A 129,948-nucleotide genomic window follows, 5' to 3' on the forward strand; every position below is an offset into this window, starting at 1 on the left:
ATAAAAGAATGAAGGAGAAAGTATAATAATGAAGTAATGGATTAAGGCAATATTGTGATAAGTATTTTGAAGATCAGCTGTGAACTAATAGAACAAAGGAAAATGAAATGAAAATAAAAAGAATTGTCTTATGCTATGTGAATAATTATGCAGTCACTGTTACAGACAAATTCTCACTGATTTCAGTTGGGGCTTTGGACAAAACAAGAAGACATATGCTTTGGTATATTACCTAGAACTACAATGTTTATTTTAGCTGCATATTCACTAGTAATACATTTAGTAAAATTAAAGAGAAGATTTTAATTGACAAATGTAAAAAAAAAAGTCTTGCCTACATTTTTAAGAAGGATAGCAACTTAAAAAAAATACGAAAGGATTGTTTCAGAATTACTTAATCACATTAATATGTACCAGTGATTTTTATCAACTAACCAGAAATCTGGGTCTATCAGCAGAATTTATCCATCCATCTTTGCTTTGAAACTGGGAACGGATTTGTTTAAATTATTGGCCTTTTAATTTACCTCATTTCGTCTCCTGTCTGAGAAGCCTGTTTATTTTCAGGCAGCTGCATATGTTGGCATGATTGATGAGATCTGCTACAGTCAAGCAAGCAGCCCTGGGTGACCAGTTTACCCTTCCCCGCAAGGGTTCCAGCTGCCAGTTGCCCCCATTCTGTGACAGCGTCTCCTTCTCCTCACCTTGTCATCCAGCCAAGATTGTACACTGTAGGAGTACAGGTGAGCATCTGCCTCCATAATCATTGCCAACAGCCCTCCATTATCTACTGCCAGGGGTGCTTCAAAGCAATGTGGAGTTCTTTCTCTTGACACAGGGCCCAAGTGTATTTATGCCTGAAACAAACTCTGCCTTTGCTGACTAGGGAACCTTGCATGTAAAATGCTTTTTTTTTTTTTTTTTTTTCCAAATTGCATCACAAATCACTACAGTATTATAAAACAGGTCATAGCATCCTCCAGCCCTCAACACCACAACCCCCAGCAGGTATTCTACATTAGACTGTGCAAAGACTTTTCATTTAAAAATAGGGATTTTCTCCCTGGTTATTATATTCTTCTATAAAATAAAAAATGAAAAGCTCTGTCAAACATTTTCACTCCAGCATCATGTAAATTAAATCTACCTATAAAGGTGAATTACCTTGCAACATCTGTCCTTCTGTTTGTACAACCACAACATGTGTGGATCAGAAATAAACAAGACAGAGAATTTGCATATAGCAACATTAAAGTGAATTCTACTGTTTTGGTTTTTAATTGCATTATGTTAAAATTTTTATTGTTAAATGATCTGTGGTTGTAATTTAATATTTACTGAGAGTCCATGGTAATCTAGGAACTACATGGACTATAAATAAAATGTAACCCCTGCTTTTAAAAGGAGCTAAATTTCTATTGTAATACATATTATGAATTATATTTATGCATTTACTTTGCATAGAGAATATGATGCGTAATTTTGACAATGATACGTGTCTGTCAGAATAACAATGCAATTGCCTCAAAATAGTCAAAAGAGACAATGTTATACAATTATTAAGATCAAAGGCTTTTTTTAGAGAAATATTTTATTTTAAATCTGGGCTGCTACACACCAGCTGCAAGATCTTGGACAAGTTATTTAACTTCACAGAACCTAAGTTTCCTTATCTTCAAATGGAGACAATAAAATTTACCTTCTCTGGTAGTTCTGAGAATTGAATATGAAAATATATGTAAACATATGTAAAGCTCTATTGTGCAATGCTTGACACATGAATCTTAATATTACAAAAGCAGTACATGAAGAACGTAAGGATTGCTTATTGATAGCTTCGGATACAGCCATGATCCCCACTCCAAGAACCTTGTATCAGTTGAAGTTCATTAATATAACTCTATATAAAAATAGACATGGCATATAAATATAGTGGTGGAAGAGAAGAGGTGTTTTTTTTTTTTTTCTTGAATTATTTTCCCATGTAGAGATATTTAATCTGAATTAACAAGTAAGAGAAACTACTCTGAATTGTCTCCTCTATAAAGACAGGGTATTCAAGGTATATTAAGTCTTCTAATTATGTGCTAGCTTGCACTTTTGTAAGCTTGACACGTAGTTGGTCTCTTTAACTTCGTGGAGTCTATTTCGCATGTGTAAAATGACCGACTTAATAATTTACAGTGTACACCTGCCTTTCCCTAGCTTCATATCTCCTGTCTTTAAGCAATAATGGAATGTCTTTTTGTGGAATTGTTCTTTCATTTAGCTAGTGTCTGTACTTTTTGTCTGTGGAAAGAACACAATATGAACTATTATGTAGTATGATCTAATTCTCAGTCACATTGGATAAATAGCAAAGTAATCTATCAACAATATGATTTACTAAAATAGCATACTGACCACAAACAATATTGACTTTAATTATATTTTAGTTGTTATTCATGCTCTAATGTTGGTAGAAAAAGGAAGACAGAGAAAAAAAGAAATATGGATGAACACAAAACAGCTAGGTTACTTTGCATCATAACCTCAAGGTGGAGAGGTCTTTGGGTACTCACAGCAGGGAATAGGCCAGTATCTTGCAGCATAACAAATGGATGTCACACATGAATGAGAAGGCAGAAGGGCAGTATTCAGACTACATTTGCTGCACATTCTATCCTAGTAGGTGAGCACTGAAGCAGTGCATATGCCAGGGCTCTTGGGTTAATATAGAAGGACGTGGATAATATTTTGTAAGTAAAAAATGACTGAGAAGGAGTGGAACATTTGATGCAATAAAGCATGAAAATGGCAGATGGAATAAAAGGATACATTTAAAATGTTTGTGTATATTCAACTGGCCTAAGAGAAAATTATTCTTTATCTCATATTCTCCTATTTTTGGTAAACTATTACCTAAAAAGCATTTCTATGTTTCACACACACACTGGAATATATCTATTTTCCCATGGAAGTTGAGATAAAAATTAGCATCAAATGATATATAACATAGTAATATTATGATTAGTATTTTTGCCTTGCATGCTGTGGTCAAACTTGCAACAATTCATATGAATGTAGAATATATAACATATATGTGCTGTAATTTATGTAGTATGTTGAGTGCTGTATGACAAATTAATATATTTAAAACATTAAATAAAGTAACTGCTTTGATGGATCCTTTCTGAGAAAGCCAGTATCTGTTATGCTAAGTTTTTGTTATCCTGAATTATTTGAGAGGTCATACAACTTTCATTCCTGGAAATTCAAATATGTTCTACAGAAATGAAACAGTCCCAAAAATGTAGGCTTAAGGTAATATATTTGTAAAATATTGAATTGCCTTTCTTCATATAATAATAAATGTGGGATCTCTTGCTCCTGCTCTTGCTATGTGACATGCCTGATCTAGCTTTACCTTTCACCATGAGTAAAAGCTTCCTGAGGCCTCCCCAGAATCTGAGCAGGTACCAGCACCATGCTTGTTCAGCCTGCAAAACCAGCTCTTAGGTATATTCAGCCAATATGGCCAAACTAGACATAGCCAGCAGGAACATCTCCCACTGAGAGATTGGGACATTGGGAAGACTGATACACTACTAGCAGATATTTGAAAGGAGGGCTTTGAGAGTGGGCAGAGGAAGATACAAATACTAGGCTGTAGAGGGAGAAAACTGGGAACACTGGACAGGGCTGCCAAGCACTGAGACTAGTTCTTGGCCCCCAGAAGCTCTTGGAGAAGGGGTAAATTGAACAGGTGAAGATTGGTCCACTCTTGCCACAGGCCTCCTGAATCCTGGTAGCAGGAGACCCCAAGAACCCCACAGACACTTGAGCTGGCAGGCAGAGCTGCTTAGAGGGGAGGAAAGGGCAAGACTCCAGACTATGTGGAGCCCAGACGTTTTGGCAGAGGAATGGCTACACTGGAGCATGGCCAGGGTCGACCATCCCCCAAGGCTTACCATCCTTCTCTTAGAGACTTTGGCCTGGGAGAGTGTCAGACCTGGACACAATAGGGTGCTCGGGTGTTTTTCAGGGAACTTAATCACAGCTTCTTCACCTGCAGACTACAAGTTTCTGTCAGATAGCTCCAGTCATCCAGCCTCTGCTGACATACACCAGCCCACCTGCAGCCTCTCCCCATTGCAGACTCCCTCTGTCACTTTGCCAGCATGCACTCACCCATGATCACACTTCACCAATTTACTGGTGTGCCGGTTGGGTGTGGGCAGACTTTGTCTCCTCTTTCCTGCTGCCATTTCATGTGTGCATGCATCCCACCACTCCATTATTGCCAGCATCACTGCACTCCACTGCCCTGCCCCTGCTGCTGTGGTGGGTACACCACCATGCAGCTGCAGCTGGTGTGAACACACACTCAAATGCCACCTGTCCCACTCCACCAGTGCCATGCCCATAGTGATGTGTGGGTAACCTGCCATACTCCTGCCACTGCCAGTGCAAATGCTAACACAAACACCAGCTACTCCACCCCTGCTGGTGCCCTGTCCCTGCTGCACCACCACAGCTGCTAGCATGTGGAAGCAAGAATGTATCTCACTGCCACAGCCCCAACACAGTGCTTTGGCTGGCACCTCTCATCAGAGTATTGTGGCCAGCAGACTAGAAATACCTCGCCTTTCCAGCACAAGAGGTTACTAACTTTGAGAGGCCAGAGAACAAAGCTTGTGGCCTGGTACCAGCCCTGGTATAGCAACCCAAATCCAGTAGCATATCAAAAAAATGAATCTACCACAATCCAGTAGGCTTTATCCCTGGGATGCAAAGTTAGTTCAACCTACAAAAATCAGTACATGTGGTTAATCACATAAACAGAAGTAAAAACAAACACCAAATGATCATCTCTATGGATGCAGAAGAGGCTTTCAACAAAATCCAGCATCCCATCATCATAAAAACTCTCAACAAACCAGATATCAAGAGAACGTACCTTAAAATAATGAGATATTTATGACAAACCCATAGTCAACATCATACTAAATGGAAAAAAACTGGACACATTCCCTTTGAGAACTGGAACAACACAAGGATGTTCACTCTCACCACTTGTATTCAACATCATACTGAAACTTCTAGCCAAGGGAATCAGGTAAAAAAAAAAAAAAAAAAAAAAAGAGGCATTCAAATATGAAAGGAGAAAGTAAAACTACCTTTGTTTGTAGACAATATGATTCTATATGTACAAAATCTCTGCCAGATAATCTCTATCAAATCCCATAATCTCTGTCAAAAATCTCCTAGATCTGATAAACAACTTAAGCAAATTTTAGAATACAAAGTCAATGTATAAAAATCAGTAGTATTACCATACACAAACAACATTCAAGCTTAGAGCCAAATCAAGAATGTAATCCCATTCAAAATAGACACAAAAATAATAAAATATCTGGGAATATGGTTAACCAGGGAAGTGAAAAATCTCTACAATGAGAATTACAAAACACTGCTGAAACAAATCAGAGATGACACAAACAAATAGAAAATTATTTTATATTCATGGATAAATGAATATCATTAAAAAGGCCATACTGCCCAAAGCAATTTATGGATTCAATGTTATTCCCATCAAACTACCTATAACAGTCTTCACAGAATTGGAAAAAAAAAATTTTTTAATTCAAATGAAACCAAAAAAGCCTGAATACCCAAGAAAAGCCTAAGCAAAAAGAACAGAGCTGGAGTCTATCTGACTTCAAACTACACTACAAGGCTACAGTAATGCAAACAGCATAGTACTGGTACAAGGGAACAGAACTGAGAGCCCAAAAATAATGCCACACACCTACAACCATCGGATCTTTGACAAAGTTGACAAAAACAAGTAATCAGTAAAGGACTTCCTAGTCAATAAATGGTGATGGGATAACTAGCTAATCATATGCTGAATACTGATACTGTATCACGTATACCACATAAGAAAATAAACTCAAGATGAATTAAGGACTTAAAAATATGACCTAAAACTATAAAAACCATGGAGGATAACCTAGGAAATACCATTTTGGGCACAGGCCCTTACACAGGTTCTTTAATGAAGATGCCAAAAACAGCTGCACCAAAAACAAAAACTGACAGATGCACCAAGTTAAACTAAAAACCTTCTGCACAAGAAATGAAATTGCCAGCAGAGTAAACAGACAATCTACAAAATGGGAGAAAATATTTGCAAACTATGCATCCAATAAAGGCCTAATATCCACCATCTATAAGGAACTTAAACAAATTTACAGGCAAGAAAACAACCCCATTAAAAAGTGAGCAAATGATATGAACAGACACTTTTCGAAAGAAGACACAGATATGTGAAAAAATGCTCAAACCACTAATCATTAGAGAGGTGTAAATCAAAACCCCAAAGAGAAACCATCTTACACCAGTCAGAATGGCTATTATGAAACAGTCAAAAAAAAAAAAAAAACAAGAGATGCTGGTGAGGTTGTAAAGAAAAGGGAATGCTTATACACTGTTGGGGGCAATGTGAGTTGGGTTAACCATTATGGAAAGCAGTTTGATGATTTCTGAAAGAACTTAAATCAGAATTACCATTTGACCCAGCAATCCCATGATTGGGTATATACCCAAAGGAATATAAATTATTCTACCAGAAAGATAACATGGATGTGAATGTTCATCACAGCACTATTCACAATAACAAAGACATGGAATCAACCTAAATGCCTAACAATGGTAGAATGGATAAGGAAAATAGGATACATAGATCATGGAATACTATGTAGACATAAAAAGGAACAAGACCATGCTCTTTTTGCAGCATGGATAAAGCTGGAGGCCATTAACTTAAGTGAACTAATGTAAAAACAGAAAACCAAATACCACGTGTCTCTCTTACATAGCGGGAATATGCATTGAGTACACAGGGACACAAAGAAGAGAACAATAGACATCAGGGCCTACTTGAGAGTAGAGAGAGTTGGAGGAGGGTAATGATTGAAAAATTACCTATTAAGTACTGTAGTTATTACCAGGATGATGAAATACATCATTGAACACTTGATGTGCTCCTACTGATATGGCTAATGTTTTTCTTCTCCATACTGTAAAGATCCACAGAAGTCAGTTGCTTTGGCCTAGTTGGGCTAACAGTAAACCTTCATAGCCTTATCTCAGGATTGTATCATTTTTTTTCCTCTAGGTATAATCTGATTTGCAGAGAGTTTGATCATAATGACATTCTGCAAAGCCCCAGTCTGGTCCACTACATTGATGATGTTGAGTTTATTGAATCTGACGTGTAAGAGGTAGCAATTACTATGATATAGTTTAGTAAGGCAAATTCTAGCCAGAATCTGGGCAGTAATTCCCCAAAAATGCATGGATCTACCTCTTCATTAAAGTTTTGTGGTTTAAATTATCTGGAATATGCCTATACTTTCCTCAAAGGTAACAAACATATTTTTTCACCTTGCACTGTCACAGAAAAAAAAAATGTAAAGGCTCAATGCATGGTAGGGTTTTCAAGATTTTGGACACAACATACCACAGTTGAGAGTGCTTCTTCAGCATATTTGCCAAATCATATATCAAGGCAGCCTATATCTTTGAGAGCTATAGCAAGAGGTAACTTTTCAATAAATACAGGCTAAAGTATAAGATGCTCTTCTTCATGGCCTAATGATTCAGTAAATCCATTGATACTCAAAGTGTCTGTAGTAAATAGAGATGATTTATAGGCCATCCTGATAGACACCAATGGAAGAACCACAAGGGCAACTTCTAGGATTTTAGAGTAAATCAATGTTCTCTTCCGAAAGTAAATTTCCTACTTCTTGAGAATTACCTTCTGGCTTACTATTAGCCCTTAGAAGAGAACAAACTGAAGATGACATCAGGTGACCACACAGTCTGCATTTTCCAAGTCAAACACATCTATAAATAAAGTTGGATATGTGCAGCACCAATCTATCATTGAGTAAAAATCATATGTAAGAAAATGTGTTTGGGCAGAGCTAGGGGATACAGTGTCTTTTGACACTGCTTCTTTCTGCATTGCTTCCCTTCTATCCATTCACACCTATGGCCTTATGGGAGTTTCATTCAACCAGTTGACTAAAAATAAAACACTTCAGTCTGTTTTACAGTTTATTCTGCAGGATATGCTGGTATTGCCAATGCAGTTTCTATTTTCTTAATAGTTATTAATTGATGCTTATTCTTAAGGAGCAGATTGTATAAGCAACCTTGATTTAGTAATTTTCTAACATATTATTCTTTGTCTTATTTCTGTCATATAAACTATATATTTTTCCAATAGCTTAAAGCCAGATTTATCTTTCAATTTCTCTGTAACTAAGTTTCAATCAGATTAATCCAATTCTGAACATTACATCAGTTATTTTAGGTTATTATTTTTATAAGGTCCACCACATATTTAAAAGAAAGAATATTTTGTTTTTTTTTAAAAAATAAACTTACATTATTCTGTTTTGTAGTTATTGTAATTCCTGAGTATAGTATTGAGAAAAATATTACTTACTTTTTCTTTAATTTATTTGGAATCATTCCAATATTTTATTATAAATATGAGATTTCTACTGCTTATCCTTTGCATACAAACATATAAAGTCTAGGGGATTTTTTAGCCACTTTTTGTCACTTAACAACAACAAAAGCAAAACAGAAATCTTAGTGCTTTCCTTTTTTCCATACAATTGTATATAGCTACAATTATTTAAAGTTCTACCAATTATTAGGTTAAATTAAATTTATAGAAAAATAAATGTGAGATCAAATATTAATACTTTAACATAAGAACTATGAAGATACTAGAAGGCATGAGGGATTTTATACATAAATAAGAGTTATATTCCAGAAATCATAAAGGAAATATTGACATATTTAGCGACATTTTAAAGGGGCTACACTTACATCATAAACAAGGTAAATGCAGAAATAAATAACTGGGAAATGGGATTTTTAACTTATAAGACAACTTTGTGATTAATTTTATATTCTAAATGTATAAAAATGCCATACAAATCAATACCAATGAAGTAAAGAAGTTGAAAACATAGTAAAGTCAGACCTAAAACAACTATACAAATTGCTTATAAAGATATAATAATATGTAGAATCACTCATAGTCAGATACATATGAAGTAAAATATGCAATTTTACACTGAGATTGGGTTGGAAAATCACTATTTTTTGTATTATATAGTTTTGTAAGCTATTGCATGGGAAATAAGATTTTTCATGTAAATAGGTAATATAAATTAGAGGAGAACTTTGCAACCATTACTTATTTTAAATATTACATGTTCTTGCAGATAATAAATAATCACTTAGGAATTTAGCTTACAGTTTTGCATCTCAACAGAAAGCTGTATGAACACAGATATTCTTGATGCATTATTGGAAAAAGCAGAAGAGTGGTAGAAAACAATTGTATACCTACATTTAATGCAAACATAATATATTTATGACTTATTATTTCCCAACTGATTTTTTCAAAAGTTTCTTCTAATAAATGCAAAAGATACCTGGAATTCACTCTATGTTACTGCTGTCCAATAGATCCTCCAATAACAAAGAAAATATTTTTATTTGTGCTTTCCATTATGGTAGTCACAAGTCACATGAAGCTATTGAATACTTGAAATTGACTATTGCTACTGAGATATATATATCTATCTATATAGATATAGATATAGATATAGATACATTTTCTTTAGAGATGGGGGTCTCAAATTCTTGCTTCAATCTCCTGAGTTCCTGGGACTCAGGATTCCTTCATGCCAGCTGAGGAATTAAATTTTAAAATTTACCTATTAATCAATATAAAGTAAAAGTGGATAGCAACATGGGGCTCAGGAATATCTTATTCAGTAGTGCAGTTTGAGGTAGATGTTGCTTCTTTAGCCAGTGTATTAGTTCATTCTCACATTGCTATAAAAAAAATGCCTGAGACTGGGTAATTTATTAAAAAAAAAAAAGATTTAATTGGCTCATGGTTCTGCAGGTTGTATACAGGAAGCATGACAGAATCTGCTTGGATTCTAGGGAGTCCTTAGGAAATTTACAACCATGGTGGGTGGCAAGCAGGGAGTCAGCACTTCACATGGCTGGAGCAGAAGGAAGAGAAAGAGGGTAGTGGTGCCACACACTTCTAAAACAACCAGACCTTGTGATAACTGACTCACTATCAAAGAACGGCACTGAGGTGGTGGTGCCTAACCATTTCTGAGAACTCTACCCTCATGATTCAGTCACCTCCCAATGGGCACCCCTATCCAAGACTGGGGATTACAATTTGACATGGGATTTGGTAAAACTTCATGACTAATTGGAGTCTGGCTGATATGGTTTGACACAGAGCTAAATCATATTAGCCAGACTCCAGTTAGCCACCAATTTCTGTTAAAAATTAACCCCCAAATATCTTCCAAATCAGCCTTCTCTGTCTCATACCAATGAATGCTTCCTTTAATTAAATTTTTATTTTTTTCACCTGTATTACTGTGCCATCTTTCTAAATGAACCCTTGTCATTTAAAACCAACCCTAAATTCATCTCCTGAGATGTTTGTAAAATGTAGATCTTTGTTACTTCTATATTTGCAAATATTCAGCTCCCCCCAAGCTGTTAATACTTTGACCCCAGATTCTCCCTTTAGCCTCAAGTTGCTGCCAAATCTTCAAAACTCATTTACCTTCCAGACATAAAGCTTCTTCTAAAATTCTTTTTAATAAAACGTCATACATTTTCACTTTTCGAAAGCTTTGCACTTTTGAATTCATCTTTCTGAAATGCTTTCTTCAATGTTTTGGCTTTTGTTTCTTCATTTATTCTTCAAAGACTAAGCTCACTTATAACCTGCTCATAATTATCCCCAATTCTACAAGCAAATTTTTTAGGGATGTCTCTTCACTGTTTATATAATATCCAGTCTTACTACCCCAGTGATAACTAATAATTCAACAAATAAATATGGTTAAAACTAAAAGCTCAGTAGCCAAGAACTAACAATATAGAATAAATGTTCTTCAATGTAAAAAACAGAGTAGGAGAGAATCCCTGAAAAATGACAAGAATTGCTAGAAATTAAATAAGATAGTAAATTTGATGGTTTGAGTTTTTTCTTCTTGTGATCGTCTTATTTTCACTGCCTATCAACATTTCTTCTTAGGAAAAAGTAATGTTAGCATAAAAAATTTTAAGTAGGAGTGATTACAGCTATCAGGGACACAATTAATGAGATACCCCTCTTCTACTAGTGTATCTTTGAGTCATGCCTTTCTACTTATAATAGTAAGCTGACATCAGTAATAATAGGGAAATTATCTTCTTTCCTTGTTCTGCTAGTGTCTGTAGAAAAGATGCAAAATTTCACTTCATATAGACATATCCCAAAGACATACTAATGCTGCCTACATATTTTTCTGAAAACCCGTCTTTTACTCATTCTCACTACGTTTCCAGTCCACCTTCCAAGTCTGCATTAACTAATTAAACAAACAAGCACTGTTTAAGAGTCTATAGAATTACAAGAAACCTAAGCATTCACAATGCTTCTAGTTCATCAGGAAGCTCAGATTTTGTTCTATCTTTGGTTGCTAGATTTTCCCATCATTCCAATCATATTATTTGTTCTGTTGTAGTGCGTCTATGGCAACTCCCATCAAAACTCAAGTATGACTTATCACACTGATCTTTCAAACCCAATGCACATATCAATAATCATACAAATAATAATAATGTTGACAGATTACATTTATTACATATTTACTATGTGTTATTTACTATTCTGAGCATCCCTTTACCTTATATGGTTTGGAGATTTACAATACTCACCAATAACTTACTCAAGGGATATTGAAAGAGTAATATTGAGTAAATGCTATTAAGTGCTCCATGATACCAAAAACAACCTTAGTATTGCAACCATTCAAACACAAAGATATGTGAGTCAATTTGAGCTGTGGGTGGACACATTCTAGTGTAACCCACAGGAAATCACCTCTTATATAATACCATACCCTTGAATGTGGGCAAAACTGGCACTTGCATTTAATAGAATATGATAAAGGTGCTGGGGTATCTCTGCAGTGATTAGATTACAATACACTTGTAAGACTTCATCTTAATAGATTGTTGTATAACTCTTCTTTTGCTAGCCTTAAAGAACAAAACAGAGAGGTTGTGAAAATGCCTACGGAAAGGGCTTCATGGCAGGGAAGTGCAGGCAGCCTCTTGGACATGAGTATGTACTTGGAATCCTAACCTATGGAAACTGAAAAAATGAATAGGTGTTGTTTTAAGTCACTAAGTTTGTGACAATTTGATGTGTGGAAATAGAAAATTAATATAAGGGCGATCCCAACAGGAAAAAGAATTTAACTTTAGGTCTTTTAACATATTCAGTCTCTTTAATAAAAAGTGACTGGTTTTACTGTCACAAAATCTCGAATGTATATTTTCACAATTTGTAAGTATAACGATAATTATGTATTATACATTAAGACTCTCAAAGAACTTAAACTGAAAATGTTTTCTCACTTCCCTTCAATAATAAATAGTTGTGTATTTGAAAATGTCTTCTACCATGTCTTAATTTACAGTACCATCAAATATGTAATTGAAGGGTAAGAAAATTCTTAAGTTATACAATATTTACCAAAACATCCCATTTACAGAACATGGCAATAATGTTTATCTCTTTTTGTTTAATTTAAAGAGTGTTTGTGAGAAGATGGCATAATGGAGGACAAATTACTCAGAAAGTGATTTCTGTGAGACTTTAGCTTATGTTAACTTCTTATTTTTCCCTCAGTTGTCAGAAATGTAACGTTAATATTAAAATTCTCCTTGTCTTAAAGTTTCCTGAATAATAAACATTCAGGATGGAAACAAGATGGAAAAGACAAACCACATTCCTTAATGATATATAGTCTATAATAGGGAGCAGCTTAGTCATTGGCTGAAATTAAATATTCATTCATTGATAAAATATTTAAAATATTTATATTCTTATTTATATCATAATCAATACTCTCTAAAATTTTTATTAATGTGTGATATGGTTTGACTGTGTCCCCACCCAAATCTCATCTTGAATTGTAGTTCCCATAATCCCCACATATCATGGAGGAACCTAGTGTGAGGTAATAGAATCATACAGGCAGTTACCCCCATACTGTTCTCATGATAATAAGTTCTCATGAGATCTGATGGTTTTCTTAGGGGCTTTCCCCTCTTTGGCTCAGCACTTCTCCTTTCTGCTATCATATGAAGAACATGTGTGCTTCCACTTCCATCATAATTGTAAGTTTCCTGAGGTCTCCCAAGCCATGTGGAACTGTGAGTCAATTAAACCTCTTTTCTTTATGACTTACCCAGTCTTGGGTATGTCTTTATTAGCAGCACGAGAACAGACTAATATGGTACATTGGTACCACAGAGAGTGGGTGCTGCTATAAGGATGACTGAAAATGTGGAAACAACTTTGGAACTGGACAATAGACAGATGTTGAAGTAGTTTGGAGGAATCAGAAGAGGACAGAAAAATGTGGGAAAATTTGGAATGCCCAAGAGACTTGGAGGGCTCAGAAGACAGGAAGATGTGGAAAAGTTTGGAACTTCCTAGAGACTTGTTAAACGGGTTTGACCAAAATGCTGATAGTGATATAGACAATGAAGTCTAGGCTGAAGGGGTCTCAGATGGAGATGAGAAACTTGTTGGGAAGTGAAGTAAAGGTTATCTTGCTATATTTTAGCAAATAGACTGGTGGCAGTTTGCCCCTACCCTACAGGTCTGTGAAACTTTAAACTTGAGAGACATAATTTAAGGTATCTGTTGGAACAAATTTCTAAGCAGCAAAGCATTCAAGAGGAAGCATACCACACAAGTATGGAAAATTTGCCACCTGATGATGCAGCAGATAAGAAAAACCCATTTTCTGGCAAGAAATTCAAGCCTGCTTCAGAAATTTGCATAAATAACAGGGAGTCAAATTTAAATTACCAAGACAATCATGAAAATGTCTCCAGGGCATATCAGAGACCTTCCTGGCAGAACCTCTCATCACAGGCCTAGAGGCCTAGGAGAAAAAAATGGTTTTGTGGACTGGGTCCAGGGCCTCCGTGCTCTGTGCAGCCTGGGGACATAGTGCCCAAATCCCAGCTGCTTTAGCTCCAGCTGTGGCTAAATGGGGCCAAGATACAGCTCAGGTCATTGCTTCAGAGGGTGCAAGCCCCAAGCCGTGGTGGTTTCCATGTGGTGTTGAGCCTACTGGTGCACAGAAGTCAAGAACTGATGTTTGGGAACAGCCACTTGGATTTCAGAGGAGGTATGGGAACACCTGGATATCCAGGAAAAAGTATGCTGCAGGGGTGAAGTCCTCATGGAGAATCTCTGCTAGGGCAGTGCAGAAGGGATATATACGATCAGAACCTCAACAGAGTCTCCACTGGGGCACTGCTTAGTGGAGCTGTGAGAAGACGGCCACCATTCTCCAGACCCCAGAATAGTAGATCAACTGACAGCTTACACTGTGCTCCTGGAAAAGCTGCAGACACTCAACACCAGCCTGTGATAGCAGCCAGTGGTGGGGCTGTACCCTGCAATGCCACAGGGGCAGAGCTACCCAAGGCCAGGGGAGCCCACCTCTTGCATCAGCATGCCTTGGATTTGACATATGCAGTCAAAAGTGATCATTTTGGAACTTTAAGATTTAATGACTGCCCTATTGGATTTCGGACTTGCAGGGGCCTGTAGCTTCTTGGTTTTGGCTAATTTCTCCCAATTGGAATGAGTGTATTTACGCAATGCCTGTATCCCCATCATATCTAGGAAGTAACTGACTTGCTTTTGATTTTACAGGCTCATAGACAGAAGAGACTTGCCTTGTCTCAGATGAGACTTTGGACTTGGACTCTTGAGTTAATGCTGGAATGAGTTAAGACTTTTGGGGGACTGTTGAAAGGCTATGATTGTGTTTTGAAATGTGAGAACATGAGATTTGGTAGGGGCCAAAGGTTGAATGATAGGGATTGGCTGTGTCTCCACACAAATTTCTTCTTGACTTGTACTTCCCATAGTCCCCATATATCGTGGAGGGACCCAGTGGGAAGTAATTGAATCATGGGGACCATTACCCTCATACTGTTCTTGTGATAGTGAGTTCTCATGAGAGTGGATGGTTTTCTTAAGGGCTTTTCCCCTTTAGGTTCTGCCCTTCTTCTTCTTCCTGCCGCCATGTGAAGAAGGACATGTTTGCTTCCCCTTCTGCCATAATTGTAAGTTTCCTGAGGCCTCTCGGCCATGCTGAACTGTGAGTCAAACCTCTTTCCCTTATAAATTACCCAGTCTCAGTCTCAGGTATGTCTGTATTGGCAATGTGAGAACAGACTAATACAATGTGTTTTCTATTCTCATTGAGAATCTCATTCTTGGTACACTTTGCACGCATGCCTATTTTACATATATTTTTCTTGCTATCTCACTATCTTGAGTCATAAAAGTGTGCATAATGGGAATAATTACTCTTAAGCTTATGTGTCCTTCATTTCACAGTACATTTAAAATATACAGTCTATGAAAGGTTCAGAGTGACTTCCCTTTTTTTCTGAAATAACTACCAATTCAACAAGGTGTTTATTGGTGGCAGCATGGTCCATTAACACAATCCCCCAGGACTTGCACTGCTATGATGAACAGATTCTACTATGGAAGTAACATCCCTGGCATTAAAAATATACTCTCTTTTCAGATCCATTACCTTCAGCAATTACATCTCCTAAAAGTGGAAAACATATTCTTGAAAATTGCTGAGAGTAGATTTTGTGTTCTCACCACAAAAAAAGGATAAGTGTGTGAGGTAATGTATATGTTTATTAGTTTGATTTAGCCATTTTACACATCTTTCAAAACAGTCTATAAACAATAAGTATAGGTAATTTCATTTGACAACTAAATATATTATTAAAGTAGAAAACATATTTTTAAGTCTTTTCACTAGGTCATCTCGTTGAAAAATAATGTTCATCTTTTTATGCCTGCCTTATTCCACTTAGCATAGTGTCCCTGAAGTTCATCATACTGTATGACCTCACTTATATGTGGAATCTAAAAATGTGCAACTTATAAAAGCAGTGTGGAATGGTTGTTGTCAGGAACTGGGGGTCAGGGGAAATGAGGAAATATTTGTTGAAGGTTATAAATTTTCAGTTATAAAATGAATAAGTTCTGAAGACCTAATGTGTAGTATGGTGAATATAGTTAAGAATACTGGATTGTTTAGTTAAAATATGCTAAGAGAGTGATCTTACATGTCTTCACCATACACATACACAAAATAGTAACTGTGTGTGGTGTTGGATATGTTAATTAATTTGTTTGGGATAATCATTTCACATATAGCAAATCATCATGTTGTACACCTTGAATATAAACAGTTTTTGTCAATTATACCTCACTAAAACTGGAGAAAAATGAAGTGTAAATAAGGCAGTGACAGTGGGATATTTTTGCTTCCTTATAAATAACTTTCTAATCCAACTTGCACTTTGAAGTTACGTTGTTCCACCAAAGTAATTTTGTTCTTTTAAGACTTCCCTAATATAAACATTTTTCAGTTTTAAAATGCTTGTTTTCTAATTTTAAAAACTCATTTGTTACTTCTGTTGATAATATTGTATAAAACTGCATATCTCAGCACAGCTGCCATTAGTAAAAATTAAACTTCTTCAGGTCAACTGCTGAGAGGTCACAAAAGTAAGGATTTGATAGAATACAAAGAGAAAGTTAAAGGAGGAATTATGGGAAAACAGAAGTTTGTGACATGATGGCCACCTGTAGTGCAATGAACAGAGATAAAACCTAGATTCTTTCCTAGATGAAATTTAACAAACAATATAGACCCTCTCACCCTTACACCCACAACACAAACACACACACACACACACACACACACGCCCACACAGTGCTGTAATCAATATGATCTACAAAATAAAAGTGGGCAAAAAATATACCATTTTTCAAGAAGAAGCAATAACAAAACCTATGTATTTGCCATTTTAGTACTGAGAAGAGGGAGAAGAGAAATACATTCATTCACCTTGAGATTGTGTAATACCTAGTGGATCATATATGATTTTTGTAGTCCAAAATTACTAGATTCTGTAGAAAAAAATATACATACCCAGAAAAATCTAAATAAACCTAAACTTATAAAAATACAAATATTTTCAAGGTGAAAATTTAATTGCAGTTCTCTAAATCAATACTACTCTTGAATAACTAAGGGTTATAAAGGCAAATCCTCTCTGAAAGAATGTAACTTAACTATTGTATCACAGTAATTCCAAAAAATTCCAAGAAAACAAGTTATGTAAAATAAAAACAAAATCATAAACCATGTAGAATAATGTATAAAAAATAAAATCAGGGCAAAGAAAGGTAGTAAGTTGAGTCATAATTATTAGACACTAAAATAATCAGATATAGAGTATAAAGTACATACATTTAATACATATAAAGATAACAGAACATAATATAAGCTAAGAAGAGAATTCTACATGTAAAGTGGTAAGATACCTTGGGGAAAGAAACCCAATTTAGAAAAGAAAATGTAATTGTTCTATAATCATGCAATTGGTGGATCATATAGTCAAAATTAAAATGCGTAATAACATTCTATGTTGTTAAAAGCATGCAATTGAGGGATTGGAATATACATAAGAAAAGGGACAATGGTAACTAGGAAACTGGTGGGCCAAAGCTGAAAGGGGGATGATATCGAGATCTGAAGAAATTATCTTATATGCCACTCAGAGAGAGGAAAAACAGAGAAGACAATATTAATAATAATATGAAAAAGAGATGGTGAAATGAAAGCTAGAATGGGAAGATACAATATATAATTTATTGAAGTTGTATTCAAACAAAAGTAAGAATGGGAAAGTAGAAATATCTAATGAGATAATTCAGATAAGACTTTTACAAGATTATTCAAAGATGTCATAGATCTAAGAATCTTATCAAAACTTATAGGATAAGCAAATATAAAAAAGTATAGATACATCATTGAAACTAAATAATATAAAAAGAATAAGATATTAAAATCAGTTTAAGTGGGAACAATGATCTACAATGGGTTTACAGCTAAAATTATAACACATTTTTTAACAGCACAGTAGAGACCAGAAGACAAAAAATAATGTTTGAAGTTCTAAGAGAAAATGGTCTCCAATTTTCAATTTTATAGAGGGCTACATTATCCTCTCTGTCCTGGTGCAGTGGCTCAAGCCTGTGGTCTCAGCACTTTGGGATGCCAATGCAAGCAGATCATTTGAGGTCAGGAGTTCAAGACCAGCCTGGCCAACATGATGAACACTGTTTACTAAAAATACAATAAATAGCCCCCCGTGGTGATGTGTGCCTGTAATTCCAGCTACTTGGGAGGCTGAGGTAGGAGAATGGCTTGAACCCGGGAGGTGGAGGTTACAGCGAGCAGATTGTGCCACTGCACTCCAGCCTGGGTGACGAAGCAAGACTCCATTTTACAAAAAAAAAAAAATTCCCACCTATAGTATTTTCAGAAGTTAGTGGAAACATAGGACATATTTCTAATAGAGTCTCCAGTAAACTAGCTTTTAAAAGGTATACTTTACATAAGAGAAAAATAGTTGTCAGTGGAAATCTAATGGCAAAGATTTAATATTAAGTGAAGATATTATAAAATAGTTTCATGAAATAAGATAAATGTTGATTCGATAGAATTCTAATTTTTGAAGAAAAACAAGATAGAACTAAAATAATGGGACAAAAAGGCACATGAGTTGGAAAATAGTTTATTGGAGTTTAAATATTCTAACATCTGTGTACATGTTAGGACGAGATAAAGATTTTGAATAACTTTAGATATGGTTGAATATCCGTATTTATATAGATATGCCAATCACTAAAAAATAATTAATATGGCCGGGCACAGTGGCTCATGCCTGTAATCCCAGCACTTTAGGGGGCTGAAGCGGGTGGATCAAGAGATCGAGACCATCCTGGCCAACATGGTGAAATCCTGGCTCTACTAAAAAAAACAGAAAAATTAGCTGGGCATGAGGGTGCATGCCTATAATCCCAGCTACTTGGGAGGCTGAGGCAGAAGAATCACTTGAACCCGGAAGGCAGAGGTTGCAGTAAACCGAGATCACGTCACTGCACTCTAGCCTGGCAACAGAGTGAGGTTCCACATCAAAACACACACACACACACACAAAACAATAATTAATATAACTTCAAAAGAAATTGAAGACAAATGAAATAAGAAAAAGAAGCAAGAAACCCAAAACAAATAAGACCCAGAAAAGAAGAAAATATATATGATTTTAAAGAGTGGTAAATAGAAAGCATTGAATTAAGAACTCTCAAATCATATAAATGTTTAGTGTAAACTAACTGAAGGGGTGGCCGGCCCTCCATACCTGTGGGTATATCTCGTCAGGAGGGACGAGAGACTGAGAAAAGAAATAAGACACAGAGACAAAGTATAGAGAAACAACAGTGGGCCCGGGAGACCAGCACTCAGCATACCAAGGACCTGCACCGGCACCGGTCTCTGAGTTCCCTCGGTTTCTATTGATTATTATTTTCATTATCTCAGCAAGAGGAATGCGGTAGGAGAGCAGGGTGATAATAGGGAGAAGGTCAGCAAGAAAACATGAGAGCAAAATAATCTATGTCATAATTAAGTTCAAGGGGAGGTACTATGCCCGGATGTGCACGTAGGCCAGATTTTTGTTTCTCTCCACCCAAACATCTCAGTGGAGTAAAGAATAACAAAGCAGCATTGCTGCCAACATGTCTCGCCTCCCGCCATAGGGCAGTTTTTCTCCTATCTCAGAATTGAACAAATGTACAATCGGGTTTTATATCGAGACATTCAGTTCCCAGGGGCAGGCAGGAGACAGTGGTTTTCCTCTATCTCAACTGCAAGAGGCTTTCCTCTTTTACTAATCCATCTCAGCACAGACCGTTTACGGGTGTTGGGCTGGGGGACGATCAGGTCTTTCTCATCCCACGAAGCCATATTTCAGACTATCACACGGGGAGAAACCTTGGACAATATCTGGCTTTCCAAGGCAGAGGTTCCTGCGGCTTTTCACAGTACATTGTGCCCCTGGTTTATTGAGACTAGAGAATGGCGATGACTTTTACGAAGCATACTGCTTGTAAACATTTTGTTAACAAGGTACGTCCTGCACAGCCCTAGATCCCTTAAACCTTGATTCCATACAACACATGTTTCTGTGAGCACAAGGTTGCGGCAAAGTGGCTGGGGCAAAGTTACACATTAACAGCATTTAAGCAAAGCAATTTTTCAGATACAGGTCAAAGTGGAATTTCTTATGTCTTCCCTTTCTACATAGACACAGTAACGGTCTGATCCTTTTTTCTTTTCCCTACAGTAAACAAAGTACAAAATCTAGTTATATTTTGCTGGAAAAAGCACACTTCTAAGTTGAAAAGACTGAGTTATGTTGAAATTATAAAATACAAATTAGTTTTACCCAGCAAATTTAAGCAACTAAAACTGATATACAATTTCAAGCAGGTAAATTTTAAAAGAAAAATATTACAGAACTAAAGAATGTAGCAATATGAAAAACTCAATTTACAAAGAATATATAAACAGTATAAATATATAAGAAATACCCTTAAATATGTAAAGCAAATGTATAGCTCATTTATATGAGAAATTGAAAAACACAGCAACAAAATAAAAAACATTTAAAACACCTCCGTGTGATATTGATTGATGCTCAAAACAAAAACAACAAAAAATCTATATAGCAGGTTTAAGGAATCTGATTAACAAATTTGATCTCTGAAACATGTATCACCAAACAATTAGAGAACATACTCATACATTTTCAGGCACACATAGAATATTTATAGAAATGAGTCCATATGCTAAGCCATAAAGCTGAGCCTAAAAATTTCAAATGATTACTGTTACTGAGTCTATGTTGTAACTGGGTTAGAAAGTAATGCTTTAAAAATACATTTGGAAATCACAAAACCTCATGTAAATAATGCATTAGTAAATTCAAGCACATAATTAAAATAAAGCAAATTGGGCAGGATGATGGTAAAGTGATATTTTTAGTGAAATGCAAATCGAAACCACGATGCAATACCACCTTACTCCTGCAAAAATGGCCATAATCAAAAAAGCAAAAAACAGTGATGGTGGCATGGATGCGGTCATCAGAACACTTCTACTATGCTGGTGGAAATGTAAACTAGTACAACCACTATGGAAAACAGTGTGGCAATTCCTTAAAGAACTAAAAGTAGAACTACTGTTTGATCCAGCAATCACACTACTGGGTATCCACTCAGAGGAAAAGAAGTCAATATTTGAAAAAGATATTTGCACACACATGTTTATAGCAGCACAATTCACAATAGCAAAATTGTGGAACCAACCCAAATGCCCATCAATCAATGAGTGGATAAAGAAACTGCAATATACATATATATATATATGATGTACATACATATATATGATATATACATATATATTATATATATACATTGTGTGTGTGTGTATATATATATGATGGAATACTGTGCAGCCATAGGAAGGAATGAATTAACAGCATTTGCAGTGACATGGATGAGACTGAAGACTATTATTCTAAGTGAAGTAATTCAGGAGTGGAAAACCAAACATCATATGTTCCCACTGATATGTGGAAGCTAAGCTACGAGGATGCAAAGGCATAAGAATGATACAATGGATCTGGGGGACTTGGCGGAATGAATAGGTGGGAGCAAGGGATAAAAGAGTACAAATACGGTGCGGTGTATACTACTCTGGTGATAATTGCATGGAAATCTCGCAAATCACCACTAATGAACTAACTCATGTAACCAAATATCACCTGTACCCCAATAACTGATGGATAATTTTTTTAAAGTCATCAAACCTGTACTATGAAGTCATGGGTATAATTCCATTGTAATTTCTGGAGTAGAACAGGGAGTACCACCATTAAAATTCATCTCCTCTACCAATCTCAAAGGAAAAAAAAAAAAAAAAAAAAACACACATTCTTTCTGCAGGGGAAAGTGCATTCGAGTGGTAGTTGGAGGGCACTGGTGGAAACTCACTAGAGCTAAGGGAGGAAGGAGAAGAAAAAAATTTACACAGTACACATTGGGGGAAGGACAAGTATATAGGCTAGGCCCAGAATTATGTCTGAAGATTTGGAAGAAATATTTGTGAAGTTGACTTGTAAAACCTAGGCTTATAGTGCATGGGTTAGACTGAGTCGACTTAAATATCAAAAATAGTTGCCCACTTTCCCACCTTCCCCTATCACATGAATATGCACTGAGTAAAAATAATGATAGAGTACAATTGGAAGAGTTATAAAAGGCATCCTGTCTCTGGGGACATCACAAAGCGAGATCCAAAGCCAAATGGGGCTGATAAAAACAAGGTATCGCTAGAAAATTTGAAGTCTCTAATGTACATAGCAAAAGCAAATTTCAAATATGTCAATAATAGCAACAACATTTTAAACACTGAACTCAATTTCTGACAAGATTAATACAAACTTACAAACTAAAGACTCAGTAGAAGGAAAGAAAGGGTTATCTTTAAGGGTTTAAAACAAATAAACTTTTGGTTTTACATATTCTATTCAGCATTTCTAGCATTCATAAAAAATTACTAGGTGTATAAAAGAAAAAAAAGCAGTCTGAAAAGACAATCATAACCAGACTCAAATATGACACTGATGTTAAAAATATCAGACAAGAGATTTGAAATAACCGTGATTAACGTGTTAGAAATTATAATAGAAAAGATAGTCAAAATGCAAGATCAGATAATTTTAGCAGAGGTATGAAAATTAAGAAAAGAATGAAAAATGATGGAAATCAGTAGAACAGTAAGAGAAATAAAGATTGGTTACCTTTGATGTGCTCATCAGTATCCAAGATGAACCTGAAGAAATTATTTGTAAGCTTGAAAATAGGTCAATATAAAATATGAAATGTAAGCTTTCTTTTTAAAACTCAAGTTGAAATTAATCTTTGACATTTTCAGGTACTTTTAATATCTTCAGTTAAAATGTCAAGAGTGAGTCTAATAAAAAACCACTTATTTTTGTTGGTATATTTAATTATTTTAAATGAAATCAATTGCTCTTTACTCTGACATATGAGCTGGAAACAAGTTTGAAAGAAGTGGTTTCTCTGAAGTTCAATTAAATCAGTAGTATTATCAAGTTTGATAATATAAATAGAAGTATCCAGTTTAAATGCACTGGGAGTGGGTTTCATGGCTATAAATAATTACTAGCATACATTCCCATCACTACTTCAGTAGAGTCTTTCCATAATTATCCCTACCATTTTTTTTAGCATCCATTCCATCTATGTGCCTAGCATAGTTAGGTAATGTTTATATTGTTCTTTATTTTTACTCTCAGCAAATATGAATGAGAAATTTTGTTTCTTTATTTTTCAGAAGAGAAAATTGCAGTACTATAACATAGAGTTGCAAATAGCTAAGCCAGGGAGTGATAGTTGTCTGAGAGTTCAATAACCATTTCCCTAATAATACTTTCCAGACAGAAATTAAATCTAGTCTAAAATGATGAACCAGAATATACGTTAATTATTTTTGTCAAAGTTCTAGTCAAGACAATTGTAACAAATGGATTGGCTCTGTTTTAGTTGCGTTTATTCAGCACACACAGATTTAGTTAAATAGAATGTAAACTGTGTTCTATTTCATTAGAAATATAATTCAGAGAAGGAGCATATGGGGGAAAATGAGAAGAACAAACACTGGTGGTTAAAAGCTAAAAAATAAGTGAGACATACCTAAAAGATGAATTAAAACAGAGGTAATCATTTTAAAGTTTCAATAAATAAGCAGTGGTAAGGAAGAAAATGTATTTTTTATTTTCAGAAATATCTAGAAATTCAAACTAATTAGAGCAAGCGTTCATTTTTCCTTTTGGTAATTCACCTATAAAAGAAATAGTATGGTATTTTGAAAAGATGATCAGTTTCAAAATTAAATCTATCTCTGCTCACATCCCAACTGTGCCATTTATTGTTTTAGTTGTAGGATAGACAGTTAGCTAGCTATTTAAGCATTTGTAACATAAGTTTAATCATCTTCAAAATGGGCATAATATCAGCTCCATTAATGTCATCCCATTTCCTGTACATTTGTTGTGAAATTAAATTACTTAATGTTATCACACTTATGGCTCAAAATAATTTATATGGTAAAACTTTTTAAAGATTTTATGATTATAGGTTTAATATTTTAAAATACATTAAAATTACTTCCAAAATATTTTTTGTCAGAATTGTGCATGCATTTCAATACTTCTAACAATGAACATGTACTTATCACTATTTACTCCCATGTAATTTATGAGAATTGTTTACATAATTTAGGAAAAAAAACTTCACAAATGGCAAACATGCAATATTTTTGTTTAAAAGAATGGAGAATGGATTAATAATCAAGTGAAATATATATATTTATGTATATAAATATGTATATATATTATGTATATAGTATATATAATTATATATTATATACAAATATATAATTATATAAATATATATAAAATTATATATTATCTATAGATATATATATAGTATATACATTTCACTTAATTCTTAATCCATTCTCCATTCTTTTAAAGAAAAGTAATACATGTTTGCATTTGTGGAATGAAGATATTTTTCCAGGTATGAGATATACGAAGCATAATACAACATGATGTTCGAGGTGGTAATATCACTTTAAAGAGCCATTTGTAAGTGTATTTCAAATGTACTTCAGATTGACTTAATTTATAATTACTGATTATTACTCTAATTTATCTATAATTGCTATAATTACTTTATTCATAATTAGGGCACCAAAGGCCCAATTAAAGTCCCAATTAAGGGCTAAGATTCAATGACTCCCAAATTTTTATTTGAGACTGAAGAAAGGGGCTAAAAGTAGGTATCTTAAAATGGTTGCTATGACCTCAAGGGCTTCTTTCAGGTTAAAATAATGAAGAGTGTAAATAAATTTAGTAATAATTCAAGTAGAATTACAATGGCATCATATTTACCTTTCTGTTCTATGGTATAAATACTTTAAAAGTAATAATTTTCTATATTTTTTCTCTGTTCTGTTTCATTAATTGGAAAATATTTAACAAAATGATATTTACTTATTTTAATTTCTGATGTTAACATTTTCAAGTGTAGTTATCGGCCTTCTTAACTTTTCTCTTAAATCATACTCTTGGGGCTTTTTGTTAGTATAACTATTAATATTATTTTTTAAAATATGATTTATTTTGTGATTTAACGTTCCAAATAATGGAATCCATCTATTTGAATTTTACTTTGTTTCTGTAAATTTGCTCCAATCATTAGAGATATTCTCTATTATGTACCAGGTTACAAAGGGCACTGAAATTTTAAAGTAATTGAACAAAACCAAAATAACCTTTGTCAGTTTTTAGTGGTCCTTAGCAACAAAATTAAAATTAAGAATAAATGTAAAGTCAGTGTTTACTATAGTATACTTCTATTGCTGTGAGTTATTTCCAGTAGGCTTATTTGTAGAAACCTCTGAAACAGAGCATTATCTAACTATTTAAAAAAAAAAAAAAAAAAAAAGGACAGCCCAGGATTTGATGATAGAATGAGAGTCTTTCCCCCACTGCTTTTTAAAAACTGTAGATAAGTTCATTTTGTGAATAAAGAAGGTAATAAAACTGAGCTCAAATTGGTCACTAATCAAGTACCTTATAGAAAAGGGAAAACATACCTGCATCTTTTTAAATAGTTTAAATGCAGCATATGCAATTTAACTGGATTTCACCACCATAAGTGGAAATCACATGTGAGCTTAAGAAGAATTCACTTGGCTCACACCAAAGCATTCATCCACAATGAGGATTCAATCAAGTGCTGAGTAACTGATCTTTGTTCCATTTCTCATATTCATGCTGTCAGGCTCCAGTCTTATAAACTAGGAAGATTCACATAACTGATCTGATTCACATTAATGATGTGGTACCTGATTCCATTTTTAGCAGTGATAACATATATATTTCACCAGTGAATATCTGAGCCCAAGGCCATGCTTATCATTATGTTTTCACTAGCGGATAAAAAATGAATGGATTTAACTATGGAAAATTTAAGTTTCATAATTCATTGTAACTAATTTACTCATTTTATTAACAAATGGAATTTTGAGTAGTGGAATATTATGTTTCAGATCCTAGCTGCTGGACTCAAACTCCCTTGGTTTGAAGATAATTAAAAATTATAGGGGGGGCGGAGCAAGATGGCCGAATAGGAGCGGCTCCAGTCTTCAACTCCCAGCGCCAGCGACACAGAAGACCGGTGATTTCGGCATTTTCAACTGAGGTACTGGGTTCATCTCACTGGGGAGTGCTGGAAGATCGGTACTGGTCAGCTGCTGCAGCCCGACCAGCGAGAGCTGAAGCAGGGCGAGGCATTGCCTCACCTGGGAAGCGCAAGGGGGAAGGGAATCCCTTTTCCTAGCCAGGGGAACTGAGACACACAACACCTGGAGAATCGGGTAACTCCCACCCCAATACTGCGCTTTGAGCAAACAGGCACACCAGGAGATCATATCCCACACCTGGCTGGGAGGGTCCCACACCCACGGAGCCTCCCTCATTGCTATCACAGCAGTCTGTGATCTACCGGCAAGGCAGCAGCGAGGCTGGGGGAGGGGCGCCCGCCATTGCTCAGGCTTAAGTAGGTAAACAAAGCTGCTGGGAAGCTCGAACTGGGTGGAGCTCACAGCAGCTCAAGGAAACCTGCCTGTCTCTGTAGACTCCACCTCTGGGGGCAGGGCACAGTAAACAATAACAAAGCAGCAGATACCTCTGCAGACCCAAACGACTCTGTCTGACAGCTTTGAAGAGAGCAGTGGATCTCCCAACACGGAGGTTGAGATCTGAGAAGGGACAGACTCCCTGCTCAAGCGGGTCCCTGACCCCTGAGTAGCCTAACTGGGAGACATCCCCCACTAGGGGCAGTCTGACACCCCACACCTCACAGGGTGGAGTACACCCCTGAGAGGAAGCTTCCAAAGCAAGAATCAGACAGGTACACTTGCTGTTCAGAAATATTCTATCTTCTGCAGTCTCTGCTGCTGATACCCAGGCAAACAGGGTCTGGAGTGGACCTCAAGCAATCTCCAACAGACCTACAGCTGAGGGTCCTGACTGTTAGAAGGAAAACTATCAAACAGGAAGGACACCTACACCAAAACCCCATCAGTACATCACCATCATCAAAGACCAGAGGCAGATAAAACCACAAAGATGGGGAAAAAGCAGGGCAGAAAAGCTGGAAATTCAAAAAATAAGAGCACATCTCCCCCGGCAAAGGAGCGCAGCTCATCGCCAGCAACGGATCAAAGCTGGACGGAGAATGACTTTGACGAGATGAGAGAAGAAGGCTTCAGTCCATCCAATTTCTCAGAGCTAAAGGAGGAATTATGTACCCAGCGCAAAGAAACTAAAAATCTTGAAAAAAAAGTGGAAGAATTGACGGCTAGACTAATTAATGCAGAGAAGGTCATAAACGAAATGAAAGAGATGAAAAGCATGACACGAGAAATACGTGACAAATGCACAAGCTTCAGTAACCGACTCGATCAACTGGAAGAAAGAGTATCAGCGATTGAGGATCAAATGAATGAAATGAAGCGAGAAGAGAAACCAAAAGAAAAAAGAAGAAAAAGAAATGAACAAAGCCTGCAAGAAGTATGGGATTATGTAAAAAGACCAAATCTCCGTCTGATTGGGGTGCCTGAAAGTGAGGGGGAAAATGGAACCAAGTTGGAAAACACTCTTCAGGATATCATCCAGGAGAACTTCCCCAACCTAGTAGGGCAGGCCAACATTCAAATCCAGGAAATACAGAGAACGCCACAAAGATACTCCTCGAGAAGAGCAACTCCAAGACACATAATTGCCAGATTCACCAAAGTTGAAATGAAGGAAAAAATCTTAAGGGCAGCCAGAGAGAAAGGTCGGGTTACCCACAAAGGGAAGCCCATCAGACTCACAGCAGATCTCTCGGCAGAAACTCTCCAAGCCAGAAGAGAGTGGGGGCCAATATTCAACATTCTTAAAGAAAAGAATTTTCAACCCAGAATTTCATATCCAGCCAAACTAAGTTTCATAAGTGAAGGAGAAATAAAATCCTTTACAGATAAGCAAATGCTTAGAGATTTTGTCACCACTAGGCCTGCCTTACAAGAGACCCTGAAGGAAGCACTCAACATGGAAAGGAACAACCGGTACCAGCCATTGCAAAAACATGCCAAAATGTAAAGACCATCGAGGCTAGGAAGAAACTGCATCAACTAACGAGCAAAATAACCAGTTAATATCATAATGGCAGGATCAAGTTCACACATAACAATCTTAACCTTAAATGTAAATGGACTAAATGCTCCAATTAAGAGACACAGACTGGCAAACTGGATAAAGAGTCAAGACCCATCAGTCTGCTGTATTCAGGAGACCCATCTCACACGCAGAGACATACATAGGCTCAAAATAAAGGGATGGAGGAAGATTTACCAAGCAAATGGAGAACAAAAAAAAAGCGGGGGTTGCAATACTAGTCTCTGATAAAACAGACTTTAAACCATCAAAAATCAAAAGAGACAAAGAAGGCCATTACATAATGGTCAAGGGATCAATTCAACAGGAAGAGCTAACTATCCTAAATATATATGCACCCAATACAGGAGCACCCAGATTCATAAAGCAAGTCCTTAGAGACTTACAAAGAGACTTAGACTCCCATACAATAATAATGGGAGACTTCAACACTCCACTGTCAACATTAGACAGATCAACGAGACAGAAAGTTAACAAGGATGTCCAGGAATTGAACTCATCTCTGCAGCAAGCAGACCTAATAGACATCTATAGAACTCTCCACCCCAAATCAACAGAATATACATTCTTCTCAGCACCACATCGTACTTACTCCAAAATTGACCATATAATTGGAAGTAAAGCACTCCTCAGCAAATGTACAAGAACAGAAATTATTACAAACTGTCTCTCAGACCACAGTGCAATCAAACTAGAACTCAGGACTAAGAAACTCAATCAAAACCGCTCAACTACATGGAAACTGAACAACCTGCTCCTGAATGACTACTGGGTACATAACGAAATGAAGGCAGAAATAAAGATGTTCTTTGAAACCAATGAGAACAAAGATACAACATACCAGAATCTCTGGGACACATTTAAAGCAGTGTGTAGAGGGAAATTTATAGCACTAAATGCCCACAAGAGAAAGCAGGAAAGATCTAAAATTGACACTCTAACATCGCAATTAAAAGAATTAGAGAAGCAAGAGCAAACACATTCGAAAGCTAGCAGAAGGCTAGAAATAACTAAGATCAGAGCAGAACTGAAGGAGATAGAGACACAAAAAACCCTCCAAAAAATCAATGAATCCAGGAGTTGGTTTTTTGAAAAGATCAACAAAATTGACAGACCACTAGCAAGACTAATAAAGAAGAAAAGAGAGAAGAATCAAATCGACGCAATTAAAAATGATAAAGGGGATATCACCACCGACCCCACAGAAATACAAACTACCATCAGAGAATACTATAAACACCTCTACGCAAATAAACTGGAAAATCTAGAAGAAATGGATAATTTCCTGGACACTTACACTCTTCCAAGACTAAACCAGGAAGAAGTTGAATCCCTGAATAGACCAATAGTAGGCTCTGAAATTGAGGCAATAATTAATAGCCTACCAACCAAAAAAAGTCCAGGACCAGATGGATTCACAGCTGAATTCTACCAGAGGTACAAGGAGGAGTTGGTACCATTCCTTCTGAAACTATTCCAATCAATAGAAAAAGAGGGAATCCTCCCTAACTCATTTTATGAGGCCAACATCATCCTGATACCAAAGCCTGGCAGAGATACAACAAAAAAAGAGAATTTTAGACCAATATCCCTGATGAACATCGATGCAAAAATCCTCAATAAAATACTGGCAAACCGGATTCAGCAACACATCAAAAAGCTTATCCACCATGATCAAGTGGGCTTCATCCCTGGGATGCAAGGCTGGTTCAACATTCGCAAATCAATAAACATAATCCAGCATATAAACAGAACCAAAGACAAGAACCACATGATTATCTCAATAGATGCAGAAAAGGCTTTTGACAAAATTCAACAGCCCTTCATGCTAAAAACGCTCAATAAATTCGGTATTGATGGAACGTACCTCAAAATAATAAGAGCTATTTATGACAAACCCACAGCCAATATCATACTGAATGGGCAAAAACTGGAAAAATTCCCTTTGAAAACTGGCACAAGACAGGGATGCCCTCTCTCACCACTCCTATTCAACATAGTGTTGGAAGTTCTGGCTAGGGCAATTAGGCAAGAGAAAGAAATCAGGGGTATTCAGTTAGGAAAAGAAGAAGTCAAATTGTCCCTGTTTGCAGATGACATGATTGTATATTTAGAAAACCCCATTGTCTCAGCCCAAAATCTCCTTAAGCTGATAAGCAACTTCAGCAAAGTCTCAGGATACAAAATTAATGTGCAAAAATCACAAGCATTCTTATACACCAATAACAGACAAACACAGAGCCAAATCATGAATGAACTTCCATTCACAATTGCTTCAAAGAGAATCAAATACCTAGGAATCCAACTTACAAGGGATGTAAAGGACCTCTTCAAGGAGAACTACAAACCACTGCTCAGTGAAATAAAAGAGGACACAAACAAATGGAAGAACATACCATGCTCATGGATAGGAAGAATCAATATCATGAAAATGGCCATACTGCCCAAGGTAATTTATAGATTCAATGCCATCCCCATCAAGCTACCAATGAGTTTCTTCACAGAATTGGAAAAAACTGCTTTAAAGTTCATATGGAACCAAAAAAGAGCCCGCATCTCCAAGACAATCCTAAGTCAAAAGAACAAAGCTGGAGGCATCACGCTACCTGACTTCAAACTATACTACAAGGCTACAGTAACCAAAACAGCATGGTACTGGTACCAAAACAGAGATATAGACCAATGGAACAGAACAGAGTCCTCAGAAATAATACCACACATCTACAGCCATCTGATCTTTGACAAACCAGAGAGAAACAAGAAATGGGGAAAGGATTCCCTATTTAATAAATGGTGCTGGGAAAATTGGCTAGCCATCAGTAGAAAGCTGAAACTGGATCCTTTCCTTACTCCTTATACGAAAATTAATTCAAGATGGATTAGAGACTTAAATGTTAGACCTAATACCATAAAAATCCTAGAGGAAAACCTAGGTAGTACCATTCAGGACATAGGCATGGGCAAAGACTTCATGTCTAAAACACCAAAAGCAACGGCAGCAAAAGCCAAAATTGACAAATGGGATCTCATTAAACTAAAGAGCTTCTGCACAGCAAAAGAAACTACCATCAGAGTGAACAGGCAACCTACAGAATGGGAGAAAATTTTTGCAATCTACTCATCTGACAAAGGGCTCATATCCAGAACCTACAAAGAACTCAAACAAATTTACAAGAAAAAAACAAACAACCCCATCAAAAAGTGGGCAAAGGATATGAACAGACATTTCTCAAAAGAAGACATTCATACAGCCAACACACACATGAAAAAATGCTCATCATCACTGGCCATCAGAGAAATGCAAATCAAAACCACAATGAGATACCATCTCACACCAGTTAGAATGGCGATCATTCAAAAGTCAGGAAACAACAGGTGCTGGAGAGGATGTGGAGAAATAGGAACACTTTTACACTGTTGGTGGGATTGTAAACTAGTTCAACCATTATGGAAAACAGTATGGCGATTCCTCAAGGATCTAGAACTAGATGTACCATATGACCCAGCCATCCCATTACTGGGGATATACCCAAAGGATTATAAATTATGCTGCTATAAAGACACATGCACACGTATGTTTATTGCGGCACTATTCACAATAGCAAAGACTTGGAATCAACCCAAATGTCCATCAGTGACAGATTGGATTAAGAAAATGTGGCACATATACACCATGGAATACTATGCAGCCATAAAAAAGGATGAGTTTGTGTCCTTTGTAGGGACATGGATGCAGCTGGAATCCATCATTCTTAGCAAACTATCACAAGAACAGAAAACCAAACACCGCATGTTCTCACTCATAGGTGGGAACTGAACAATGAGATCACTTGGACTCGGGAAGGGGAACATCACACACCGGGGCCTATCATGGGGAGGGGGGAGGGGGGAGGGATTGCATTGGGAGTTATACCTGATGTAAATGACGAGTTGATGGGTGCAGCACACCAACAAGGCACAAGTATACATATGTAACAAACCTGCACGTTATGCACATGTACCCTACAGCTTACAGTATAATAATAATAAATAAATTAAAAAAAAAAATTATAAAACATTAGAAAAGTCGTTTAATTACTCTGTTCTACAAATTCATTTGCAAATAGGAGTAAAATTAGCACCCACTTCCTAATCGTTTTGCATAATAAATAGTACATATATGTAAAACACTTAAAAACTGCCTGAAATTTTGCACATTATATATAATGATTACTGTTACTCTTATTTATTATTGTAATTAACACTACATATAAATACACTTTTAGAGGTGTTTGAATTCTAATGCCAAGTATTTGTGGATGAAAGAAGAGAGAGTTGATGCAATAATAAATGATGAAGTTCATGAAGAGAACAAAACTTGTGTCCAACACTACACAGTCATCATGCTCTAAGAGGTGTTTTGTATTAGCAAATAACTTTGAGGAAAGGAAAAGTGAGCTAAGCACACAGATAATATTTTTCTTAACATGACTATTATTAAGTTAGAAGTGAAATATGGTTTAATTCTTGGAAGCAAGAAAGAGGTGTGAGCAAGAAAGCTAAAAGCATTCAACCAACAATAATTTCCAAGGGTTCATATTGAAAAATGCAAGTCAGCAACATGCCCTGTCTTTACACAGTTTCTATATGAAAAGAGTTAAGATATTAAGAACTATCCAGCAAGATGTTATGTTTCCATATAAAGATTATATTTCTTGAATTCCCAAGTACATCTATCACAAAAAATTATAGTAAATAAAATATATCTAAATACAGAATTCAAAAATAAAAATAGATAATTGTTTTCAAGTCTATATTTTTGTTAAGAACTGTGATAAGCATGTTACATGCATTATTTCACTTATTGATCTCTAAAAGCCTGTGCAGATTACCAAAATTAGTCTTGAATCAAATTTATTGACACAATTTGCATGTAATAAAATTCCCTATTTAATTTCCTATTTTAAGTTCCGAGTTCAATGAAATATGAAAAGTATATATATTTGTGTAACCAACACTACTAAGATATTGTACTTTAATATACTAGCAATAAAATATAAAATTTAAATTTAAAAATATACTTAGCATTCAAAGTATAAAATGTTTAGTGATAACTAATTAAATATGCATACTCAGTACAATGAAAATTACAAAACATTGCTACAAAAACAAAGGCAAGCATAATAATAAATTAAGTTATATATACCATGCTCACGGACCAGAGAAATCCATATTGTTACACTCCTGTGCTTAAATCTGATAAACTAGTACCATTTTGGTCAAAGGCAGAAATGAATCATTAAAAGGAAATTATTAATGTATAGATGGAATGAGCTCCTGTGCCTAAATGGCCCCAATAATTGATCAATATTTTTATGATTTCAGGCAGCTTTAGGATAATTTTCTAGCACTGTGCTATCCAATATTTTAGCCTCATTGAGACACAGTTATTATTTTCTATCAATGCCTTAAACAGTCCATGGTAAATGTCACTTTGAAGAACTTGCTTATATCTTCAGGCCACTAGTCCATGTCATTTGCATTTCTGCTGCAGTTCTGTGAGTTATAATCACATTCTTAAAAATGAGTCCCAAAGAGAACATACCTCATTTGATGCCTACTATACCACAAAAGCAGATAGCTGCTTTGTTACTGGTTACTGGTGAAATATTAAATTGCTGAGCAAACCTAATTTTAACATATATTTATTGCAATGGTTAAGAAGTCTTATTTTTATTAAAAACAAAATTTTAATCTAATACTAAAATTGATTTTTGAGTATGAACCTAAAACAGACTTAACAAAATTTCATTTAATGTGTAGCAACAATATCTAAATGTTACACATAGTTTTTTCATATTGTAGGAAATGCATGAAAAATTATTAGTGATAGAGAAAAAGACCTCCGGGACCTTTTATGTCAGTTATAAAAGACAGATTGTTATAACTATAAATTTGTTTCTCTTGGAACTGACATCCAAGGTTCCAGAGCGTTTTTCCCTTCACTGAGGATTTTGTATGTAATTCCTACAGCACACTGTATTCCATCCTTTGCAAGAAATGTTCAACCGTTCACATAAGAGAGACAGCCAGGCACCTTGCCTACTACCAAAGAATAAGAAAAATTAGATGTGAGGTCATAAAGTAATACATCTTTGGATTTTTTTAGTGGCTTGGTTACGAAGAAACTCACTTGTTATGTTAATACATGAAAGACTGGGAACTTGCCATGTATCTAATTAAAAAAAAAATACAATGATTTAAAATGATTTTTTTTTAGCAAAAGCCACATGAGCTAGTTAGCTCTTAATAATTTCAACAAATATTTTGTGGTTTTGTGCTGATAACAATAAATTAAAAATTTGAAGTTTAAATATGATTAATACAACTACAGGTCTCCACCAAGATATAACAGATAAAATTAGCAATGATTTATAATTTGCATTATAATCATCAGCACTGAAGATTTGTCAACTAATTTTGGTAGGGAAATCCACCATTAGGGTACTCAATATTGTATTCTTTTCATTTAATAAAATATGGTATTTAATTCTCCATTGAGATGATCCAACATTTGCATGGTGTATTTATGGGCAGCCCTGGGTTTATTCACTAAGGAAAATTTTAACATGGAGAATACACATAGCTTTAAATGTCATATCCATTAATAATAATAAAATATGCTTAATGACTTCTTTGCATATTTATCTGTGGTTTTATACAATATCTGGAGTATTTTAGAAGTATTTTATTCTGACTACTGAAGTCTAAACTCTCTTGATTTTAGTCCTATCGTTCTGATATTTTAGTTTCATGCCCCTAAAGTAAATTCCCTTTTTTACTCCTGTGCCCAAAAAAAAACAAAAAGCAAAAAACAAAAAACCCTGAAAACCTGAACTTTAATGGGGCAGATGCAAAAGATCTGTCCCTCGATCCAAATTACATTTCAAAGTGGCAAGGTGTATGCTTACTTTGCCTGTGACCTTTTTCTAATGAAAAGTATTGACTGTTATTTCTTCCAATTATGTCTATTGTTTCATAGGAGAATGATGTGTTGAGTAAACCTTCTGGTCTCTAATGGTAACACTGAAAAACAACAGACATTTAAAACACACAAAAAAACTATTAAGCGCTATAATTTCTAGTGTTTTCATGCTGAGAAAATCACACTTTTAATACAGGTACAGCAGGTCGTTGAGTAACATTGTTTTCTTATAATGTTGATGAGAAAAATCAGCCTCTATCTGTGGTCTCTGCTTGTGTGGAGTTTGAACATTGTCGGCACGTTTGGCTGTGCGCAGTGGCAGGACCCCATGCTTGCTCACTCGCTCACACACCCCTCGTCACTCTGCTCACTTTACTTTTTCAAGGTAAAGATGAAATAAATTATATACACCCACTCTATTCTTAAGTGTGCTTCAATCCGTTTTCTCCTATTAATTTCACAAATATCCTCAAGCACCAGATACTTACTTTTACAAATTATGATGAGGTTTGGTTTCACGGTCTTTGTAACATGCTTGAATTATTTTTTTGATCACATTTTCATTTCTGTCATAACAAGATATGTATGTCAGGGTCTTCTGCACCTACCCTCTTTCAGACTGGACTAAGCAATTTTCCCAGGATATCTGGTATAATCACTCACTTTTAAAGCAAGTATTTTGGGCCAGGTGCTGTGATTCATGCCTGTAATTGGAGCACTTTAGGAGGCTGAGTCAGGCGGATCCCTTGAGGCCAGGAGTTCAAGACCAACCTGGGAAACATAGCCAGACCTAATCTCTATCCAAATTAATAATAATAATACAGATTTTGCTCACAATAATTTTTCAAAACACCATTTATTTGTGGGTAATAATATTCCACCCAGACAGAATGGAGGATGGTATAATAAAATAACATAATTAATGAGGTTTGTCTTACATGATAGAATAATACAATGACATGAAAGTCTCCTAAAACTGGAATTTTAACTCTGTGGGCAAAGTGAGTACCAAGAGATGATCAATAGCTCCAGATACAAAAATTCAACTTTGATGGTTATAATTTAGAATTGAAAGGTGGGTAAATTTTCTTCTGATTTGTAGGATAAAAGGAATTAATGAAAATTTGATTAACAGGTTATGAGTTGGGAACAATTTTATGTAATGCTGTTATTCTTTTTGACTCCCCATAATTAAATTGTACTTCTAAACTTGGAAATTTCTGATTTTACAAATATTGGTAAAAGGCAGAACTTGTGTCCCATAAGTAGGTTGAACATGTCAAATATTAATGACATTGATGACCAAAATAATAACTTTATGATAATCTTGTTAAGAAACTAATACTAATTTAGCTCTTCTTGTCAGCACTTGTCTAAGAATTTTATGATAATTAACTAATTGAATCTTCCATACAACATTTCTATGTAAGTACAGTGCTATTATTTCCATTTTTGTGATAAATAAAGTAAGGCACAACGAGTAACCAACTCTCCCAAGACACAGACCTTATAAACAGTAAATCCAAGATCTCAGGACAATCTCTTAATTTGTGTGGATTGCTCTCATCAAAAAATTACTTTTTTACCTCTGTACAACTAGGGTGTTGGGTCCACCAATCAGATACATTTATCATGGATTTTTATTGAGAAGTTAGTAAGAAAGGGAAACAGAATAGTAACAAATATTCTCTGTTGAAGGACGGTTGAGTTCCCAAGACAGAAGTGGCTCTGGTGGCAGTGCCATGATAAGTAAAATGTTTTGATTCATTAATGTCTCTTTTAGAGATAAAAGTATTTATGGAATATTAAATAATAAAATTGTGTATAGTATGCTAAAGTCTAACTTGATTTATATAAATGCAATCATTCTTGATCTGGCAAACGAAATTCAAATTTTATACACTATTATAAGGTGACAATACTTTACCAAACTTCAGACATCATTAATAGATTCCCAGCCCCTATAAATGGGAGGACAAATACCCTTGAGGAAGGCATGTAAAATTGGTCATTAGCACAATCTGTGAATCATCTATTAGCTTTCCTCAAAGGGATCTACATCAGAAAAAGAAAAATAGCCAGACCTTATGAAGGTTTTTGTAAAACACTTCCCATGGATCTTGAATGCCACTGCAGTTCATCAGGAGAAGCAATCTTTGATGGAGAGCAGATGATAAATAGACTTTTAGCATAAGTTCTACTTTAGGTAAGATACAATGAGAGATACACAATGTAGTCATTTCTGAAGTTCTTGTGTATATTGTTAGATGAGGTATACTCAGCAACTACTACAACTCCTGTCCATTTTGCCCAGAATAATTTTTTATAAAGACTTTTCTTTCTTTGACTTATTTTGCACTTCTTTGACTTCTTTGCACCTCTCCCAAAGATCAATTTACTATATTTGTGTGAGACTACATTTTATTACTTTGGTTTATAGTAAGGTTTGAAGTCAGGTAGTCTGTATCCTCCAACTTTATTCTTCTTTAGTATTGTGTTGATCCTTCTAAGTCTTTTGCTGTCTCCCAAAAACATTAGAATTAGTTTGTCAATATCTTTAAAATAGCCTACAGGGATTTTGATTGAAGTGACATTAAGTCATTAGATAAAGTGGAAAAGAATGACATCTTAAAAATATGTTGCCTTCCAATTTATGAACATAGACAATCTCTACATTTATTTGACCTTTTTTCTCATGATTTGTAGCATTCAGTCTACAGATTTCATATGTAATTGACTCAATTTATAACTATTATTTATTTTGATGCTAATCAAATATTTTTAAAAATTTATTTTCCAAATGTTTATTGCTGGTTTGTAGAAAAGTAATTGACTTTTGTGTATTAGCCTTATGATTTCTGACTTTGCTATTCATGCTTCTTTGTTCTAGGAGGTTTTTTTTTTTTCATTATTCTTTTAGATTTTTCTACATAGATGATCATTCATCTGTTCATAGAAACAGTTTAATTGCTTCCTTTTTAATCTCTTGGTTTCCTTTTCTTGTCTTATTGTACTGGCTAGTACTTCCAATTCAGTGTTGAATAGGAATGGTGAGAAATATATTTTTACATTGTTTCTGATTTTAAAGAAATGCATTCTGCTTTTCACCTTTACGTATCAAGTTAGTGGGGGTTCTTACAGATGTTATTTATCAAATTGAATAATTTCCCCCGTATTCCCAGTGTGAAACTCCTAGAGAGTTTGTTTTTGTTTCATTCTGAAGGGGTGTTGGAATTGATTAACTGCTTCATATGCATCGATTGATATGGTCATATAATTATGCTGGTATAGCAGATTACATGGATTGATTGTTCCATAATGAATCAGCCATCCATAAGTTGGACAATTCCCATTGGATTGTTATACATAATTATTTTTATACATTGCTTAATTCTATTAGTTAATGTTCTGTTGACTTTTTTCCACATCTAAACTCAAGACATGTGAGTTGTACTTTTTCTTCCTTGTAATGTCTTGACCTTATTTAGGTATTAGAGTAATATTATAGTAATGCTGGTAACATAGAACAAGCTAGAAAGAGTTCTTTTTGCTTTTATCTTATGAAAGCAATTGTAGAGTATTAGTATTACTTAGTTCTTAAATGTTTGGCAGAATTTACCAGTAAAACCATCTGAAAATGTTATTTTCTTTTACAGAGATTATTCTTGACTCAATATTTTTAAAAACATAGGCTATTAATATAATGATTTTCCTTGTGTACATTTTGATAGTATCTTCGAGGAATTTGCTCGTGTTTTCCTAAGTTATCAAATTTGAAGGCATACAATAGCTTATACTATTCCTTTAATATTCCTTTAACGTCCATGGGATCAGTAGTGATGACCCTTTACAATTTCTGCTGTTAGTAATTAAGATCCTCATTTTTTGGGGTTAATCTAACTAAAGGTTTAGCAATTTTAGTCATCTTGTCAAGGGACTGGTTCTTTGTTTTGTAATTTTTCTGTATTGTTTTGTTCACTTCAAATTTTATTAGTCTATGCTAATATTTATAATTTCTTTTCCTCTACATGCTTTAGGTTTATATTTCTCTTCTTTCTCTAGTGTCCTAAAATAGAAGCTTAGGTAATTGATTTTAGGTCTTTCTTATTTTGCAAGATATGCATTTAATGCTATACATTTCCCTCTGGGTACTGCTTTAGCTGCATACAAATAGTTTTACAATTTGTATTTTTAATTTTATTTAGTTAAAATATTTTTAACTTTCTTTGGGGTCTTCTTTAACTCATAAGTTATTTACTAGAGTTCTAACAAATTTCCAAATAGTTTGAGATTTCTAAATTTAGTTTTATAAAGATTTGAGAATATGCTTTTCTACTTTTCTTTTTAAACCTAGCTAGTGACCTATCAATCTTGTTTATCCTTTCAAACAACTACTTTTCATTTTATAGATAGTGTGTATTTTTTGTTGTTGTTTTGGTCTTAATTTCATTTAGTGCTGCTCTGATTTTAGTTTTTTGTTTTCTTCTGCTATCTTTGGGTTTGTTCTTATTTTTCTAATTCCTTTTGATGCAGTGTCAAGTTGTTAATTTGAGATCTTTCTAACCCCTTGATATAGGTGTTTAACCCTATTAATTTTTCTCTCAACATCGCTTTGCAGTTTCCCAGAGGTTTGGGTGTGTTTTGTCTTTATTTTCACTTGTTTCAAATTATTTTTTTATTTGTTTTAATTTTGTTGCTTATCTAAAAGTCATTCAGGAGTAAATTGTTTGTTTTTTGTAGGTGGTTTTGGGAGTTCCTTTTTCTATTAATTTCTATTTTAATTCCACTGTGGTTAAGAAGGTGCTTGGTATGATTTCAATTTTTAAACATTTACTAAGACTTGCTTTATGACCAAACGTGTGGTAAATCTTGGAGTATGTTCCAAGTGTATATGAGTACGTTCCATGTGCGTATGAGAAGAATGTATAGATATCCATTAAGACCATTGGTCAGGTGTTCAATTTAAGTCCAGAATTTCTTTATTAGATTTCTTTCTTGAGGATTTGTCTAATGCTGTAAGTTGGGTTTTGAAGTACTCCATTATTATTGTATGACTGTCTTTTTCTTAAGTCTAGTAGTAATTTTTTAATAAATATGATTGCTCCACTGTTGGGTACACATATATTTAGATTGGTTAAATCTTGCTGAATTTACTCCTTTATCACTATGAAGTACCATTCTTTGTGCTTTTTTTACTTTTGCTGTTTTAAAATCTGTTATATCTGATACAAGAAAATTGGCCTCTACTCTTTTTGTTAGTTTGTTTTCCATTTGCTTGGTAATTATTTTCTCTTTACCTTGAGCCTATGTGTGTCGTTACATGTGAACTGGGTCACTTGAAGACAGTAGAGGTTGGGGCTTACTTTTTAAAACCAATTTGCCCGTCTGTCTTTTTAACTGGAACATTTCTGCTATTTATGTTCAAGTTTAATACTGGTATTTGAGGTTTGGTTTCTGTTATAGTGTTAACTAGTTACACTGTAGTCTTTATTGTGTAGTTGCTTTATAGGATCTATGGGCTTTGTACTTAATGTGCTTTGTGATAGAAAGTATTGTTCCTTCATTTCTGTGTTTATAACTTCTTTGAGCATTTCTTGTAGGTATGGTTTGGTGGTCATTATTTTACTTAGTGTTTACTGGTCTGGGAAAGACTTTATTTCTCCTTTGTTTGTGAACCTTACTTTGGCAGGATAAAAAAATTATTGGCTGGCATTTTTTTCTCTTTAAAAGGCTAAACATAGGCTCCCAATCTCTTCTGGCTTGTAAGGTTTCTGCTGAGAAGTCCACTGTTAGTCTGATGGGATTCCCTTTACAGGTAATTCGGCCCTTTCCCCTAACTGCTTTTAAGATTTTTTTTCTTTCGTGTTGACCTTGGGTAGTCTGATTACTATGTCTTGAGAATCATCATCCTGTACAGAATCTCTCAGGATTTCTCTGAATTTCTTGTCCTGCATGTCAACCTCTCTAGCAAGATCAAATAAATTTTCCTGAAGTATACACTCACATATGTTTTTCTAAGTTGTCTACTTTTTCTTCTTTCTCAGGAATATCAAAATGTCCTAAGTTTGCTCTCTTTACATAATTCCATATTTCTCAAAGGTTTTGTTTTCTAAAATTATTTTTCTTTGTTTTTATTTGATGGTGTTAATTCAAAAGACTTGTCCTTTAGCTCTGAAATTCTTTCTTTTGCTTGGTTGTGCCTATTATTAACATTTCCAATTGTATTTTGAAATTTCTATAGCAAAATTTTCAATCCCAGAAATTCTGTCTGTTTCTTTGTTAATATGGCTGTGTTATCTTACATATCCTGGATTGTTTTTCACACTTCTTTGTATTGAAATTGAACTTTCTCTTGGATCTCACTGAGTTTCCTTGCTATTAATATTCTGAGTTCTACGTCTCTCATTTCAGACATTTCAGTTTGGTTCGCATCCACTCCTAAAGAGTTAATGTGATCCTTTGGAAATGATTAAACACCTTGGCTTTTTGTACTACCAGAGTTCTTGTGCTAATTCCTTCTCTTCCGATGAAGCTGACAATTTCCTATCATTTAAATGAAGCTTTTTATTTTTATTTTTTTATTTTTTTCCCGTTAATGCATGACTGGTGTATGTTGTATATGATTGATTGGCTTGTTTCTGGGTGCTTTCAGAGGTCCTAAGTTTTGTATTGATTCCTTTGTTCCAGAAAGTTTCATGAGGTGACTTTTTCACATGCTGCTCATTGTAGGGAAGTATTTTTGTTTGATGGTACAATTCAGGCTTAAGTCCAGCAAATGGTGCTTAAGCGTAATTGCTGGCCAGTAAGCTGGTGCCCAGTGGATGCATTCTCCATGACAGTGGGTGAAAGGAAGAGAATGTGATATGCAGAAGCCTCAGGTGAAGGAGTGAGGATGTGCCTCAGCTCCTCCTCCAGACCCAGAGAGCATAATTCACTTTCCTATCATGCCCCTGTTGCAGGGGTCATGACATTTCATTCATAAAGGCTTTGTCTTTTGGTTCTTAGACAGAGTATGGCTGTGGGCCATGGTCTCACTTCTCTAACAGCTACCAGTAGGATGAGGGTTGGGGACACAGCCTCTTTCCCTAGTTTGGGTCAGGCAGTTCCATGGACTGTATTTCATTGCCAGGATACTGTTGCTGTGTTTAGGGTGGAGGAGTTAGACTCCGCCCTTTGTAAAAGCTGTATCCATCATGGGCTCGCTTTCATCAGGGATGGAGCCACTGGAAAAGCCCTGAAGTGCTTTATTTCAATATCTTCAGTGGTTGTGGAGCCAACAGAGGAGCATAAAAAGCACTTTCTTTCAATACACATTCACATTCAATGAGGGTGAAGCCATCAGAGAAGTCAAAAAGTGCTTTCTTTCTGTGCGTGCTCATAGGGATGCGATGGCAAGAACTGCAGCTGCAGCTAAAACAGTGCAATGGAGGGTGAGAGGCAAGAGACGATCCCCTCTCCATGTTTTCGCTTGGGTACTGGTGGTTCCTCCTCTAGCAGATGGCAGCACACCCATATTTTCTTTGTCCCAAAAGGTGATTTGGTGGGCTGTGCTCCTTTCTCCTTAGGAGTGATCTACACTGAGGGTTAGATACCCAGGGGTCCCACAACTACCCAGGGAACTAATAATCCCTGTATTTGCCAAAGTTAAAGCAGATCGTGGGGTATGTTTGTATATGGTCTGGTGGTCCAATGGCTTAAGAGCAGAGGATTTCCAGATGGGGCAGTGGCATTTCAAGTGCACTATCAGTGTGGTGCCTGTCATCTCAGCTTGGGTCTGAAGGAGGTGTGGCATGCCTTCCTGAGCAGACCACCAGGTTCTCTGGTCCCAAGAAGTTCTATAATCACCAACCTTTGTGTTGACCTGTCTCATGAGGGTGGAGGGGTTTCTCACAGTTTAGCAATGATCAGATTGTCAGAGGGGTGAGGGAGGACAAGAAGTACTCCCACCTATCCTTTCCACTGAGCTATGAATTCCTCTGGGGTTAGTCTGAGTCAGACTTCTGCTGCTTTCTTTCTTTTCTCCTTAGCCTCTTCCCATAAGCTCTTTGAGAGTTCCTGGCTGTCTTCCCTCCGTTTTTCATTCAAATCCTAACCATTCACTGGTAACTTTGATCTTTCTTCTGAGGAGAACTGGCATGCAATGTCCCTATTCATCAATTTTGAATTAAAAAAAAATAAGCTGTTCCCTTATTTTTAATAACTGATCCTTTCATTTTAATCCAACTGTTAAGTTTGTATAACAAATATGATACTGAAAATTTTTCTTTTTTTTGGACTATTGAATCTACATGACTAACATTTTAAATAATGATTTCCATTCACAGATGATCAGCATATTCCCTGATTACAGTCCTGTTTTGATATATTCTTATCAAATGAAGTTTGTTTGAAGTTGGTTTCTCTTTCCATGTGTTTGTTTAGATTGTCACCACAAGGGTAAGGGACATTATTACCACTAGCACAGTGACAGTCAACAATTTTTCATCTAAAAAGCATTTTACCAATATTGACTTTGGAAGTCTGTATTACTAAGATTATTTATCCATATATATCTGAACATAACTTGTAGGGGACAAGGAGAACTGATATGAACTTGAAGCTTATCCATCTGTTATACCATGAGTCTTTTGTCCCTGGCCCAGGAGTTGCAGCTTCTGTCAACATCTATGAAACGGTGGCTGGCTAAATTGTGAGTTTGCAAGCAGGATAAAATCTCAGACTCTGCAATTCCTGAAAACTGTAAACAGATACATTCATAGAATATCTTCTGGCCAGGCACGGTAACTCATGCCTGTAATCCCAGCACTTTGGGAGGCTGACAGGTGGATCATGAGGTCAAGAGATCGAGACCATCCTGGCCAACATGGTGAAACCCCGTCTCTATTAAAAATACAAAAAATAGCTGGGTGTGGTGGTGTGGTAGAGTGTGTACTCTACCCTATTCATACTTTAAGATAATACAGCAGAGAACAGAGTGGGTATGGTACCACTTTTATGGAATATACCTTTTAGTTATACATAAGGAACAATATTACAGATAATGATACATAACATAAAGTAAGTGAACGTTATTGGGGTAATTGTAATTAACAGACAGCTACATTAGACAGGGTGACAAAAATTCCTTTGTAACTCTGAACCTGAGAGCACGGTTTAGTGAAAGAAGTACTGAATTCCAGTGATAGACCTGATACCTATCCATTCTGAGGAATTTGCAAGTAGGTAATCACACTTTTTCTGTCATACTGATGGATATATTTTCTAATAATAATACCAACATACTGTAAGTATATTTTGACCTTGTGGAATACAAAATAAAGGTTAAATGGTATTAGTAGGTAGCAATTAAAGTACCAGAGTTCTTGTTAAGCAATGCTTTTTTCTGCTAATCTAAAAGTTGACATGACTATCTTTCGTTTTGGGCTTTATAATATGGATTTTTTTTTTTTTTACAAGCATTAGTATCTTTATGAAGTATTGTGGTAAAAGTCAAGCTGTCTTTGATAAAAGCTCATAAAATGTCTCTGGATTGTCATTTTATACATGCTGTCACAGTCATTCTGCAGATGTAATTGTAGGAGTTGGGCTTCAATGAACACCACCCTAGGATAAATCTAGGAAGCTAGATAGACTTCCTTTTTTAGCTTAGGCTTATTTTTTTCTTTTACATTTTTTTCTTCTTCCTGATTTTAAAAAAAAGTATCTAATTTTAGCTAAATGGAATCTGGACTAATCAAAAATCTTTTTTTTTTTCTTCTGTAGCATATTATGCTATAAATTAGAACTTTTGAAATAAGTGTTTCTATTTTAATAATTCCAAAAGGTCTTATCATTACTTTTAATCTCCCCGAATCACAAGACTACAAATGCGTAGTCCTCATAGTTTTACATTCAACTCCAGGAAATTCAGGGACATATTTCTTATAGACAAAATACAACTTGAAATCACATTCTTTATAGTAAAAAAGATCAGGAAGATGAAAAGACTATATGTTAATTTTGTGTTTAATGGACAATGTTATGCCACAGGTTAGGTTAAAAACTGAAAGCCTAATTAGAATTTATTTTGTGTTGAAAATTCAGATTTGATTTATTCTTTCATATTACAAACAAGAAGAATACACTTAGGAAAAAATAATTTTCTCATGATGACAGGAACAGTGAAATTAAATTATATTTTACACGGTACTTTATTGTACTTTAATTTCACTGGTCCTGTCATTATTAGAAAATTCTCCTTCTCTTTCCTTGTCACAGGCCCTACTGGCTATTCTATGTTTCAAAGGTGTGATTCTTGGATTACATACATCAGCATCACCTCTGTCTTGTGACTGTTTAATAATCAGATTTCCAAGTCCCCAAGCAGACTTGCTGATATTGAATTTGGATGATGAGGCTTAGAAATAAGAATTTTTATAAGCTTCTAGGACTTTTTGTGTACTTGAGAGGTATATAACCCTTGAATTATGTAAATCAATAAAATTAAAACCAAATGTCTGACCGGGAAGGTAAAGTTATCTGTTATAATTTATACCAATGAAACTATCAAATACATAAACAATTGAACTTTCTTCAGAATCTTATGGTACACTTATTTTTCCCTTTTATGAAATTTTATTTTTCATCAATAATTATGCTGTCACAGTCTATAAAAATGCTGTGAATAAAATATGTATACACACATATTCAGCTTAAAGAGCTCAAATTATACTGTTCTAAATAAGTAGTAGTTTTAATAATAACTAAAAAGTTTTAAATGGTGAATAATTATAATAAAGAAATGTAATTGAAGATAATTCATGTGTGAGTTATACTGATGCTTATCATTTATTATATTTTATTCCTTTAGCTTCATTTAATCAGGTCTCAAGAACTTTTTTTTTTTTTTTATCAAAGCTAAGAGTTTGAGTTTTGGTTCCCCCAAAGTCTTCATTTTACTCTCTTCTCTAGGGCAATGACTGTGAGTCTTTTTTAAAATTGAGTTCTTATTTATATATCATCATTTGCAAAGCAAAATTGTATGCTTGCAACTGGATATATTAGTGTAGTTTAAATGGTGAAACTGCTGCTAGAATTATTGAGAAGGAAAATTTTTCAGATAATATTTTAAAACAATATCCTGGTTTATAAGAAACAAGACATAACTTCATTAAGGAAAATGATTACATTTCTGATAGTTATAATAGTAAAATCGTGGGAAAAAGGAATAATATGTTGTTATGGTGTGAACTTAAATACAAGAATCAGCAAAAGAACAGCCCAAGAATAGTTGACAAAGCTGAGCTAGCAAGTGAGGCTCAGATACTATCTTGGAAAAGGGAGCTGAGAGCTATAGTTCTGGGACACAGTCATGTTACTTTGTCACTCTAAGGCAATTTCACAACTGTAAATTGGGATGGTTTCATAACAGTATTCAAGAAGTATTTACTGGGCCTATATATATATATTAGATGCTGTACTTTTTATAGGGATAGACTACAGGAAAAAACGATGGATATAAAGTCCTTAGAAATTTCTGGTGCACATACTCTAATACTGACCACAGAGTTGGAAATAAAACAATCCTCAGCAAAATCAAAAGAATCAAAATCATAAGAACACATTCTCAGTCTACAATGCAGTAAAAAAATCACTACTAAAAACATCACTCAAAACCGTACAATTACATGGAAATTAAACAACATACTCCTGAATTATTTTTGAGTAAATAATGAAATTAACACAGAAATAAAGAAGTTATTTGAAACTAACGAGAACAAAGATACAACATACCAAAATGCATGAGACACAGCTAAGGCAATGTCAAGAGGAAAATTTATAGCACTAAAAGTGCACATCAAAAAGTTAGAAAGATCCCAAATTAATGACCCAACATCACAACCTAAAGAATTAGAGAAGTAAAACAACTCCAAACCTAGCAGAATACAAGAAATAACCCAAATCAGAGCTGAATTGAAGGAGATGGAGATACAAAAATAATCATTCAAATGATCAACAAATCTAAGAGTTGTTTTTTTGTCTTTTTTTTTTTTTGAAAAAAAGAAATAGTAAGATAGGTAGGCTGCTAGCTATATTCATAAAGAAAAAAAGAGGGAAGACCCAGATAAATACAATTAGAAATGACATAGGGAATGTTACCACCAAGTCCACTGAGAAATGCAAATAGCCATCAGAGGCTACTATGAACACCTCTATACAAAACAAACTAGAAAACCTAGAAGAGATGAATAAATTCCTGGACTCTGTAGTTGAATAAGTAGTAAATTGCCTGCCAGCCACAAAAATCCAAAGGCTAGGTGGATTCACAGTCAAATTCTACTAGAAGTACAAAGAAAACCTTGTACAAATTTTCCTGAAACTATTCCAAAGAAATGAGAAGGAGGAACTTATCTCCAACTCATTATCTGAGAACAGCATCATCCTCATACCCAAACCTGGCAGACACAACAAATAAAGAAAACTTCAGGCCAATAGTTTTGATGAACATTGATGAAAAAATTCTCAACAAAATACTTGCAAACTGAATCCAGTATCATATCAAAAAGCTATTCCAACATGATCAAGTAAGTTCTATCCTTGAGATGCAAAGTTGGTTCAACATGTCAATCAATAAATTTGATTCATCACATAAACATAAATAAATAACTACATGACAAGGTCAATAGATGCAGTAAAAGTTTTCAAAGGTGCAAAATTCATTCATGTGAAACTCTCAATAAACTAGGTATTGAAGGAACATACCTCAAAATAATAAGAGACATTTACAATAAATGCATAGCCAACATCATACTTAATGGCAAAAAACTAAGAGCATTCCCCTTCAAAGCAGCACAAGATAAAGATGCCCTTTCTCACCACTCCTGTATATTCCAATATAGTATTGGAAGTCCTGGCCAGGGCAATCACACAACAGAAAGAAATAAAGGACATTCAAATAAGAAAAGAGGAAGTCCATTTGTCCTTGTTTGGAGCTGACATGATTCTGTATGCATAATAGAAAATCCTATGGTTCCCGCCCCCAGAAAACTACTTCTGCTGATAAAAACTTCAGTAAAGTTTCAGAATACAAAATCAATGTACAAAAATGACTAGTAATCTTATTCACCTACAATATCCAAGTTAACAGCCAAATCAGGAACACAATCCCATTCACAACTGCACAAAAAGAATAAAATATCTAGGAATCCAGCTAGCCCAGGAAGTAAAATTCTCTACAATGAGAATTATAAAATGCTCCAGAGATAACATAAACAAATGGAAATCATTCACTGCTCATGGAAGAATCAGTATCATTAAAATTGTCATATTGCCCAAAGTAATTTACAGATTCAATGCTATACCTATAAAACTACGAATGACATTTTTCATGGAACTAGAAAAATCTTTTTGAAAATTAATATCGAACCCAAAGGGAGCCCAAATTGCCGGTGTGATCCTAAGCAAAAAGAACAAAGCTGTAAGCATCATGTTACCCAATTTCAAACTATACTACAGGGCTACAGTAACCAAAACGGCATGTCACTGTTACAAAAACAGACACATAGACCAAGGTAACAGAACAGAGAAACCAGAAACAAGGTCACACACAGATATCTATCTGATCTTTGAGAACACTGACAAAAAAACACAATAGGAAAATAATTCCCTATTCAGTAAATGGTTCTGGAATAACTGGCTAGCCAAATATGCACAGGACTAAAATCGAATCCCTTCCTTACACTTTATTAAAAAGTCAACTCAAGATGGATTAAAGACTTAAATGCAAAACCCAAAACCCTGAAAACAACATGTGAAATACCATTGTGGACATAGGAGTGGGTGAATACTTCATTATTAAGAACTAAAAGCAATTCCAACAAATGGAATCTAATTAAATTTAAGAGCTTCTGCACAGCAAAGAAAACTACCATCAGAATAAACAGACAACAAAAAAAATAGGAGAAAGTATTTGCAAACTATGCATCTGAAAGAGATCTAATATTGAACACCTATAAGAAACTTAAACACACTAATAAGCAAAACTACAAAGAACCCTATAAAGCATGGGCAAAGGACATGAACAGATACTTTTCAAAAGAAGACATACATATGGCCAATAATCATATGAAAAAAGCTCAATATCACTGATTATTAGAGAAATGCAAATCAAAACCACACTGAGATACCATCTCACACTGGTCAGAATGGCTATTACTAAAAAGTGAAAAAAAAATAAGAGATGCTTATGAAATTGTGGAGAAAAAGGAACATTTAAACATGGTTGGTGGGAGTGTAAATTAGTTCAGCCACTATGAAAAGCAGTGTGGTGATTCCTCAAGGAGGTAAAAACAAAACTACCATTCAACCCAACAATCCTGTTACTGACTGTATACCCAAAGGAATGAATTGTTCTCCATAAACATACATGCATGTGCAATTTCAATGCAGTGATAGTATCAATAATAAAGACCTGGAATCAGCCTAAATGCCCATGACAGAGTGGATAAAGAAAATGTGGTATGTATACACCATGGAATACTATGCAACCATATAAAAGGACTAGATCATGTCTTTTGTAGGAACATGGGCGGAACTGGAGGCCAACTTCTTTAGCAAACTAACACAGGAATAGAAAGTCAAATACTGAAAGTTCTCACCTATAAGTGGGAGCTAAATGATAAGAACACATGGATACAGGAGGGGAACAACAGACACTGGGGCCTACTTAAGGGTGGAGCATGGGAGAAGACAGAGAAAAAACAAAAACAAAAGTGAAAAAAAAGAACAAACACAAAACAACTATTGGGTGCTTGTCTTGTTACCTGAATGATGAAGTAATCTGTACATCAAATTTCCACCATGCAAGTATACCTCCATTATAAACTTGCAGATGTACCCCTGAACCTAAAATAAAAGTTAAAAAAAGAAATTACTGGCATATAGAAAACACACAGTAAATCATGTTAGATGAGATTATGCAGAACACATATTAAAATAAATTTTGTGTACATAGTAAGAAAGGGCTACAGAAGAGTTCAAAATGCAGGGAAAAAAACAGGGACAGGATGCACTGAAATGGGGTTCTGAGAAATAGATACTATCTTCAAAGGACCTCTGACATTATGTATAAGGCAGAATGAAGGAGAGAAATAAGGCAAATGAGATCTAGCCCTTCTTATAGATTTTAATTAAAGCTATCACAGGCTGAAATGTATTTATGTGTGCATAAGAATATCTGTATATCTGTGTGTCAAAAGATTCAAGGTAGATCAAAATTCAGGAATACGCTGCAATTATAGAAAAAGACTGGGCCAAGGTAGGGTGAATAGTCAATCTCTCCATCTCCCCTTTCCTCTGAAGTCCATGTGAGACTAAGTGCTCCTCGAATACTCTGAAATTCAAGCTAGCATTTATCACAGAATATTATCCAAACATCTTACTTGTCTGCACTCATCAGAGCAGGAACTGTGAGTGTCATTTTTTTTTTTTTTTTTAAGTATCCCTGGTGCCTAGTGCAGCGCCTTGAAACAGAAAAGAGTTTCAGTGAATATTTGTTCATTGTTGAATCCCATCTCAACTTATTCAACAATAGAAATTTTTCTCTTCAACTGCTATTTTCATGTTTAATCTGTGCAAATTCTCTTTGAAAAGGGAGGGAAGAAATAGGAGGAGAGAAATAATATGTTTGAATCAAATATTTCTCTTTTCCTGCCTCAGAGGTTCTGCAGCCAGAGGTACTTGAACCTCATATTGCTTTTCTAAGAATGTTACTTGTCCTGTCCTCCACAAAAGCACAGAATTTCACCTAATAATTCCAAGGTGATGGTGCATGTTTGCACACTCCAGGTTAAGCATCTGAACATCAGTGTGGTACACTGTAATGTTTTTGAGCTCTCTTCTTCTCCTGGAATTTCTAAAATTTATTCTTCTATATATCTGCCAAACACTATATAGATGGGATAGTTTATAGAAGTTTCCCAAGTTATAAAGTTTTTATTAGCGCTAATAATCTTTCAAGACTGAATAGCAAATAACATTTCATCTGCGGGAGAGGAATCTTTCACATTCTCTTCTACACTCTAAAAATATCAGCTTAAGCTGTGATGGAATAATTATGTGTACTGTAGCACTTTATGTATTACTATTCTGGGATATGTGCACATTTGCCTGAGGGTGTATATGAGATGGATAGTATAAAAACATAAACAAAGTGGGTGGGTGCTAGCAAAGCATAAAAGAGGAAACATTTGATGGACTGTTTTGTACTTGGTATTCTACTTCTATTGCTCGGCTTAGGTGGCAATCACAGGACTTCAATTCAGGATAGAGTAATATTTTTCTGGCAGCATATTCCAGAGGTAATTGTGTAGGCTGTTTTAGAACTGCTGCTAAGTCACTTTTCTCATTAGACTACTGATGAGATGCCTCAGGTACCTTGTTCTTTCCTGCAGGCCATTTGCTTTTTTTTTCTTTTTTTTTTTTTGAGACGCAGTCTCATTCTGTCACCAAGGCTGAAGTGCAGTGGCACAATCTCGGCTCATTGCAAACTCCGCCCAAGCGATTCTCTTGCCTCAGCTTCCCGAGTAGCTGAGACTACAGGCACGCGACCCCACGCCTGGCTAATTTTTGTATTTTTAGTAGAGACTGGTTTCACCATGTTGGCCAGGATGTTCTCGAACTCCTGACCTCATGATCCGCCCGCGTCGGGCCTCCCAAAGTGCTGGGATTACAGGTGTGAGCCACCCCGCCCGGTTGCCATTTCCTTTTAATTTCAATTTCAGTCCAGAGACTTATATATGATGGCCTAGAAAACTCAACTTGTTCTGGCCCTGACTGCCCCTCTGATCTCATTTCATGACACAAGAAAAAGAGGAGAAATACAGGGTGAGTTCCACAAGAGCTGTGTGAAGAACTCTATGAACTGACTCTATGTAACGGCCATTTCTGGCCCCCTAGGATAGCACAAACAGTCAATAAATGATTTGAGACAACAAGTGGCAAAAACAGAAATCGACTCGAGTATTAGTATTTCTTTTTTTTTTTTTTTTTTTTTTTTTTTTTGAGGCGGAGTCTCGCTCTGTCGCCCAGGCTGGAGTGCAGTGGCGCGATCTCGGCTCACTGCAAGCTCCGCCTCCCGGGTTTACGCCATTCTCCTGCCTCAGCCTCCCGAGTAGCTGGGACTACAGGCGCCGCCACTACGCCCGGCTATTTTTTTTGTATTTTTAGTAGAGACGGGGTTTCACTGTGTTAGCCAGGATGGTCTCGATCTCCTGACCTCGTGATCCGCCCGTCTCGGCCTCCCAAAGTGCTGGGATTACAGGCTTGAGCCACCGCGCCCGGCCTAAGTATTAGTATTTCAAGAATCTCAGTGTATGCCCCAATATTATATACCGTTTTGATATGTTAATTAACCTAAAGTAGCAATTTTCCTGATTCATTGCATATGGTTCAAGTATAGTGATGGCATCAGTGAGACTACAATATCGTCATTTTCAGGAGAGGTCAATTTCTAACATAGTAAGCATTCAATAAATATTCGTTAAAATTGAATAAATAAAATTAACGAACAATTATTGGCACCTTTGAAATAATTACAGTTAACTTGAGTGATTACAAAATTAGTATTCAATAGTAATTTAAATTTTATATGACTTACCTGATGGGCTTGAACTCAGTTTTGAATGTTGTTTGTCAATTTTCAGCATCTTAGAAATAATTATTATGCATTACTTTGGAGTCCAATTTTAAATAAAGAATGTTGATGAGAATGCTCTAAAAATTACAACAAATTATCAAAATTAGATTGAATACATTACAAAATAACTTATAAATATAGGAACTTGCCTTTTAGATTAAAAAAAAATTCTTAGTAGAATGTCCCTTTGTAAGAAAAGATATGTTTAAAGTTAATATATCCGGATTTTTTTTTCTTTCTTTTATATAAAATTATTTTACTTTGATGTGAGGTTATAAAGTAAAGTTGGGATTAGGAATATCATCATGCATGCAGAGACACCATCAGTACAATCATCCCATAGGTAACACTGATAGGTAGAAAAAAGGATGTATTAACCATTTTACCCTAAACCTCAGTATCACACAACATACCCATGGAACAAACCTGCCATCTATTCCCTGAATCTAGAATAAAAATTGAAATTAAAAAGAAAGAAGAGTGAAAAAATGAAAATTATTCATTTGAAACTGCCTATTTTCTCAAACTATTTAATTGGGAATATAACAAATTATTTTAAAGATATTATTTTCACTTAAAGAGAAATATTTTTGTGATTCGTGTTTGTTACTAAAATAACTGTCAAATATAGTAACAAAATGGAAGGTAATGCTGAATTAATGCAAATGAAATTTGTTTAGAAGGTGAAAAAGGGGTCAGAAAAGATAAACAGCATCTAAAATGAATGGCAGTGTGAATAAGGATTTTTTTGCTTATTTTTGTTTAGCTAGGAAAACAGCTACATATGCATATTAGTAAAGCTTTAGATTCATCTTATATAACAAATATTAATTTCACATTATCATAAAGTTTATTGTAACTTTAATACCTTTCAAATGAATGTATTTTAAACTCTTATGTAGTTAAAATTAACTGTCTGGTTACATTTTATTATCTTAACGTTGCTAAATGCTACTAATATTTTAAAATATTTACTCACTAACAGTTTATATTTTACTCCTTATGATGTAGATTAGAAAAAGAGTTATAGTGTGATAATATAATGAACTTGGATATTTATTCAACAGTTCAGTTTACAGATGACTGTTCACATATACATACCATTCTATTTCAGAATGCTTTTTACATTTTGCAGAAAAGAAAACTAAATAGCATAACAAGTAATAAGAGAAGGAACTACATATAAAATTGAGGTCCTCTGGCTTTGTAGGTCATGAATATTCAAATACAGCCAGTTGGAAGGAGTCTTTAACACACATGACCTTGATGGTCAACAAATTGCAGTTTTAGTGTATACTTCTACCATAAATTAACTGTAAGCCTTAAAAAAGTTAATTAACCTGTTTAGACAGTACATTCCTTGTTTGTGAAATAATGATTGATATAAACATTGATTCTCATTCCTACTAGCTCTAAAATTATTCTGTGTAGCTGGAGTCCTACCATCTTCCTGCATGTTTTAGGGTATGAATATGTTCAATGGAACAGCACATTTCCCTACTTAAGTTCTGAACCAACTCATTCAAGTAGAATAAATCAATAACCTAAATATCATCTTTATTACTAAAAAAGCTTGCACAGGATAGCTTGCTCCACCACTAATAAGGAAAGGTAAAGTGAAAGAGAAAAGTCAGAGATCCTGTGATAATTTATTAATATAGCCCTTTTCTTGAAATACCAAGAGTGAAATGTGTTTATCTCTTATTATTTTGTTAGATTTTACACATAACTCAAACCTAAATAATCCTACTGGAACTGCCAAAGGAGAGAATAAAAATGACTGAGTTTCTTAAAAACCTGAATACATGTACATGCTTATTCTATTTACTACTTTCTGGTTTGATTTTTTTTTTTTTTTTTAACTACCTATTTCAGTCAAAGTTTACAATACCTAAGAACTTTTTTTTTTTTTTTTTTTTTTTTTTTGGTTTGAAATGCATTTATTTATTCACATTAAAGACCAACCTCTCTATATTCACTGGAAATAGGCCATTTAAAAAATTTGTGTTATTCAAATATCTGTTTACTGAAAGATTGATTAACTAGATATTTTAGATTTTCTAAATGAAATATCTAGATTTAGAGATCTCATGGTCTTCTTGCTAAGAGGAGACAACAAAAATTTGTTTCATCTAGAAACTTCTATTAATAGGTATTTTAAAAAGTAAAAATATTAGTAGCAAAAAAAATTAAAAAAGAAAATGGAGTAAATAAGAATAAACACATTTTAAATCCTAGAATAGACAGTAAAAAATGAAAAATCACAAAGATATAAATAATTTACAAAACAATCTATTTTTATAATAAAATACTTATCGAACATGTATATGATATATATTATATATTACATACAAGTATAATGTATTAATTACTGTCCCAGGCACCCTATGTAAAAGGTGGTATCTAACTTCAAAGAGGAGACTGACACTTAAGGTAACAATTTACTACAGTGAGCTCAAATCCCTAACAAGTTTATGCATATGCAACATTGCATAACTAATGGTAAAACTCAACTAGAGTATTTTTAACATCAGACATTAAAATAAATAAGGCCTATTTATTTAAGATAAATAAGACCTATGTATTTAAGATAAATAAGACATTGAAATAAACAAGGTCTATTTATTAGAATTCTGTGTTTCACAAAAGGGAAAACTAAACATAACATCAGTCACATTTGGCCACCTATTTTCCCATGTCATTGAGCCATTCTACTGCATTATGGAATGACTAGTAATTGATTTGATGTTAATGATCATTTTGAGGCCATAATTTTTGTTGTTAAGAGAGAGGAAGTCAAAGTTATAGAGATTTTCTCCTATGCTTTTTTTAGGAATTGCATGGTTTTAGATTTTAATTTTAAATCTTTGGGGCATTTAGATATTTAATTTTGAGTAAGGATGTGAAGGATGGGTTAATGTCTCTCTCCTCATCTTTTTATACAGCAGATGTCTGGTTGTTCCAGCTTCATTTCTTAAAAAGGCTTCCCTTTTCTAATTAAATTTATTTCGTGCTTTTATTAAAAATCGTCTGAAAATATGTAATTGGTATGTTTCTAGACTTTCTATTTTGTTCCACTGAACTATATGTCAGTCTTTTTTGCCAATACCATGTTGTCTTGATTAATGTAGCCTTGTAATAACTCTTGAAATTAAAAGGTATTAATTATATGAACTTTATTCTTTATAATTTCTTTCTCTAACCTAGATTACTTATACTTCTATAAAAATTATTTATTTATTTATTTAACTTTTAAGTTTAGGGGTTTAAGTTTCGTTTAACTTTATTTATTTAACTTTTAAACTCAGGCTTGTTACATAGGTAAACTTGTGTCATGGAGGTTTGTTGTACAGATAATTTCATCAACCAAGTACTAAGCCTAGTACCCATTACTTATTTTTCCTGATCCTCTTCTTCCTCCCACCTTTCATCCTCTGAAATGGCCCATTGTATGTTGTTCCACTCTATGTGTCCTAATTTATAATTAGCTTGTCAATTACTACTTTAAATAAATACCTGCCCAAAATTTTATTATAATTTCATTGAATCTATAGATAATGTGGGAAAATTGATGTCTTAAAAAGAATTGAGTTTTCAAAACATAAATATGGTTTATTTCTCCATTTACTTAATTCTTTAATAATTTTTCAGCAATATTTGTAGCTTTAGTATAGTAGATTCAACATCTTTTTTGTTTAGTTAACTCCAAGTACTTTTTCCTGAAAATTAGATACCTCAATTACTGTATCACTACAAACTTATACTGCTTTTACATTACAGACTCATTCTCTTTTATCATATATATGTACATATATATACATATATATACACACACACACATATATATATATATATAAATGTAAACTCCAATTAAAGCTCCTGAAACTACATTAAGATATTTGGATATAAATGCAATACAATATTATTTTTATATAAGCCAATTTCCAACAAAATGTATAAATAAAACTAGATCAAAATGTCTAAATGTATTTAAGAATCTATGAATGGAACACAAATAAATCATGATAGGGCACTGTTGAAAGAAGAAAGAAATCAAGTAATATGTTCCTGTAACCTTACAGTTATTACCAAGATTTACCTGTAAAATTCAATTACTTTTAAAAAGCCATTGAAATAAATATAACACAATAATAAAATAAACACTGTCTCTTTTCATTTTAAAAGTTTTAAATTGTTTAATGATATTTTACTTCCTTTGGTTACCATAGAGAGTGTTCAAGGAGTTTTATACTGGAAATATTAGCATTTCTAAACGCTCAAACTTCACATAAAGCAGTTGTCATTTTAAAATCAATTACTGTGCTTTCTATCTCTCACATATACTTGTTTGTTATTTTCTCGCTCAGTTAAATTTAAAAGTACCCACTCTTAAGACCATTTGAATCAAAAGTACTAACCTTTTCTCTCGGTTTCTTTTATTTTTTTTTCATTGTCTTTTCAGACAGACAATCGAAAAGCATTATGGTAAAAGAAGGGAAATTTCACATTCTAACATGGTCCATTAAATAGCTAACATTTTAGCTTTATGTATGAAACAGAAGGTTTTTAAAACAACTTAATTGCGTAGACTAGATAAAAATTATACAGTATAATAACCATAAAGCCAGATTTTTTACAGAGATAATACATACAGACAAAAAACATACTTGCTCTCTCTCACACACACACATACACACACACACACACATCATCATCATCACCACCACAACCACTACTGCCAAAATTTATTTTTATAAATATAAATTCGGCTCAGTGGTCTGGATATTTAATCATTTAAAAGAATAAGTTTGGTCAAATATTGCATTCAATTCTGCTTATCTTAGAGAACACAGTTTCTGAAGAAAAGGAATAAGCCAAAGTTAGCAGCCTGCTACTGTTTCATCTTTAAATCAGACTGTGGAATTCCCTCTACATGTCTGACCTTTTGTCTCATACATTACATCTACAATTAATGTGGTTCAGTGCCCCTCTTGTCAGTAGCTGCTAATGAGATTTAAAGCCATCTTTAAAACCAGCTTCAACAGCATTAGTGTTATTTGACAGCATTTTTTGATCTGCTTTAGTATGAGGCATGTAAAAGCAACACAGAAATTGATGTTTGGCAGAGATGTCAATCAGGCATCTGATATATTCTTCCTGTTAAATTTAAATGTATTTTGATAGGATTTATGGTTGATGAAGATTGTTTAGCCTAGGAGTTTTCTCTTTATGATCACCTTTTGTGTTTGTTTATTTGTTTTTTTGTGTTTGCTTCAGTCTCATTCATAAAACTTAGAGATAGAGTGATTTAGAGTGTCAAAATAATTTTGAACAATCCCTAAACAAAATATAGTAGCAGTATTAAAACTACATACTGTCTATCAAGTACTTTAAATTTTTAGGATTCTTAATGTATTAACATGTTGGTAGACTTACCAGACCAATATAAGTTTATAGTATTCTACAATTTTAAAAATATAATGCTTGCATAATTTGTTGAAATTGTAAATGTTTTTTGGATATATAAAAAAGTTATCTTTAGAAAAGAAAAAAATCAATTTTTTTTCAAGCATTAGGTAAACACAAAAGTGATATACAATATTTTCTTATCAGATTGAAAAAAGAATGCAAAGGTACAATTCTATTATCCAATTTTAATGAGAACATAATTAGTATATAGATTTTTGAATGGTAAATTTTAATAAGTATGAGAAAAATTGAAAGTTTTATTAGTCTTTTGATCATATACTCCTCTCCAATGAATACATAATAAATAAATAACCCAGTTAAAGCAGAAGATTTATGTATATATCCATGTATACATTATATTGCAGTGCCATTTTAAACTATAATATATTAGAAATTAACATTTTGTTCAAAAATAAGGTCATAGTTATATAATATTGCACATGTATAAGAGATATAATACATTGATAAGAACGTATGATGCAGTATTTATAAAATAAAAATAAATATTTAAATGTTTTAAAGTGAAAATAAATTCTTTCAAAACTATAAAGTAAGTGTAATCAGGATACTTGGAGAAATGTTAGATAGCTAGACAGGTAAGTAACAAACAGTTAAAACTACCATTAACTGTATTATTTGTCACTATTGGAATTATGAAGAATTTTCATTTTTACACTGTTTTTATGTATAAATTTTCTCTAGTATGTACGCATGTCTTCAACAATCAGAAAAATAATGTATATTAGATTCAAATCAAGTCAAACAATGTGAAACTTCCTACCTGACTTCACAAGTCAAACAATGTGAAACTTCCTACCTGACTCTCCCATGTCTAGAGCCAATTCTTCTATGGTTATTGGATCTTTCTTGCTGTCATTATCTGCCCTGGGTGAAGCAACTGGTGCCAAAATGAATTTTTGTGTGTTAAGACATGATTATGATACCATCATTTCTTAAAGCCTACATAGAATACATATCCCATCTTATAAGCTATCTGTTGTTGTTATTGTTGTTGTGTTTTCTATAATCAACATTTTAGGAATGAATCTGTAAAGTGATTCATTTGTAGACAGACTAAGCCTCACAAAGATATAGTACTACAAGTGTATACCACCTGTGATTTTTCTTGTAAAACATCTAAGAACCACAGTTGTCAAAAATAAGCAGGTGGCATCCATCCAGTAGAAGTGTTTTTGTGTAACAAAATATAAACTGGTTTTAAATTGGATGATATAACTATGACAAAGGTTTTTCCATGGATAGTGCAACCCATATATACATTTTTAATGTAAATGATAATACAACCTGAAGCAGGGGTCAGTAAAGTATTCCCTGTATACTATACATGGCTTACCCCTGTTTCTGCAGAGCCCAAGAGATAAACATGATCCTACATTTTTACATGCTTGAAAAGAAATTAAAACAATAATTATCTTGTAACATGTGAAAATTATATGAAGTTCACATTTCAGCATTGATAAATAAAGTTTTATTAAAATACAGCCACACTCAATATCTGCACATTGTCTATGACTGCTTTCACTCTACAACTGCAGAGCTGAGTAGTTAAGACAGAGACCATATGTCCTGAAAAGTTGACAATGTTCACTCTCTGATTGTTGATGCCTACATTAAAGTATACTGCTTGTGGAATCGCTTTCGAGTCCACAAGAAATGCATAATGATTCTGGCTACAGAATATTTATTCTTGATACCCCACCTTGACTTTTTACATGCCATCTACGTGGGTAGTTTGAAGTTTTTATTATGTCCTTTAGTCTTTTTAATTTACTTATTATAAAGCAATGTATTTATGAAAATACATGTTTTCTTCTGTTCCTTGAGAGAGTGGTACATTTCTGGCTCATACTCTGTGATGTTGCAGTCTTATATTTTTCTAAATGAAGCCCTCTATCCAAAGTAGTGTTATTTTCACAGCTGTGTTTTTCTGGCTACAATAGCTTCTGACTGCTCAGTTGCAATAGGAGATGAGTTTTTAAGTATCTAGAATAAAATGAGTCTTTCTGTTTGGCATATTAATTTCTAACTATTCACTGTCCTATGACATCTCAGTATCTATAAAAAGTCCCCTTGGAAACACAGCAAATGAGCATTATTCTTTGACCTGCACATGACTAATATTGTTGTTTTGTCTGTTATGTAAATCCAATTTGATTTTTTTCACAAACATTGGTTTCAGGAAAATAACTACAACCAGACATACCACACTTTTCTATAGCCTTAAAAGCCAAACTCAATGACAAGTAGTACAACATATGATCAAATATTGATAGAAGTATCTAGATATGCAGGTTTCTATGAAAGGATCAATCTTAATTTATTATCTGCACTCACACTACGAAACATCAGGAATTTGACCATTTTCTTTTTTAGCAACAATGTATAAACATGTGTATGTGTCACATACATAATCAGTATCCAAACTTTTATACAAGTCAAAGTGAACATATTGTTATTTTCTTATTGACTGATGAAGCTATTAACATGAAAATATGATAGAACAGTCATTGATATCTGAGAGACATTTGATACTTAACAGATTTCTACCCAAACTAATTCTGTGACTCATTTTACATTTTAGAAAATACTTCACTATTAATTTTCCTGTAGTAAACTTTCTATGGCATTGAAGACATACTTAAATTTTGCTCTATTTTGAATATTAATTTTTCCAAACAAAATAATTACATGATATATGTAAAAATTTGTTTGGAAGGACGTCTTACAATATTTTTTGTTAGGAAATTAAGATGTAACCAAACCCATTTACTGTTTCTAATTTCATCATCTGTGTATGTTTTCATTAGTGGAAATTCATGTGGTTCCAAGACTTGAGACCTTAGGAGATGAGGAAGGACACAGTGGCAAGTCCCCTGGATTTTCTTTTTGTGTCCCTTAACCCAGACTGGAGACAACAGACATGATAAATACAGAAGCACCATGGGCATAGTTAAAATAAAATAAATTTCCAGTCTTCCAGGAAAGGGCAACCTAGCAACACAGAAAATCTACCACAAGTACCTCGTGTATCCATCAAACAACACAGAAAAAAATTGCAGTCCTACCTCAATTAGCAAAAGCAGAGAGGGAAAACTGGATAACCACCCTTGCCAGGCTTAAATGGGGCACACTGATCTGTCCTCCAGTGTATGTCAGAGAAGCACGATTAGAGAACCAAGACTTTCATTTTTTTTTTTTTTTATATTAAGGAGACTGCCTTTTCCCAGTGTCAGTGTAGACCATGTGGAGAGAATGAAATTTTACCTCCAGCAGTGGTAACAAGGCACCTGTCCCTATCCCTACGAGGGTGGTGTCAAAGGAGGGCTAGAGGAGAGTCAGATCCTTCACCATCAGTAACATCCCAGCAGTAACAAGGCCAACTCCTACCATATTGTATTGGAAATTAAAACTAAGAACATTTAAAAAGCATTTGTGAATTAATTTAACTATAAAATATGACCATTACTTGTTAAAGAATATATTTTAACATAAGTATGTATTCAAAGTCAAATAAATGTAGTGACAAATGTATCATTTAGTTATATTTACAGAACTTCCTTAATATTAGGTTGGTGCAAAAGTAATTGAGGTTTTTGCCATTACTTTAAATGGCAAAACCCGCAGTTACTAACATCTCATAATTGTTTCTGCTTGTAATCACTTGTGATATATTATTTTAAATGAAGTACATAAAATCAGACCTTATAAGTATATTCATTTACATACATATAAATACATACATGAAATTGGAAAGAATAATATTTTAGTAACCTTTCTATGGCTTTAATGTTACATCAAATTTGATAAAGGTTGATTGTGATACTGGATTAAAAAACTATACAACAGAAGCTTTTTATACATTGTTGCATTAAAACCCATTAGTTTGTCTTGATTTTTTTAAAGCAGAGTTGAGGTCATGGACAATTTGTGTGTCTCTCAATGCTCCCCAGTGCCCTATAGTCTAATTTCCAAGATCAGAAGAAAATATCAATTCTCCTTACCACCTGAGAATGCAAAACACCACATGCATCTATCATATTCTGATACCATCTAATTAAAGGAAGGCTTCATCACATGGTCTGCCCCTAAGTCAGGGATTTCAAATACAACTGCATTTGTAGAAAAAGACAGGAATCATTTGTGAATCCTTAAAAAGTGGGAGTACTGAAGACCTGGGCAGTACACACAGCACTGCCACCTGACTCACCCCACACAGTGATGCTGCTATGCATTTCTGCTTTTCTTCCTATTGTTTTTGCATAGCAAAGAGGCGTCCTGGTTGACTTGGATGCCAAGTCAAATATCTCCATGCTCTCTATTATTTAAATAAACAGATGAAGTTTACTGGAGAGATGAGTGAAAAATGGAAATATTTCATCCAAAAATATGAAAGATACTAAAATTAGTCAATCATACAAGTTATAATGTAGTGAAAAACGAGAGATCACAGTGACTGAAATGTTTACCAAAGCCAAAGGGTTAGGAACTGACACTGAAAGCTAGATTAAAGTACCAGGTATTTGTATGCCTACAGGGGCATAGTCTGAAGGAGGGTTGGCTTCATATGAAGGAGTAGGGGTAGGATAGATATCTAACGCGAAAATACATACAAGAACATGCATTTCTAGACTCGTTGTTGTAGATATGATAACCGTGGTGAGTACTGAGAAAATAGAGTCAGTCATTTACATATTACTTATGTTCAGCCAAATTGATAATGCATTGCGTTTTTTAAAGAGTTACATCAAACAACAATCCCTGAAAAGCATGTCATCTCTATCTACTCCCCTCCCCCACATATCATCAGATCTATTTAAAAGTGATATTTTTGACTTAGGTCTTTTATTTTTTAAATTTTGTTTTAATTTATATTATGTATTTGTGAATTTAAATCAAATAATGTAATATCTCTTTTTCTTTATTTATTTATTTTTCTCACTTTCTCTAATATTAAATTTCTCTAACTCACTGCAGTGATGACTAATAAGATAAGAGCTTTAAAGAGTTTTAAAGGTAGAACCATTTTTCTTTCCTTAGATCAAATAATATATTTTGCAAGGTTTTGCAAATATTGCTGGGAATTTTCCTCCAGCTTTTCTGATGTAAGTCATTAAATAGACCTCGAGAAAAGATAATTTGTTCTTTCATTCTGGAAGCTGTTTCAGTATTTTGATAGACAAATAGAGTCTATATTTTTCTAGAATTCTGATCTATTTCCATATACTCAGGTGTTAATGAATTGAGATAATTCTGTTACTTCAGCTGTGGCCACAATTCTTATCTTGTGCTGTGTTTTGTGTTAGCAACTAGCAAGACTAAGCTCCAGCTACCCACAGTGCCTTGGTGATGTGCTTGACAACGCATCCTTTATTGATTGGGGCTTACCTCCAATTTTACTCGTCCACTCCTCTACTGATGTTTTCTGAATTTCTTCCCAAATATACTACTTGTGTTTGTATGTTTGTTTCAGCATCTGCATCTGAAAGGTGAAAACTAAACCTGCCACCTTTTTCAAATTTTTATGTGGCAATTACTCAGTAGCCCTAGGTACTTTATTTTCATGGTTCTCACCTAGGAGTTTATCCACTTAGAACATTGTAAAGTCATTAAAATAGAAAAGCTAATAGAAATGGTCAGTGTAGACAGCACACAGATGCCTATAGGCAGAAGTATTTGCAAGGACATAGAGAAAATCCTATGAGAAGAGGAATATACATCTCATTCAGATGCATAATTCATATACACAAATGGTATATGAGTGGATGAAACTAGACTTGACCTGTCATCATTATCCATTAAAGTAGTTAGTAGAGTAGGAGAGAAACTCACAGCAGTATACTTGAAGAAATATTTACCTCTCAAATGTAGTCTGGTTCAAATATTGTCTGACCCAGTAGAGACTTATTAGAATATATCGCCTGATTTTGAAAGCACCACTATAGATTAAATTTATCAACAAGTGGACCTAGAATAACTTTAGCCCTAGGTAACATCCACTTGAGAGGGGTTTGAGTATGGCGGGGTCGGGAATGATATATGATCCGGCTCTGCAACACTGCTAAATACCATGCATTCATAGGTACTGTCTCTGCTAGAAAGAGAACAGTGAGTCTCCCAAGAACAGCAGACACACAACTTAGCATCTTTGTAAATACATACCTCACTAGCTTTCATTACAGTGCAAGCTTATACACACATACACATGCATATGTGTTGTGTGTGTATTTTGAAAGATCTACATGTTCTCTAATTGCTGAAACTAATTCAATGCATAGTAGTTATTAATTACCAAAATCATACTTTAACAGATCAAAAAATCAAGGCTGAAAGAGGTAAAAATGTGGCCTAAAGTCTAACCTACTCTCTCACTACATTATACATCCTCTCAGGATTTTTGTCTGTATTTTCAAGTCTCAATACTCATATAAACTTCCAAAATGTGATACATCCAACAAGGAAGTTCAGAGATTTCAAACTTTAAATCAGCATCTCAATGCAAAACAAATTTCTGCAATAATTTAACTGATAATAAAGCTATAAAAATTAATGTGAGTATACCCAAAGAGCCATATGAATTATTCTATGTGATGAATGTTATCCTACAAAACATGAACAAGAGAATTTGGGAGCTTTAGCAATAACCAAGACAAAGCAATGAAGAATATGTCGAATTTTTGTTTTTCACTTTTTTTTTTTTTTTTTTTTTTTGTAGAATCCATCATCTGTTTATTTTTTTCTTTTTATTTGAAGTAAAATAAATACTTTTCTAGTTCAATTTCACATTACTTCCGTTCAGAGTTTCAGAGATAGTTTAATCTGAAAGTGGCCTTTGAGGAAACCACGTATCTAGTGAAATGCTCCAGCCCTTTTCAGAAATAGTCTCAGTCTTTGTAAATGTCAAAGGAGAGCCATAAATCTCAAACAGTTGCCAAAACTAGAATATCTCTGAATGTCACAATGATGCTTGGTACATGTCTACCATACAGGGCTTTTTTTGTGGGTGTCAGTTCTGTCAGGTTCAACTTAAAGCAGCGTAACATTTTAGGAGAGAATTTAAGAGGTTTAGGGTAAAATAATACTTATGTTTTGCGTGGGTCAACAGTTACTGCAGTTGAACATGATCAGGTTGAATAGAGGCATGTTGGTGCATTTCAATTGCAGAGAAGTTCTCAAATAATTTTTCCCCATAAAGCTATGATTAATCATGTTTTCATGCTGTCTACTTAAATAACAAGAAGGCAACTATTTCCATTTTTAATTCTAAGTCATTGGTGAGTTTTTGACATTTTATTTAGTGACATGGGTTAATTTCATGCTTATCAAGAGATCATAATTGAGACACATTGGGTTACTATAGCAGCAAGCTAGTATTTCTAATAAAACCTGAGGACCCTGCTGTTACTCCCTATCATGAGATAACAAATTTAACCCATGACGCTATTTTATCATGTAGATTTACAAAGTTTCACAGAGAAATATAGATATCTGCTCTGATGGCTTATTTGAATAACAAAACGTATAAATTATTGAAACATTTTTAAATTTAACTGAGGTACCACTTTGAGTTGTTAACATTTTTTCTTTCAGGTTTTATTTAGCTGTTTTTGTGTGTTAGTCTGTTGCTCTAAGTATTTATTCATATATATATTTTAAAGGCATTTTATGAGTGATATTTTGATTATTTCTTTTGATTCATTGTTAGTTTTGCCTATCACAGGGTATCCTAAATTTGTATTCAAGCTTTTAATACTTTATATTGTTTAATTCTTCATATTTTCTACTTTCTAAAATTTCAACCTAATCCTTTCTAAAATTAAACCATGTAACACAAGTTTTAAAATAAAAACTTATATTTCCCCATTTCTATTCCATTTCTGATCTTTTCTCCAACAAGGATATCTTTTAACTCCTCACATTTCTACTTCCCACTATAAAAACCCTTCCTTTTAAAGCTTATTATAATGGTTTTTCCACAAAACTTACTTGATACTTGAGGTTCCACATAACTTTTTCTTTGAAATAAATGTCTATATCATACAAATGACCCTTCCTGTTACCAATTAGAATGAAATCTGATCCCTCCTTTCCTTGATAGGGCAGGAACCAATTCTTAAATGTCTTTATATCTCACCATAATGCAGTACCTAATATAGTACCTAAGACCAAGGTTAGCATATAACAGATAGTCAATATAATTTTCAAAGCATGAGTGGTTGCCTTCCTTTTATGGGTATAGTCCTTCCTATTTGGAGACTACATTTTACATTTTTCGTTACAGTTGCTTCTGACTGTGTGACTGAATTCTTGCCAATGGATTGGAACAGAATTGTTTTAGAGAATTTCACATTTACTTTCTTAAAGAGAAATCCCTCCTCGTGACTATGTCTCATCCTCCCAGGACAGAGAACTAGAATCCCTTGGGGATAATGGAGAAAGTATTAGAAGCAACCGAACAACTAAAAAGTGAAGTCTCTTCTTTTTTTTTTAATTTTATTTTTAAACTCACATATAATAAATGTACATATTTATGGAGTACACAGTGAGTTTCATTACATAAAGTGTACAGTGATCAAACCAGGTTAATTAACATGTTCATTCCCTCATTTATCATTTGTTTGTGTTGGCAGTGTTCAAAATTGTCTCTTCTAGAATTTGAAAATATGTAATAAATTTGTTGTTGATTATAGCCACTCTAAAGTTCTATAGAATACTCGGAGAGAAACAAAGCCTCCTCTTGGATTTAGAATACATACCTCAGGATTATTGTTTGAAAAATAACAACAGCAATAACAAAACCTTATTTTGGTTCATTAACCCTTGTTTCATTGGGTCTTTCCCTCTCTCTCTCTCTCTCTCCCCCCTTTTAACATTAGCCTAGTCTTAACCTAACAAATTTATTTAATAAAATATAATTAACGAATTTGAAGTTTTCAGTGTTTTACGTTTTTTAACATCCCTATATACACTTATTTTGTATATCTTGATTTAGTATCACACATTCAGAGGGTCTACATAGAATTATCATTTTGGGTTTGATAACACACATGCACAAGGCATGTTGATTAAATACCTATAAAGAAGTCAGAATATTAGGAAATGAAATATTAGGAAACTGAAGAATAGACCATTTTATAGCATCTTAGTTGGAAATATTGTAATCTTCTTTAAAATTATTCTATAAAACCACCAGAAAACCTCAAATTGTAAATACCCATAAGCTATTAACATTATCAATTTTATGTGAGAAAGAGGTCAAAAACTTATTACTTCAAATATCATTTTTGTTCAAGAGCAGACAGTGATTTGGAAAGCTTTTTTAAAATCATATATTACATTTGTTTTTTGGCATTTAATATTACATTTTTACAAAGTCCTGATTTAATGACATATAATAGTTCAGTGATATTCATCTTTTAAATGCTTTACAGATATTAATAAACTTGCCCTCAGAAGAACACTCTTTACATAATTATAAGACAATAAAACTAAACAAGCAATCTAATATTTTATTTACAACAAATAATTAATGTTGGGAACGGGTAATAGCTTTTCATCAAGTAATGTCCACGTTATGGACTGGATATTTGTGTTCCACCCACCAAAAAAATTAAAGTTTGAAATCCTAATCCCCAATGTGATATTAGGAGGTGGAGCCTTTGGGCGGTAATTAACTCGTTAGGGTAGACCCTTCAGGAATGGGATTATAGATCTCATAAAAGAGAGCCCAGAAAACTCTCTAGCTCCCTCTTTCCACCACATGAAGACAAGGCAAGAAGTAGACACTGCTACCCAAAAGAAGACCTCACCAGAGCACGGCCTCACTGGCACCTAAATCTCAGACTTCCAGTTTCCGGAACTGTGAGAAATAAGTATCTGTGGTTTATAAAATACTCAGTTTATGATACCTTGGCTAAGCAACCTGAATGGACTAAGAAAACCTACTTTTTAAATAAAATAGAACACACAGCAAATGTAATGATGATTTTTGTTTTGTTTTGTTTTTTGTTTCACATCACTGATATCTGAAATTTCATCAGTTGTCTCTGAAAACATTCTTCATCTATTTCTAGGCTGAAAGAAAAGGAAAAAAGTAAGTTAAAATGTGAATCATAAACCTATCAGATAAATTTAGTCATAACAGATAATCTTTCTAGATGATTTGTTTTCATTATTTTATCCAGTATAAGTATGCTTATGTTAATACGAAATGTGTATGTGTACAAGATACTTTGTTGCCTGAGTAATTCGTTATGCTTGAACTATAATTATATTATAAAGTACGTATTTGGTGGTCACATGTCCATGAAGCTGACATAATTATAGAGTATGATCATGGAAATACATAGATTTTAATTTTTGTTTTCTCCACATAGTCTGACATTTCATGTCTTAAATATGGATGTGGAGGCTAAGAGTATTATTTATTTATTTATTTATTTATTTATTGAGATGGGGTCTCACTCTGTCACCCAGGCTGGAGGGCAGTGGCATGATCTCAGCTCACTGCAACCTCCGCCTCCCGGGTTCAAGCAGTTCTCCTGCCTCAGCCTCCCGAGTAGCTTGGATTATAGGTGTGCACCACCACACCCAGATAAATTTTGTATTTTTAGTAGAGATGGAGTTTCACCATGTTGGCCAGGTTGGTTTCCAACTCCTGAACTTAAGTGATTTACCTTCCTTGGTCTCCCAAAGTGCTGTGATTACAGGTATGTGCCAATGCACCCTGCCTTATTTTCCAGTATCTTCTTTGAAGCTTTGCTTTTTTCTTCTTGTTACCTCAGCTGAAACTTCTAGTGTAAGACTTTGTTATACTACAAAGATGTTGTCCCAATAAAGGGAAAGGAACAAAGGATCTGTATAGACCTAATGATATTTGTCTAACAAAAGTTTTGATAAATTATTCAATAGAGAGAAATAAAAAGGAAGAGCCAAAGTGACAGAGGAGTTGGAAAGGAGCAGAATGAAAGACCACTGAATTATTGTTTTTCCCAATAATAATTCAACTTTTTATTGCCCCATCCTTAAATAATGTTATAGAAGTAAATCAGCAATTGTCTCCCTGATAGATGATTGTTTCAAGTGATAATTAGAATGTCTGTTGACATAAGGTCAAATCTTAGAGATGACTCTCTGAATTATGCTCATTGAAAGCCAAGTTGACTCATATTTTCAGATTGTAAGAGAAACTCATTTAATTATGGATAAGAAGAGCAATACCAGCACACATGTAGATGCACATATACCAACAGATTTCCCTGAGAGCTCAGTAGAATAAAGTGGGCAAAGTAGCCAAAAGTATAATAAACATATTTTTTAGGAAAACAAATAGCTCTTCATAGATTCCTGCTTAAAACATAGTAGACATATATATAATTTTGGTTCCAGACACAACATCCTCAATTCAAATTGGCTGGGGAAGAATTATTTTTTCATATAAATTATGATCTTTTAATTTAATGTGGTTAGCTAGCATATTCTCTCAACCAATGGTTCTTGAATCATATTGGATAATTCTTAAGAGTACTGGGAAGAAGTAACCCTTTTCCTTGATTGCAAAGTTGATAAAACCCAATTTAAGCTTCCTGATTATTTGCTAATTGAATGTGAGTTTGTCTGTTTTTTTATGATGTCTATGAGGATGGGATGAGATCACTGAATGAGGAAGAAGACCAGAAGTTTTAGAATGTTCTAAAACATAAAGCTACTGGTCAAAATCTTAAAATTGTTTTTATAATAAGAATCAAATAAGTGACTATTGGAGGAACGAGCCCCCAATATTTCAACGTAGGTTCTTTCTATTTTCCTTAAGTGTTGGCCAGTCTGAGAAATAAAGAGAAAGAGTACAAAGAGAGGAATTTTACAGCTGGGCCTCCGGGGGTAATATCACATATTGGTAGGTCCATGATGTTCCTTGAGCTGCAAAACCAGCAAGTTTTCATTAGGGATTATAAAAGGGGAGGGGGTGTAAGAACACAGAGTAGGTCGCAAACATCATATGCTTCAAAGGGCAATAAAAATCACAAGGCAAAGGGCAAAGCAAAGATCACAAGGCATGGGCAAAATTAGAATTGCTGATGAGGGTCTATGTCCTGCTGTGCACGTATTGTCTTGATAAACATCTTAAGAGAAAACAGGGTTTGAAAACAGAGAACCGGTCTCACCAAAATTTACCAGGCTGGAATTTCCCAATCCTAGTAAGCCTGAGAATACTGCAGGAGACTAGGGCATATTTCAGTCCTTATCTCAACCGCATAAGACAGACACTCCCAGAGCAGTCATTTATAGACTCCCCCCAGGAATGCATTCCTTCCCCAGGGTATTCCCTGCAAGGAAAAGAGTTTAGCGATATCTCTCTTACTTGCACGTCCATTTATAGATTCTCTGCAAGAAGAAAAGTATGGCTCTATTCTGCCTGACCTGTAGACAGTCAGACCTTATGGTTACCTTCCCTTGTTCCCTGAAAATTGCTGTTATTCTGTTCTTTTGCATGGTGCACTGATTTCATATTGTTCAAACACACGTTTTACAATCAATTTGTACAACAGTGGTCCTGAGGTGACGTACACTCTCAGCTTATGAAGATAATGGGATTAAGAGATTAAAGTAAAGACAGGCATAAGAAAATATAAGAGTATTATTAGGTAAGTGATAAATGTCCATGAAATCTTTACAATTTATGTTCGGAGATTGCAGTAAAGACAGGCGTAAGAAATTATAGAAGTATTAATTTTGTCAAATGATAAATGTCCATGAAATCTTCACAATTTATGTTCCTCTGCTGTGGTTCCAGCCAGTCCCTCCATTTGGGGTCACTGACTTCCCACAACAAGTGACTGCCTGTATAAAACCTTGAGAATTTTCATCTCAAAATTGTTTCCCTAATTGGAATAAGTCAGTGAAAGATCCTAGTAAATGAACCTAATATTCAGGATATGATGATCTTTGAATTTGTCATTTGCTAGGCAACAGTCCTCAGTTGTACAATCAAATATTAGGCATTGTTGTGAAGGTATTTTGTAGATGTAATTGAAGCTCATAAATAGTAGAGGATTTACTAACTAAGAGAGATTACCCTAGATAATCTAGGTTGGCCTGATTCAATCAGTTAAATGACCTTAAAAGTAGAGCTGAAGTTTCCTTAGTGAAAAAGAAACTTTGCTGATGAATAAGGACTTTAGCCCACGCCCAGGAATTCTGGAATGGCCTTCCTGTCGGTCTGCCCTATGAATTTGGGGCTTGCCTAACCAGTCCCTATACTCACATAAACTAATTCTTTACAATAAACATTTTAATATATCTCCCCTGCTAGTTTTGTTTTTTTCTGATTGAACACTTGACAGGTACAGTTTTTGGTACTAGCAGTGGTCCTAGAAGAACAAAGTATTAAGAATAAATTTTGTAAATTTATTCTGGCTCTTCTGACATTGGTTCACTAATTCAATTTATTGTAAAGTCATTAATAATTCAAATTCCAGGGGTAAAGAGATCATTGGTAGTTCATGGCATGATGTAGCAATAGAGATATATAAAATATAGCCTAATCAAATACCTATAGAATGCGAGGTACTCAGTGACCATGTATTTGCTATGTTAGAACATTTTAGTCAAACAAGAATATATAATAAAATTGGATTGACTAACTGCTCTAAATTGCATTGGAAAAAGTTGAAAAAGAATGAGCTCAGGGTTTCAAATTCCCAGATCAATATTTGTATAAAACACCTGAAATAATCTATGTCTGCCTCCAAATAAATTCTTATCTCCTAAAGAAGATTCAGAGTTGTAGTTTCTGAAAAGCCAACACACAGTTTCAGCTTGCAAGTTATTGAATTACAACACACATGGAATTCTTATTTTCTCAGGTGTTTTCCCATCAAATGTGGGTATTGTTTGGGAAGGAATGAGATGGAAAAAATTAAAATGAGAAAAAATAGAAAGAACCCAATAAAGTTGGAAAGATCAAATCTTTAATTTATCTGAGTCTTCTTTTGTAGTAAAGGTAGCCCTTTCATCCCTATGAAGGGAAGTTAATTCTCCTTTGCCTAAAAAACCTGTAAGGGACTTCTCTGAGGAATTTTCCTGGCAAGGAACTGCTGAATATTTTCAAGATCTACCTCCACAATCCTTCTTTACTTCTAGACATATAAATAGACACCAGTCCTAACTTCTAGACATATAAATAGACACCAGTCCTAACACACCCCTAAAAATCAGACACAATTTATGTTCTATGGGAACATGTATCACACGACAAAGGAACTGCATCCAGTTTTTTTAATTTATATAGAAAGAAATCTGGGGAATGAGGAATGTGTATAGAAAGGGATCTTAGGAATATTGACTCATAGTGGAAAAAATATAAGGTTGGATCAGGTCCAATTTATTGAAATAGGCCCACTAAGTAGAGCTTCTGCATTTAATGTTTTTGCTTGAGGGGTCAGAAAGGGTGCCAATAGTCCACCTGCCTGCTTGGCAGAAACATGAACCTAATTGTAGCCAACACTAAATGAAGTTGAAATGTCAGAATTACCTTAGTATATTGTAGAAGAAAGTATCCAGAGACTTAAGGAGATTGAAATGTTATCTTTCAAGACCTGTTTACTCAAATTGCAAGATTCCAGAAGACACACTTTTTACCACGACAGGGAGAAATATACATTTTCGAGGGAACACTAGAATCCTGGAATCATTCTGTGGTTGCTTGTCTCTGTAGATCAGAAATTATAGTTGGAACTGCTATAATTAAAGCTGAATCCACAACACAATGGAGACAATGAAATTCTAGACTGGCAGGGGTCAAGTGGTGCCACTTAATTAACAAAGACAAGGGTGTGCTTATCATAATGAACAGTGAAGACATAGCAGTTGTCAGAATAGTTGGACTCACAGATAAATATAGAATTGGCCAGATGATCATGGTATCCACAAATATAAATATGTAGGCAGTCTATTAAATTCTTACATGATCTGTACAGATAGGGAGTTGTAGGTTGAGTGAACATAAGTTTAACTGGAATAACAAAAACAGAGTCAAAACCCCTCCTGTCAATTTCTAGATATAAACCAGTTTATTAACTCAGAACACCTTGAATACAGAGGAGGTTGGGTCTTTTTAAGGGAGGACCCCACTACTGTGCTAAAATTTTACATGACTAAGTCCTTTTGTTAAACTTCAAAAGGAGTTGCACCATCTACCAGGGTGACTGTACATTGGTTGGAGGAAAATAGACTTTCTAGTAGTTGCCCAATACTGGCTCTGATCTGACACTAATTCCTATAGACTCAAAATGTCACTGTGCTCACTCAGAGTAGGGGGTTACTACATAGGTCAAGTGATAAATAAGGTTTTAGGTTAGGTCCATCTTAAAATGGTTCTAGTGGCTCTCCAAACACATGTATTGATTATTTCTACATTTATGGAATACATAATTGGAATAAAAGTACTCAGCAATAGGCAGAATCTCCATATTGGTTCCCTAACTGTGTAGTTAGAGCTATTTTAGTAGACAAGGCAAAATGGAAGCCACTAGAACTTCCTTTACCTACCAAAATGTTAACCAAAAGCAATGCCATATTCTTCAATGGATTGCAGATATTAGTGCCACAAAAGAGGACTTAAAAGATGCAGGGGTGGTGATTCTACCACATCAGAATATAACTTGCATATTTTGCTTATGCAGCAAACAGATTTTAGAGAATGACAAAAGAGTATGGTAAGATTAATTATGTGGTGACTCCAATCACAGTTTACACTGCAAATGACTTCATTGTTTCAGAAAATTAACATTTCCTTGGTACCTGGTATGTTGTTACTGATCTGGCATTTTAAAAATTTACCTATTAGTAGCCACCAAAATTGATTTGCTTTCAGCTGACAAGCCAATATACCTTCACTATTTTACCTTAGGGTATATCAGTAAGCAAGTCTTCTGTTCTAATTTAGTCCACAAGAGTTGTCTTTCTCTTCCACAAGCTTTCATTGCAGTTCACTATATTGATGTTATTATGCTGATTGGACCTGGTGAACGCTAAATAACAATTAGTGTAAATGTATGGGTAAGACATTTATGTATCAGAAGGTGGGAGGTAAACCACTCAAAAATTCAAGGGCCTTCCATCTTAGTAAAATTTCTGAGTCCGGTGGTCCAGGGCATTATGAGGTATTTCTTCTAAGGTGAAGAATAAGTTGCTACAGTTGGCTCCTCTTGCAACTGAAAAAGAAGCATGACACATAGTGGGCCTCTTAGGATTTAAGAGGCAACACAGCCCTCATTTGGTTATGATAAAGCAAGCTGTTTCAAAAGTGACCCCAAAAGCTTCAAGTTTTGAGTAGGGCCCAGAACAAGATAAAACGTCCAGGCTCCCATGCAAACTGCAATAACTATTCGTGATAAATGTATCTCAGATATTAAAATAAGCTAATATTTTGAGGAAGCAATAAAAGTTATGTTTTTATCAATCTTTTACTATTAGTCAATTATGGAGTTTTTCCTGTTGTAAGTTTGTGAATGTCAAATGCTTCTTTGTACACCTCAGGAGATAATTGAAAAATGCAAATTAATAATATGTGTGTTGCTATTATTTCTGCATATTACATCTAATCATGGGCAGGCGACTCTATGCTTTTTATGACTATACTCAAACAAACGACAGTTGTTTTCTGCCTTTTTACTTAAAGGTTTTAAAATAAATGATTTACTGAAATATCACTTTTTTTTTTTTGCTTGTAGTGGATTCTGATTAAAAAAAAGTTCATGCTGTGTGACTTTGAAAATGCCCTTTGCTGGCACCCAGCCTTTATTACAGCATTACTGTTTGCTGGCATTAAACAACACAATCAGGGGCCAATTTAAAGTCTAGAAATCAACCTATTTCAGATTAAGAGGCTCCCTATATGGCAATTATTCCCTTAGATGAATATATAATCTTTATTATTCCATAAATTTTGCTTAGCTTAAATCATAGAAGCACTTATGTATATTACATCACTATAGATAGCATTATATGTAGAATTTTCCAAAAAGGAACTTTGCTATATCTCATAATATCTAGTGATTTAAAACATTCATATTACAAGTCATTCCAACATGCTACATTGGAGTGTGATGAGAGAGGACTGAAAAGAACACTACACTCAAGGTATTATATATCTTATACAGATGAGTTTATTAAGTAGAGATAAAGTGTACTTTTACAGGGAGATTCACAGAATTTGATAAGTACTACATTTCCATTTCCAATAAGCTCAGTATTGAATCTTTTTCAGCATTTCTCTAGGATTCTGGAAGAGAATATACTATTTTAACATTTGAATTTAGAGAGTGTATTATTTATATTAGAATTAATTTTGTTAGTGACTAAAAGAGTTACTACTTCTCCATGAAAGAAGTTATTCTTATCTATGTATGTCTCAGTTTTTGCTTTGAAATTATACATGAAGTATTAAATACAAAGAAAACAATGTGAATATTTCTAAACTTATTTGCATGCTGTTAAAAGTACAAGGAATCCATTAAAGACATTTATTCATAATATATAGTACATGATAGCTCAATCTTTAAACATGTGTTCCACTGCCATTGTTGCAACTTTACTGTTTGAATAAAGTCACCTACCAAATCTGAATTCCTAATTGTTTCACGAGGAAATGAAAACATTGGTGCCAATAATAATAATATGGAGGAAAAGAAATATATGCTATAGAAAAGCAGTATCATGGCATATTTATAGGCCTTCCCACCCTGCCTCATCTGGCTTTTTGTGCTGATTCATAGAATTTGTTGATACATTAAAGGAGCTGGAGAAAACACTTGGCATTCTTAGATTAAAAGAAAAGAAACTGTATCTTAATCTCTGTATGCACACAGGACTGCTACATGAAACTTAACATGCCAACCAATCCAAATTTAAATTATGAACCTTCACCTCAAATAAGCCCTCAATTCTTTCCAACAATATTTTAATTACCTCCCCTTTTTTACAGTCTCTCTGTCTTCCTAGAAAATAATTCTACACACTACTCTCTTTTACTCTCCAACACCTCCTCCCTCTCATCATTCTCAGATGATGAATTTGCATCTATTTCCAGAACAAAACTTCTCTGACTCCTTCTAATACCTCTACCTCTATCTATATACCCTGCTGTTTTTGCAGATACTATGAAGCTGTCCATTCTCCAATGTAATTCAGCCCCTCCATATGTGCAGGAGATCCCATACGTTTTAGCTTATGCAAATAGATTTTCCCACTATGCATCATATTTCCCCTCTTCTCTGGATGATTCCCTTCTGCACAAAAACATTCAGACTTACTGTTGTTTTCCCATCTTAAATATTTTCTTGACTCTACTATGACTTCTTTGTTTATGATAACAATAATCTCATTTCTCTGCTTCTCAATGTGAAGGTGTTATATACAGTACCTACATTAAAAGTTATACTTTATAAATACACAACTAGATTAAAAGAATAGAATAACACAAACTATGCCAATACTAATGAAAATAAACCAGCCTGGGTAAAATGACAAAACCTGATCTCTAAAATATTTAAAAAACATTACCCAGTATGGTGGTGTGCACCTGTGGTCCTTACTACTAGGGAGACTGAGGCAGGAAGATCACTTAAGTCCAGGAGTTCACAGCTGCAGTAAGTCATGTTTGCAATCCAGCCAGACTGGGTTACAGAGTAAACTCCTATCTCAAAAAAAATACATAAATAAAAATAAAAATAATGGGCCTTGTCACAGGGGGTCACACCTGTAATCACAGCACTTTGGGAGGCCGAGGCAGGCAGATCACATGAGAACAGGAGTTCTGTACAGTCTGGCCAACATGGTGAAACCCTGTTTTTATTAAAAATACAAAAATTAGTTTAGAGTGATGGCGCGTGCTTGTAGTCCCAGATACTCAAGAGGCTGAGGTGGGAAAATCTCTTGAACTTGGGGGACAGAGGTTGCAGTGAGCCAAGACTGTGCCACTGCACTCCAGCCTGGGTAACAGAGCAAGACTCCATCTCAAAATAAATAAATAAATAAATAAATAAGAAAATAATAAAGCACAGTGGTTATTTTATATCAGAGACAGTAGGTTTCGGAATAAAAAAGTTACTGGGGTTAAAAGGCTCATTTCAAAATGGTAAAGGGGTTGATTCACTAAGAACCAATAACAATCTTAAACATTTATGTACCTAATAACAAAGCTTTTTATCTTCAGTGCAGAAATAAGTTGATCACAGTCCTCCCTATCTAATCTGACGACAGCTCTCATCTTCCAAGTAATTAGGTCAAATTATTTGGCGTTATTTTGGATCCTTTATTTAACATTTACAATTAATTCATCAACAAAATATTGTTGTTTCCACCACCAAAATATATTTACAGGTCCAATGCTTCTCATTGCCACTACTGCCTTTACCCTGATTTGTGTGCCATTTTCTCTTGCCAGGATTACTGTTATAGTCTTCCAGTTTGCCAAATTGCTTCCTTGTTGGTCCCTCCTTTCCCAATATCTACCTTTGATTTTGTTTATTGTTTGTCTGTTCCTACTTGAATAAGAATTTCAGTAAAATTTTGATCTTTTTGTTTATTGGAATTTTGCTTTGTACCTAACTAATCCATAGAAAATAATAAATATTCCATAAATTAATGTTTAATATCTTTGCTTAAATGTTATTTGTATTATCTTGAGTGTATACACGCAGTTATACATAGGACTAAAAATTGTGCTAGGATTATGTTATTTTCTGTCCGCCATTTGCTTCGAGGCTGTCTAAAACTCATATTACAACATTATTAGGGACAAATTTGAATATTTTTCTCTTTACACAACACTGGGGACTTAAGTTGTTTTCCCAAGTTCTAAATTATTCCAAAGTTTTTCTTTTTTCTTTTCTTTTCTTTTCTTTCTTTTATCTTCTTTTTAATTTTAGAGATTTTCTTTCTAGAGCTCTTTTCTCTCTTGATATAGTTTGGTTCTCTGTCTCCATCCAAATCTCATCTTGTACTCCCATAATTCCCACGTGTTGTGGGAGGGACACAGTGGGAGATAATTGAATCATGGAGGTGGTTTTCCCTGTACTGTTTTTGTGGTAGCGAATAAGTCTCACGACATATGATGGTTTGATAAGAGGAAACTTATTTCCCTTGGTTTTCACTCTCTCTCTTGCCACCTGCATATGAGACGTGCCTTTTACCTTCCACCACGATTGAGAGGCCTCCCCAGCCATGGGAAACTGTAAGTCCAACAAATCTCTTTCTTTTGTAAATTGCCCAGTCTGACATAATGTCTTTATCAGCAGCGTGAAAATGGACTAATACATCTCCCTTTCAATCTGTAGTGATCACACTGTTTCTGCTGCATACTATCTCCCTGGGAGAGAGTATCATTGTTTTTAGTAAATTTTGAAGTGTTTACTGTGGTTTACTGCATAGTTTTATGTTTCTCACAGTTTTAGAATTACTCACCATAAAATAAAATATTACAGATATTAAGCTTCAATCAGGTATCCAAAATCTTCAAAGCTTTGATATCTCATTATTACAAACAAATGTAATAATTGGTGGACATTTAAGGTAGCCTGATGATATGAAAAAGAAAGATCATGGTAAACAAAAAAAAGAAAAAATACCAAAAATAAACAAAATTTTTCCAGAAACCAGTATTATCTGAAATTCTCAAATTGGTTTGTGCAAAAATAGCAGTAGCACAAAAAGGGCAGTGGGAACATTAAATATCAGGTAATGACAACTCAGATTGCTAATTTCTTATACATCATGGAGGATAGAAGGAAATGGTACATCATTTTCTAGGAGCTGAAAAGAAAGTATGTCTGCACTTTTCCTGTATTTGATATATCCTTCAGAAATTAAAGTGAAGTAAAGACATTCTCAGATGTAGAAAAGTTAGAGATTTAATTGCCAGCATACTAGCACTAAACAAATTACTGAAAAGAAAAATTCTTAAAACAGTGGAAAAATTGAAACACTTGGAACATAAGAAACATTTAATTGAAATGATAAATAGCTAGATAAATTGAATAAATATTTTTTTCTTTTCATTTCTGTGAATTTGTCAGTTGAAAAAATAAAACATTTTTTGATAGGGCCTTACATCTATGAAGACATAACACGCAATACAAACCTAACACAGAGTTTAAGTAAATGGATCAATATGTAGTATTTTTTCTACTTTCCACTTCAGTTAGTAAAATATTAATACTGAATTGACTCTAAAAATATATATTATATTTTAATCTTTAGAGTAACAACTTAAATATATACAAAGGTATATAAGCGAAAAGAAAATAGATAATTAAAATAAAATACTACAAATAATATTCTATAAACCCACAGAAAGGAAGAATAGAGAAATAGAAGAACCAAACAGAAAGAACAAACCCAAAATACACAATAAAATGATAAACCTAAATCCTGCTATTTGAATAATGTTAAATACAACTTGGCATACATATAAAGATAAATTTTTCAGAGAATAAAAACATTACTCAATTATAGCTGCATGAAAGAAATGATCTTAAAACAGAAAATACATGGTTTAAATGTAAAAGGATCTAAAAATATACAATGTCAACAAAAATTTAAAGAACACTAAAGTGGCTATATTAATAACAGAGAAAGTAGACTTCAGAGAAAAAAACAAACAAAACTACCAGGCATAAAGTACATTATTGCAAAATGACAAATGGATCAATTCACTAAGGGGACATAACAAATGTAATTGTGTATGCTTCAAAATACATGAAGCTAACACTGAAAAATAGAGAAATCCAATATTACAGGTATCAACACCAATCTCTCAGTATTAAATAGAAATAGTAGACATAATTTAAGTATCCCTACAGAAAAACTGAAAACTACCATCAACCACCTGGATCTAACTTCGATTTATAAAACACTCAATGAGCAATGTGCACTCTTTTCAAGTGTACCTGGAACATTCACCAAATAAGATTATTTCTGGGATAAGATTAATAAAATTACTACCTATTGGGTGCTATGCTTATGACCCAGGTGACAAATTCAATTGTACCCTAAACTTCATCTTTGCATAATATACATTTGCAACAAACCTGCACATGTACCCCCCGAATCTAAAATAAAAGTTGAAAAAGAAAAAAGGATAAAGCAAACGCTGACAGTTTTAAAACAAAATCATATACAAATTATCTTCTCTGATAGTTATGAAATTAAACTAGAAAAAAAATCAGCAAAATTTCCAAACCTGTGGAAATTGTTTCTAAATAAACCATGGGTCAAAGAGGAACTAAAAATAATAGAAAATATTTTGAATACAAAATATCAAAATTAATGGGATACAACTAAAGCAGTTCTTCACAATATTAAACCTTAGAAAATGTTGTTTAATGTTGTCTAATACATGACCATATAATTAATACAGAAAAATGCATGAATCCAAATTTAATATTTATTCCTGATGAAAAACTCTCAGCAAACTATAAATACAAGATAACTTTCTCAACCTGATAAAGGACTTCTGTAAAAATCTACAGTTCATATTATTCTTAACAGTGAAAGGTGGAAGACCTTATTCCTAAAATCGGGAATAAGAAAAGGAAACCCCTTTCCCTCTCCTGCTGGAAATATTGGTCAATTTACTAAGACAGGAAAAAGAAATTTTACAAGACCTAACTCTTAGAAGAAAAAAAGAAATAAAGTACTACATGTTCAAAGAAGACGTGACTGTCATTGTAGAAAATAAATTAGAATCTATAAATAGATAATTAAAATTAATATGTGCATTCATCAGTGTTACAGAATACAACACAATACAGTCAATGTAAAAATCAACTATATTTATTTAATATAACACCGAACATTTAAGATGAGAATAAAAAATATTATGCCACTTACAATACCTTCAAAAATAAAATATTTATATATAAATCTAACTAAACATTGTAAGGAGTGTGAATTAAAAAGGGTATATTTTTCTGAGTGTAATTTGAACTTTTAGTTGATTTTGAGACACTCCAAATTAGATTTAAAGATTATTCTAGTCAATGCCCCAGAATAACTGCATGGGAGCAATTAGTAAGATGTTGATTCAAATAAGTAAAAAAATATGTAGTCCTGGAATAGAGTGATGAAAAGTGGCTAAGCTCAGAATATGTGTTAAACATACACATCAACAAACTTGCTTATGGATTGGAGGTAGAAGGGAATTCAAATATAAATTGAGATGTACGGGCATGACAATTGTATAACTAGCATTGTTATTTACTAAATGAAGAAGACTATGGAGGAATCCTCTGATGAGGAAGGCCTCAAATTGCAATTTTGGACATGTTAAGTTTGAAATAATTGTTTTCCATGATTCACATTAAGAAATAAAATATACCAGAAGTAAAATATAGTAGAACTTAGTAGAGAGGCCAAAGTTCTTATTTCAGCCAAATAATCTAGAGTAAGCATACTTAAGAAACACACACACACACAGTTGAAAACAAAGTCTGGAGACAGTCCACTATTTTGTACCAAGAAAGAGAGGCAAAAACAAACAAACAAGAAAACAAAAAACAAAAACAGAGAAAAGCAGGTGGAGGGGGAGTGGCTAGTAAAGTAGGAAGAGACAACAAAGTAGTATATCACTTCAGAAACAAAGTGAAGAAAAATCTAGAAGCATACAAGTGTTTATATAAGTGGTATAAATACATAGTATAAAATACTATTAAGAGTTTGAATTGACAACTGAAAAGTGAACAACTAAATTTAGCAATATTAGGTACCTCTGATAAGATAGTGTGATAAGGATGTGGTATAGATTGAAAATGAGATAGAAAAAAGAAAAATAAAAACTGTTTATAATTTTTTTTAGAAAACTTTGGAATAAAATGTAATAGAAATAAAGAACAGAAAATAGGAACATATTGTTGATGGAAATAGACATAGAAAGACTTTTTTAAATGAAGATAGCTATTACAGCATGTGTGAATGTTGACTGGAATGGGCAGCCATTAAAATGGAAAAACAAATAGTGCTGAAAAATAAAGATGTTATACAGGAAAAAATGGCCTGGTTATAGTAGAGTGGATGAGATCAAATGCACAAGTTGAGTAGCTTTTTATTCTCTTGTCATCTATTGCTACATAACAAATCACTCCAAATTTACTGGCTTAGAAAAGAGTTTATTGTATCTCATAATTTTGTGAATCAGAAATTTGAGCAAGGCTGGGATGGATAGTTTTTTTGCCCTAGGAGATTTGGACTTAGGTCATTTCAAAAATGTTTTGTATCTCGTGATTGGTACCTAAGCAGACGTGACTGGAAGGCTAGGTTTAGCCAGGCCATTGACTGAACAGCATTCACGTAGCCTATCTAATATATCAATCTCATAGTAGTCAACAATTTTGCATGCGACTCAGGGGCATCAAGGAAAGAGAATCAAGAGTCCAGACATAATCTGCAATGTATTTTATGATATACCTCAAAATGTACAGAACATCGCTTCTGCCATAATATAATGTTTAATTCCTTGCATCCAATTAGATTCAAGGGAAGATACATTAGCGTTTACCTGTTAATGGAGGCATGTTGAAAGATGTGCAGTTATTTTTAATGTACTTTAACCTTGCAACGTCATCACCAGATTTTAGTAGCTGTTTAATATTAAAAAGCTTTAACCTATTTGAGGATTTATTTAGTGTTTACTTTAAAAATGTTTACTTATTAGATTTTTTAATAGAAAGATCTTATTAAATATGGTTGCCAAAATCTCTTTGAGTCTTAGACCTAAAGTAATTCTACTATTTTCTTTTGAAATAAATACTTTTTTGTTATTTACATTAAATATTAAAATAATTGGTAAATTATAGTGTATTTGATACATATCAGGTGTTAGCTTACGGTACCTTTTGGCATTTTCTTTCCAAATCAGCATGCATTTGCAAAGTACTTCAAAATTGAAACAAAGCTGAGCTCAGATTACATACAAATTACCTTCCATACAACCTTATTGTATTTAAAAAAGTCCAATTTACCTTGCACAAAATGGGGTGTGTGTGTGTGTGTGTGTGTGTGTGTGTGTGTGTAAGTTGACAAAAGTCATTATAGGAACAGAGGAAAAGAAGTACTCAAGAAAATCTAAAATATTAGAAAGAAAGTACAATCCATGAGCATGCATAATTGACCAGTGACATCAAGAAAAACTAATAAAAGTGGTGAAAAAGAGAGGGAGGAGAAAAGCCACAGAGTATAGTAAGTCTCCTGCTGTCATAATTTGTCAAATATTTTTATGACTAAATTTCTCATTCTGAGATAATTAACATTTCAGGTGAAAACTGGTATGAGGAAAGGAAGAGGGATGGTTGACGAGACTGCAACCAAGTTAGGTGGTGTGCTGAGACCTACTTCAGGAAAAAAATGGAGTGAACAGTCTACAATTACCATTATCCCAATTTGGAATTAGTAAAATGGTTTGATGACAGTTAAATAAGCTCCATGTTTAATGTCCAATAAAATCAAATAAAGTAAGATAAAATAACACATTTCTTTAAAATTAATGACATTGAAATGATATATCTATTCAAATTGACACTTTTTGAACAAAAATAGATTGTTAAATTTGTTTTTTTGAAAATCAAGATGATTGATTTTAGAAAGAAGTTCTGATGCCAAACTAAGAAAATACTGAGAGAATTTAAAAATGTATATGACTTCCTCACCAAACTACAGATTAGTATGTCCTGTTGCTGTTTGCATCCCATCTGTGAATAATGTGAAGAAATACAGCTGCTTCTGAATTAAATACTCTTCTTCCTAATTTGCATCTTTATTTCACTAGAGAAATGATTAAGAGATTTTTTTAAAAAAGCACTAAAACAGATGTCATTGAGAATGACCAAGTTTTACAACCCAAGTTGTAGTTCATAAAACTAGTAAAAAAAATCAGTTTTATATCCTTCTTTGACTGAATCACTAAATGAATGACATGAAATATATACAGAGACCAAAGAATGCCTTCCTTCCTAAATTGCATGTATTTGTATGTGTATTTGAGTATATGTGGTTTGCCTTCTAAAGTAGAACTATAAATACATCAAAGAGATTCAGACTATGCTCCTTAGAAGTTAATGCATATAGCCAACTGATAAAACCAATGATTGATCTTCCTGTTCCTAATATTTACCCACAAACCCTTCACACTAGAGCTGATTCTTACTAAAACAGATCTGCTCATCTCTTCTTTTTACATTTTTCTTGCTCAAAGTTATTTGGGAACTCTTCATTAAAATACATTTTGTAGGCCAATTCTTTGATCTTAAAAACCCTAACAAGATGAGGTACCAAAATATCATCTCATTTTCCACCACCTTCCCAATGTACTTATCCACATCGTACTTACCCACAATGTCCTCTCACTTATCACTTATGCTATTCTTGGTGCTCCAATGCTCTTCTCCTGCTGTTTACCTTCAACAGAGTCATAATTCAAAGGTCAGCTCAAATGCCACATCTGTGACTGCTCCTCTAATTTTCTCTGTCAAAATTCACACATTCCTTTGGTTATCACATTTTTTGTTTATTCCTTGTAACATGTAGATAATTTATCTCATATTAGTGGTAATTCTGTAAATCTGTTCCACATAGTAGACCTAAGTCTGCATGTTTGTCAAATATTTGTGCTCCTGTATCCCACACAATTGCTCATTCAATACATTCTTTACACATCAATTATTGTATTCATAAGGGATAACAGCTCCCTGTATAAAAATGATTTATTTAACAGCAGAAGCTAATAAATTGAAGAAGAGAGAAACATAGCTAAATTTATCTTCACTATATTTAGAAAGTAGAATGTATACAATCAGGCCTTGCACCCATGAGTAATTTTTGAGAATGTGCATTTTATGTAAAGAATTACTCCTTACTTCTTTCATTTCTTTTTTTTTTTTTTTTTTTTTGAGACGGAGTCTCGCTCTGTAGCCCAGGCTGGAGTGCAGTGGCCGGATCTCAGCTCACTGCAAGCTCCGCCTCCCAATTAGATTTCTCTAATAAAAAGAAATATAAATAGCATATATGTATTTTTATAATCTTGATATTCTTCTGGTAGTTTATAACTTGGTACTTTTAAGTTACATCTTAACAATTTTTCAATTTTTAATTATAAATTTTTTAAGTAATACACTTTTGACTGATAGAATGTTATATGCATTTAATTAAAATAAAAGTATACTACCCCAATGAGGTAGAAAACTGCATTCTAAATATTCATTTAAATTATATTTTCATTTCTTAAGCAACTGACTTTGAAATACTTTCCTTGAAAATCGAAGTAAAAGTTTCTGTAACATTTCCCTGAAAAGCTTTAATAGTGAAACATTTTACTACTATAAAACATATTTTATTTGAATATATACAATAAAACTTACATAAGTCTAACTTCAGAGCCTAATATGGTCATTTTATGTAAGTAACATTAGCACTAGTCCAAAAATAGATATTTCTAAAAAGTATTGAGAGAGATTCTTAGGTGATATTTATTTATTATCATGGAGTACAATTCTAAAGCAAGTTTTTAAAATGTTTGAAATAATGGTGTCTTTGTGGACATAAATAAATTATTTGAAAATCAATGAAATATACTAGATGCTTTGTCATATAAAACTTTCTTGTGCTTTTAATGACATGTATGTTAAAACTAACTATTATTTTCTTCAACTTATTAGTGCATTAAATATTGTATTTGAAACATAATGTATACAAAGTTTTGTTAGAAAAATGAGTTTTGAAAAGCTTTTTTGGGGTCAATAAAGAAAGTTATCCTTGTTTCTTTTAGGGTAATTTTAATGATCGTAGTGCTTCTGGAATTGCCAAAATATTTCAAATACCAGTGTTCCATAACTGTTAATAGAACTTTGTAAAATACCAACTACTAAGGCTTCAGGTTTATGCTAATTTTCCGGCTTTGATACATATATTTAAAGGCAATAAGACTAGAGACTCTAATGGCTAAATTTATTCATGATTAAATGCAAAAAAATTAAAAATCTTCGAGTGAGATTTCTCCTTATGTGTAAAAGAGAATAGTTTAAAGTGTTTGTATGAGTTTATTAATATATACTAATCCTTATAATAAAGCAAAATAATAAACATGACACTTTTAAAATTTGACATATTTTTATCTTAGAAAAATAGTCTGCCATTTAAAAAAAGAATATATATAATTTCAAACATATTGTAAAATAGAAGTATTTTCACAATGTAGAGTGAAATGAAATTAAATGCCCAAGTTTTAAATGGCCAGATGCTTCATGGTAACTACACTCAAAAGAACTATCTATCATTTATTGCTCCCCACCTGGCCAGTTTTTTAAAAGAGGTGTTCTGCAATTAGATTCCCAATATTTGGAATTGTGTGTTTCACTCATTATTCTTATTAGCTGCCTTATCTATTTCAGTCGTTTTATGGGGGCAAAAATGGTATGTTGCAGTTATTTTTGATAGTCTTTACAGAGTCATTTTCTAATAAAATATTTTTAAATGTATGAGTTTGTGTGAAGTAAAATTTTACATGAAAATAAGTTTACATAACAGCAATTTGATATCCCCCATTATTGAAATGACAAGCCTGTAAGACCATTGCATTATTTGTGACATAATGCAGTCAATTCTGGTTCATCATTTCTTAGTAAAATTGAAATGATATTTCAAATTTTGAACTCTAGAAAATATATTTAAGATGAAACTCTAAATTTTCCATCATATATATATGTAATTAAGATTTTTATATTTTTATTCAACATCTCAGTACTACCCAAGTCTATAAGAGCTAAGAACATTAAACCATTTAACAAAATGTTGTAAACAAATGACGTGCAAGACATTATAGTAAGCATTTTGTATGACACAAAGGCAAAATCCACAAGGTTCCTACTCTTAAAAATTTCAAGGTCCAGTTAAGAGTATCAGTCACAGAAACACTGAATTAATTGGTAAATTTTCCAACAAACACAGAGTGGGAGAGAAAACAATAATTAAAATTAATGGTTTTATGAGGATCAGAAAATATCTTAGAAGGAAGAGGCATCAGAGAGAGAATCTTATTTTCATAAGTAGGAAAAGAGGTGATAAAAATTTTGACTGAACTAAAAACTCAGACACTTATCTACATATATTTATACCCAAATGTTAGAGTTTGAAATATCACACCCAGCTGTTAGAAGACATCAAGTTTACACTTGCAAATTATAGAAAAGTTAATATTAGAAAATTTAATTTTCAAATGTTCAATTAGAAATAAAAATAACAAGAACTAGATAATAAAATAAAATCATAACAAAACCATAACCTATCTTGGAAGGGTTTATGCTTGAGATGTAGAGTGAGCAGAATAAATTTTGGAGGTGGAGCAAAATGGTCAAATAAAATGCTTCAGCAATTGTTCCCCCTACAGAAATACCAAATTAAACAACTATCTATGTAAAAAAAAAAAAAAAAAAAAAAAAAAAAAAAAAAAAAAAAAGGACCTTCATAAAAACAAACATTTAGCTAAGTGATCACAGTACCTGGTTTTAGCATTATAACGAGGAAAGACACAATGAATATTATAGGAAGGATAGTTTCAACATTGCCTACACCACCCCTCTCTCATCCCCAGGCACTGCAGCCAGGGCATAGTATCTGTGTCTTTAGGAGAGGGAGAGCAAAGTGATTGTGGAATATTGCATTAGAACTAAATGTTGCCTTGTCACAGTAGAACACAGTACTGGACAGAATTCTGCCAGTGCTCATGGAAGGAGCATTTAGACCAGTCCTGCATCAGAAGAGAATTATCTTCCCTGGCAGGAGAAACCTGAGTCTTGGACCATTTCACTAACCAAAGTGTCCTGGGCCCTAAATAAATGTGAATGGTAATCAGGCCATAGGGACTGCACTCCTTGGGCAAGCCCTGAACATCGTGGACTTGGGGTACAGCCCAGCACAACACCAGCTGTGGTGGTTATGGGAGTGCCTGCATCACCCCTCCCTCGATTCAAAGAAGTACAGGGTGCAAAGAGACTTCTATCTGGGGAAAGAAAGGGAAGAGTACAATGGACTTTGTCTTGCAACCAGATACCAGCTCAGACACAGAAAAATAAAGAATCAGGCAGAATCCTGAGGTCCCCAGTTTTAGATCCCTGCTCCCTGATGGAAATTCTAGGCCCACCCCAGGCCATAAGGGAATCTGTTGCCCTGGTGTAACAGAGTCCTAACAGGATTCACCACCTGCTGACTAAAGTAACCTTGGACTCTGAATAAACATTAGCAAAAGCCAGGCAATAGCAGCCACAAGTCTTGGGTGAATCCTGACTGGTATCATGTTGGTCAGGGAGGTTCTCAGCTTTGTGCGTGAACCAGTGCCGTGCCAACTCTGGGAGCCACATCAGTTCTTGTAGGACACATAGCCCATTATCCCTGTCCCAACTCCAAGCAGCCTAGCCAGAAGAAAAATTTATTTTCCTAAGGGGAGAGAACAGGAAGAGAATGAGGGATTTTACCTGGGAACCATGAAATTTGCTCTTATTTTCCCCAAGTTTACCATAGCTGTGTATCTAAGAGTCAGCAAGAGTCACAGCATACCTTGACTTAGAGTCAAGAGTTGAAACAGCTGCAGTGACCACAGGCTTAGCGAACTAAACATTCAATACCCTTAGGATTCTGGGAAACGCTTCTCTCGAAGGTGGGTTAAAACAAGGCCAGATTACAAAGATTGAAATAAACACCTATCTCTGTAATGCCCTGATATTAATGAAAATTTACAAACATCAAGAGGTTGCAGGAAATATGATCTCATCGAACGGATTAAATAAGGCAACAGTGACCAATCCTAGAGTGACAGTGATATGTGACATCTGAGACAAGGAATACAAAATAGCTGTTTTGAGGAAGTTAGATGAATTTCAAGATAGCACAAGGAAAAAATTCAAAATTCTTTTGGAAAAACTTAAAGAGCTTGAAATAATTTTTGAAAAACAGGAAATTCTGGAGCTAAAAACTTTGATTAACTATAAAATGCATCAATGTCTCAACACCAGAATTGATCAAGCAGAAGAAAGAATTAGTAAGTTCATAGGCTATTTTAAATTACACAGCTAGAGGAGAAAAGAAGAAAATAATTTTAAAAAATATGCTGACAGGATTTAGAAAATAGCCTCAAAAGGGAAAATTTAAGTGTTATTGATCTTAAAAAAGATGTATTCATATAAATAATAACAGAACTTTTCAAACAGAGAAATCTATAAATACCTAGGTACAAGAAGGTAAAAGAACACCAAGAAAATTCCACCTACATAAAACTATCCCAAGGTATATGATAATCAAACTCTCAAAAGTCAAAAACAAAGAAAGGATCCTAAAACCACCAAGAAAAAAGAAGCTAATAACAAATAAAAAAGCTCTGATATATCTGGCAGCAGACGTGTGTGGAAATTTTATAGGCCAGTTGAGAGTGAGATGACATATTTAAAGTGCTGAAGGATTAAAAAAAAAAAAGAACAAAACAAAACAAAAAAATTCAACCAAGAATACTATATGAAGCAAAGTTTCTCACCAAATGTGGAGGTGATATAAAGACTTTTCCAGACAACCAAAAGCTGAGATTTTTTATCAACAACAGATTTGTCCTACAAGAAATGCTAAAGGGTATAAAACTCACTGCTAAAAGTAAGTAAACAAATTCAGAATACTCAAATATTGCATTTGTGATATATAAACCACTGATATCTTGAGCATGAAGACTAAAAGACAAATCTACCAAAAATAATAACAATAATTTGTTAATACAGAAACAATATAAAATATATGAATAGGGACAACAAAAAAGTAAAAATGTAGGGGAGATGAAGTTAAAGTGTAGAGTTTTTTTTTTTTTTTTTTTTTTAATTTTCTCTTTGCCTGCTTGTTATTCTTTAATTTTCTTTGTGATCAGAGTTAAGTTTTCATCAGTTTAAAATAATTACTTAGAAGATTTTTTTTGCATGTCTCATGGAAGCCATGAACCAAAATTCTAAAAGAGATACTCAAAAAATAAAAGAAGATATTAAAACATACTTCCAGAGAAAATCACCTAGAAATCACCTACAAAGAATACACACATACACACACACACACACACACACACACACACAGAGAAAGAAAGCAAGGAGTTACAAAACAACCAGAAAACAAATAGCAAAATGGCATTAGTAAGTCCTTACCTATTAATATTAATCTTGATTGAAAATGAGTTCATTAATTTTCAATGAATTATTATTATATATTCAATATATAATAATAATTATTCAATAAAAAGGCATAGAGGGACAACTGATTTTAAAAGAAAGATTCAATTATATGATGCCTACAGTAAACTCATTTCACTTATAAAGACACACATAGACTTAAGTGAAGGGAAGGAAAAGTATATTTTATGCAAATGGAAATTTTCTAAAAAGCAGGAATAGCTGTACTTGTATTAGATAAAATAGATTAGAAGTCAAATACTATAGAGACAAGAAAGACATTATATAAAGAGATAAATTATAAAGATGGTATAAAATAGTGTGTGTAAATATGCATACACCCAACACTAGAGCACCCAGATATGTAAAGAAAATATTATTAAAGTTAAGGAAAGAGAAGACCCAAATACAGTAATAGTTGTAGACTTTAACAACCTACTTTTAGCATGGACAGTTCTTTTGGACAGAAAATCAACAACGAAATATCATACAACAGATCAAATAAATATAATAGACATTTACAGAACATTTCATCTCACAACTGCAGAATAAACATTCTCACTAGCACATAAAATGCACTCTAGGATAGACCATATGTTGAATAAAAATAAAAACAACAAAAATCTCAATAAACATAAAACAGTTAAAATTATATCAAGTGTCTTTTCTGACCGCAAAAGAATAAAACAATAAATCAATTTAAAAAAGAACTCTGAAAACTGTCCAAATGCACGAAACTTAAATCACATGCTCCTGAACAACCAATAGGTCAATGAAGAAATTTTAAAAACATATAATTTTTTGAAACAAATGAAAATGAAAATACAATATACCAAAATCTATGGGATACAGAAAAAGCAGTACTGAGAGAAATTTTTAGACTAAATATCTACTTCAAAAAAAAAAAATTGTAAAAGATTTCATATAACCTAACCATGCACCTCAAGGAACTAGAAAAGTAAGAACAAACAAAACCCCAAGTTAGTATAAGAAAAGAAATAATAATGACTGTGTCAGAAATAAAATTAAGACTAAAAAACAATACAAAAGATTAGCAAATGATGGGTTTTTTGAAAAGATAAACAAAATTGACAAACCTTTAGTTACACTGAGAAAAAGAGAAGACTCAAAACACAAAGTTAGAGATGAAAAGTGAGATACTACAATTGATATCACAGAAATTCAAAATACTTCTAGAGACCATTATGAATAAATACATACCAATATATGGAAAAACCTAGAATAAATAGATAAATTTCTAGACACACACAACTTACCAAAATTGAACCATGAAGAAACAGAAAGTCTGCACAAACCAATAACAAGTAATGAGATGGAAGCAGTAACAAAAAGTCTTTCATCAAAGAAAAACCCAGGACTTGATGGCTTCATTTCTGAAAATTACCAAATATTTAAAGAAAATCTGATACCAATTCTACTCAAACTATTCCAAAAAATTGAGGAGGACAGAATACTTCCAATCTCATACTATGAAGCCTGCATTACCCTGATACCAAAAACACATGAATACAAAACAACAACAACAAAACTACCAGCCAATTTTACTGATGATGAACACAGATGCAAAACTCCTTAACAAAATACTAGCACACTGTATTAAACAACACATTTTAAAAAATCATTCATTGTGAACAACTGGGATTCATCTCAGAGATGCCAGAATGATGGTTCAACATACACAAATCAATGAATATTAGTAAAATCAAGGATAAAAACCATAAGATTATTTAAGTAGATGCTGAAAAACCATTCAATAAAATTTAACATCTCTTCATGATTAAAACTCTCAACATATAGAAGGAACATACCTCAAAACAATAAAGGCCATATATGACAAATCCACAGAGAGCATCATACTGAAGGTGAACAAAAACACTTCCTTCTAAATCTGAAATAAGACAAAGAGGTCTGCTTTTACCACTTTTACTCAATGTAATACTGGAAGTGCTAAACAGAGCTATTGGACAGAGAAAAAAAATAAAGGGCATCTAAATTAGAACTGAAGAAATCGAACTGTTCTTGTTTGCCGATGGTATAATCTTATATTTAGAAAAATTTAAAGACTCCACCAAAAGAACTATTAGAACTGAATTTGGTAATATCACAGGATACAAAATCAACATACGAAACTAGTCAGCATTGATATATGCCAACATATTGCCAGAGAAAACATCTTTTTCTCTGAAAAAGAAATAAAATATGCAAACTCATTTACAATATCTACCAAAAATTAATATACCTAGGAATAAATGTAACCAGATAAGCAAAAGGTTTTTACAATAAAACCTGTAAATTATTTATTAAATAAATTAGAGGACACCCAAATGGAAAGGTTTCCCATGTTAATGGATTGGAAGAATCAATGTTGTTAAATGTCCATACTACCTGAAGCAGTGTACAGATTCAGTACACTCTCTATCAAATAACAATGACATTCTTCGCATAAATAAAAAAGTTCTAAAGTTCACATGAAACAACAAAAGACTCAGAAATAGCTAAAGCAATCCTGAGCAAAAAGAATAAAGTTGGAGGCTTCACATTACCTTACTTCAAATTATATTATAAAGCCGTAGTAGCCAAAACAGCATGATAATGGCATAACAACAGATACTTAGACTAACGGAACAGGTTAGAGAACGTAGAAAGAAATCCACTAATTTTTGGTCAACTCATTTTTTCAAAAGACACCAAAAACATACATTGAAGTAAAAACAGTCTCGTCAATAAATAGTAGTACTGGGAAAACTGTATATTCATATGTAGAAGAGTGAAACTAGATCTCTATCTTTCATCATTTACAAACAGCAAATCAAAATGAATTAAAGACTTAAATGTAAGACCTGAAACTACAGAAGTACTAGAAGAAACTTTTGGGGAAATGCTTCAGGACATTGGTATGGTCAAAGATTTCTTATATAAGACCTCAAAAGCACAGGCAACTAAAGCAACAGTTGACAAATGTAATTATATCAAGCTAAAAAGCTTGTAAACAACTAAGGAAACATTAAAATGAAAGGAAAACCTACAGAATGGGAGAAAATATTTGTAAACTGTTTAACTGACAAAGGATTAACACCGAAAATATATAAGGAACTCACACAAGAGCAAACAACTAAATAAACTGGTTAAAAATGGACAGGAAATTTCTCAAAGGAAGCCATACAAATGGCCGATGGGTATATAAAAATGATCAAAATCTTAAATCATTAGGGAAATAAAACTCAAAACCAGAAGAAGAACTCATTCCAGTTACAATGGCTATAATCGAATAGACAAAAAAATAAACAAACAAACAAACAAACAAACAAATAAATAAATAAATAATAACAAAAGCTAGTGAGGCTGTGGACAAAGAGGAATGCTTACACATGTTGGAGATAATGTAAATTAGTATAGCCGCTATGAAAAATAGTCCGGAGATTTCTCAAAGAACTAAAAGTAGAAGTACCATATAATCCAGCAATCCTACTGCTAAGAATCTATCCACAAAGGAAAAAAAAAATCGTATATTAAAGAGAAATCTTCACTCCTATGTTCACTGCAGCACTGTTCACAGTAGCTAACATAGGGAATCAACCTAAATGTTCATCAAAGGATGAACAGATAAAGAAAATGTCATAGACGTGAGTATAATTCTGCCATAAAAAAATGAAATCCTGTCATTTGCAAAAAAAAAAAAAAAAAAAAAAAAAAAAAGGATGAAACCATATAACATTATGTTAAGTGAAATAAGTCAGTCACAGAAAGACGAATGTCTCCTGTTCTCACTCATATGTGGGAAATACAAAGATTAATAACATGGAGGTGGCCGGGCGCGGTGGCTCACGCCTGTAATCCCAGCACTTTGGGAGGCCAAGGCAGGCGGATCACAATGTCAGGAGATCTAGAGCATCCTGGCTAACACGATGAAACCCTGTCTCTACTAAAAATACAGAAAAAAAAAAAAAATGGCCGGGCGCAGTGGCTCATGACTGTAATCCCAGCACTTTGGGAGGCCGAGGGGGGCGGATCACGAGGTCAGGAGATCGAGACCATCCTGGCTAACACGGTGAAACCCCGTCTCTACTAAAAATACAAAAAACTAGCTGGGCGTGGTGGCGGGCGCCTGTAGCCCGAGCTACTCGGGAGGCTGAGGCAGGAGAATGGCGTGAACTCGGGAGGGGGAGCTTGCAGTAAGCCGAGCTCGCGCTAGTGCACCCCAGCCTGGGCGACAGAGCGAGACACTGTCTAAAAAAATGTATATCTATATCATGGGAGTGGTAAATAGAATGGCGGTTATTAGAGGCCAGAGAGGATTCTGGGATGGATGGAGGAGGGGTTGGTTAATGGGTACAAAAGGCAGTTATATTGAAGAAATAAGATCTGGTGTTTAGAAGCACATAGGCTATGGTTTAAAATAACTTAAAATACTTTATTATGTATTTCAAAATAACTGGAAGAATAGCTTTGAAATGTATCCAACACAAAGAAATGACACATATTTAAGTAGATGAATATCCCAGTTTTTCAGATTTGAACATTTCATATTGTATGGTTATATCAAAATATTACATTTATGACATAAATATGTACAACTATTATGTATAAGTAACTTTAAAAATTGATTTTACTATAAATTCCAATGGGATGTGCATGGTTTCAATCATGCTAGCAATTTTAGTAGGGAGTTGAATACGGAAGACTGGTTATCAAATTCAGATATTTAGGTATAAGAAGTTACAACCTTCTTATAAAATAAACAAGTAGAATCAATTATTTATTGATCCATTTGTTAATTCATTTTTAAAGGGCAAACTATGCACCAGGAAGTGTGTGCTAAACAAACATGGTATAGTTAAGAAGACAGACACTCCTGTTGCTATCTCTAACACTTAGAGTTCAGTGGCAAATATGAAATTTTACATTAAGATGGTGAAACAGGCCACTAGGAAAGCTCACCTAGCTTATAAAGCTTTCAAGAGTGATGAAGTATAAGCTGACACCTTCAGAATGAGTTGTGTTTTGCCAATTCATGAAAAATGTGCTGTGTATTAGACATAGCTCACTCAAGGAGAGGAAAACACATGTGCAAAACCTATAATCTTGATTATAGAGGAAGAAAAGAGGATGTTGAGAAAGGACCTGTGCATTTTTTCAGAGATGAAATCCTGTATCCCCTTGTGAGTAAGACAAATCACCAAACAATTTTAGGTATTGGATCAAATTTATCTGCTATTTTAATCCTTAAAAAGTTTTAATAAAGAGATTTAAGAACTTGTGGAGAGTTTGGGTTCTTGAGCTACAATCCTCAAGCTGGGGTAGAAGTTTCAGGTTATGGTTAAGATTATGTTGAATGCAGCAAGGTCCGTTTGCTTTTATTTATTTATTTATTTATTTATTTATTTATTTTTGAGATGGAGTTTCACTTCACTCTTGTTGCCCAGGCTGGAGTGCAGTGGCAGGGTCTCGGCTCACTGCAGCCTCCACCTCGTGGGTTCAAGGGATTCTCCTGCCTCAACCTCCCAAGTAGCTGGGATTACAGGCATGCGCCATCACGCCCGGGTAACTTTGTAATTTTTTAGTAGAGATGGGGTTTCTCCATGTTGGTCCGGCTGGTCTGGAACTCCCGACCTGAGGTGATCCACCCGGCTCGGCCTCCCAAAATGCTGGGATTACAACCATGAGCCACCACGCCCAGCCCCCTTTGCTTTAAAGTCTCTTCTTCCTTGTTGAAGGTAAATGGCGACAATTTGGGCCCAACCTCATGTCTGAGGCGGAGTAGGGCAACACTGACATGAGGAAAAGGAAAGGGTTCAAATTCTAAAATGGGGGAAAAAGGAATGTCATTTTCACTTTTACTGCTTTTAAGATTCTCTCAAAAGAGCCTCTTGAAAAGGGCTCAAAGACGCACTATCAGTTTAGAATAATTATTCCTTTAAATTAAGTCAATTCTAAGCCACTGAAGCTTTCTGTGGAAGTTTTGGCTTCCCCTCTACCTTGATATTTGGGAATCAATCAGTTATCAAGCACAAGTCACATACCCAGTTTTGGGGGTTGTGCCAAAACCAACCTGCACCTTTGGGGCAATGGGGCACGAATCGGCATCCTAAATATATTGTCTCTTTAGGACCTAAAAACTCTTGTCTGGAAAAGAAAAAATAAACTCATCAAGAGTGGAAAGATCATGGGAAACAATTCACTGGACCCCTGCCCCCACGCTTCTAGTTTGATGCACAATGTATGCTGTTACTGTTTCTCTAGATACCAATAGAGAGTAACTCAGTTCTGTTGAGGTAGTCTTTGCAGGAGCATGGGTGTAGGGCTGGATTTCATCATTCAAAATCAGAGACACATCTGAGCAGTCAACACTTCTGAGGCTTCTGCCAGCTATGATTCAAAGCATCCTCCCAGTCTGATTGGGGAATCTTACTCTAATTTTAGTAATCCCAGAGATGGCAATGAGAGAATTGGACTGTGGAGAGTGCACCTGCAGAAATGGCTGTGGCTTATAGCTGCATCTCAGAAATAAAAGGGGAAAATCATGCATGTATTACAAGAAATAGACTGAGAGGAAGCAAAATTGGATTAAAAAATAGGAAACAATTTCAAATAGTCTGGTCAAAGAATGATGTTGATTACCTAGATTATTATAATTTCAAAGAAAAAAGATAGAATTCTTTGTTATTTCAAACTCTGTGTATGATTCACTCCAAACCTGAACCTTAATTGCTTGACCACTCTTCCAGAAATAATGTCCTGACTTCTGTCTCCTTTGGTCACAACTGCAATCCTGCCATGGCCAATTACTGCAACTCTCCTATTCTCGATTTCAACGACCCTACTCTGCAGACACCACTAGCCATCTTTCCAACTTACTCACTCTTTATATCTCGTCCTGACTTTAATGATCCTCTGATCCCACTCAAGCATCCCTTGCAGTGCTTGAATAAAATAGTAAAACGGAGACATCAGATCTCCAGCCTCAACGACCAACTTTCACACTGCATTTCTCTAACCCACTCTGTCTCCCTCAAGTACACATGCTTATTTCATATTTGTTCTTCTCTCCTCATACTTCCAACTTCTATCTATCCTCAGTCTCAGTCTATCATGTTGTTTCCTATTTGATCCAGAGAATAGAAGCAATAACTGTAGCATTTTATGACCACCTTTAACCAAATCAGCTCAGCTATTTGTATCCATGACTATTTCCTCTGTCTTTTCTTCTATTCTTACAGAAGTGTCTGGCACCCTTCTAAGGCCAGCCCTTCCATTTGTGCCCTAGATCCAAACTCCTTTCATGTAATTAGGACATTAATGCAGCCACCTGTCTGATTGTCTCCTTTATCAAAATTTTTCTCCCCTTATTAGGTCAGCCTCATCAAAATAGTAACGTGACTCACATTCTAATTAAAAAAAAAAAATTACCTTTTGACTTCATAACCCTCTCCTGTTGTCACCTCTGCTCTTCTATACTGTGAAATTTTATAAAATGCTGACTATACTAACTGTTGCCAATTCATTTCCCCCTATTCTCACTTGGAAATAATTCAGTTATTATAATCTCCACTATTGTATAAAAAGTAGTTTTTTCAATATTTATTATTCGTGTTTTGATATATTTAATAATTGTTAATCATTCTTGAAAAACACACTTCACTTTATTGAAAAGACACTGTGCTGTCCTGATTTTCCTTCTACCTTGTGGTCTCATTCTTAGTGTTCTGATATATTCCTGCAACTTTCTCCTGCCTGGGCTTCATGCTTGGATATTCTCTGTTCTCTAGAAGTTCCTATTTTTTCTGGGGAGAGGAAAAAATGTCTTTCCGACATCATGCAGAATTTCTTTCTGTAACATAGTTACATACTTTTATTTTATACACATATACTTTGTGTCTTACTGTGTCATTCTGGTCACATGGGAGCCAAAAGGTAACCTTGTTCATAGACTACCACAAAGACCATGGGTGGTATCAGTCTATTAAAAGTTATTGTATTTAATGCTTTTTGTAGTCAGCAGCAGCAATAGCAGAAAGTTTGGCAAATGTCAACAGGTATGTCTAAATTTCAGCATCATCAACATCGGGATATTATAAATGGAGAGCTGAAACAGCAAATGAGGCAAATAGGAAATAAAGTGACATCTAAACTAAGCATTAATTGTTAATAAGGGAGATACATTCTGTGGTGTCATAGGGCCAATGGGGACATATTTGATATCTAGGCAGGGACTCTTTCCAACACTATACAGTTTCTTTATTTTTATATAATTTGTATTTAGGCATCTAGAATTGTATCCCCTGGAACTCTGTAGATTAGATTTTTAAATCTCAAAATGACAAATCAATATGAATTTCTGGTGACAAATGTAATCTCTTGATCAACAGATTTGGTTTTACACTAAAGACTGCTATGTGTGATGTTCTACAATGTTGAATATTTGATCTAACTCTTCCAAATGCTTCTAAAAATAAAGTATGCATGGAGAATTTTTGCAGATTAACTAGGACTGGCGTGGATGCCTACCATCTGGTCCTACAAAGCATGGATAGATTAGTTATAACAGCAGAGAGAATGAAATGCTTTACACAATCAAATGGCAAAAAGGCAATAGTGATCTGTACACATACTCGATCTACAGTGTGGGGTAGACAGAATTCTGGCAGCCAGAGTCCAGAGAAAGATCTGGAGTAATTCTTTCTTTGGAAAGTTGCCAAATTAATATTGTTGGGATATTACAATGTGCAACTGGAAACAGCATGCACTATATTTCATTGGAGAGTTAGAATTTAAAGACTTTTTTTTTTTTTTTTTAAACTAACTATGGGGTTTGTTGGCAAGTTAATCAACTACCCTGGAATTTGTGAAAATAAAGTAATAATATAATAAATATATGTGCAGTCTTTTCTATGTCTGCCTACCTAAGAAGTATGAATTAAGAAAAAAATAGGAAGTGAAAAAAAAGTAAACTGAAGAACAATAGATGGATTTATAGTACTTAATAATTTTAGAAAAATTAGTCTTTTCTGACATATTCAAAAGAAAAAATAATGATGCAGGAAAAGGCAAGATAGTTTTTATGTTTTTAAGTGAAGTATACATCAAAGATTATATAAACCAATTAACAAGGATGGGAGAGGCTTTCAGAGAAAATGAAGATACACAAAAAACAGAGAGAAAGAAGAGGAACATTAAGTTAAAAATGAAAGTACATATAGAAATTACATTTCTTTTAGCCTCTAAATATGCTTGTTAATAAATTATACATAGATTTATACTTTATAAGTCAGACACATCTATAAAATAAATACATAAGAACTGTAAACATATAAAAATTAGACCAAAAGAACACAAGGTCATTAAAAATGTATGACAGATCAAAAAATAAAAGAAAGAAAAATGACCAGGAAAATATTTGAGTTAATTAGTTATAAAACTAAGGAAACAAATAATAAATAATTAGTTTCATAAGTGTGGTCAATTAAAGTTACTTCTGATTGTAGACATAGGAAAATTAGCTATTCTTTCTGATAGCAGTTTCAAATAACCACTTTACTTCAAATAACAAGATTTGTAATGAAATCAAAAAAGAGAGAAAAATGACTTCGTGTTCTGCTATTAAAAATTTATGGCAGCTACAGTATCAATTTGCTAAGCTTTATCTTAGGGGAATCATCTGAAGGGAAACATACAATTAAAAAATAAATTCAAGTAGTTGAGATAGTTGCACTTATGCTCAAAACCTATGTATAGTCTCCTAACAAATGGAGAAATGTGTATGATTTAAAATGCATCTCTCTCTTCTTTTACTTATAAAAAACTGAAAGGTTTAAAGTGTCTGCCCAAGTTTATATCATTGTTCCTGAAGAGCTAGAACAGAGAACATTTCAAATATATCATATCTACAATGCATAAAAGGTAGAATATGGATATAGTTAGTCATAGTGGAGTGAATATTCAAAATAGCTAATTACAAATAGAAGTGACTTTTGTAAATTTTGGAAGTAGGTATGGAGGCATGTGTGTGCAGAGCCCTGAAGTCAAGATATAGGAATGGGAAAAAATAGATTCAAGCACAAGGAAGTCAAGAATATTTTCAACGATGATGGCTAATGCTCATGATGGAATTTTCATGATCACACTAGATTTGTAAAGGAACTGGTTCTCCTTATTATAATCATAATCGTACAGTCCTCAACACTAACCTCTGTGAATTAGGTAGATCCATGTTTTATCTTCTATCTTCTGTGTTTAGTATATTCTTCTACATATTTTTAGAAGTGAAGCTTGTTCCCCTTACGCCGACAATTTTGTGTTGGAAAACTAGGCGCTGAATTCCTCCAGTTAAAGGGTGGTAGGTAACCTTCACCTAAAGTCAACTGATTGTAAATGTTATTCACATCTCCAAAATGCTTCCACAGCAACATCGTGACTAGTGTTTCGCCAAACAACTGAGTACCACTGTCTCACCAAGTGTGACTTCCTACTGCAGGGAGATTTCTTTTATCTTTTGTCTTAGGAACCTATTGAAGTGTTGACAGATATTTTGAGAAGGCAAAAAGCAAATTCTGATGGTCTAGATAAATGACTGAAGCCTAGAACATCTAAGGCAAGCATGGAAATGTACCATGTACCAGGGGAGGTAAATATTTGGTTGTATTTGAGAATCTGCACTTATCCACTTGCTACATGCTGAACTGTTAAAAACATAGACAAATGTCCTGTCTAAAAATGGCTTTTTAAGGGGGCAGGAGAGATTGATCTTCACCTCTCTGAGGCATTCTTTCAGCAAGATATTTTCAGCCAGCTAGCACAAGGTAGATAAGATAGGCCAACTTTTGTTAAACTACATTTGGATACCTAAACACATCAACACTGGATAAAATCGAAGATTTGTCTATAGAAGCCTTAGATCATGAGTGGAGGAGAGAGCAGAAGGATCTTTATCCTAGGGCCAACAGCTTCTGATCTTAAGCACATACTCAATTGCTATGAGAGAAGCATAATGCCCTATATCAATATCTCATTAAAATTAATATCTGATATGTCAGGATATCCTTCTACACTGAAGAATTTGTCATAAAAATGGCACATTTCATTTCCTGTCTTTACATGACAAATACCAATACTTTGTCAAATATGTCTTTTCACTGTGAAAATTAGGCATTATTTGAATTTGTTATGAAGACGATGTGCCAAAATGGCATTACATTCCCTGATGTTTAGTAATGCCTCTTTTGCCTTTATAAAGAGAAGAATTTTACTTAATCCACATTTTCTTTTCAGAGCATTCTGGATACTTTTTCACTCTTCAGGGCATTGAATGGCACTTAGTAAAACCAGCTTGAAGTTTTCCCTTAGTGTGGTCTTGATCCTACATTAAGCTATCTCATTCTGAAGTGTGGAAGATTTGTAGTATATTTTTCAAGTGCATACTATGCTCCTTCAGTGGATTCAAGTCTTTCTTTACTGCAGAAATATTTTATTCTATTGCATCTTGAAAGTTGTTTTATTTTCAGTTTGTATGGCTTTTTTCTTCAGACAACAAAATTGATTGGATTCACAGTCATGTTGTTAAATGTGTTTTTGATCTTACTCATTTGTTACTTCTAAAGAAGATTTCACTACAGTAAAATTTTATTGTATTTTATTTTATAATGTGTCTTGTTATGGGTTGGGTTATTTACTATTAAATATTTTAAAATCAAACAAGACAACTAAATGGGTGATTTCCTTTTTCATTTTTGTCTACATGCAGACAGTTGGTGTTATTTTCTGCCCCTTTACTATTCTTACATTTTACGTTCTTATAAAAAAAAAAAAAAAAAGAAAAAAGAAAAAAACCTCATTATTAAAGAAAAACCTTATAATGTGCCATGGGAACTGAATTTTTAAGATTCAAATAATCTTCCCTCTCATTGGGTCAACTTGTACCTCCTGTTGCAGCCAGATCTATGCCCATTACTAATGAGTTACAGTAGTCTGTGGATTATGAAGCACCCTATCCCCAATCCCACACTATGTCCAGCTCCAGATAATGAGAACTGTTTAAACAGCAAAAGCTCCCTAGGGACAGGAATCAGGAGTTTTTCTTGCAGCTGATGAGAGCTGCTGGGTGGACAAGACAAATTGAAAAGTCCTGGCAGTGACAAATGGTGAAGATGAGAGGCACTGCCCTGTGTGAGGTCAGCTATGACTTTGGGTTCAGATCACAACTAGGTATCATGCTAGGGCTTATGGTTACCAGTTTATTATGAAGGTTATTATGAAGAATACAGATGAATACAGATGTAGAATAGAGATGAATCAATGCAGAGGGCAAAGTATGGGACAAGGGACTTGGGGGTGAGCAAGGAGCATCCCTGACCTCTCTGGGCACACCACCCTCTAGGACTTCCAAGTCTTCAGCAACCCAGAAGCTGAGGTAAAATTTTCCTTTTTCTCTTTCATTTCTTTCCTGAGCTCTACCCATCTCACAGTTAACTTATATTTTCTGTTTCATACTCTAGCATCAACACTTTGAAATTTCTTTCCTCTTTTCTTTCTTTTTTTTTTTTTTTTTTTTTTAAATCTCACTGTCTTTAAAAGAGAACTCCTGGTAAATTTATGATTTCTGGTAAATAAAGAAAACATTTTCTAAAACATTCCTGTATTTTCAAAAATAATTCATCTTTATATGGCTTCTACCTGCATATTTCTCCCCTCTCCCCCTCCCACTCTTTTGCCTTGATCAGTAAATAGGTCTTATGACAGATTTTCTAATGGTTGCAGCTATTGTCTATTTTTCCTGCATCATAAAGTATGCCAAGGGAAAGAACTATAATTTTGCTTCAAGTCTGTGGTCTTAAACACTTTCTCATCAAATCTGTGAGATTGCCCTGCAACCTTTTTTTACCTCTGTTTTTAGTGTTGGTGAGGTTGAAGTGGCTCACTCTAATCCCCATTATATCAAAGGTTGTTATGACTATTATCTGGTATTTGCTATTTCCTGTTTTCCTTTATTCTGCTTTACTTTTGTCACTTGCCTCTGACAGAAGGTGCAGAAGGATATCCCATGGTCTTAGTTACAGACTGAGAATAATGTAACTTCTTCAGTATCACTACATTTTGTGTGTGTTATTTTTGTAATCAAATAGAGTATCTATAGGAGTATATAGAACACACTGAGTATCCCTATTACCACACCTCATCCATGTTGCTAGATTTAGTTACCCTAATCCCAGGACCGCTGACCAGCCCATTCAGCACTGTGTAACTTACTTTCGGGGAAGTAGACTTTCTTACTGAGGTCTGTGAAAGTATGTGGTGCTGCTCAAAATTCTGTCTTTGTTTCCAAATTCAACATATGTGTCAAACAAGCTTCTTAGTATCCCCTTTGCCACTGTGGGTGAAGGTTTATTCCAAAAGACAAATGTTTCTCATTTAAAAAACAATTCTTGTGGCAACTTTTGCTGCTTTAATAGAAAAAATGAAATAAAAATGACATTGTTTGGTATTTATCCACAATTAGTACTTTACATATGTGTTTGTTTGTTTACTTATATGTTATTTGTCCATATAGATTTCAAGCTCCTGAAGGATGAAATTTTATTTTGTTTCATATGCTACACCTCGTGTCCAGCAATACATTCTCTATGTCCCGAGCATCCAAGGAATAGTTACTGAAAGCTTAAATAGGATTTATATCATTTAAATTACTTTATTATATTCTTGGTCAGTAGGTATAAGAACACAATTGAACAATTTACTTTATAGTTTATACTAAAAATGTATATGGTTTACAGAAATCTTAAGATTCCCAACTGATAATTATTTATAATATTAATCAAATGGGTTTTGGTCATAATAAATACAGACAGGCAACAGAAACCTCAAAATGACTAAAATCTTCATAAAGTAATGGTATATAAATTATTATTTTATTATGTTGTATGGATCTAACATTCTCCCTGATGGTCCTTTCCTAAGTGACAGGTTTGTAGTAAATAGCATTATTTTTTCACATTGCTGAAAACAAATTCTAAGTATGAATTTTAAAGTTTCCTTGAGTGGTTAGCTTGACAATGCTTGAAAACAAGTGTTTCTTTGGTCGTAATGACTTTAGAGAAGAAGAGTTAATTATTTTTAAGGAAAAAATCTGTTTATAGATTTAAGGAATGTAGTTTGAGTAGTTTTAGTAGCATAACATTTTATTAACAAAGTGTCACATGTAGTTTGTTCTTCAGAAACTTTAAAACAGTTCTGATTTTTTTGTGTTCAACTTTATTTTTTTTTCACTTACATGGCTAAAATTTCACAAATTTAAAAAAAAAATAAAAGTTACTTATATTTGTTACCCTCACTGTTTGTTACTCCTGGCTGACATAATTCTTTACAGCATCTTGGGAATGTATAGGATGGATTATGTTCCAGGGTGTCCAAACTGGATATATTTGAATTTTCTGGCATTTGTGAGTCCCTCCGTCGGGAACAAATATAGTTGCATAGTATCCTGTTACCCAGGAGTTGATTTAAAAAAAATTATTATTATTATCATTATTATTATTATTATTATTATTAGAGAGAGGTGGGGTTTTGTTCGGTCACCCAGACAGTGGTTCAATCATAGCTCATTGCAGTCTCAAACTCCGGGACTCAAGTGGTCTTCCTGCCTCAGCCTCTCAAGTAGCTAAGGTTAGAGATTTAAGTCATCATGCCCAGCTTAGACTTTTCAAATTAGTATTTTACCATTTTTCTACTTAATTAACTTAATCCTTATTTTCATGATGTATAAATAAACCAAGCATAGAAGAAATGGAAACCAAGCATGGAAGGATGTTAGAGCTTTAACATATTCATTTTGGAAGATAGAAATAATAAAGCAGCACATACAAAGAGACACTAAAGATTTTTGAGCATAGAGAAAAATTCAAGGGAAGAAAGAGAAGGCCTCCAAGTTGAGAAGAGTCAGAATAAAATCAACTCTGCTGGCACCCTGATCTTGGATTTCCAACCTTCTGAACTATGAGAAAATATCTTTCTTTTACTTAAGTTGCCTAGTCTGAAGTACTAAAACTGTTCCCACAGAGTTGACAAGAATTGCATGCCAGGTTCTGCACAGAAATATAGTTATAAGTAAGCATTATTCAGGCTGTACTTTGGCCCACTTCCTTGTTGTAAAAGTCATGTAAAAGCACTAGATACTGACATTTGTGTCTCCATTACTCTTATAGATAGGATTTTTGATGTTAGGTCTATAAGACGGTCTAAGAATTGATTTGCATCCCCATTGTTCTAATAGACCAGCTCTTTGACCATAGAATCATAAAGCTTTTGTTTAAGGATTGCCTAAGATGTTTTTCAGACACCAAATTTCAGCAAAACAGCTGACACCAATCAGTTTGGAGACCACCACAGAGAAATTGGTTCAACATGAGAATACAGCTTCTTCATCTCCCTGTCTCATGACAGGGAGATGCACTTTTCAATTAATCAATGATCTTCACATTTAGGCCCACTCCAAAATCCTTAAAAGATTTAGCCCCAAACTCCTCAGGGAGATGGATTTAAGGTTTCCTCCCATCTTCTTGTTCAGTGATCCTATGATTAAACCTCTTTCTCTGTTGCAAGCTGGTCTGTTGGTATGTTGACTTGCAGTGTGCATCAGACAGTGAACCTCTTATGGTTACAGTATTTTGTTAAGGAAATCCTGGCAGACTTAGCAAACAAATACACCAAATGATTGCCTACCTCTATAATTATTCTTATGTTTTTATACTTTGAATTTTCCATCAGTGTTTCCTCTGATTTCCCATGCCCTGTGAACCTCATGATTTCCTTGAAGAAAGAAATAGAAGTTGTAAAACTTTAGGTTTCAACCTTTCACCATCTAGCTGTGTGATCTTATGCAATTCAGTTAACCTCTGTACTGTAAGGTCTAAATCTATCAAGTGAGAAAAATAATGCTGGGCCGGTCTATTTCAATTACTGCTGTTTTTCCTTGACATTTGGTTGCAGTTGATAAAGATCTTGATAAAGTGTTCTAAACATATGCACCATGCCTGCAATGCCCCCTCACCTTTCTGACATTCTCTGTTGTCCTGAGTTCTTGAGTCGGCCCACTGTAACAAAAGCTAACAAGAGAAAAACAAGCAATTTTATCAATATGTGTATCATGCATGTAATGTAACTGATAGAGGAGTACCCAGAAATGTAACTGATAGAGGTGGCTTAGAACTCTGACTTATATGGCATTTTCAAGAAGGAACAACAAACTTTTAGAGAAATGGCAAGACAAAAAAGGTATCTTGAGTCTCTAGGGACAGAAAATTGCAGGAAAACTAGTGTTAGATAAAGGCTAATTAATAAAATGTTATGTAGGTTCTTCTAGTGCTGTTTGCAAGCTATTAAGGGTCTAAAGTAGTCTCTGGTAATTAACTTTTGTCCTTCCTTGAAGACAGAGGAAGTGGGACACTTTTGCAATTTCTTTTTTTTCTACTTTTAGGCAAATAGAGAAACGATAGAAGTTTTCTTGTATTTGCTCCTTCCTAGTTGCCTTCAGTTCAAAATCATCCTTATGCCAAAGTGTTACCTTTGGGATGGCACATGTTTGCAACCCTACACAGTCAAGTACTCTTTTTTAAAACCCATTTTAAATATCACCTCATATTTTAGAACTTTTCCAAAGACCCAAAAGTGAATTAACTGTTTCTCTATATTTCTCTCTTTTAAAATTTTTATCTATTCCTATTTTATAACACCCTATTGCATTGTAATTTATGTGTTTATAATACATTTTTAACACACAAGAATCTTACCTGCATAGTAGCAGAAATGATGTCACATAATATCATTATCAGTGAATCCCTGGTGCATCTGCACAGAGTCTGGAATACATTAGATATTCAGTTAACAAATGATTAGGTAAATAAATGAAAGTGAATTAAATGTAAGCAACCTTGGAATTTAAAATTGTGATTTTCAAGAAAACTATTAAAAAAAATAAGAGATATTTATTAATATTTGATATTAAACTATAGATATTTTTCAATTTCTTAAAAAGATAATATTTTTACTTATGAAGATATAAACTAAACGCATGTTAAAGATTTTGTTTATTGAATCAATGAAAGAACCAAGCTCTCATTGATCTGATTTCACATTGATGAAATGATCGATTTCATTTTTTTCAAATGGTTATAGCTATAACCAAATGGTTATAGCCATTTCAAAAAAAGAATATCAACAACAGATATATTTTTGGATTAGAAATACAGACATGAATGTACAAATGTGGGCAAAATTGTTCCCCTGTTCCCCTGACAACCCACACCCTCTGTCACAGGGAGGAATAAGTTATTCTTCCACTAGACATAATTGATTTGCATATCTATATACAATAATTATTTTGTTCTCTATCAGTCATCAACAACTTACAGTATTATAACAAAGCTCCCATATAATCAATGTATGGTTTTGCATTGAACCACAAATTACTTCCTACAATATAAAAGCCACAAATTGCCAAAGCCTGGCTGCATTTTCCTGTGCTCAGTAACAAAAGATTGGTAAATATTAGCTGGAGGAAAATTTAAAATCCTTGGCTGTGTTGATGGACACTTTTTTTTGTGTATAAATACATTGGAATAATTATTTGAGGAAAATTTGTACGAAGGGATTTTGCAAGTAATGCCAGCAAGGTCAGTGTCAGCTTAGATTAACTATGGCTTGGTATCTGTCAACCAAATTAGTGCTGCCTAGGAGGGAAGTTTATCCTGAGCACTCAACACTTCAGGGAGGTTTTCCTTCATGAATCAGCAATTCTCTTCACCCCCTTTCTTCTCTCCAAGGTCAAAAGGGTTTTTCTATCCCTGTAGGCCGATGTTACTTGACAACTGGTTATACCCTTTCTTAGCAGCTGACAAGTAACTTGCTGCCCACTATTATTTTAATCTCTAGTGATTAATTACAATTCAATGAAATTTACAAGACGTGTCACATGAAACCTTTGTGAGTGTGTGTGTTACATAAAATTTTAGCATATGTAGGACACAGGTCTTTTCTGAATACACCATTTTATTATACTAAAATGTGTAATGTTTTATTAAAAGGAAATTTAAAATGGATCTCAACTGAATTGTGACCTGATCACAGAATCCATAGTTGAAGTCTATTATGCAATTGAATAAGAAACTTAAGCAGATGTGTGTTCGCACAGTTCTGACAATCTTTCCCTAGATGTTGAGCAAAAGAAGAAAATTTAAGAATATTTTATTAGATATCTGCCATGCTTTAAAAATGTTCCATAGAACTGAAAGGTTTTGAATATTTTCTATTAATGATAATATGGGAGGGCCTATTGAATAATAATAATGAATGCAACTCATAATTGTTGACTTCTTTCTTCGTGTAAGGGCAGTCATGGAGGTGCATTCTACTTCTGCAAGGAGTATAGTTAGCTGAGAGGCTCCAGCTGAAGCACCTGCAGGATCCACTGCAATGCTGTAGCAAAAGTCTTGTCTTTCACAACAGTGCCAGCCAAAGACTGAGAAGGATGGTCTTCTATGACCTGGCTACTATTTTCCAAATGGTGACTCTTCTATGAAAGAATCTCTGGGCTTTGCCCTTTCAGCTCTCTGGGACATCCTCAGATCTGCTCTGCAGTCTAAGGTGCTTCTTACCCAATCTGCCTCACTTCTGCCTCTCCTTTCACATGTGTCAAACTTGAGTAGTGGTCATTGGATTTTTCATGTGAATGTCTGCTCCCTTTCCTCTATCTTTCATTGATGCTATCCCCAATAAATATTTTACACTTCCATTTTAGTGTAGGCATCTGCTTCCTGGAAGATCCAAACAGATACAGTGTATTATCTACAAATAGAAGATAGTATTCATATCATTACTATACATACAAAAGCATTTACACATACACACATATGTATACATTTCTCTATATATATAGAGAGAGATTTTATACGTTTTCATATGAACCTTTGTATCATTCATGATGTAGATTAGTTTATTTCCATAATACAATTAAAATATTTTAGGCTCAGAGATCTATAAATAATTGCCTATGTTTACAAGATAACACACATATGAATACCGTAGTCCCCACTTATCCATGGCATTACTTGCCACAGTTTTAGTTACCCATGGTCAACCATAGTACAACAATAGTAAGTGAAATTTTTCAGAAATATACAACCCATGATTTTTAAACTGCATGCCATTCTGAGTAGCATGACAATATGTCACCTGTATTAATCCATTTTCATATTACTATAAAGAACTGTCCGAGACTGGGTAATTTATAAAGGAAAGAGGTTTAATTGACTCATGGTTCCACATGGCTGGGGAGGCTTCAGGAAACTGAGGATCATGGCAGAAGCCACCTCTTCACAGGCTGGCAGGGGAGAGAACGTGTGGCAGCAGGGAAAATGCCAGACATTTATGAAAAATCTTATGAGAACTCACTATCACAAGAACAGCACGGGGGGAAACTGTCCCCATGATTCAACTACCTCCAGCTAGGTCCCTCTCATGACATGCAGGGATTATTACTATTCAAGATGTGATTTGGGTTGGGGACACAAAGCCAAACCATATCATCATCCCATCTGGCTCCATCCCACTTAGGAAATAAATTATCTTTTTTCTAGCATTTCCATACTGTGTATACTACCCATTCATTTGTCACATAGTAGCCTCTCAGTTATCACATCAAAAAACAATATAAATAGGGTTCAGTACTATTCATGGTTTCAGGTACGCATTGGAAGTCTGCAGCGTATCCCCCGTGGATAAAGGTGGATAGTATATATATTTCATACCCTTAATCATTGTAGGTTATATGGTTAGAAGAATGTTAACAGTTTCTATCTAATACAAAGTTTCTTTGCTCTTTATACAAAAAGATAAAAGTTATTAAATTTTAAGTAAGTGTAATTTTTCATCTCTCTTCTAATCATAACAAACATTTGTCTTCTGAATCAAGGATGGAGGAAGGCAAAAGTAAAAAGAGAAAAGCCAAAGACAATCCTTGCCTTACGTAAGAAAAAGCTAAGCCACAGGGAATGAGTGAAAGATTGGAGCACTGTACAGTCTGGAGATTTGCAGTAAATAAAGACTGGAATTGTTCTTTCAATTACTCTTTGTTATCAGACTTACTTTATGAGCCTGCTGCTTGGAATAGAGACTATAATACGAGGAGTTCAGACTTCAGACTACACCATTCCAACCCTATTTCTCTTTCATATCCTTACCCTTCCAGTCAATGTGGAAATATGGAAAGGGGAGAAAATAACTGAAATATTTACATCAGTGAGTGGTTAGAAGGATCCTATAGTTGAGCAATTATTATACTTTGTACTTTTCTTGCTTCCAGAGTGTTTGATAACTTAGAAGCTGGATATAAACTACTTGCTTTGCTATTAGTTTTTTGACCTTGAGTTGCACAGTTTAAATTTTCTTTTCATGTTATGTGTTCAAATAAGAGCCTACATAGGAGTGAAGACAAATGTTACCTAATTAAAGTGGGTGGAGATTGCCAAATGCATATAAAGAAATCCTAAGAAAGGATTCAGTTATATGAGAGTGAACTTTTTGTAAAAATTGTAAAAGAGAAAATTAGCTTCTATCAGTTCTCATTCTGCTTTTTTACATAGTTCTTCTTCAAGATTTTAAAATATTGGTAATTCTTTACTACTTAATTTGCCTGCTGCTATTTTTATTATCCACATAGAAGAGACTCTCTCTGCCTACAATGTCCTATCATCTTTCTTCTGTCTAGTTAATTTCTACTCATTCTATGAAATTATCCTCATGCCCCACGCTAATTCCCCTCTTCTCCTACAGCAGTTTACTTTTATTTTTTAATACACTTCTCTTTTCCATTAAGCTTAAAATATTCAAGGTCATGCCTTTTTCATCTTGTTTCTCCAATACCTGACTGGAGTAGTCAGCAAATCCTCACATTGGCATTTAATTACTTCAGAATATGTCACTATTTTAAATTTCCAAACTTACCATTCAATTCTCTGTCATACAGACTCTGATTCATTCAGACTAGTCCATTTACCATGCAAAGTGTATCTGAATATAATTATTTCAAAACATATCCTAGTCAAAATAATCCACGTTCTAAATCACTGCTCTATTACATTCACTATTCTCTCCCAGACTGCATTTTTATTTTTCCCACCTTTTCATATACCACTGACTTTTTTCAATGCTAAAAGGAAGTCTCACCTTCTCCATAACCTTCCACTATTTATTCCAGACTATATTGACTATCTTTTTCTTTTGATCTCATGGTCTTCTCTATTTATGTCATTCATTGACACTAAGTATTATTTATTTTCAGCATTCTTTGTATTGGTCTTATTCTATTGTTGGTTTGGTAGTAGAGTATTTTTGTGATGTGTGTGTGTGTGTATGTGTGTGTGTGTAGGTGTGAGTATTATACCTAAATTATATGTTGTAAACCAAAAATATATGAGGTTTTATTAAGTATCTTTAATTAGAGGCAGATGACCAGTGGGGAAAATCTGTAAGGGAAGAACGCATGTTTCTTGTGAGGAAACTCAATAGAAGCACCAACGGTAGAAGGAAAAGAACGAAGAGGTTTGGGATTTTGCATGGGGGAGGGGAGCATGTGCAGAGATGAGGTTGGCAGTGGCAGAGTCATCACAGCTTCCTGTGTAGTTTAACTCCATGTGAGCAGTTTATAATTGAGAAGAGAAGAGAAATACTAGCCAAGGTGGCATGAGGTAGCAAAAACCAAGCCAGCAGCATGAATTCTCTTGCTAAGGAAAGCACTTCTCTTTTGTAGAAAGCCAGCATCTACAGCCAGCAACAGTAGTAATGATAAGAGTGAAGTATTCTACCTTGTCACTTGGAATCTACGGGTACCAGGACAACATAAGACTGCCATGAATTAGTTCTTTAATCCACACACTGACAAGCAAACAGATAAAATTTAGAGCAACTCGGGTAACTCCACAAATCATGGAGCACTAAATGGCACAAGAACACAAGGTGGGTGGTATTTTTAACCCCAAGTAAATTTTGCTTAATTATGTTGTATAAGCACAGATTACTGTCACCTAAAAGCATGCTTGATAACATTTCACAATATTTTTAAAAGTTATTATTTAACTTGTAACTTTTTTCCGATAAGTATACTAGGTCTTCAAATATACTCTAAGATATATTGTTGTTATTTCTGTACATATGTAGTAAAAAATAAAGACAAGATGTTTTGTGGGTTTTTTGTTGTTGTTGTTCAGCTAACTACTGATGTGACTTTGGATAATTTACAGTAAAAATCGATTATAAATATTCTTTGCATCTCATTGAATTAATTCTAGTAAACTAAGGCAATTAGTATAGACATACTTTGAAACCCATAAAAACTACAAGTATCCCAGGATTTTCTGTTTCTCACAAAAATTAGCAGTTTCATTTAATAGGTAATGATGCAAAAATTATTGAATAATAGGTGAGAAAGTGAGAGGTAAATGTAACAGCGAAAAAACACATAACACAGCAAGAATCATATAAGCTACTTGTATTAACCAGGATTGATCAGCATTAATCCACAGTCCACATCCTGGATACAACATTTGAAATACCAAAATGTTACTATATCACTTCCCTAAGCAACTAGCTATCTAACAAGTGGATCACTGTGAGTAAACTCCAATGAAATGCTTAAGTCAGAAAGATGTTAAATGACTTAGGCACAATTCCACTTAATAAGAATATCAGAAGGTTCAAGTGAACAATCAACTGATTCTTTGGCAAGTGTCATTTGGGGTGGGTGGGTGGAAGGGAAATCAGGTAATCTAAATGAAATTAGTTTATTGTAGGAATTTCTCCTCTCAGCTGTCAAATTTCAATCATGAGATTCAGAAAATATGATTAAATATAGACTTCATTGGAGTGTAGAGCTTGAGGATGGCACCTGGAAGACACAGACTCCAAATGAATAAGTGAAGTTAAAGTTTCACCTTTATAGGTAGAGACAGAAAACTTTTAGCAGAATCACATTTTTTTGGTAAGAGACTAGCACATATGTCATAGTAATTTGATTGCCTACAGGTTGCTACAGTCCAAGAAAGATTACATTATTACTATATGAGGAGGGGCAGTGATCTGGGACAGGAGGTCTTATCTCTGAGGCTGTGTGGTTTTAGGTATTTAAAAGGGAAAAAAGGTAGAAGTTGCAGTTTCATGCCGCATGACTCAAGACGCATAACAACACTCATTTCAAGGCTCAGGATAATTTAACCTTCCAACAGCTTTAAGTTTGAATTATTTTATTTCATATGGCAAAGGGAGAAATTTCAAACTAGATATTTTTACTGAACATTTAGGTGCAAACTTTCTCTTCTGGATAATGCTATTTAAACTTACATTTTAAGACTCTTATTAATGAATTACCAAAAAATATTAGCCGATATTTAAGTAATGGTGTAGTTAAGTAGACTGCATTTTTTGTTTGATGTTTTGCATTATTCACACTGACTGTCAAATCTAGTGGCAGCACATTTCAGTTTAATACCAAGTTCTTGATGACTTCCTCAGCAGCATGTGCAATGCTATCCATCCTTCTAGGAAGGGGTACACTATTGATGCTCAATCAATCACAATGTATGCTAAAGCATACCAATTTAATTCACAGAAGATGGCAATTCTTGAACTTATCCCTCATTCTGAAGTTCCTTGAGATATCGAGTGAATAGTCCCCTGAGGTTGAGAAAACCACATGACCTTAGAGCGTGAAATCTACCATATTCAGGGTGGCTATTCATCTCATGGATATTAGATTTTCTACATAGATTAGTTCTTTCTGAATAGGTTTGTTTCATGAGAATTATAATTGCATATTTTGTCCTGCTACTACTAAGTGTGTAAATTCAGTGATACAAAATTATTAAAAATCCACATCTTATTTTATTACCAACTTTCATCCTAAATTTCCAACAAATCTTGATATTGGATAAACATATTCAGTCATTTACTGAGGACATTACAGGATTTCAGCTAGATGAGACCTGCCAGGTTACTTTCCACACTTAAAATCATATGGCTTTACTCAGACCATTTATCCCAGCTTAGATAAGTTAGAATTCCTAAAGGTAAAGGGTGGGAAATTAAAAATAAAGAAATTTAATTGACATTGCAAGATAAGGTTACTTATGGTGATGGAATTGGACCCATACAGCAAAAGTAATGTAAGCTTTCTTTTTTGAATCTTTAACTCAGAGACATGACTACAACCCATTTAGATGTTCAGTGATGGAATTTTAGCTAGAAATCCCAACAGTTTGGTGCTATGAACTACATTTGTGTGATATTTATTTTTGCCTATTTTTTTTTCTTCCTGCCAACATTGGTTTAAAGCATAAGCAATATCCTTAGTGTTTTAGACAAGAGATAGTCAGAGAGTTAAGTTTATATTCAGTTCTGTATAATAGTAAAAGAGTTATTTAACGGTTTAGGATTTTTTTGATAGTGTCAAAATTCATAGTTTGAATAGGCATATCTTATTTACCATATGCAAAACAGAGATTTCAGTACATAGAGAGGGAAACTTTCCATGAAGTAGAGAAGACAGGTTAGGCAAAGAATAAAGAACAGATACTTAAAACAAATAAGGAAATTTTTTGGTGAGAGTTGTTACCAAATTATAATCCATTCAAGTCATTAAATTGGAATATTTTATGGTGCTATTGAAAAGTATACTTACGTGTATATTAAAAGACAAGACTAGATAGGGATTAAATGTTTTACTATGTTCCCTGATTATTCTAGAATTTGTGTCAAGTGCAAGCTTATGAAACAAAACTGCCAACTTTACAGGAGTTTTACTCTCTGCAGTGATTTTTCTATATTATGACTTTCTAAATGTCTCATGATTTTACCATATGATCTCATTTCTCAAAAAACAAAATTATGTACCCTATCTTAATGAATAATCGCCAAATTAAGGCTAGTATACTACAAACAAAAATACATATAAAAATAATAAGTTGTGGAACTTAAAATAGATTAGGTAGTCTGTTCACATACATGTTACAATGCTGTCTTAAATGATTTTTTTTTTGAATCATACACATTGGCTGTCTCATATATTCCCATTCCATCTTATCTTCACATCGCATTCTCCCCTGACTGCTTTAACAATTGCATTTATCACTGACCAGCTCTGATTTATTCCTGGTCCATATCTTTGGCTTTCATGCTTTTGTTATTTCCATGCTAACTACGCTGTTGAAGTGGGCATTTCTGATCTCCAGGAGCAATGTTTAAAACCCTCACTTCTAAAATTCCAGCTGTTTCATCTGGATCTATTTACTTAAGGGCTATTACCTGGACCAAAGTTTTGAGTGAAGATGGTTATATAGTAACTATGTAGTGCTCTGTGTGTATAGAGATTTTTTGATAAAATTATTATCATTATTTTTATTATACTTTAAGTTCTAGGGTACATGTGCACAACGTGCAGGTTTGTTACAGATGTACACATGTGCCATATTAGTGTACTGCACCCATTAGCTCGTCATTTACATTAGCTATATCTCCTAATGCTCCCTCCCTCCCCCTTTCCCCCAGCCCAAGACAGGCCCTGGTGTGTGATGTTCCCCTTCCTGTGTCCAAGTGTTCTCATTGTTCAATTCCCACCTATGAGTGAGAACATGCAGTGTTTGGTTTCTTGTCTTTGCGATAGTTTGCTGAGAATGATGGTTTCCAGCTTCATCCATGTCCCTACAAAGGACATGAACTCATCCTTTTTATGGCTGCATAGTATTCCATGGTGTATATGTGCCACATTTTCTTAATCCAGTCTATCATTGATGGACATTTGGGTTGCTTCCAACTCTTTGCTATTGTGAATAGTGCCAAAATAAACATATGTGTACATGTGTCTTTATACCAACATGATTTATAATCCTTCGGGTATATAGCCAGTAATGGGATGGCTGGGTCAAATGGTGTTTCTAGTTCTAAATCATTGAGGAATCACTACACTGTCTTCCACAATGGTTGAACTAGTTTACAGTCCCACCAACAGTGTAAAAGTGTTCATATTTCTCCACATCCTCTCCAGCACCTGTTGGTTCCTGACTTTTTAATGATTGCCATTCTAACCGTTATGAGATGGTATCTCATTGTGGTTTTGATTTGCATTTCTCTGATGGCCAGTGATGATGAGTATTTTTTCATGTGTTTGTTGGCTGCAGAAATGTCTTCTTTTGAGAAATGTCTGTACATATACTTTGCCCACTTTTTGATGGGGTTGTTTGCTTTTTTCTTATAAATTTATGTTTTTTGTAGATTCTGGATATTAGCCCTTTGTCAGATGAGTAGATTGCAAAAATTTTCTCCCATTCTGTAGGTTGCCTGTTCACTCTGATGGTAGTTTCTTTTGCTGTGCAGAAGCTCTTTAGTTTAATGAGATCCCATTTGTCAATTTTAGCTTTTGCTGCTGTTGCTTTTGGTGTTTTAGTCATTGATTCCTTGCCCATGCCTATGTCCTGAAAGGTATTGCCTAGGTTTTCCTCTAGGGTTTTTATGGTTTTAGGTCTAACATTTAAGTCTTTAATCCATCTTGAATTAATTTTTGTATAAGGTGTAAGGATGGGGTCCAGTTTCAGCTTTCTGCATGTGGCTAGTCAGTTTTCCCAGCACCATTTATGAAATAGGGAATCCTTTCCCCATTTCTAGTTTTTTGTCAGGTTTGTCAAAGATCAGATGGTTGTAGATGTGTGGTATTATTTCTGAGGACTCTATTCTGTTCCATTGGTCTATATCTCTGTTTTGGTACCAGTGCCATGCTGTTTTGATTACTGTGGCCTTGTAGTATACTTTGAAGTCAGGTAGCGTGATGCTTCCAGCTTTGCTCTTTTGGCTTAGTATTGTCTTGGCAATGTGGACTTTTTTTGGTTCCATATGAACTTTAAAGTAGCTTTTTCAAATTCTGTGAAGAAACTTATTGGTAGCTTGATGGGGATGGCACTGAATCTATAAATTACCTTGGGCAGTATGACCATTTTCATGATATTGATTCTTCCTATCCACAAGCATGGAATTTTCTTCCATTTGTTTGTATCCTCTTTTATTTTGTTGAGCAGTGGTTTGTAGTTCTCCTTGAAGAGGTCCTTCACATCCCTTGTAAGTTGGATTCCTAGGTATTTTATTCTCTTTGAAGCAATTGTGAATGGGAGTTCACTCATGATTTGGCTCTCTGTTTGTCTGTTATTGGTGTATAGGAATGCTTGTGATTTTTGCACACTAATTTTGTATCCTGAGACTTTGCTGAAGTTGCTTATCAGTTTAAGGAGTTTTGGGGCTGAGACGATGGGGTTTCCTAAATATACAATCATGCCATCTGCAAACAGGGAAAATTTGACTTCCTCATTTCCTAATTGAATGCCTTTTATTTCTTTCTCCTGCCTGATTGCCCTGGCAAGAACTTGCAACACTATCTTGAATAGGAGTGGTGAGAGAGGGCATCCCTGTCTTGTGCCAGTTTTCAAAGGGAATGCTTCCAGTTTTTGCCCATTCAGGATGATATTGGCTGTGGGTTTGTCATAAATAGCTCTTATTGTTTTGAGATACGGCCCATCAATACGTAATTTATTGAGAGTTTTTAGCATGAAGGGCTGTTGAATTTTGCCAAAGGCCTTTTCTGCATCTATTGAGATAATCATGTGGTTTTTGTCTTTGATTCTGTTTATATGCTGGATTACGTTTATTGATTTGCATATGTTGAACCAGCCTTGCATCCCAGGGATGAAGCTCACTTGATCATGGTGGATAAGCTTTTTAATGTGCTGCTGGATTCAGTTTGCCAGTATTTTATTGAGGATTTTTGCATCAATGTTCATCAGGGATATTGGTCTAAAATTCTCTTTTTTTGTTGTATCTTTGCCAGGCTTTGGTATCAGGATGAGGCCGGCCTCATAGAATGAGTTAGGGAGGATTCCCTGTTTTTCTATTGATTGGGATAGTTTCAGAAGGAATAGCACCAGCTCCTCCTTGTACCTCTGGTAGAATTCGGCTGTGAATCCATCTGGTCCTGGACACTTTTTGATTGGTAGGCTCTTAAACATTGTGTCAATTTCAGAGCCTATTATTGATCTATTCAGGGATTCAACTTCTTCCTGGTTTAGTCTTGGGAAGGTGTATGTGTCCAGGAATTTATCCATTTCTTTTAGATTTTCTAATTTATTTGCATAGAGGTGTTTATAGTATTCTCTGATGGTAGTTCGTATTTCAGTGCAATCGATGGTGATATCCCCTTTCTCATTTTTTATTTCATGTATTTCATTCTTCTCTTTTTTCTTCTTTATTAATCTTCCTAGCAGACTATCAATTTTGTTGATCTTTTCATAAAACAAGCTCCTAGATTCATTGATTTTTTAATGTTTTTGTGTCTCTATCTCCTTCAGTTCTGCTCTAATCTTAGTTATTTCTTGCCTCCTGCTAGCTTTTGAATTTGTTTGCTCTTGCTTCTCTAGTTCTTTTAATTCTGATATTAGGGTGTCAATTTTAGATATTTTCTGCTTTCTATAGTGGGCATTAAGTGCTATAAATTTCCTTCTACACACTGATTTAAATGTGTCCCAGAGATTCTGCTATGTTGTGTCTTTGTTCTCACTGGTTTCATAGAACATCTTTATTTCTGCCTTCATTTTGTTATGTACCCAGTAGTCATTCAGGAGCAGGTTGTTCAGTTTCCATGTAGTTGAGCGGTTTTGATTGAGTTTCTTAATCCTGAGTTCTAGTTTGATTGCACTGTGGTCTGAGAGACAGTTTGTTGTAATTTCTGTTCTTGTACATTTGCTGAGGAGTGCTTTACTTCCAATTATGTGGTCAATTTTGGAATAAGTGTGATGTGGTGCTGAGAAGAATGTATATTCTGTTGATTTGGGGTGGAGAGTTCTGTAGATATCTATTAGGTCTTTGGTGAAGAGCTGACTTCAATTCCCGGATATCCTTTTTAATTTTCTGTCTCATTGATCTGTCTAATGTTGACAGTGGGGTGTTAAAGAATCCCATTATTATTGTGTGGGAGTCTATGTCTCTCTGTAGGTCTCTAAGGACTTGCTTTACGAATCTGGGTGCTCCTGTATTGGGTGCATATATGTTTAGGAAAGTTAGCTCTTCTTGCTGAATTGATCCCTTTACCATTATGTAATGGCCTTCTTTGTCTCTTTTGATCTTTGTTGGTTTAAAGCCTGTTTTATCAGAGACTAGGATTGCAACTCCTGCCTTTTTTTGTTTTCCATTTGCTTGGTAGATCTTCCTCCTTCCCTTTGAGCCTATGTGTATCTCTGCATGTGAGATGGGTCTCCTGAATACAGCACACTGATAGGTCTTGACTCTTTATCCAATTTGCCAGTCTGTGTATTTTAATTGGAGCATTTAGCCCATTTACATTTAAGGTTAATAGTGTTATGTGTGAATTTGATCCTGTCATTTTGATGCTAGCTGATTATTTTGCTCGTTAGTTGATGCAATTTCTTCCTAGCATCAGTGGTCTTTACAATTTGGCATGTTTTTGCAGTGGCTGATATCAGTTGTTCCTTTCCATGTTATTGCTTCCTTCAGGAGCTCTTGTAGTGCAGGCCTGGTGGTGACAAAATCTCTCAGCATTTGCTTGTCTGTAAAGGATTTTATTTCTCCTTCACTTATGAAGCTTAGTTTGGCTGGATATGAAATTTTGGGTTGAAAATTTCTTTCTTTAAGAATGTTGAATATTGGCCCCTACTCTCTTCTGGCTTGTAGAGTTTCTGCTGAGAGATCCGTTGTTAGCCTGATGGACTTCCCTTTATGGGTAACCCGACCTTTCTCTATGGCTGTCCTTAATTTCCTTCATTTCAATTTTGGTGTATCTGACAATTATGTGTCTTGTAGTTGCTCTTCTTGAGGAGTATATTTGTGGCATTCTCTGTATTTCCTGAATTTGAATGTTGGCCTGCCTTGCTAGGTTGGGGAAATTCTCCTGGATAATATCCTGAAGAGTGTTTTCCAACTTGGTTCCATTCTCTCCATCACTTTCAGGGACACCAATCAGACGTAGATTTGGTCTTTTCACATAGTCCCATATTTCTTGGAGGTTTTGTTTGTTTCTTTTTACTCTTTTTTCTCTAACCTTCTCTTCTCACTTCATTTCATTCATTTGATCTTCAATCACTGATACCCTTTCTTCTAGTTGATCGAATCGGCTTCTGAAGCTTGTGCATGCATCACATTGTTCTCATGCCATGGTTTTCAGCTCCATCAGGTCATTTAAGGACTTCTCTACACTTGTTTGTCTAGTTAGCCATTCTTCTAATATTTTTTCAAGGTTTTTAGCTTCTTTGCAATGGGTTCAAACTTCCTCCTTTATCTCTGAGAAGTTTGATCATCTGAAGCTTTCTTCTCTCAACTCATCAAAGTCATTCTCCATCCAGCTTTGTTCTGTTGCTGGAGAGGAGCTGCATTCCTTTGGAGGGGGAGAGGCGCTCTGATTTTTAGAATTTTCAGCTTTTCTGTTCTGGTTTCTCCCCATCTTTGTGGTTTTATCTACATTTGGTCTTTGATGATGGTGGCGTACAGATGGGGTTTTGATGTGGATGTCCTTTCTGTTTGTTAGTTTTCCTTCTAACAGTCAGGACCCTCAGCTGCAGGTCTGTTGGAGTTTGCTGGAGGTCTACTCCAGACTCTGTTTGCCTTGGTATCATCAGTGGAGGTTGCAGAACAGAAAATATTGCAGAACCTCAAATATTGCTGCCTGATCATTCCTCTGGAAGCTTCGTCTCAGAGGGGCACTCAGCTGTATGAGGTGTCAGTCAGCCCCTACTCAGAGGTGTCTCCCAGTTAGGCTACTCAGGGGTCAGGGACCCACCTGAGAAGGCAGTCTGTCCGTTCTCAGATCTCAAACTCCATGCTGGGAGAACCACTACTCTCTTCAAAGCTGTCAGACAGGAACATTTAAATCTTCAGAGGTTTCTGCTGCCTTTTGTTTGACTGTGCCCTGTCCCCAGAGGTGGAGTCTACAGAAGCAGGCAGGCCTCCTTGAGCTGCGGTGGGCTCCTCCCGGTTCAAGCTTCCTGGCTGCTTTGTTTACCTAATCAAGCCTCAGCAATGACAAACACCCCACCCCCAGCCTCGCTGTTGCCTTGCAGTTCGATTTCGGACTGCTGTGCTAGCAGCGAACGAGGCTCCATGGGCGAGGGACCATCCAAGCCAGATGTGAGATATAATCTCCTGCTGTGTCATTTGCTAGGACCATTGGAAAAGCGCAGTATTGGGGTGGGAGTGCCCCGATTTTCCAGGTACCATCTGTCATGGCTTCCCTTGGCTAGGAAAGGGAATTCCCTGACCCCTTGAACTTCCAGAGTGAGGTGATGCCCTGCCCTGCTTCAACTCACACTCTGTAGGCTGCACCCACTGTCCTGCACCCAGTGTCTGACAAGCCCCAGTGAGATGAACCTGATATCTCAGTTGGAAATGCAGAAATCACCTATCTTCTTCATTGCTCACACTGGGAACTGTAGACTGGAGCTGTTCCTATTCAGCCATCTTGGAACCTAATAAGTTTTTGTTTGTTTATTTGTTAGTTTTAGTAGAGATGGGGTTTCAATATGTTGGCCAGGCTGGTCTTGAACTCCTGACCTTGTGATCCACCCACCTCAACCTCCCAAAGTGTGCCATATGGTAGTTTTATTTGCAGTTTTTGGAGGCATCTCAATATTGTTCTCCATGTTGGATGAACCAGCTTAAATTCTTACAGTTTATAAGAGTTATCTTTTCTCCACATTATTGCCAACATTCATTATATTTTGTCTTTTTGAGAAGTCATCCTAACTGGGGGAGATAATATCTCATTATAGTTTTGATTTGCACTTTCCTGATGATTACTGATATTGAACATTTTTTCATATATTTCTTGTCCATTTTTATGTCTTCTTTTGAGAAATATCTATTCAGATTATTTCCTCACTTTTTAATTGAATTATTTAGTTTGAACCACCATATGATTCACCAATCTCACTACTGGGAATTTATCTAAAGAAAAGAAAATCGTTATATTGAAGAGACATCTGCACCCCCATGTTTATTGCAGTACTATTCATAATAGACACGATATAGAATGAAATTAGGTATCCTAACAGCAAAGGAATAGATAAAGACAATGTGGTATATAGACACAATGGAATACTATTTAGCCATAAAAAAGAATGAAATCATGTTATTGGTGGTGACATAGATGGACCTGGAAGACCTTATGTAACATGAAATAAGCCAGGAACAGAAAGTTAAACAATCATATGTGGAAGCTAAAAAAAGCTAGTATCTTAGAAGTAAAAAGTAGAGGCCAGTGTGGTAGTTCATGCCTGTAATCCCAGCACTTTGGGAGGCAGAGTTGGGTGGATCACCTGAGGTTGTTTGAGACCAGAGCCTGGCCAACATGGCGAAACCCCATCTCTACTAAAAATACAAAAATTAGCCAGGCATGGTGGTGGGTGCCTGTAATCCCAGATACCTGGGAGGCTGAGGCAGGAACAACCGCTTGAACCTGGGAGGTGGAGACTGCAGTGAGCCAAGATTGTGCTATTGCACTCCGCAGCCTGGGCAACAGAGCAAGATTCTGTTGGAAGGAAGGAAGGAAGGAAGGAAGGAAGGAAGGAAGGAAGGAAGGGAAGGAAGGGAGGGGAGAAAGAAAGAAAGAAGAAGAAGAAAAAGAAAGAAAAGAAAGAAAGAAAGAAAGAAAGAAAGAAAGAAAGAAAGAAAAGAAAAGAAAGAAAGAGGAAAGAAAGAAAGAAAGAAAGAAAGAAAGAAAGAAAGAAAGAAAGAAAGAAAGAAAGAAAGAAAGGAAGGAAAGAGGAGGAAAGAAAGAAAGAAAGAAAGAAAGAGAAAGAAAGAAAAGAAAGAAAGAAAGAAAAGAAAGAAAGAAAGAAAAGAAAGAAAGAAAGAAAGAAAGATAGAAAAGAAAGAAAGAAAGAAAGAAAGAAAGAAAGAAAGAGAAAGAAAGAAAGAAAGAAAGAAAGAAAGAAAGAAAGAAAAAGAAAAGAAAAGCAGACCAGAATAACAGGATGGAAAGGGTGGAAGAGGATCGAGCAAAGGAAGACAGGATCCGACATCTTTTACATTATATTTAACAAAACATTACTATACACACATGATAAATATGTACATTTATTATTAGACAATTTAAAAAATTTAAAAAATAAGAGGAAGAGAGACCTGAGTTGACATTCTCTTCCTCTGTCACCATGTGAAGTTCTTCTCTATGTTATGACCAGTAAGAAGGCCCTCAGCAGATATGGCCCCTCCACAGACTTAGACAACCCTATTTTGTTCCTAGTGACAGTGAGCCCAGGTAAAAATTCCATGTGTAAGGCTTCCGTACAGTTAGGGGTGGCTTATTTCTGTTCTGAACAGTTACATATACAGAAATGTACTGAATAAAGATTTAAGAAAAGTTATTGTTTTCCTAATTAAAAGTCAAAGTTCAGGCCGGGCGCGGTGGCTCAAGCCTGTAATCCCAGCACTTTGGGAGGCCGAGACGGGCGGATCACGAGGTCAGGAGATCGAGACCATCCTGGCGAACATCGTGAAACCCCGTCTCTACTAAAAAATACAAAAAACTAGCCGGGCGAGGTGGCGGGCGCCTGTAGTCCCAGCTACTCGGGAGGCTGAGGCAGGAGAATGGCGTAAACCTGGGAGGCGGAGCTTGCAGTGAGCTGAGATCCGGCCACTGCACTCCAGCCCGGGCGACAGAGCGAGACTCCGTCTCAAAAAAAAAAAAAAAAAAAAAAAGTCAAAGTTCTTAAGAGATGTTCATTTTAGGGATTTCATTCTTTTTTTGTGTCTGCTGGGGACATGAATGTGATGTCTGTGGTACAAAAGCCATACTATGAGTATAAAGGTAAAAGCCACAGGTTGACAATGACAAAGTGTCAAGGACAAAGAAACCTGCAACTCTTTGTTATAATTGAACTATTGTATTAGTCTTGCACTGCCTATTCTGGGGTCCATATTTTGTCAGAAAAAAATAAGGCCTAACCTGACTAAGCAACTCTACTGATGGTTCTGTAATATGTATTCCAACTTATGCAGCTAAAAAGTCTAATTCCATCTTAAGTTTTGTGTGAATCACTAACTCTGCTCGTGTCTAAGAAGTGGCTAGCCTCTTCTCAAACATGTATATTGGATGATAATCATTAATAAAAATTAAACTGAGCCCCTACTTTGCTGAGTACTGTGCTGAGACTAATGGATGGAAGAGTAAGGAAGCTATGAATTAAATATTTATGGTGGACCCTGATTGCAGGATCCTAGAGCATTTTTAGCAAGACCTGTGAAACCAAGACAGTATTGCATTTATTTTTTTTTCCCCTGAAAGATATCAAGAGAGGCACATCAAAACTCTCTTGAAAAAGTGAAGTTGCAACAGAATTATATTTATTTTCTCTCAGTTACTTTGGAACTTAAAGGATAATTGCTAATATATAAACCCTCTTCGTCTAATGTAGAATGGCTTTCCTTATGTGGAAAACTTTCATTCATGCCACAAATACCCATTGAATATACAATAAGGGAGCTGTATGCAGGGAATATAAGGGAGGTCAAGAATGATTATTTTTATTCAGAAAGCTTATGGAGTAGTTGAAAACATAGGGAAAAAATTGTTTTTATTATATCCTGCATCAATCTCTCATTATAAAGCAAGAAAACTCTCATCCCCTTTGTGATGATTCTCAGAATTATAAGGAGAGGTATATTTTAATGTTTACGTTTCTATAAGTAGAATAATTTAGTTTTTCTCAGTAAAATTAGCTTCAGATAATGAGGGCTGAAATTTTTCTGGGTCTACATACAACTGTTTGGTTATGTAAAATAAGCTAATTACTAAAATGCAATCTCAGCACTCACATGAAAAATCATTGCTATAATAAAATGTAACTAGAACCATTTTGGATATTTTCAAAAAAAAATATACCTGAGAAGCTTAATTATATATAGGGATAATTTCTTTCAAGTTTAAAACCCACTTGAAATAAGCAAATCGTGAGATATGGGGTATCCATTCTCTCAAAACAACTCATGTACCTTATAAATATATATACCTACTATGTACTCACAAAAATTTAAAGTAAAAATTAAAAATAAAACAGTTTAAAGCCCTCTTGAAAAATTGCTTGAAGTATAATAAAATATGTATAATAATATTAATAATTATTATTCTCCAGACATGTTTCTTATTTTCTGGTAATACAATTAATAGCCTCCATGTATTCAATCCAAGAACCAGAGGTAGACTTTCACCCAAAGCACATGAACTTAAAATAGGAAGAGGGTGGCCCCCAGAAAAAATATTTGGGGAAATTTCACCCATTGTTAGGTATTAGAAATGCCAAATATGACCTTACAAATAGCAGCATGCTAACACATGCACACACACCTTAAAATAAAGAAAAAAAAATGTTATTTTTACATCTGTGTTTATTAGCCATTATTTGTAATTCTAAAAATCCTGTAGGATTTCAAAGAAAACAAAATGCAAGATATTCATAAAAATAATATACACATATTTTCATTGTCTTCATAAAATCTTCCAATCACCAGTGTCTTTATAGTTCCACATTTTTATTCCCTTAAGATATCATTTTGGACTGGCCATATTCAAGAAGAAATTAAATGTTAGACTCATGTCACTAATGGTTGGAAACATTGATAGAAATCCCAGTTAGAACTGAGCATTTTTTTTTTTCTGGCATTTCTAGTGTTACCAGATTTCTCAAATGACTAGAATTTAAAATAAATAACTAAAAATAGCTGTCCATTCAAGATGAGTTTGGCCTCAAATCCACAAATTTGGATTCTGGGCTAGATATACTGTAATGCTTCATTTTATAGGAAAGAGACCCATCCTTACAAATAATAGGTACTTGCTCTCTACATTGTAACTACGTTGAAAATGTACTAATGTGAAAGAATCTCACTAGTTTGAAAGTCAGTTTATGTTGATTTTTCAGATGTACTGTATTCAGTGAAACTACCTATGGAAACCACTTTAAACTTTCCACATTCCAGCCACAGAAAACATTATACAGGAATAATAAACCTAAAAAAATTCTTCATATTTCTGTGATATGTACTGTAGCATATCACATTACTTCCTAACCCAGTGTTTCACCTTTCCTTTCAATCTTTAGCATTATTGTATTTTTAAAAACATCAATGTGTATGCCTTTTTCTGTTCCTGTACTGATCAGCTTGGACAAGCTGCATATTTTATTCAGCACAGACTGCTTTCCTCAAGCAGCTTTTGTAGTGAATGTATGTTATTTGACTCTAAGTTTGAAAGAAATAGAGACAATCATGTTTTCTCGGGTGATAGGCGTGTTTTTGTAAAGATACTCAGGAAAGCAAGAAAGCGCAAGAAACTGGCTCAGTCAGTTGCAAAGTCAGAATAGAGGAAAATCATTTTTGCTCAGGCTACAGTCAAAATTCTAAATACCCCAACAAAAATTCTAGCTGTCGGCTGTGTTTTGTTTCAGCTTACCTCTTCTACAACCCTTTGCTTATTTCTTCAGTTGATTCAGACTTAGCCCTGTTTTATTGTTTTCTGCTGGTATGTATTTCTATGGTCTGTATCTTGGTTTATGATTTTCTGGTCTGTCTTTGTTGGTTGTGTGTTTCATATTGACTCTCCAAATGTGAAAAATTGGTTTTACATATATATTTGTTTTATAATATCTTTATAATATTTTTATTGATTCAAGGACTGGTATACAAATATCTCATAAACCTCTACTCCAGCCTTTGAAGTTCACTTTCAGAGCAGATCACTGTTTTTTCTTAAATGTAGGGAAAAATTATTATTAGTTGAGCAAAACTATGATGACATACGTATAAGAAGTCTCATCCAGCAGATTCATTTACAAAGGGTGATGTAGTTAATAGCCACTCTGCAACTTCCTGATAGCTATTATAAAGGAAATTTCTCTGAAATGTTTTAAATGTTGCTGATTTTAATGGATGTTGTTGTGGGATGGATAATCCAAGACTCTATTGGTGAGATTCCAGATGCTGCTGCAGAGATGTTGGCATACTCTGAAGGTCTATTTATAACAACATTGTTGATTCATATGCCATTTGAAACTCTCAGTGTGCTTTTTGTAGGGGATGATTTAATGAGATTAATCTTTATAATGTCTTCAATGAATGCATATAATTTAACTGTCAGATAAATATTGACTTAAAATAAATGGCATACATATATTTATAACTGCTATATCTTGTTGCTGAATTGACTCATGTATCATTATATAATAACCCTCTTTATCTCTTTTAACAGCTTTTGTTTTGATGTCTATTTTATCTGATATAACCATAGCTATTCCTGCTCTTTTTCGACTTCCATTTGCATGGAATAACTTTTTCCCTCCCTCTTGTTTTCAGATGATGTATGTCTTTATAGACGAAGTGAGTTGTTGGCAGTACATAGTTGGGTCTTTTTTAAATTAATGAAACTCTTTATGTCTTTTTGGGAGAATCTGGCCTATTTACATTCAATGTTATTATTGATAGGTAAGGACTTACTACTGCCATTTTGTTATTTGTTTTCTGAATGTTTAATTGATCCACTCTTTCTTTCTTCCTGTCTCCATTTATTTAAAAGTTACTTTCTCTGGTAGAATATTTAATTTGTTGCTTTTTAGTTTTTTTGTGTATTTTGTTGGGTTTTTAACTTGTAAAAACTTGCAATAACATAACCAATTATTTTAAACTGAATAGACATTTTTCAAAGAACACAAACAAATGACCAATTAGTATATGAAAAAATGTTCAGTGAAACTAATCATCAGAGAAATACAAATCAAAGCTACAACAAGATGTCATCTCACCCCAGCTAAAATGACTTTTATCAGACAGACAAAAACAAATACTGCTGAGGATGTGGGCAAAGGGGAAACTTAAACACTGTTGGTGGGAATGTAAATTAGTGCAACCACTATGGAGACTTGTATGAAAGTTCCTCAAAAAACTAAAAATATAGAAACACTATATGACCTAGCAATTCCACTTTTGGCTATGTATCATAAAAGAAGAAAGAAAGGAAAGAGAGAGAGAGAGAGAGAGAGAAGAAAGAAAGAGAGAAAAAAGAAAGAAAGAAAAAAGAAAGAGAAAGAAAGAAAAAGAAAGAAAGAAAGAAAGAAAGAAAGAAAGAAAGAAAGAAAGAAAAGAAGAAAGAGGAGGAGGAGAAGAAGGAGGAGAAGGAGGAGGAGGAGGGAAGAAAGAGGAGGAAGAAGAAGGAGAAGGAAGAAGAAGGAGGAGGAAGAAGGAGGAGAAGAAGAAGAGAGAAGGAGGAGGAGGAAGAGGAGGAGAAGGAGAAGAAGGAGAAGAAATAAGGAGAAGGAGAAGAACAAGAACAAGAAGGAGAAGAAAGAAGAAAGAAGGAAGAAGGAAGAAAGAAGAAAAAGAAAGAAAGAAGAGAAGAGGAGGGATATAGTGAAGAGATATCTGTACTTTCATGTTTATTGTACCATGGTTCACAATAGCCAAGATATGAAATCAACCTGAGTGTTCAACAACAGATGAATGAAAAAGGAAATGTGGTAAACATACACAATAAATATTATTCAACTATAAAAATAAAGATATCCTTTCACTTGTAACAACATAAATATAATTGGAAGACATTATGTTAAATGAAATAAGTCAAGCACAGAAATACACATTTCACATATTCTCACTTATATGTGGGAGCTAAGAAATTTTTGAAAGGTTGAACCTATGGAGATAGAGAGTAGAGTGATAATTACCAGAAGCTGTGAAAGGTAGAGGGGATGGGGGTTTAATATGGGGATGGTTATCAGATAGAAATAATACAGTGAGAATGAATACAATCTAGTAATCAGTAGTACCATAGTGTGAATTTAGTTTATAAGAATTTATTATATGTTTTAAGTAACTAATTGAGGGAGATTGGAATATTTCTTTTTTTTTTAAATTTATTTATTATTATTATACTTTAAGTTGTAGGGTACATGTGCATAACGTGCAGGTTTGTTACATATGTATACTTGTGCCATGTTGGTGTGCTGCACCCATCAACTCGTCATTTACAT

General features: G+C 34.4%; 2 long non-coding RNA genes across 3 annotated transcripts; both read right to left on the reverse strand.

Annotated features, from left to right (window-relative positions):
- Nucleotides 1-50,232: 50,232 nt before the first annotated feature.
- LOC110741693 lies at nt 50,233-63,466 on the reverse strand. The gene is made up of 3 exons (XR_002518387.2): nt 59,392-63,466; nt 53,067-53,182; nt 50,233-50,314 (listed from the first exon to the last, which is right to left on the reverse strand). It is a non-coding gene; the product is annotated as an uncharacterized LOC110741693 (long non-coding RNA).
- A 1,845-nt stretch (nt 63,467-65,311) lies between these two features.
- Nucleotides 65,312-114,761, reverse strand: LOC103879270. 2 transcript variants are annotated; one of them, XR_004178726.1, is made up of 8 exons: nt 109,492-114,761; nt 107,629-107,697; nt 106,890-106,944; nt 84,976-85,043; nt 79,059-79,171; nt 74,498-74,806; nt 73,126-73,302; nt 65,312-68,666 (listed from the first exon to the last, which is right to left on the reverse strand). It is a non-coding gene; the product is annotated as an uncharacterized LOC103879270 (long non-coding RNA). The 2 variants fall into 2 exon arrangements; XR_002518388.2 differs by lacking the exons at nt 106,890-106,944; nt 107,629-107,697; nt 109,492-114,761 and adding an exon at nt 88,139-90,424.
- Nucleotides 114,762-129,948: the final 15,187 nt, after the last annotated feature.

This window comes from Papio anubis, chromosome 15, assembly GCF_008728515.1.
Source record: "Papio anubis isolate 15944 chromosome 15, Panubis1.0, whole genome shotgun sequence".
Taxonomy (NCBI): Eukaryota; Metazoa; Chordata; class Mammalia; order Primates; family Cercopithecidae; genus Papio; species Papio anubis.